The sequence below is a fragment of the Sarcophilus harrisii genome, chromosome 1 (genome assembly GCF_902635505.1).
Source record: "Sarcophilus harrisii chromosome 1, mSarHar1.11, whole genome shotgun sequence".
NCBI classification, from domain to species: domain Eukaryota; kingdom Metazoa; phylum Chordata; class Mammalia; order Dasyuromorphia; family Dasyuridae; genus Sarcophilus; species Sarcophilus harrisii.
In genome coordinates this window covers 92960546-93104724 of record NC_045426.1, presented here as the reverse complement: position 1 = coordinate 93104724, position 144179 = coordinate 92960546, and the positions used below count along the sequence as shown (strand labels likewise).

General features: G+C 35.3%; 2 long non-coding RNA genes across 4 annotated transcripts; one reads left to right on the top strand and one right to left on the bottom strand.

The window, feature by feature from the left end:
• Positions 1-28466: 28466 nt before the first annotated feature.
• On the bottom strand, positions 28467-33472 carry LOC116422545. 3 transcript variants are annotated; one of them, XR_004233215.1, is made up of 3 exons: positions 32018-33472; positions 29027-31925; positions 28467-28940 (listed from the first exon to the last, which is right to left on the bottom strand). It is a non-coding gene; the product is annotated as an uncharacterized LOC116422545 (long non-coding RNA). The 3 variants fall into 3 exon arrangements; XR_004233216.1 differs by having other exon boundaries at positions 29027-32370; positions 32465-33472; XR_004233214.1 differs by having other exon boundaries at positions 29027-33470.
• Positions 33473-41618: 8146 nt separating this feature from the next.
• LOC116422543 lies at positions 41619-77494 on the top strand. The gene is made up of 4 exons (XR_004233212.1): positions 41619-41761; positions 46414-46506; positions 59398-59498; positions 77336-77494. It is a non-coding gene; the product is annotated as an uncharacterized LOC116422543 (long non-coding RNA).
• The last annotated feature ends 66685 nt before the right edge of the window (positions 77495-144179 follow it).

Genomic DNA, 144179 nt, shown 5'->3' with positions numbered 1-144179 from the left:
ACTATAAGAGGAAGTAAAGTGCCATTCAGCATGGATGCTAGATTGTAACTGCACCACAGAAGTTGCCATCTGGTGTACATAAATGATAAGCAAAGAAGGAGTCAGTCGTCATGGACATAGCAAAAACAATGCTCACTGAGGCATACTAGTCCATTGAGTCCTAATTATGACATTGGAGAGAAAGAAGTGAGAGAACACCCAAGAGGATCCTATTTTATCTATTCAGCTGATGCATCCTCAGAACTATTCTGACAGTTTTGCCAAAATAGATGTGGATGGATTATATGACACTAGCAGTTTTACACTGACTACAATGAGCCCTTTTAAATTAAAAGCAGAGTAGTTGCATCATTCTTCCACTGTAATTTCTAAAAGATATTTTTCTAAATTCGCATTCAAAGTAAATGATTATCCCTTAAATGAGCACTAATAGAGCTTAATTGGCAAGGCAGCTGCCAGAGTGATCCAGAATAAGAACACTCCTGCTAATTGTCAAAATTAGAGAGCCTAAACCCAAAGCTAGGTGATACAGTGGATAGAGTGCCAGGCCTACAGTCAGAAAGATTTATCTTCCTGAGTTCAATTCTGTCCTCAAACACTAACTGGCTGTGTGGCCCTGAGCAAGTCACTTAATCCTGTTGGTCTCAGTTCCTCAACTGAAAAATGGCAAATCACACCAGTATCTTAGCCAAGAAAACCCCAACTAGAGTCATGAAGAATTGGGCATGATTGAAAAAAGATTGAAAAACAAAAAAATCATTTATTCCAGCATATATCTGAGTAGAAACTTTCACATTCCAAACAAGTAGTCATCAGTTAAATATCTCCAGTAATGGACAACCTCATATTGTAAGACAAAATTTATAATTTTTGATATCACAAATTGATAAGAATTTGTACCATCTACATCATCACATTTATAGCTCCTTCCTAATCCATTCAGTGACAATGAGTCTTCCTGAATCATATCTGAGTAAGGGTACAAGAAATTGAATATATTCTTTTCCTGTTTGACTGAATTGATCAACCATTAATTTATCAATCTATATTTACAAAGTACCTAATATGTGTTAGAAACTATGCTAGGCATTGGGGATACAAAGACAGAAATGAAATAGGCCCTGTCTTCAAGGAGTTTGTATTCAAAAGCCTCAATCAACCAGGAAGTACTTTGTAAGCACTTACTGGTGCTAGGTACTGTGCTAGATGCTGGGGATACAAATAAAATGCATAATTTCTACTCAGAATGAGCTTACATTTTAATAGGAGAGGAGCAAGTTCACATGTAAACATATAGGTTTAAACATAAAGATAATAAATCCAAAATAATTCAAGCAAGGTGGTTTGGGAAGGACACTAGTAGTGTGGGAATGAGTAATACAAAAAAAAAGTTTCATTCATATAGAAAGTGGTTGAATTGCAGATGGATGGAGTAATTTTGTGAAGTGGAAGTAAGGAGGGAGTTGCCAATGCAAGGCAAATGGAAGATAAAGTGTTATGTGAGAGCAATAGAAAAGACTAGTTTGGCAATATCACAGAGTAAAGAAATAGGACTACTATTCAATGAAACCAGAAAGAAAGTTCTGACTGTGTTATGATATGTTAGTTAAAAAACTAAACCAAAGAGTATTTATTTTATACTAGAGGCACAAGAAGATATTGAAGTGATTGAACAACTGACTTTGGGCAATCATTTTGTATCCCTGGATCTCAATTTCTTTATATAGTGAAGAGATTAGTCCAAATGACTTCTAAAACCATTTCTAGCATCTAGCTCTAGTCCTATGAACATTTATTTTTAAAATTAGTGACAGCCTGCTTTTCTACTCAGTTCTTTGTTTGGGGTTCTTTAATAAAGTCAATTATACCATAATTCCTTTTTAATAAATTTCAGGCATAAGAAGAGATAATTAGGCAGAATATTATGTATAGTGGAATTATACCTACCCAAATTTTCTTGGCCAAGAGATCTTTTAGGTGAATCTTGAGCATTTTATATTTTCTTCTAAGCATATTGCATAGAGAACCTCACAGTTTATGCAGGAAGCAAAGCAGGTTCGTTTTCAGTTATGGCTCAGATTCTTCATTATTAGAATCATTGACATTTATAGAAGCTTCATATGGAATATGGAAGCATTATAGATGCTATAGATATAATAACCAGAGAAAATGAAATTATGTATCCAAAGCTCATTTTACAGATTAGGAAACTGATACTCAGAGATATTAAATGAATTTTTATGGGTATGTAATTTATGTGCATGAGAGGTAGGGTTTGAATTCAGATCTTCCTAAGTCTATCATTCTTTCTTTTATACCAAACTGCCTCCATCTGGCAAGCAGAGAGTAAACCTCATTTGTCTTATAAAGCATGGCAAGCATTATACCCCAAAGGTGAGGTTACTTGTGTAAAATCTTTGGCAGGATGAAGCTAACTCCTCCTGAAATAGAAACCACTTGAATGGGTAAAACGGCCTTGGCGACCCTTCCCATTATGGTACACACTGCCCTGAGCTACAGCTTTCCTAAGAAGATTATAATTGCTCTTGACCAATGGTCTCCTAGGTGGGAACAGCAGGCAGAGGTCCTCAAACTTTTAAAATAGGGGGTCAATTCACTGTCCCTCAGACTGTTGGAGGGCCAGACTATGGTAAAAACAAAAACTTTGTTTTGTGGGCCTTTAAATAAAGAAACTTCAAAGCCCTGGGTGTGGGGGAATAATTGTCCTCAGCTGTCACATCTGGCCCGTGGGCCATAGTTTGAGGACCCCTGCGAGTAAAGAGTATGATTAATCAGTCAGAGGATAAGAAGATGTCATGTCCCACCCTCACTACACCTGCCAATGTAAACCTTGTCTCAAACACAATGATACCTATCCTTATTTCTCAACAGTTCCCTACTCTGAACCCCTTTCCTCTACTAAGCATATTCTCAGCTTCTCCCTTTCTAAGCTGAATGGAAGCCCCTTGGGTCAATTATAACCTAATAGGGCAGCCCCAGCCCCAACCTCGCATGTACCATGGCAAAAATTCTTCTGTACTAGCATGTTTAACTGTCATATCCCTCATATCTCCCACTCCTCACTTTCCCAGTCAGCTGCACACCATAGGACTTCTTTGAACATCTCTATCCCTTTTAATGATAAGGCAAGCCTTGGATTTATCACAGAGATGGATCATATCTCTGCTATTTCCTCAGTTACCCCTAATATTTGACTAAATTCTATCCATTTTGTTATAGTCTTGCTGTCATGATCATAGTAGAAAACTTCAGCTAATTGAATTCCATGAAAATTTAGTAGAAGTCATTACCTTCTTAGACTCTTTGCTCTGAAGTTGGAGCCCACTGGCCCACAGAATGCCTTGTCTTCCCACATGATGAGATTTCTTCACCCAACTGCTGTTCTTCCCACATGATGAGATTTTTTCACCTAACTGCTGTTCTTTCCAAGTCCAGCCATAAGGATTTGGAATTGCTCCAGGGGAACTACTGCATGGTTGTGATAATAAAGCTATTCACTGTTATAGCATAAGTACTTCTTTGAAAGCTATACCTCAAAATTCCATTTAAAGTAACTACTGATAATATAAAATATTTAGGAATCTATTTGCCAAGGGAAAATCAGAAACTTTATGAGCAAAATTACAGACCACTTTTCACACAAATTAAGTCTGATCTAAACAATTGGAAAAATATTAAATGCTCTTGGATAGGGCGAGCAAATATAATAAAGATGACAATATTACCTAAACTAATCTATTTATTTAGCGCTATACGAACCAGAGTCCCAAAAAACTATTTTAATGACCTAGAAAAAATAACAACAAAATTCATATGGAAAAACAAAAGGTCAAGAATTTCAAGGGAATTAATGAAAAAAAAATCAAATGAAGGTGGCTTAGCTGTACCAGCTCTAAAATTATATTATAGAGCAGCAGTTACCAAAACCATTTGGTATTGACTAAGGAATAGATTAGTTGATCAGTGGAATAGGTTAGGTTCAAGGGACAAAACAATCAACAACTATAGCAACCTAGTCTTTGACAAACCCAAAGACCCCAGCTTTTGGGATAAGAACTTACTGTTTGACAAAAATTTCTGGGAAAATTGGAAACTAATATGACAGAAACTAGGCATTGATCCACACTTAACACCATACACCAAGATAAGGTCAAAATGGGTTCATGACCTAGGCATAAAGAATGAAATTATTAATAAATCAGAGGAACACAGGATAGTTTACCTCTCAGACCTGTGGAAGGGGAAGGAATTTATGACCAAAGAAGAACTAGAGATCATTACTGATCACAAAATAAAAAATTTCGACTATAACAAACTGAAAAGTTTTTGTACAAACAAAACTAATGCAGACAAGATTAGAAGGGAAGCAATAAATTGGGAAAATATTTTTACAGTCAAAGGTTCTGATAAAGGCCTCATTTCCAAAATATATAGAGAATTAACTCTAATTTATAAAAAATCAAGCCATTCTCCAATTGAAAAATGGTCAAAGGATATGAACAGACGATTCTCAGATGAAGAAATTGAAACTATTTCTAGTCATATGAAAAGATGCTCCAAGTCATTATTAATCAGAGAAATGCAAATTAAGACAACTCTAAGATACCACTACACACCTGTCAGATTGGCTAAGATGACAGGAAAAAATAATGATGATTGTTGGAGGGGATGTGGGAAAACTGGGACATTGATGCATTGTTGGTGGAGTTGTGAACGAATCCAACCATTCTGGAGAGTAGTTTGGAACTATGCTCAAAAAGTTATCAAACTGTGCATACCCTTTAATCCAGCAGTGTTACTACTGGGATTATATCCCAAAGAGATACTAAAGAAGGGAAAGGGACCTGTATGTGCATGAATGTTTGTGGCAGCCCTCTTTGTAGTGGCCAGAAACTAGAAACTGAGTGGTTGCCCATCAGTTGGAGAATGGCTAAATAAATTGTGGTATATGAATATTATGGAATATTATTGTTCTGTAAGAAATGACCAACAGGATGATTTCAGAAAGGCCTGGAGAGACTTACACGAACTGATGCTGAGTGAAATGAGCAGGACCAGGAGATCATTATATACTTCAACAACAATACTATATGATGACCAGTTCTGATGGACCTAGCCATCCTCAGCAATGAGATCAACCAAATCATTTCCAATGGAGCAGTAATGAACTGAACCAGCTACGCCCAGAGAAAGAACTCTGGGTGATGACTAAAAACCATTACATTGAATTCCTAATCCCCATATTTATGCCCACCTGCATTTTTGATTTCCTTCACAAGCTAATTGTACAATATTTCAGAGTCTGATTCTTTTTGTACAGCAAAATAACGGTTTGGTCATGTATACTTATTGTGTATCTAATTTATATTTAAATATATTTAAAATCTACTGGTCATCCTGCCATCTGGGGGAGGGGGTGGGGGGTAAGAGGTGAAAAATTGGAACAAGAGGTTTGGCAATTGTTAATGCTGTAAAGTTACCCATACATATAACCTGTAAATAAAAGGCTATTAAATAAAATAAAAGAAAAAAAAAAAAAGAAAGCTATACCTCAAAAGAAAGCAAAAAAAAAAAAAAAAGTCAGTTTTGTAAGACTTCCACCAATCATTGTAAAATTACAAAGTCCATCCAAAGACCTTATCGAACTTGCTGCTATAAATGGTGTTATCAAGTTAGTATGTTTCCCTAAGACTCTAGAAAACATCTGCCAGTTTTTCAGCAGGAAATATGGTAATTTCTCAAGGGAAAGTGCACTTTATTTCTTCACTTATGCAGTTAATAAAGTGAATCCATATGTTCCAAAAGAGTAGTACTTGACTTCTTTAATTCATCCTTGTATTCTAAATAATTACCGTTACTTATATTAAATTCCATATTTCATTTTGTTCTCTATAACACGTTTTTTCCTAGCTTGTCCAGAGGTAACTCTGTTAGGATACACCTTCAGCTATCGATGCCTCACATTTTAAAGAAAACAATGAGCATCTTTCTTGAGTGTCTAAACCTGAGAACTCTCCTGTGGAACACCCTGTTACTTCTATTGTCTGTTTCTGTATGGTATATACTATTGTTGTTGCTTGTCCTTCATTCTGTAAGAAGATCATGACTTTATGAAGGTGATGCATAACTTGCAAGTGAATTGAATTGTGCAAAGTCACTAACCTCACTCTCTTCTCCAGAACATCTGGGTCCAGTGGCAAGATATAGATCAGGACAATTGGAAATGAAGTGGGAGAACTTTGCCTTTTTAAGTTAAGTTCTTTCCCACTCAAGTAAGAAATGAAATAAAGAATGACTTCTTTTATCTAGTCCAAAAAAATCAATTTGGGAGGGAAAGCCCCTCAGGGTTTCTGCTCAAAAAAAGAAACAATTTCTATATATGGGTGTATATGTTGTTCAAGGGAGAACTAGCATGTTTGCTAGTTGACAAGCCCTTTACAGAACTGTAGAGCCACCTTTAATGTTCACCTTCATCCATCTCTCATCTGTGGCTCCAAGTAGCTGTAACACGTGTAGTGATCACAACCTGGCAAAACTGTCTTGGCAGACAAGCTAAACCAGGTTAAGGGTAACTGAAAGACTTCAAATACAAATAATTCATACACAAAGTAAAGAAGTCACTCCTATCATTCATCCTTTTTGAAAAAATGAAGGATAAACAACATCACCTCCTGATTGTGGCCAGGTGTCTTTTAGAGAGTGAGCTCTGTGTTCCAGGGCAGTGACCAATGAATAAGAAACAGTCCCCTGCCCCACTTTCTACTTTGGGTACTACATCATGAGTTGCACAATTATGATATCATGGCAGATCTCATAATTTTACCTTTCCTCCAAATTCATTCCTCTTCCAAACTTCTCTATTACTCTCAAGGATATCGCCCCCGTTCACAACCTCAGTAACATCTTTCACTACTCACTCTTCTTCATCCCACATATGCTGTCAGTTGCCATTTTTGGCCATTTCTATTTCCATAACATCTCTCACATCTGTCTCTTCTCTACTCATAGCCTCCATTTTAGTTTTAGCCAACTTCTTGACTTCTTGGTCTTCTTGTCTAAGTCATGTCTCACCCACACCAATCTGTTTTCAAAAAAACTGACAAAGTGATTTTTAAAATTAACAGTTATAATCATGTCATTCCCCTACTCAATAAAGTCCCTTTTGACTATAGGATCAAATATTATTGCTTATTTGTTTCAGTTTTTAATTTTATTTTTGTTTTATTATGTTCATAATCATATGTTTATAATTATACATATATGTCATTTCTAAATAACTAACTAATTTACTAAATAAGTAAATAATCTATGTGCATATGGACACATAGAAAAATTTAGAGATCATGGCTCTTTACAATACTAATTGCAGCACCCAAACTCAGCAATTACAGTCAGAGAATTAAGTTACTTGCACTTGCTTTCACTTTTATTCACTAGAATAAAAAGGCAATCTAAATCTGCTATCAGTTTCAGGAAGTATAATACTAAGTACTACTTTGATCTGGTCTTTTCTTCAAACACAACTGACTTAAAAAGGAAGCCCTAGGGGAAAATATTCTATTCTATCACTCCAGAACAAGCACCTGGTGTTGGTTAGAAACCTGTTGTGAAAAATTGGCATTAGTTGCCTTTGAAGAGCTGTATTCTTCATAATTCAGATATCATCTGGAGAATAGGAATTACATGGTTTTCCCCCATCCCCCATATCCATTTACTTAATTTCGAGTATCTAAGGTGATCAAACCACCTACAGTTCTGAGTGGAAAGGGAATTTAACTTTTTAAACACCTTCATTGCTTTTAACTCTACTCAATTCTTGTGAATGTTGAAGTATCAAATGTTTTTGAAACTTAATCATAGCTCCATTTTAGCACTAGAGGGAATGTCACTTTGCCGAGAAAATTCTATTCCTTAATTCCCTAAAGACAGGTTACTTTTTTGCTACTCTTAGACTGGACCTTCACAACTATATAGCTTACAGAGACTTGACCTGATGAAATGAAGCCATCATCAGCATATTAAGAAACCAAAACATGTCAGTCACTTTAGTACCAGATTTTTTCCATCCAGAAGTGGATAGCCATTCAAATATTTGAAGCACAAATTAGTTCTGAGTATCTATAATGCACACAAAACCATGTTGGGTGCTATGGGATAATTTTTTCTAAGTAGGTCTTTACCAAAGAAATAAAAAGGAGATAATGCTGGAAAAAAGCCATTACGCACTGAAACCAGGTCTGGGAGTCATAATTTCCTTAGAATGTCTTGACCAATGAAGAGTAAAATGATCATAAACAAGAGAATATTGTATGTAGGAACAGTAATACTGTTTTAAGAATGACTTTGAATGAACAAGTTATTTTGATTATTGTAATATACAAATTAATCATGAAGGATATATGAAGAAAGAGGCTATCTACATTCAGGGAAAGAACCGATAAATAATGTATAGAATAATTTTATAAATATACACACTACTATGTACGAGTATGTATATATATTTATACATATTTGTATATGTAGATCTATGTTCAGTATAGATATACACACACACACACATACCTATTTGTGTCTAATAGAGGCCATTTCAGGGAGAAGGGAAGGAAAGAAGAAAAAAAAATTTCCATAATAACTTTTTTGTATATTTAAAAAGAATAGTAAGTTGTACATGATAGAATTATAGATTTCATGTGCAATCATCTTTTTTATTATACCATGATACAAAAATACTTGCTTTGTTCCATAAATTAAAATAAATTCTAAAATAAATATTAAAATATAAATGTTGAATATTATTTTTACATGTAACTTTTTTCAATTCTTAAAAAGAAAAAGAATGTCATTACCAAACTCAGGCTGGATATAAAGGAGAGAAATATCTGGAAAGCACATATTCTTTCATTCCAGTCCTTCTGCCACTACTGCTCAGTCTCCAAAGTGTCCATTCATTCTCCAAAGCTACTGCAAGCTTTTGAATTTGCTATGGAAAAATAATCCTGTTGTTGGCTGAGCTTTAGATAAATGCAAGGTATCAGACACTTTCCATTGGCTCCTTCTTTGCAGTTTCTTGGCCAAAAATTAAGAAGTAAAGAAAATTTTGTTTAGAATCCAAACTTAGCTTTTTGCAACTGTGCAACTTTGAGTAAGTCACTAGCCCTCTCTCTGCTTTAGTTAATTTGATTATAAAATGATGAAATTAGACTAAATTTCCTTTTCATTTTAAATTTCATGTTCCTATCTGGTTCCTTCCTGGGTACTTGGGACTTCCTGAGATCTCTCTAATAGATGCAGTTGGGTTAGTCTCAATATAGTTTTCCAAGTTTTATTTTTCTTGGGATTTTGGGGGGGGTATTTTCTTTCACAACATGATTAATATAAAAATATATTTTGCATGACTATAAGATAAAAAAAGAAAATGGCCATTTAGTAATGTGAGAACCAATTTTATCATTTGTGATACCACTTATTATTTAGAGCAAAGGACAGAAGTTCTACCAATATTAAAATAGGAAGATAAAGATACGAAACCATAATGGACACTCTAACTTGAATTGTTAAACAAATTTTTGAAATAGAAAAATAGAAAATGAATAAAAGAAATGACAATGAATTTGACAATTTCTCACAGAATTCTAACAAATAAAAAGCAATGATCATAGGGAGAACATCATAAGCTCCCTCAGCTACCCCCAGTATGCTACAGGCAACAAATATTTGATCTCCTTTACAAGCATAAAGACATGAAAACAAAGGACAATGCTGATTTAGAATATAAACCATTTTCAAAACATCACAGAGAAGGATACTTGCCAAGTCTGAGTTCTCACAGGATATGTCAGAGGAGTACAAGTTCTGCTAGATTCTCCCTAAATAAAGTATGGTGCATAATACCAGTGACACTACTTTCCCAGTCCCTAGCCAGCTATGCATGGAGATCCTCATTCCCAGCAAGTTTGTCCACAGATACGCATAACAAAGAAAAATAGCATTTGACCTTCCACTCTGTAGGACACCTTTTGCCTTCTGCAATGATGCCGGATAATTGGTGAAAATGGGAATAGACAACATTAAGACTCGTGTTTTTAGACAGTTTGCAAACATTAATTTAATGGCTTCGGTGAATGTGAAATTGTTGTCCAGGGTCCATTGGGTAGATTTACTATTGGATGAACTAACAAAGCAAGCTTGAATTCTCACTATAAATCAGAAGAGAAAGACATAGATAGAGACAGAGAAAAACAGTCACACAGACAGACAGACGGAGAGAAAGAAAGAGACAGAGACAAAGACGGGCAGACAGAGACAGAGACACATAGAGAAGCAGCTAAATGGAATGATGGCTTACAAATTTTACTTGGAGAGGAAAATTAAGGCACTGGTGGATATTAGTTTTATTATGTGCTTAACGGCAATATGAAACATCATTTCACAGGAAATTTGGTCATCTTGTATAGTGCTTAGTGTTTCCATGCAGGAATTCCTCCCAGCATTTCATGGAAAATTTATGTTTTCCCAAATCTCAAGAAAAATTAGTTGAGAAATAAGAAAAAAGTATTATAATTCTCTTACTACTTGTAGAGGTTAACAGTAGAAACATTATAGATTCAAAGGAACCCACTTATGTCAAGTTAAAAAGAAAGAGTGGGTAAATTATGATAACATTCATTAAAAAACAAAACCACCATGGATGATATTGCAACTTCTATTCTAACATTTATTGAAGAGATTAATGAAGCAGAATAATTATGAAGAATTTAATAAAACTCTTTAAATATATATCTTAGTATTTGGTGACTGATATATAATGGTGGTCATAGGGGAAGATGGTCAAAAATATTTAAAATATGGTTCATATTAGATACATGTACACAAAAGTATCATATCTCTACATTATAAAGAATTTCCTCAAGAAGGGTCCAAAAATGTTCAATATAATGAGAACCAAAGAGCATCACAAAAGATTAAATCAACCATAATTTAACAGACAGCAAGAAATTAGTAGTTATTTATGTAGGAATCATTTATGGACCGCTTATCTATATAAGCCAAGATCTGAAGTCAGGAAGACATGAATTCAAATCTGACCTCAGAAACTTACTATCTTGAGATTCTAGTCAATTCCCTTAATATCTGTTCACCTTAGTGATTCCTCATCTATAAAATAGGAATGATAATACTTATCTCCTAGGGTTACTGTGAGGATCAAATGAGATGATATTTATAAAGACACAGCAAAGTATCTAGCACGCTATTAGTACTATATAAATGTTAATTATAAATTTAAAAGCAAAGATAAGAGTAAATCAGGATGAATTAAAAAACTAAAAGATATTCCATGCAATCTGACCTGTTCAATTCAGGTTTTGAACCAAAAAGTAGAAATGAATAAAAGAACAGATATATCAACACATTATAGCTACTTACTAATGAAGTTTAATTAATAAAAATTAAGAATATGAGAGGAACAGAATCTAAAAGCTACTTTAGCCAGGAAACATTTAATCTCCTTAATTATAGGTGAGGAAATAATATTTTATTTGGAATTTAAACCATTTGTCAAATATATAAGACCCACGAGTAGCAGCATCTCATAAAATAGCAAAGTGATAGAAGGAAAAACAATTTTACAAAAAGATTGTTAAGAAAACCAAGTCATCCCAAGATGCTTAAGAGTGAAGCTTGAAATAAAATAGAAATAAAATATCTTTCAAGATTATAATAATAATTCTTTCTCCATCAGTGAAATGTGACTACCAAATTTTGTCTCTAACATTATAACTTCAACATGCTATGTAGGTATTTGGAAATGACCTTTAAGAAAATGAAACTGGGAAAAACAACTGGACTAGATCAAATATACAAAAAAGGCATATGTGCTAAGGAAGCAATCACATTTGGAAAAAATCTCAGGATAGGTCATCAAGATATTTGAAAAGCAGAATAGAGATAACTAATGGTTAGTTATACCTATAATTTCTGTAGATAGTTGAACTCAAGGAAGATACATAGACACTATAGATTCCCTGTGGCAAATTAATGGGAGAAAACAGACAAAAGTTATATGGGATGGGTAGGCATGGATAGTTATAATCATTAGAAGGAGGAATGCATATTATGATTAACACAATGAATCTTATTAAAAGAACAAACTTTCAGTCCTATGATGGTGGAATGAGGATGAAGCCTTCTGAAGCTCTCCCAAATTCCACTCCAACGAACTAGAAAACTAGTAATATTTGTGTAAAACTATTAGCAAGCATTATTTGTACTGGGGACTAATTAGAATTCTTTCCAATACAATCACATATGAAGTAAGGTCCCTATTATCACCTCCATTATTTAATATTATACCAGAAATATTAGCCATAGCAATAAGAGAAGAAAAAGAAATTAGAAAGGGCAATAAGGAAACAAAATTATTAGTATTGGATATCAGCTGGATTTCGATCTCACTACTACTGATTAGCACAGAAACTTTGGTCTACTCCATTTTTCCAACACTCTCAACCTTTCTAAAGCCTCTGGCACTAGATATCACCCTCTTCTTGGTACTCTCTTCTCTGTCTGATTGTTCCTCATCAGTCTTCTTTGGTTTATCCAGATCTGACTTGATGATTATAAGTTTTTCTCCAAGGCTCTTCCTGGCATTCCTTTCTCTTCTCTCTATACCATGTCATTTAGTGATAATGTCAGTTTCCGTGAATTCAATAATAATTCTCAATTATTTGTCTAGCTCTAAGCTCTGACCTCTAGCTTCATCTCTCTAAGTACTTTTGATGAGGTCCTGAGTGGTGTTTTGGGCCAAAAGAAACTAAAGAATTGATCTCTGAGGCCAGTAGGCAGAAGACTTTGATGGAGATCAGTTTAGCTCCATGGTCCCACCCTTTAGGGAAGTGGTCCAGTCCAAAATCCAAATTATGGCAGTCTCTGAGACCCACTCTCTGTAGATCTCCAATTTTCCCTATAGAATCACTTGTGGGCCATCCCATGACTCAAAATCTGGAATATAGTCTTACCTCCTAGCCCTCTACACGCCCACCTCTTCCTTCTCCAAATTGGAAGCTGAAGACTTTCCTGAGAATTCTACATTCTTGGTAACCTGGTGCTATCTATGAATAAAAACCTCATGCCTACAAGAAATTTTCCAGACACACACAGATGCCTCTCACTGCTAGTTTAGGTAACAATAATATAGATTAATTTTGTTTAATTATCACCATGAGATTCATATCCACATTGTTTGTGAAGCCTCCAAATGTAGAAACTGCCAGATATGTAGATCTCTGACCTTTTAAAATTTTCTACATTCAAAATAATCACTGATTCACACATACACATTTATACTCTCTGCATTTAATTAGAGACATGCAAAAATCAAAATAAAAATTATTCTTCCCTTTATCTAGAGAAAATTACTTTTGAAGTACTAATTAAATTAGCAAATAAGTAACTTTTAAAATGAACAGAAGAAAATGGATTTAAATATCTGTCCTTTCAGATGAAAAAGGGAAAGAGGAGAAAGGAGAAGGAAGCATTTCACTAGCCTCCTGGTTTCCTGGCTAGGCAAAAGTCCTCTAATGACCAATCATTGCCCATATGCTGGTCATCTCTGTCCTGTAACAGATAAAGATGCTACCTATCCTTTTGAACATTCTAGTAAAACTCTCTACTACCAGTAAAATATTCCTCTACCATTCATCTGTGCATTTGCATCCATCTCTGTCCACTCTCCTAAATAGTGATTTAAAATCTCTTACTCCAGCACAAAAACTCCACTTCATTCTCTCCTCTATATTGCTGGTTTCTCCCATTGTGGGGAGAGAACACTGCTCTCTCTCCAGAACTACAAATACCAAGATCTCTAGCTGGCCCCTGGACACTTCTCTCTGAAGAATAATTGAGCCTACTCAAAGGTACTATAATGTACACATATAAATACTTACATACATATATAAATATTAATTTGTTATAAAATTGCTTTGTTTCCTCATCTGCACTTCATTTTCTTCTGCATATTTTGGATATTTTTGAAGCTCTTTTTTCATATATCTCTGTGAACATTAATCTACCTCTCCCCCATATGTATTTTTCAATCACTTTGTTTTTCCAATGTGGATGTCTAAATTAATTTGATTTTAATTACCTTGCATTTCCTAGGGTAGCTTTGTGCTATTTCAGGGTTTTGCCCAATTAATGTAAAATCTTATGTCAAAGGAAGCATTTAAATTGGTGGTTTTTCCAGCATAGGGCATTATCACCAAAGATATTACTTGCATCCTATCAGATTCCCACATTAGCTTGCTTCTACTGATCTTTGCTGCCTGTTCTGCTACAAAAGCAAAGAAGATGAAGAGGAACTGGGAAGAGGAAAGAAAAGTAAAGGATTCTAAAGACCAAGTAATGGGAATCCAATTGCTAAGGAACCCTTTTTTGTTGTCATTTTACATTACATTTTACTGTGATTCTTCCCAGCAAAAAAAAAAAAAAAAAAAAAAAAAAATGACTTGGATGAAGGGGAAAAAAGTTTGAGAATCACTGATTTAAAAAACCTCATTATTCAAAAAACCTCAAAATATGAATAGGTAGCCCTATCATATGAAATCCTAGGATTTCATCTTCATGGCCAACTTAGTGTGAGATTTAGATCTGGATTAGGTCATGGTTCTTATTAAAAACTCAGATGCAATATTAGGTGCCCCACTCAGCACAAGAAGAGCACAAAAGAGATGTATAAATTGAAGGTACATTTCAGAAGCCTAAAAAACTAACCACTGAACCAGCTGCCAAATATATTTCCAAAAAGTTTGTACTGAAACCATCTTGGTAAAGTAGCCTAAAGCTTTCATAACCAGTAAAGTGAACCCTTTTAAAGGTTGAAAACCTTTAAAGTATTTACCAAACCCTGAGGCCTATAGATGAGAACTTTGTGTTAAAATGCATTAACATTTTATTACTTCTAATTTAATGAGCTTTCCTTTTATGCTTTAAGTGACCTCTATTTACTTTTTAGTTATAAATTGCTTCTGCTACCCTAAAGCTAATACTAGCTAATTGAATACTTACCTAAATTTCAAATATAGAATCTCTGATTAAAGAATAAAAGGAAAGGTCAACACAATTTGATTTGGAAGTCTCATCCTGAGTTTACAAGTCAACTGTTGATTTACTAAGAGCTATTAAAAGGTCCACTCATATATAATGAGTGTCTTAGTTGAACTTACCAAAATGAATCCACTTTTGAAATAGATTAAGTCATGTGAGTAGTTAAACTTTTAGGCTTTTAAAGCAAAGATAACTAATAGTGAGAACATTTTGAAAACTTTAAAACACTTAAAAGAACTATTAAAAGCAGAACCAGAAATACATTGTACTCAATAATAGCAAAACTGTCTGATGATCAACTATGAGATACTTGGTTCTTCTCAGTGGTTCAGTGATCCAAGGCAATCCCAATAGACTTTGGATAGAAAATGCCATCTGATCCAAAAAAAGAACTATGGAGATTGAATATAAATCAACACAGGACATGTTCACTTCTTTTTTTCTGTTGTCTTTTTTTTTTTCTTTCCCATGTTTTTTCCATTTTGTTCTTATTTTTCTTTCCCAATGTGATTCATAAAGCAATATGTATTAAAAAAAAAAAAGACTCCCTTCTCTTGTAGTGGAAAGTTAGATGTGGAATTAAAACATCTGGTTTCAAGGTCAAACTCTAATGCATCCTAGAAGAGCTTCGGTTTGTAACTTACTAATATAACCTACTCTGGCCCATCAAGATCTCAACGACTATAAAATGAGGAGTTTGGACCTGACATCTCCAAAGTCTCTTTCACCTTTAAGTTTGATGACTATATGATCTTTTTATGATCAATAGAAAAATCATTCAGGCTTTCTGAACCCCAGTTTCCTCATTCATAAAAATAGTACTTCTGCTCTTTGATATATGGAGTTATTATATTCTAAACAAGAAGGTATATAAAGTACTTGTAAACTTTTAAGTCATATATTATGTATATCCATATATCAGATACTAGAAAAAATTATTATGATATGGATAATATTACACTTGGAGTTAGGAAGACTTGAGTTTAAATAACTCCACTGACACTTATTACACGTGTGATCTTGGTCAACTTACTTAAGCTTTATGTTTCTCAAACAATTCCATAGAAACTAAATAATTCCTAAATAGTCCCAATAGTATAATAACTAAGAATGAATATATTTTTTCAATTCATTTTAACCATTTAATTCATTTTAACATTTCAATTCATTTTATTCAAAATAAGAAAATTTCATTCCTGTCACATTTATGGAAGGTTGAGCTAAATGTACAATTGCCTCTTAAAACTTCTAATAAAGACTAATTTAAATATACTGAGAAAACTCTAAAGAATCAACTAAAAAATTATTTGAAATTGACAACTTTAGCAAAGTTACAGGATACAAAATAAATCCCAGAAAACATCAGCATTTCTATATGTTACAACAAAGTCAAGTAGTAAGAAATGAAGAGAAATTCCATTTAAAATAACTATAGACAATATAAAATATTGGGTGTCTAATTTGCCAAGGCAAAACTCCAGGAACTGTATGAAGACAAGCATAAAACATTTTTTATGCAATAAATTTAGATGTAGACAATTGGAAAAATATTAATTGTTCGTGGGTAGGTCAAACCAATAAAATAAAAATGATAATTCTACCTAAATTAATTTATTCAGTGACATCATATCAATCAAATTATTAAAAATGCATAGAGCTAGAAAAAAAATATCAAAATTCATTTGCAAGATGAAAACAAAATTTTGCTCGAGGATATCAAGGGAATCAACAAAAAAAATGCATAAGAAGGGGGTTCTGATATAATATAGCATTTGAGGTTCCCTGATTTTGGTGGGAGATACTTCTGTTCTAACAATAAATCAATAGTTCTAGATCTTCCGGCTTTGGAGTCTGCCTCAAGAAACTCCCACGTTCAATCTGTCTGATTCTGAATAGACCACTCTTCAGTAAGGTAACTTCTCAGGATAATCCCACAGATCTTCTTGAAGCAATAGTGAATAGACCATTCATCACTTTATTGCCGACTGTCAGATAGATAATATGTTGGTCAGTGATAATCAAATTCGAGAGACTATTCTTCAATTTACTGCTGACTGATAATCTGACCAGTAATAATGTGGTCACCAAGAACCGAATTCTGGAGACCACTCCTCCATCCTACCTATGGCCCATAGAATTAGCATGTCAATGATAGAAAAGTTGGATAAATGTGTCTCTTTGCTTCTGTTTCTTTGCTGAATTCTCTTGGAATTCAGTCCTCTTGTAATGGTATGACAATTATAATAAACTTTGCCCCTTAACTAGCCTGAAAATTCTTTTGAGACACTTTGCAACATCAGTCTATGATCCAAAACTCTTGGGGTCACCTTACAAACTCAACAATTCTAGCTGTACTAGATCTCAAACTGTACATAAAGAAATAATTATTCAAACAATCTGGTACTAAGAAATAAAATAGTGGATCAGTGTAATAGATTACAAATTACATTTTAGCAAATGACCATAGCTGTCTAGTATATAATAAATCCAAAGATAGCTTTTGAAAAAAAATTCAATATTTGACAAAAACTTCTGGCAGAAATCAACATCTTAACACCAAATATCAAGATGGGTCAAAATGGGTACATGATCTAGACATAAAGGGCAATACCATAAACATATTAACAGAGCATGGAATATTTTAATTTTCAGATTTATGGATAAGGGAAGAATTTAGGAGCAAAGAAGATTTGAAGAACATTCCAAATGTAAAATAGATAATTTTGATTACATATAAAATTTAAAAACTTTTGCACAAAAATCCCCAATACAACCAAAATTATAGGGAAAGCAAAATGGGGCGGGGGGAGGAGGGGAAGGAAACTTTGCAACAAGAAAGACTTCATCTTTCAAATACATAAAAAACTGAGTCAAATTTATAAAAAAAAAAATACCAGCTCCCCAATTGGTAAAAGTCAAAGGATATGAACAGGCAGTTTTCTGTAATCAGAACCATTCAGACAAAAAGTCAAAGCTATCTCCAGCCATGAAATAATCCTCTAAATCCCTATTGATTAGAGAAATATGAATTAAAGTAACTCTTAGTTACTATCTCACACCTACAGAGTGGCTAACATGATAACGAAAGGAAAGTATTGGATGTTGGAAGGTATGCGGGGAAAATGGAAAACTAATAAAAATGATATGTATTGTTGATGGTGTTCTGAACAGTTAATCCAACCATTCTGGAGAGAACTTTGGAACTATGCATAAAACTTGTGCATATCCATTTGATCCATCAATAATATTGTTAAGGCTATATTCTAACTACATCCAAAAAAAGGGAGAGAAGACGTCTTCAGACAAAAATATTTATAATAGGCCTTTTTGTGTTGGCTAAGAATTGGAAATCAAAGGAATGCCCATTTAATTAGAGAATGGCTAAACAAGGTGTAATATATTATTGTAATGGATTTTTGTGCTATAAGAAATGACAGAATGATTTCAGAAAACCAATAAGGATTTACACGAATATCATATGGAAGAACATTGTACACAGTAACAACAATACTGTTTGAGGAAGAACTTGTGAATAACAGTTATTTCCCAGCAATATTGATCCAAGAAAACCAATGATGAAATTTGCCTTTAGAGAAAGAATTTGATATTGATTAAATATAGACTAAAGCTATTTTTTACTTACTTTCTTTTTTTCTTTTGAGTCTTCTTGTAGAAAATGGACATGTTTTACATAAAAAAGAATAATGATATTGTTAGGTCATAAAGCACTTAAAAGTATGCCAAGTATTTTACATTTATATTCTCATTTGATCTTCACAATATCTCTAGAAGGAAAGTGCTGTTATGATTCTTATTTTACATACAAGGAAACTGACTCTCACAAAAATTAAAATGATGTAATTCAGATTCTTATTTGGTTCTTCTCAGTGATTCAGTGATCCAAGACAATCCCAATAGATTTGGAACAAATAAAATTGTTCAAATTTTTACAACTAGTAAGTGATGGAGGAGGGACTCTACTCAGGTCTTTCTTGTTCTAAATCTATTAAGTACTTTGTTTATTCACAATGCACTGCAGCTGCTTTTACAAAAAATAAATAAGCAAAAGTGAGATTTATAAAGAACATCAGTCATATGACTATTTTTTTCCTATGAGATTGATGAACACCTGTATGAGAGATATACACTTACACACATACACACACATAGAATCTACACACACAATTCACAATATTTAGAAGTGAACATTAAAAATGAAGTAAAAGGTCCAGAAGTCATGTCATCTCCCCAGGACATAGAATCTACACACACAATTCACAATACTTAGAAGTGAACATTAATAATGAAGTAAAAGGTCCAGAAGTCATGTCATCTCCCCAGGCCTCAGTTTTATTTTCTTTAAAATGGGAGGGATGGACCAGAATCTTTCCAGTTCTAACATCTTATGATGTTGCATCCTGTAACTCTAGGCTACAAAAAATATCTGAGTAATTTTTTCACTTTGCAAACTTCAGTCATATTTCTTAAGGCTGAAATAGTGTAAATGGAAACTGCCAGATTACTTGTGCAAGGTCTTTACCAGAACTAATGGGATGCTATGGGTCCATTTTTCCCCTCTGAAACACGTCTTGGGCAATTTTCCCATTGCCAATAAATTCCTGCAGCCACAGGCAGCTGAGCATAAATCCTCCCTTTAATTTCTTATCATCCCTGCTGAGAAGGGAGTTCCTGGGCATGATTATTCATGATGTATAAAAATAGCAGTGTCCTGATTCCAATTTAAAGTCATTTTTTCTTCCTCTGGACACCAACTAAGGAAGACCAAATTATTGGCCAGGTTTTGACTGTTTGTTTCCTTAGATTGCTGTAATAGCAATGCTGCCTAAAAGTGTTAAATCTGGAGTTAGGAAGTTCTGAATCAGAATCCTTCCTCTGGTGATTACTAGTTTTGTGATGATGCAATGTCATAGAGTTCTCTACCCTATGTTTCCTCATATGTTAAATGAGAATAATAAAACCTAGAGTATTTATCCTATAAGTATGTTGTTAGACTCAAAGAGGGTATTGTACAAGGTGTATCAAAAGTCTTAGGGAAGTTTAAAGCTTTAATAGACTTAAAATTTTATATCAGTTTTTTTTTTAACAATTTTAAAATGCACTAATGTTCTTTAGAGCTATAATTTCATATAGGTGTCATATGTTATTATAGGTAAAATCTCCTCTGGAGGCAGGTATTAAGATATTGTCAAGACTAAGGTAGTGTGGGATAGAGTAAAAAGGAAAAGTAATAGGGAGTTCAGGATAGGAAACTAGCCTCAGAGTTAGGAAGTCCTGGATTTAGATCCAGCCCCTGACACACTGGCTGTGTATGGGAAAATTACTAATTCTCCTGCTTTGAAAAATTCTAAAAAGACAAATTGTGGAGTAATTGATGAAGAAGTTTTTTTCACATAACCTGCACCACAAAAGAAACAATCATGTCCAACACACACACACACACACACACACACACACACACTCACACACGAAAGAACATCATTGCAGGAGTCAAAATAGTCCAAAAAAATCACTAGATTCCAGTCTTGCCTCTCTCTCTAATTTCATTTTACTCACTCCTGCTGTTCCAAGAGGGCTATATCGATTCTAGTGGCTTCTACTTCATCTAGAATGTTGTCCCACTGAAATAACAAAGTGTTTCTCCTTAACTTCATATTTGGGGGACTCAGAGTTTTTGCCTATTAAATAGAAGATTGAGGAAGTAGAATAAAGTTAACTCCTGATTCTAGAATTCTGAGAAAATAAATATGTGGGACAAGCCAATCATATTTATATTCAAAACATATTCAAAAGCTCTACAATTTTTCCAGTATAGATTCAACCATCCCCACTTCAATTTTCAATGAAAATATCCCCAGAGGGATTAAGGCTAGGTGATTCAAAGGCTAAAGCTATGGGAATCAGAAAAAACTAAGCTCAAATCATACCTCAGTTTATTAGTAGTTAAGGTGAAGCCTACCTCAGTTTCCTCAAATGGAAAATGGAAATAAATAGCATCTAATCTATCTTCCAAAGTAACAGTTGTGATGATTAAATGACATAATATTCATAAAGCACTTAACACAGTTCCTGATGCACAAAACAGGCTCTTAATAAATGTTTCTTTTTCTCCTTCCTTTCTTCCCTTCTTTGTTTCTTCTCTTCTTCCTTCTCTTCTGCCCTTCTCTCTCCTCTTCTTCTCTCCACTCCTTCTTTGATTTTTCACTTGTTTCCTTAAGGATTAGTAAAAAAGATTGGAGGTCAGTCATCTGTTGATGAATAAGTTCCTTGGAGTTAAATATTTCTTCATCTCTACCTGATTTCTTCCCTTTATAATCATAAATCACATTCTAAAAATTAATCATTTCTTATTCAATTACATAATTTATTTTCTGGAATATTCTGGAATACATTAAAATCCAATTTAACTACCCAATCCTAGCATTATGTTCCTATTGCATGCAGAAGCAACAGGGACACAAAACCAGATTTAAAAAATAGTCCTGATCTATAGGGAGTAGGGTGTTATATAAGACATAAAAAGACAATCATATACGTGATAATTTGATAAGTAAGAGAGCCTAGAAAAGTTTTTTGTAGAAGATTCACGTGAACTGAGTCTCGAAGGAAGATAGAAATTCCTAGAGACCTCAAAAAAGGAAATGTTTAACTTATTTATCAACAGACTAATCCAGGTCTTTTCCCACTAAACTTCTTTAAGAGAACAAATGAACAATCAAAGATAAAACAATTAAAGACAAAGATAAACAAGATTCTCTCTCTCTCTCTCTCTCTCTCTCTCTCTCTCTCTCTCTCTGTGTGTGTGTGTAATCTTTGTTTATTTTTGTCTTATTTTATTTTATCCAGCAAGCTGCAAAATGCAATGGCATCCAGGAGTTACAGTATCTTTGTGCTATATAGGAACGAAAAGTAATCCTTCATTTCTGGATGAAAATTGGTCTGTAGTTAAAGAGAATGATCTGATACAGTGTGGCATCTTAATATATTCAAATAATGATTATCATTTAGATCTGGAAATATTTTGTGTTTATTGCCTATGATCCTAGAAGTCTTCTCAAAATAGGGCTGGAAGTGTTGCTGAGAATATTTTGGGGGAATCGTGGGAGTCATATTAATTTCTCTGGATATTTCAGTCATTGATTTTTCTGATGAATTATCAAAATAATGATTTTAATCCTTTCCCACTCCCAAATCCCTATAGTTAGCAAGCAAGAAGGCAGTAGTAGAAATTCCTTATGACATGCAGTATAGGAATTACAAAGTCTTGGAGGCACTCAGACAACATCTCTAAGAACTATGTATTTAAGGAGTCTATCAAGTTACCCTGGCAACCACAATCTGTCTATATATATGGACACTTGTTCTGAGTAATTGAAGGAGACTATCAAGAGTTGCCATATTAGTTGAGTTATCCCTGTGATTGGTTGAGATCTTTCAGCTAAATAGAATTCAGAGGAAAGTCTGTCAAAAGAATTGAGACAGAAGTATACTTAAAAAGCTCCTTTTCCTCCAGAAAGGATTTTTTGGAGTGACAAACAATTTGGGGAGAGTATATTATGAAAACCAGATTCAAATCTGTCTTGGATGACAATGTCGAATTTTATTTAAGTGCTTTAAAGAAAAGAAACAGGAAATATGAAAAAGTAGATTCTTCCCAAGACTTGTAGTTTTTGTTATAAATCCAAGAATCTGCAGCATAAGCATCCTTTCCATTTTTATCTGTAATTGGTTAATGGACACACTAAAAGGAAGACCAGAGAACATAACATACACAATTTATTACCTCCAGTTAATTTCATAGAAAGCATGTAGTATGTCTGGCATGCTGTGGAGAAAATATAACTGTGTGGTATGTTCCCGTAGAGATCGATATCACCTAAATCCAATCTGATAAGTGCTCCTAATTCGATTTTGTTAGCTATGGCATTTATTTAATCCATAACTTTGGTAACAACAGCCAATTCGGATACAATTTACAATTAAAAGTTTCACACAAAGTAGGACACTGGGAAAATCACAAGTCTAGCAGTAAAGAATGGGAAGGTAAAGTGACTATATATTTCCAGTCTAAACTGCTATCATGTCTTTGGAATTCAGTTTACTGATGGGTAAATTGAGAAAGATTATGTGAAATCCAAGAAACCATTTTAATTCTAAAATTCATAAGCAATTATTTTTTCTAACTTTTCAGACTGCTCTAGACATGTCCTCTTCAAATACTGTCCATCTATGCTGGTTTCCGCTCTCACACTACAACCCCCTTGTCTCTTGACACTATTCAGCCCAATTTGCACCAGAAATTCTCCCCATGTTTTTTTTCCTTTCCTAGTTTTCTTTACTATTCAGTTTTCAAAGCATACCCATTTTGCAGGAGGATTTAGGATTTTTCCATTCTTTGCCCAACCACACAACTGGACCTCACTATTGTACCTGTTCCTTCTCTCGTAGACACATCATCTTCCATATTTTCTCTTCTTGTATATTTGCATGTTTTCTCGCTATTCCTCTCACCAACCCTTCCCCTCTTAGACCATTTTTTTCTATTTTTTGTATATACATACTTGGTTCTTACTTCCATATTTTCTCCCTCATTGTAATGTAAGGTTCCTTATGTGCTGATAAGACAGGGCAGAACAATGTTTTTGCCCTTTTTTTTCATCACTCCATATAATAGCACAGTGCACATTACAAGCATTTAATAAAATTCTTGTTTATTGATTCTGTAAAGTATTTTTTAAACATGTTGATCTTTTTATTTAAAATACTATTGCTATTCAGATATTATTATCTAATTCTAATATTATTCTAATATGAATATTTTATCAAGAAATTTAAAAATTGAGTCATCAAAAAATTTTTCTTTTCATGTATCATAAATTTTCTTTAGTTTTTTGAGCACAAAATGAATTCAATAAGTTGCTAGCTATTTTTGGAAGAGAATGTTAAGTATTTCTCTGTTTGGTATTTTGGGTAGAGCACCCTTTGTGTCAAATATGGGTAGACATGAATAGACAAGAATCATATATAGGATATGGAAGCATGGACCTGGGGAAGCAAGTACCTGCAATCTGCATAGCTGAAGTAAATGCCATGTTGATGAGAAAATCTTCAAGTACTTATTTAAGCTTTTGAATAGACACACAATTTTCTTATATTACAAAGAAGAATTCCTTTCCTCCTTAATAAACTCATTCAGGTATGCCCTAGAACACCACTGATGTACACAACATTTAGTCAATTCTATCTCTTTGCATGCACATTCACAACTTGCTTGACTTTAAATGAGAAGTTAAGAAAGATGGTAAAGATCTAATAAGGGATAAAAACAGACCTTTTTATTAGGTCGATCAGTAACTTTATAAAAAACTTGTGACAAATTAATGTTTTTACAGTAACTGAAATCAGAAGTTCCTGTATTCACCCCATACTCCCTTTATGCTTATAGTAAAGAGAAGGAGAATAATAGTGATAGGTCTTCTTCCATATCTGCTATTGTACTTAACTCTTTAAAGGGTTTAATAATTTTTCCTAGTTGTGTCAGTTTTGTTAATGTCATTTATTTCCTTCTAAGCAATTAAAATAGTGCTTAGGTAAAAGCAAAAACAAAAACAAAATACAAACAACAATAAAAAACTACTTCCCAATTGTCATTGCTCAAATTTTGAGGCTGCCCATAAGCCAATTTGACTAAAACATACTTTAAAAAACAAACAAAAAAAATTTCCCTTTGCAAAGTAGAAATAAGAACTCGATTTACAAATCCTGACTGTATTTTTCCCCCCTTAACTCTGGAAAATAAGTTAACCTTCTCTGAACCTAGTTTTCCTGATCTGTAAAATGAAGGAATCACATACAGGGATGTTAACGTGACTGCATATTATATAAATGGAGGCTCTCAACTCCAAATCATACAAATAAGCAGTTCTGGTTTTCAGTGTCTCCCTTTTGAAGAGGTCACATACAGTGATAACATGATGGCATATTACATAAATGGAGGTTCTCAATTCAAAATCATACAAATAAGCTGTTCTTGTCTTCAATGTCTCCCTATTTATTGCCTACCACATAATGCAGGTTTCCTTTACCATATAAATATTGCATTCAAGTCTCCACTGTGCCCAATTTAATCCAATTTCCCTGACCCTACAGTTGCCTTGCCGTCTTTTCCTGAACCAATTCTCCTTTGCCCATAATTCCTGTGTGTCCTTCAAAAAATATAAATCTCTTTCATCTTACTGGTACATGATTTTTAGGGCTTGGGGTGGGGCACAAAAGCCCTAGTTCACATCTGCCAATATATTCACCCTACAAGGTCAAATCCCCAGATGCTGTGGATTCTCCTTCCTCTCCTTCCTACTAACCACTCCCCACGAGAGGATAGATAGATATATTATCTACTCTCAATAAAATTTGCTGAATTCAATTTAAGACATTTGTTACACATATATTTTCTGTGGATACTGTATTATAGATGCACATAATGTACACACATAATTATTGAAAGACAAAAGGGAAATGGCAAATCATTATCTTTGTCAAGAAAATTCCACAAATGAAGTTATGAAGAGTTGGACATGATTAAAAAAACAACTAAACAAGAGGAGATAAAACCCATTTCTATATCTGTTCCTCAGAATAGTGGTTGTGATAAACATTCCTCCTTTTGAAGTTTGTTTCTGTGTGTATGTGTGTTTTCATATATGTGTGTATGTTTATATGTAAAAATTCAGTACATATATGTGTGTATAGACATGTGTGATGAATATGTGTATGCAATGTATGTATACATATATGTGGGTATGTGGTCATTGTGTTCATATTGCAGCAAGATTAATGTCTTGGATACCAGGGTTGATTCAACTTTGGGAGAACTAGGATTGGTTTCAATTATACTGAAGGTACATGAAAACTGATATGAACTCCAAACAATAGAATCTGAGGCTTTTAAAAAATCATTCAATGGCTGTAAAAATCACTGGCCTATTCCATCATCTCAAATCATTTGCCTAAAACCAGGGAAATAATAAACACAATAAAGATACCAATGCCATGCATTCAGAGCCATACATAGCAGCCAAGTGGAGAAATAATTACAGCAACAAACTATTGGTACTTGCAAGTTTTACAGAATTTTTATCTTGATCAACACTAGCAAAGAGAGGAGAAATAAAGATTTTTTCATGTCTAACCTTTCATATGCATACTTAATTTCTGACATATCACCAGAAACAGAAAGGTTATATGTACACGCTCTGAATTGGGAATGAAAGAGACAGTCCTATCTTTTCTCCCCCAAAAAACACTGCATTCTTCCCTGCCCCCTACCATGGAAACAGGCATATATATCCAACTCCAAAACAGTAAACAAGAAGCAGAATATGTTACAAAGCTCAATAATAAGAAATAAAATCTTCACATTGAAAACCAGGCTGTATATAGAAAATTTAGAGAATGAAATTAATATCTTTCTTCTCTGTCCTTACAACAGCCCTCCTTACTCCTGAATCATTAATGCTAAGAGTTAAGAATGCAGGAAAAGCCATAGCTAGTAGCCCTGCTAATCTAGCAGGGAATATACCAGATTACAGATTGATTGGTATGTGTGTGTGTGTGTGTGTGTGTCTGTATACATACATGCATACATATATATAATATATACATATAGATATAAAAATTTGTACCTATATAAATATAAAAGATGTACTTATAGGTGTATATCAGACTGTTACATATACACGTGTACATGCATAGGTATACATATATAAATGTATGTGTATGTTCATGTATATTGCACACATACAACTGTCTTTGGCAGAAGAATTACATAAAGTTGTTATATTCATGTCAAGAGATGTAAGGAGCTTGGCTGATAAAGAGAAGGGGTTGAAGAAGTCCTCCTTTCAGACTTTGCATTCTGGAGAGACTTTTGACATGTTATATTCCAAAACTAATATACCATGGTAAAGAAGAAAATTTTATGGAGAATCTATATAAGAATATAAGGTTACATAATGATCTGTGTATTATATACTGATTAACTGCTATCTATATTATATTGTATGACCTAGTTTCTTTATTGTACATTTTCCCCTGATTTTAGGAAAATGAGATTGAAATGGCTTAATATTTATAATATATGAGCTTTGAAAAGTAAAAAGGGCCCCCAGATTTAATTTGAATCCATATCAGTCTCTAGGTACTTGAATTGGAAATCCCCTTTTCCATAATGTATGTGTAATATATAACATATGTACATATGTGTATGCATATATATCTTGTATATCTCCACTGGGATATGTATTTTCATGATATGTATGTGTATAAATGTGTGTATATATGTTGTAAGTCTCCAGGAACATATTTTCATGATTTTCTATTCATATATAATAACTATATGTATATAATAAATGCACTGGCTTATGTATGTATGCACTGGCTAAATGCACTGTATATAATAAATGCACAACCATTTGCTCTAAGGTTATAAATTGTTAGCACAAGCAGGATAAACAAGAGAGTGGACCTCCTGACTCTCCTATTCTCAAGAATTTACAATATCCCTCCAAGATACCTCACTGATATCTTTATTCCTGTCAGACATCCTGTTTCTGGGTTTTTAGGATTTATGGCCTCCCCTATCCTGACAGAAGTTTTCCCATACTACTTACCCCTTCCTTTGTTTAGAGAAAAGGTATTTAAGAAGTTGGGTTTCTCCGATTCATTGCTGGAGGCTGGCTTCTGGATGCTGGACACTGGATTCTTTGAGATGACAGTCTTCTCCATATTCCATGGTCCCCCTGGGACCAACATGGATTCCTTGGTCCCAGTATATCTTTGTCTGAGAGTCCTGTCCAGTCAAGTATACTCTCCAATTAATAAAATATTAAAAACTCTCTAATCTCTCCTGCCTCAGTTTCTCCGGCATTACAGTTTCAACAGAGTTTGGACTTCATCCTTAATTGTAATAAGGGAATTTATTAAACTCCATTGGATAGACATTCCACTGGACCTGCCTGTAGCTCATGATGCTCTCCTATATTATTGGCTGCATTTTTATATTGATTTATCAATTGAATTTTGAAATTGTTTCCACAAACATCTTATTTCCATTTCTCAAGTCATGAGAAAAGAGCTTCTCCAAGACAGCTCTGTAAAAGGTGTGTGACCAATGCTAGTCATGTTATCACAAGCCATTGTTGCTAGGGTCAGGACTTGACCCTTGTCTTTCAGGCTTGGGAGCTAGTGTTTAAAAAAAAAAGCTAAAAATTTAATGCTCTGAAAATGACTGTTATCTAAGCGTTTTTGAAAAACTACTGGAACTTAGCAAGGTTTTGTAAACTGTTTATTATATACAAAAATATCACAAAGAGGAACATGCAACATCTTGATATGTGAGGAACAGCCAACACCTGGAGAAGGAGTTTGATGATCTTGATAAGGTCTTCCAACTGATGAGCAAGCATTCCATGGGAAAGTATCTTTTATGTTTACTGCTCTTGGTCCTTAGTCAAAAATACTTTATATTGGTTTTAAATGGTGTCTAGACTATCATCTTTGGAGAAATCTTGGAATCCATCCATTCATTCACAAATTGACTAATCCTTGAATTTTCATAGTTGAGATTACAGATGAACTTGATCAATAAATTATTGGTGAGTGGTATTCCAGAGTTTTTAAATTAGGCAGAGTAGGTAGATTGAATCAAAGAGGAAGGGTAGGTGGGTGTTTGATGATAGAAGGAAGGTGGACTCAGGGATGATGGGGGGGAAGGTAAAAACTGGTAGCAGTTAGAGATGAACCTAAGAACAAACAACAAAAAAAAAGAGTTAGGGAAGGAGACAAAAGGCAGGGACAGGGCAAAGTTAGGCAAATGGGGCAAACTTACATCCATTCATTCACAAATTGACTTTAATCCTTGAATTATCATAGTTGAGATTACAGCTGAACATTGATCAAGAAATTATTGGTGAGTGGCCTTCTGCAGAGTAGGTAGATTGAATCAAAGGTAGGTGGCAGAGAAGGTAGATTGGATCCAAGAGGAAGGTAGGTGGGTGTTTGATGAGAAAGGAAGGTGGACTCAGGGATGGTTGAGGAAAAGGTAAAAAACTGGGAGAGTTGAGAGATGAACCTAAGAACCAAAACAAAACAAAACAAAACAAAAACAAAAACAAGAGAGTTAAGGAAGGAGACAAAAGGCAGGACACAGGGCAAAGTTAGGGAAATGGGGCAAACATCCTCATTCACAAATTTGATGTTAATCCTTGAATTTTCATAGTTGAGATGACAGCTGAACATTGATCAATAAATTATTGGTGAGTGGCATTCTTTAAATTAGGCAGAGTAAGTAGATTGAATCAAAGAAGAAGGTAGGTGGGTGTTTGATGGTAGAAGGTGGACTCAGGGATGGTGGGAAAAGGTAACAACAAACTGGGAGCAGCTGAGAGAGATGAACCTAAGAACAAAACAAAAACAAAAAAAAAAAAAAACAAAGTTAGGGAAGGAGACAAAAGGCAGGGACAGGGCTCAGGGAAATGGGGCAAACTTACATTCATTCATTCACAAATTGACTTTAATCCTTGAATTTTCAAAGTTGAGATGACAGCTAAACATTGATCAAGAAATTATTGGTGAGTAGCCTAGTGTTTTTAAAGTAAGCAGAGTAGGTAGACTGAAAAAAAAGAGGAAGGTAGGTGGGTATATGATGGTAGAAGGAAGGTAGACTCAGGGGTGGTGGGGGAAAAGGTGGGACCAATTGAGAGAGATGAACCTAAGAACAAAAAAAAAAAAAAAAACAGAAGAGAGTTAGGAAAGGAGACAAAAGGACAAAGTGAGGGAAATGGAGCAAACTTACATCCATTCATTCACAAATTGACTTTAATCCTTGAATTTTCATAGTTGAGATTACAGCTGAACATTGATCAAGAAAAATTAGGCAGAGTAGGTAGATTGAATCAAAGAGTAGGTAGACTGAATCAAAGAAGAAGGTAGGTGGGTGATGGTAGAAGGAAGATGAACACAGGAATGGTGGGGGAAAAGAGGAGAGCAGTTGAGATGACCCTAAGAATAACCAAAAAAAAAACAAAAAACAAAAACAGAGTTAAGGAGACAAAAAGGCAGGGAACAGGGCAAAATTAGGGAAATGGAACAGACTTACATTTATCATTCATAAATTGACTAATCCTTGAATTTTCATAGTTGAGATTATACCTGAACATTGATCAAGAAATTATTGGTGAGTAGCATTATAGTGTTTTTAAAGTAAGCAGAATAGTAGATTGAATCAAAGGTAGGTGGCAGAGTAGGTAGGTTGAATCAAAGGTAGGTGGCAGAGTAGGTAGGTTGAATCAAAGGTAGGTGGCACAGTAGGTAGATTGAATCAAAGGTAGGTGGCAGAGTAGGTAGGTTGAATCAAAGGTAGGTAGCAGAGTAGGTAGATTGAATTGAGGAGGATAGGTGAGGTGTTTGATTGTAGAAGGAAGGAGGACTCGGAGATGGTGGGGGAAAAGGTAAAAACTGGGAGCAGTTGAGAGAAATGAACCTAAGAATAACCAACAAAAACAGTGTTAGGGAAGGAGACAAAAGGCAGGGACAGGCCAAAGTCAAGGAAATGGGGCAAACTTACATCCATTCATTCATAAATTGACTAATCCTTGAATTTTCAGAGTTGAGATTATGGCTGAACATAGATCAAGAAAAATTAGGCAGAGTAGGTAGATTGAATCAAAGGTAGGTGGCAAGTAGGTAGATTGAATCAAAGGTAGGTGGCACGAGTAGGTAGGTTGAATCAAAGGTAGGTGGCAGAGTAGGTAGATTGAATTGAGGATGATAGGTGAGGTGTTTGATTGTAGAAGGAAGGAGGACTCGGGGATGGTGGGGGAAAAGGTAAAAACTGGGAGCAGTTGAGAGAGATGAACCTAAGAATAACCAAAAAAAACAGTTAGGGAAGGAGACAGGCCAAAGTCAAGGAAATGGGGCAAACTTACATCCATTCATTCATAAATTGACTAATCCTTGAATTTTCAGAGTTGAGATTACAGTTGAACATAGATCAAGAAAAATTAGGCAGAGTAGGTAGATTGAATCAAAGGTAGGTGGCAGAGTAGGTAGGTTGAATCAAAGGTAGGTGGCAGAGTAGGTAGGTTGAATCAAAGGTAGGTGGCAGAGTAGGTAGGTTGAATCAAAGGTAGGTGGCAGAGTAGGTAGGTTGAATCAAAGGTAGGTGGCAGAGTAGGTAGGTTGAATCAAAGGTAGGTGGCAGAGTAGGTAGGTTGAATCAAAGGTAGGTGGCAGAGTAGGTAGGTTGAATCAAAGGTAGGTGGCAGAGTAGGTAGGTTGAATCAAAGGTAGGTGGCAGAGTAGGTAGGTTGAATCAAAGGTAGGTGGCAGAGTAGGTAGGTTGAATCAAAGGTAGGTGGCAGAGTAGGTAGGTTGAATCAAAGGTAGGTGGCAGAGTAGGTAGGTTGAATCAAAGGTAGGTGGCAGAGTAGGTAGGTTGAATCAAAGGTAGGTGGCAGAGTAGGTAGGTTGAATCAAAGGTAGGTGGCAGAGTAGGTAGGTTGAATCAAAGGTAGGTGGCAGAGTAGGTAGGTTGAATCAAAGGTAGGTGGCAGAGTAGGTAGGTTGAATCAAAGGTAGGTGGCAGAGTAGGTAGGTTGAATCAAAGGTAGGTGGCAGAGTAGGTAGATTGAATTGAAGAGGATAGGTGAGGTGTTTGATTGTAGAAGGAAGGAGGACTCAGGGATGGGGGGGAAGGTAAAAACTGGGAGCAGTTGAGAGAGATGAACCTAAGAATAACCAAAAAAAAAAAAAAACAGTTAGGGAAGGAGACAAAAGGCAGGGACAGGCTTTCAAAGTCAAGGAAATGGGGCAAACTTACATCCATTCATTCATAAATTGACTAATCCTTGAATTTTCAGAGTTGAGATTACGGCTGAACATAGATCAAGAAAAATTAGGCAGAGTAGGTAGATTGAATCAAAGGTAGGTGGCAGAGTAGGTAGGTTGAATCAAAGGTAGGTGGCAGAGTAGGTAGGTTGAATCAAAGGTAGGTGGCAGAGTAGGTAGGTTGAATCAAAGGTAGGTGGCAGAGTAGGTAGGTTGAATCAAAGGTAGGTGGCAGAGTAGGTAGATTGAATTGAGGAGGATAGGTGAGGTGTTTGATTGTAGAAGGAAGGAGGACTCAGGGATGGGGGGGAAGGTAAAAACTGGGAGCAGTTGAGAGAGATGAACCTAAGAATAACCAAAAAAAAAAAAAAAAACAGTTAGGGAAGGAGACAAAAGGCAGGGACAGGCTTTCAAAGTCAAGGAAATGGGGCAAACTTACATCCATTCATTCATAAATTGACTAATCCTTGAATTTTCAGAGTTGAGATTATGGCTGAACATAGATCAAGAAAAATTAGGCAGAGTAGGTAGATTGAATCAAAGGTAGGTGGCAGAGTAGGTAGGTTGAATCAAAGAAGAAGGTAGGTGGGTGTTTGATAAGAGAAGGAAGGTGGACTCAAGGATAGTGGGGAAAAGGTAAAAACTGGGAGCAGTTGACAGAGTTGAACCTAAGAATAACAACAACAACAACAACAAGAGTTATTAGGGAAGGAGACAAAAGGCAGGAACAGGGCAACGTTAGGAAGACAGGGCAAACTTCTCTATCAGCTATTTTACAAATTGACTTTTCTTGCTTGCTTGTGGAGAACTAGGAAACTATTCTGGAAAAAATAAAGATGTTAGTAGCATCCCTCCCACCCCCACCCCCCACGCTCACAGAGAAGTAACCACATCAGGCAGCATCCTTAACCAAGCAGAGCACAAACATCTTTTCTATTCATTTCTACCCCAGGCATTCGCTGTCTTCCTCAACCAATCAGGGATGAGCTTCTTTACTATCTCCTATTTTAAATCTAAACACAAAAACCTTTTCTATTCATTTCTACCACAGGAAGATCACTATATGGACCCTAGATAAAGTCACTACCCACTAGATCGCTAATAATTTTCTATTCTAATAATTTTTATCGCACATGAATCACACACCCATCTCACTCATCTCTAGCATTCATTTTCTCTCAATGCTTTCATAAATAAACCACGTTGAGAGGAGGAAAGTCCGTCCGGATCTTGTCTAACCCAAGGATCAGGTCTCACGCCACTAAAAAGGAGAAACAGAGGCTGCAATCTGAGGAAATGGAGGAAAGTGAGAGGCAGTAAGCGGTGTGTTCCCAAATAAGCCAGATACTTCCTGAGTCACATAAATACCCAATTTTTCACCGGTTTTCTGGAGCTTTCCGAGGTTCAGACTCATTGATCCTGATCCTCCTGCTGCTGATACTCCAGTTCAGTGGTCGGTGCTGGCTATTTATACCTTTTTCCCCAAAGCCCCACCCAGTCAGGAAGAGACGGCCTTTGTGACGGTTTATGTTGGGGGCTTCATTGTGACCCTTGCTCCTAGTAGCTCCTACCTCATAAAGGAGAAAATGAAACTTTACCTTATTAGGGATCGATGCAACTTCTCCATTAGACAGAAAGTAGGAACTGCAGATTGTGAATTAGTGAACTCAAATATCTAGCTGGCGAATTCCATGATTCCTAATAAATTAAAGAATGTTTAAGGAAATTGTGATTGTGAGGAGAGAGGGAGGAAGGGAGAGAGAGAGAGAGAGAGAGAGAGAGAGAGAGAGAGAGAGAGAGAGAGAGAGAGAGAGATATGGAGGGAAGGAGACACAGAGAAAGAGAGAGAGAGAGGAGGGAGGGAAGGAGAGAGAGAGAGAGAGACAGAACGAGAGCGAGAGAGAGAGAGAGAGAGAAAGGAAAAGAGGGAAAAGTAAGGAAGAGGGAAAGACAGACAGAGGGAGACAGAGAGAGAGAGACAGAACGAGAGCGAGAGAGAGAGCGAGAGAGAGAGAGAGAGAGAACGAGAGCGAGAGAGAGAGAGAGAAAGGAAAAGAGGTTAAAGTAAGGAAGAGGGAAAGACAGACAGAGAGACAGGGAGACAGAGAGAGAGAGAAAGGAAAAGAGGGAAAAGTAAGGAAGAGGGAAAGACAGAGGGAGACAGAGAGAGAGAGAGAGACAGAGCGAGAGCGAGAGAGAGAACGAGAGAGAGAGAGAACGAGAGAGAGAGAAAGGAAAAGAGGTTAAAGTAAGGAAGAGGGAAAGACAGACAGAGAGACAGGGAGACAGAGAGAGAAAGAGAGAGAGAGAGAGAGAGAGAGAGAGAGAGAGAGAGAGAGAGAGAGAGAGAGAGAAAGGAAAAAAGGGGAGGGAAAAAGGGGAAGAGGGGACAGACAGAGAGAGAGAGAGAGAGAACAGAACAGAGAGAAGAGGCGAGGAGAAAGGAAAAAGGTTAAAGAAGGAAGAGGGAAAGACAGACAGAGGGGAGAGAGAGAGAGAGAGAGAGAGAGAGAGAGAGAGAAGAGAAGAGAAAGAAAAAGGAAAGGGAAAGTAAGGGAAGAGGGAAAGACAGAAGGGGAGACAGAGAGAGAGAGAGAGAGAGAGAGAGAGAGAGAGAGAGAGAGAGAGAGAGAAAGGAAAAGAGGGAAAAGTAAGGAAGAGGGAAAGACAGAGGGGAGACAGAGAGACAGAGACAGAGAGAGAGAGAGAGAAAAGACAGTAAGACTGTTTCTAAGACTGAAACTGAGATACAGAGATTCTTCCAGATTCTCTTCCAGAGATTCTCTAATTTTGAGACTTAGAGAAAGAAGATGAAATTGTTTTGTATTGATTCAAAGCCAGCATGACTTCATTAAGAAGAACAGTCATACTTAGCATAACCTCTTTTCTGTTTTTTTTTTTTTTGAGAGTATAAATTTAAATAGACTATAAATCAGAGAAATGCTAAAGACATAGATAGCATCCTAGGATTTGATAAGAGTTTTTAATAATGTTTGATAAGGTGTCTTAGATGGCTTATTTTCATGGATAAGATAGAAAAAATGTATTAGGCTGACAGGTAGATTTGGAATGAGTAGAATAATTATTTGTGGATCTATGTAAATAGAGGATGAGGTCCCCCAGAAAAATGACCAATTATCCCTTCCACCATATATTTGTCCAAATTTTAACCCATTTTAGAAAAAGTAATATGGCAGATATCAAATTTTCAGATAAAATGCATTGGGTGTTAGAATTTTAAAAGATGCTGGTAGGCTAAAATCATGGGCTGAATCAATTAGATGGAAATTACTATGTAATATGGATAAATGAACTTTGTACAAATACAAGATAAGGGGAAGCTATAAATGGTGTGGAAAAGCTGCAGTTTTTAGTAGAGACTGGTCAATTTTTAAAAATTGGATCTCAGACTTTAAAAGATTTATACTATCTACAATAGTAGATTGGTCTTGCCATATCTAATGTATTATATTAAATCAGTGATATCCAGTTCAAGGACAGTGAAGGGAACTAGATGTGGATCCAATGGTATAATAGCTGCAGGGCAAGTCAAAAGAAGACTGAACTTAGACCCTGAGTTCAAATCCTAGTTCTGCTACTTGCCATCTGTGGGACATTGTGGCAAATCATTTAAATTCTCGAAGCCTGAGTTTTCTCACATATGAAATGAGGGGGTAAGTCTAAACACTTCTAAAATTCTATCCACTTCTATATCAAGGATCCTATTAGTGTGCTATGTCTTTTGGAAGTGTCTTCATATTGAATAAGTTTATTCTGCTACAGCCTCAGAAAGAAAAACTAGAAAGGAAGAGTCAGATTATAGGTTTCATATAAACAAAAATTATCCCAAAGCACTATGAACTTCTTGGGAGATAATGGGTCCATAATAGAGATGTTCTCCAAAGGTGGTGAATGAATATATCATTGGAATGGCAGAAAGGATTACTTGGTTCTGGTTTGTGTCACAAACCTGGGGGCAGCGAGGTGACACAGTAGGTAGAGAGCCAGGTCTGAAATCAAGAAAACCTGAGTTCAAATTCAGCCTCAGATACTTATTATTCATGTTACTTTGGGCAAGTCACTGAATCCTGTTTGCCTCAGTCTCCTCATCTGTAAAATGAACTGGAAAAGGAAATGGCAAACCACTCCAGTAAATCTGCCAAGAAAACCCAAAATGAAGTCATGAAGAGTCGGATGTGGCTGAAGACAACTGAATAACAAATATATTCCATCCGAAGCCTTGAAATCTAAGGTACTGGGACTCTATGATTCTCTAATTTTGAGAACATTCAACTAACTGATAAGGAGCTATTTGATTTTTTTCTTGGTATCTATCCCAAGGATCTGACACATAAATGTTAAATAAATGTTTGTTTCTTTAAGGATTAGAATCCAAAAATCTTCCTGCTTTGATGTTTTATACATTAGGAAACAAAAAAACCTTTGCAGCATATCAGTGATGCTGATAGGACTATTATCTATTATTTTTGTAAAACCATGAATAGGACTATTATCTATAATTTTTGTAAAACCATGAATTCTAAGAGGAGAAGGCCTAGAAGGAGAGCATTCTAGGTGGAAGAAACAGTCAATACAAAGGTATAAAGACAAGAGCCAAAGGGAAAGTGATGTGTGAAGAATATCAAGTAGATAAGTATTGGTTCTGAAAAGTATAGAGAGGGAGATACATAAGGAAAGAGAAAGTTCATGAGCAAAGGAATTCTCTTCATCTTCCCAAAATGCTATAGCATCCATGTCACATGGTAGAACCATGAATCCATGTATGACTGATTATCAGAAAGTATCCAGCTCCTTGAGGAGTCTGAAGATTTGATCTGACAATAGGAAAAATATAGACTTACTAAAGTGTATGGTTTATTTCCTGAGAATTCTCATCCTTTGAGTTTTCTGTATTAGTTTAATTAAATTCAATTGAAGAAATGGATTAAAAAGAGAAACCAAAAACTCATTATGAGTCAACAATGTGTGTTATATGGTAACCAAAATTGCTTACATTGTCATAGAGTGTCTTAATGAGCAGCACTTAGCACAGTGCCAGGTACATAATAGTTGTTCAATTGTTTTTCAGTCATGTCTGATTCTTTATGATCCCATTGGGGGTTTTCTTAGTAGAGATAGTATAGTGGTTTACCATTTCCTTCTCTAGCTCATTTTACAGATAAGGAAATTGAAGCAAACAGGGTTAAGTGACTTGCTCAGGGTCAAATAGCTAATAAGGATCAGAGGCCAGATTTAAACTCGTAAAAAAGGGTCTTCCTGACTCTGGACCTGACAATTTACCCACTGTGCCATCTATCTGGCCCATGTTATCTAATAAACATTTATTGACTAACTAATGCATTTAATAGAGGAGGCATAGTGTCCAAGATTAGGAAAATATTAGCTCTGTATATCCTATGCTGGATAGACTATAGTTATCATTAAATTCTGAATATCATAATTTAAGAAAGAAATTGTTAAGCAGATGAGGATCTAGAGGAAGCCAACTAAGATGCTTAAGGACCTTTGATCAATATGATATATTAAGATCATTTGAAATGACGGAGAAGGTTTAATTTGGAGACAAAAATAATTGGGGAGATGGGAGTAAAGAGCACAAAGATAGTGACTTCAAGTTTTTGAAAGGCTACTATATAGAAGAGTAGGTTAAACTTGTTCTTTTTGGCCCCAGGTGAGAGCTCTAATGAGTGGAAATTATCCAGAAACAGATCTTTGAGTCATGGATAGAAAAAACATCCTGATAATGGGAGCCACTGAGGGCACCTTTCATAGAAGGGCGTAGCAAGACATTTATATAGCTTCAAATAAAGACATCTTGTCAATTAAGTTGTAAAGGGAACTCAGGCATAAACTAAACTAAAAGGACTTTGAGTTCCTTTCTGACCTTGAAATTCTACGATTCTATATGAGGTTTATTGAGTAACTATTATGGAAAGGGTCTTCAGTGCCATGTGCAAGGGGATATAAGGATACCTCTTCCTGCCCTCAAGGATTTTACCAATATAAAGTAGTAGGAAGAATGAGTTATATACACAGCTATAGAATAATATAAACCAGAGATTACAAGAACATCTTAGAATGCAAAACATATTGGGAACTTTGACCCACGAGCTGGGAACCTTGATAGATGAAAAGATTTTAGTAGAGAGAACCAATTTAAGAAATGGGGGGAAATGGATGAGATAAAAAAAGTCCTACAGGATGGACATTTTATGCTCAAGGAATGGAAAATTGCTATCTCAAGTAGGGACTGGACAGGAAATAAAGACTTCAAAATGTTGGATACCTACTCAGAAATGATACCCCAGAATCATAAAAGTTCTAGCATAAAACATGGTCCCTTATTCCCTTCCACCACAATCTCCTAGTAATGCCAGACTGTACAAGTCTGTAATTTAGTGCACTTATTCACTACTCTGAAAATAGGCCAGATATATATGTGGATTTCTCAAATATGTTACATATAGTATTGACTCTGCTGAAGTATGCTTTCTGAGATAGTTGCATCCTCTTGGGAGTCAGATAATTCTGTCACCTGGGAACCTAGATGAAAGTTTCCTTTCAGAAGTAAAGGTCATTTTAAATGAAAAGGCCATTAGTACAGTTCAGTAGCTTTCTGGGAACAAGTATTATAAATATAAAAATTAAATCCAAGTTCATCCCATAATTCTATAAATTCATGGCTGTTTAAACCAGAAATCTATATTAGAAAATTTCTTTGAATCAGGATTTAAAAATAAAACAAAAACAAAACACTTAAAACTATTTTTACATCTAGAAGAAAAACAATTTCTACCTATAAAGATAATATAGATATTGATTAATATTGAATTCTGAAATAATTATGCCTAACAACTTCTAATTTAGATAAGGTAATTGATATCAAAAGAGAAAATGTTGAGAAAAACTGCACTGATCTGAATTAAAAACATTTGGCTAAAAACCAAACAGCTCATTTCTAGGATACTATGCTCATAAAAGTTGAAATCATCTTACAAGCAAAAAGTTAGGGGTTGAGTACGTGTAACATTTATTGTGTTAGGCTAATGTTAACTAACAGCAGGGAATATCTTTGGCCTCTGATCCTTATCTTTTCCAATTGGTAATTAGCCTTTTCTGCCAAAACTACTTGACCTTCTCTACCATCCTCAGTTGGTCATCACAAAAGCAAAGGATTGCATAGTGAAGAAAATTATGGGATTCTTTGAACAATAAACATTGTAGAAGACCGTTTTGGCTTAGAAACCACATCTCTTCAGGAGCTGGGAGCACAGTATTTCACACAAAGTTAACTCTTTAACTAAATGCTTAATAAATGACTGATTGATCCTAAACTACAGATGGTAGCTTCAGGGTTTGGGAGTTTTATTTTGCTTAATTAGGCTAAAAGTAGGCTAAAAAAATTAGGTTAAAATTTTTCCACACCAGAAAGATTTCTGACCTATGTCAAACTAAATCTAGGGAACTCCAATCAATCAAAAATTTACTTAAAAAAAGATTTTTCAGAATTACCATTTAGGAAAATTGTAGACCTTAATCACAATATTCCTGAAGATCTGAGATGACTCTTAAAATACATGAGTAGGTTTATGATAAGTCAGAGAGAGCACACAGAGAAAAATTCAATAAGTATGTTTGAGGACAGTGAACATATAGTGGCAGCAGTACCAAAAACATATCGCCACCCATTCTAGGTCCTGGAGACTCTTACACATCAGACTAAGAAATGGGCCTTTTGGACTTCTCCAGAATATGGTGAGAAAGAAGCAAAGTTTGTTTCCTGTGTCAATAGGAAGTAACTTCTTTGAATACAAGACATATTTGCCTTTGTTTTCACGGAATTTGGCAAATTTGGCACATTTTCTAACACATAGAAGGTCCTTAATATAATAGCTAATGAATTTAATTGAATGGATGATAATCCAGTTGTTTTCAGCAGATTAATCTCACAGTTCAGTGAAACAGGGAGACTGAAAAACAATGGACAACTCTGTGATCCAAGAAATCATTTCAATTATCCTCACCTCAATTTCTTTATTTATAAAATGGAGGAATAATAATAGTACCTACCTCACAGGATTGTCAAGAAAGTAAAATAAAGTGACATAAACAAATATCTTGGGAAACTATGGTGCTATAAAACTAGCTCTTATTATAATGATATTTATGATTATTTCATTAATCCAGGCATGAGGTAATAGAGGCCTAAAGTGCTTCAAAAAATAAACTGAGGCATATGTCTCCAAGCAAAGTATCATTTTATTAACAGAATCATAAAATAATTAACAACTGCCTCTATTTCCACCAGCCTCCAAGCAAGAAAATAGTTCCCTTTTTATATGTATTTGAGAGGCACACAACAAAGGAAAGAACAAGGTAGGTGATATACTCAAAAAAGTGAGTTTGGCTGGAACATGATATTTGTGGAGGAGAATAATACATAATTCTGTCCAGAATAAAAGAGTGAAACCAGATTGTGAAAAATTTGTAATACAGAAAATTTTATATTTTATCCTGAGGACCCTGGAGAACCATTGGAGTTTCTTGAGCATCATTTTGCCTTAACTCTGCTAATCTTTAATGTTTGTTATCATAGGAAAAAGGAAATAAGTTATTTTTTCCAAGACTGCAAACTTTTATGCTGTTTTATAATAAAAAGTATATTCAGTAAGAGCCTTTAAAGAATACTGTTGTGCTTTTTTTGTCAGTAAATAATTATTTGGCATGTTATTATGTTGGTGCATTCTTGTGAGTTGGGTTTTTTCCCTTTATTTCAAGGAGGAAATGAAGGAGCTATTTCTTTTAAAGTAGTTTCAAAAAAAGTAACTAAAAGAGACAACAAAAAGCTTTCCAAAAGCTTTTATTCCAGCATCTTGCTGAAATGTCAAATTACGCAAACCTGTTTGTGAGTTCTTAAATTTGAAAAGTACACAAAATAAACTTTATGGACACATCCAAAATGATGCATTATTACCTCTGCATGTGGTCTAGAACAGTGGAATTTAGAACATTTTCTAAGTATTTCAATTGCTTTCAAGTCAGAAGAGTCACTGTTTTATCTTTGTTTCATTCTTTGCATCCCTTTTGACCATTTTGTCTAAAGTGCTTGCAATTTTTACCCATTTTTTCTCACCATGGGATATTTCATGCCCCCCAAAAATTAGTTGCTAGATTCATAGTTTAAATTACTACTTAAAAAACTTTCAGTCATCCAGAAGAAGCACTATGTGTAGAATAGCCATGTTTCCAAGTAAAAGGTGTGTAGTCCCCATGATAATCAGATTTGTTCTCAGTGTTTTTTTTTTTCAGGGTTATAATTGGATAGAGGCAGAAGTTTCCTCATTATTATACTCTATCCATGGAATTTAAGCTACTCCCAGCTGGAAATATATTCTTAGAGGTTTTCATACAATATTTGGAGGTTATGATGCTTTATTCTTTATTAGCTGAGCTTCCAAACCCAATAAGACAGGATACAGGTATTATCCAATCCCATGGTCTCCTTAAATTGTCTGGCAGACTCAATTCATGACTATCTAAATACATCAGAATACACAGGGATAAGGACCTATGCTGGTGTCATATGTATGCTTCCTGAATGCCCTTTCAAAAGATGAATTCCTATGGCTATTTGTTCCAGTGTCCCTGCAGCTGTGAGGTAATTGCGTAGCAAGGAACTATGCCATTACTTGAGCTACAGACATTGATTACTAGGGTAAGATATACTTTTTTATATAAATAGTTTGGTTGTTAAAAGGGAGCAGAAAAAATTAACATTTGAATATGGAAAATTATTTTAAAAATCAACTTGAGAAGAAATAATCTAAATAAAATGCTGAAAAGTAACAGACTGTTCTAAGGGACCCATAGTAAATTATCTCTCAGATGAATTTATGGAGAAGACTTGTTTTAAGACAGCAATGATTAAGAAAATGATGGCTATAGAATATTATAGTTTAAAAGCATATTTTGGGGGCTGTTATCAAGGTTATAACTGACAAAATTATCAAATAATGGTACCATGGGGAAAATATATAAATACTGCCAGAGTCATTAATCACAGAAAGAACTGTTAGTTTTTAGATCAAATTTTTGAGACAAATCACTGCATATAAGAAGGTTGATTTAAGATTATTGATTTAAGACATTAGAAACTATAGGAGAAAAGCATTAGTAAGACAGAATGAAAGTAATGGGGTATACAGTGTAGAAAGTCACAAGAAATTTTAAGATAGACATAAAGGAAGCTTCCAGCTGATACAGCTGATCCTGCAGTGGTTTTGCTGGGAGCTAGCTGATCAGGAGAGAGACATTGCATTTTTCGATTGCTTGGAGAAGATTCAAAAGCTTGGTCATCTGACAGCTTTTCAGTTGTGCTATTTTCAGTAGAAAAGAATTATGCTTGTATGAACAGATTGAAAAAAGAAAAATGTCTAAAGGGTGACTGGTTTATTTCTAACATTCTCCTGGTTTGAGGGAGAGAAACAAATTTTAGGATATCAATAAGCTAGAAAAGAATAGAACTCGTGCATAAAATCCGAAAGAACTAAATATTTTTCCTAGAGAAGATTTATACATGATATGGTAACTGTTTTCAAACGAAATTGCTCACAAAAAAGTTACCAGTAACCTCTTAACTGACAAATATAAGGAACTTTTCTTAAACTTCAATCCTTCTTGATCTCTGTAGTATTTGACATTGCTGATCACATGCCCATCCTGGATGCTCTGTCATCTCTGAGTTTTTGTGATTGTGCTCACTCTCTTGGTTCTCCTATCTCTCAGAGCTCTCTTCACTGCTAGACCATCACCCATTTCACACCTTATAGTTGTAGCTTTACTCCAAAGCCCTCAGTCTGAATCCTCTTCTCTTCTCTCTCCCTATATAGTCTTCCTTGATGATTTCAATTAATTTGCAATGGGTTTAGTTGTCATTCTATGCTGAAGGATTCCATATCTATTTAACCTGTCCTAAGCTTTCTCCCTGATTTACAAATCTGGATCACAAACTGCCTATTGGACATTTCAAACTGAGTGATCCATTAGCATTTCAAACTCAACATGTCCAAAACAGAACTCATTGTCTTCTCCCTCAATCTCACTTTTCTTCCTAACTTGCTTATTTTTGCTCAAGATACAAAATCCTCCCAGTCTTCTAGATTCTCAATTTTCATGTCTTCTGCAGCTCTTTGTCTCACTCACAGCTCATGTCTACTCAATTGTTAATTTATGACTTTTCTATCTCCACAACATATCCCACATCTGACTTCCCTTTACTCATTCAGCCACTACTCTAATGATGCCCTTACTTCTTCTTCCCTGGATTGCTACACTTAATTGTTCTCCTTGCCTCATTTCTTTTCATTCTAATCCATCCTGCAAATAACTGAAAAGTTCATTTTATAAAGTGAAGTTCTATCTGTAGTGGAGATAAACTAGAAGCTTTCCCTATAAAATCAGGAGTGAAATAAGAATATCTATTGTCACCACTATTATTTAATGTTGTATTAAAAATGTTCTCTAAAGCATTGACAAGAAAAATAAATTTTAAAAATTTAAAAGGCAAGGATATAAAATTTATTACTTTTTGCAAACAATAGTATGGTAGAAGCCTCAGCACACAGGAAATATTTTTACTAGCACTAAAGGAGGATTCTGTTGCTTTAATACACTAAAATTTACTGTCATAGTGGAGCAGGGACATACCTCACAGCTCTAGAGCAAAAAAGGGCACTTAGGGTCAGATTCCTGGAAGGATCTTTGAAAACAGCTGCACCAAAACTCCTGAAGTTTGGGACAATGCATCTTCCACTCCGGAAATAGAGTCTTATTTTAACACAGGCTTAAAAGCTGAGTAATAGATGAGGAAAAAGAACAGACAACAGAAAAAATATTCTTACCATAGAAAGTTACTAAGATGATAGGGAAGATCAAAACCACACACTTAGAAGATAAGAAAGTTAAAGTTTCTACATCCAAGCCTCCAAGAAAAATAAGAATTGGTCTCAGGCCATGGAACTTATCAAAAGGAATTTTGAAAATCAAGTAAGAGAAATAGAGGAAAAATTGAGAAGAGAAAGGAGAGTTTAACTGTCCTGAGATTCTAGACATTCTAGAACCAGAGGATAAAATAAATATTGAAAGAATCCACTGATCACCTTCTGAAGGATATCCCAAAATGAAAACTCAGGAATATTTTAGCCAAATTCTGGAATATTTAGGTCAAGGAGAAAAATATTAAAAGATCCAGAAAAAAAATTCAAGTACCTTGGAACCACTGTCAGGCTAACACAAGATCTAATAGCTTCTTCATTAAAGGATCAGAGGGCTTGGAATATGACATTTCTGAGAGCAGTGGAGCTAGAATTACAACCAGGAATCACCTACCCAACAAAGGCCAGCTCTCCCTAGAAGGCTGCCCAGGAAGAGCATCTGAGAAATGAAACTTAGTCTTTCCTGGTTCTCCCATACATACATACTACCATCACTAATCTTGGTTCCTTCCTTCTGAGACTGCCTTCTATTAATACTATATATTCTGTGTGGACAGTTTCTCCACGTGCCTTCTTGCCAGCTCTAAATAAACTGAGTTCCTTGAAAGCAAGGACAGTATTTTTTTTCTTTTCTTTATATCCTAGCACTTAGCCCAGTGCTTGGCACATAGTAAGCACTTAATGCCTGTTAAATTAATGGGTACATTACCATACATGATATGGTAACTGTTTTCAAACGAAATTGCTCACAAAAAAGTTACCAGTAACCTTTTAACTGACAAATATAAGGAACTTTTCTTAAACTTTAATCCTTCTTGATCTCTGTAGTATTTGACATTGCTGATCACATGCCCATCCTGGATGCCCTGTCATCTCTGAGTTTTTGTGATTGTGCTGACTCTCTTGGTTCTCCTATCTCTCAGAGCATGATGACTGATACATAGTAAGCACTTAATGAACATTCATTATATTAATAATTTATATATCTATACATCTGTGTATCTACCTAATCTATCATAAAAATACTGATTTTCTGGTTTGGTTCTGAAAAGTATTTCTTTGACTATAGAGAGATGTGAATCACCATTTGAAGTTTTGGTAGAAAGGCAGTCCCTTTGCTACTTTTACTAAAAATTTTGAACAATCATTTTGGCTGTAGGGACTGGTACTTCTCATGGAAGGGGTGGGAGAATGAAGCTTTGTAAAGACAGTCTTGTGAATGGAAGGAATATGGCATATTTTTACCATCATTATGGAGGCACAGAAGTATAGTCAGATTCCTGTATTATTGCAAATTAGGAAATTGACAAAAGGTCCCACATTATCTTTTCCTAGTGGTTCTGGTGTTATGCATGAAAGCAGTTTTAAATGATATTAGATTTCAAAATACTAAACTTACTACGTATACCAAGATACTGACCAGTTTCCAAACTCTGGTTGATCCCATCCAGAATTCAGAAGAAAGATTTGGCATCAATATGAGCATCATAACCAGCAAAAGTTTATTATGAGAAAACTTGTGCTGCTATTCAGAGTCATGTTTCTAACTTTTTAAACCAATCAATCAAAAATATTTGATTTTTAAAAACCTAACTCTGGGATTTCATTCATGTAAAGGCTTCTAAGTGACTAAATTTCTTCCTCTCAGTGAATATTGTCATTTTCTCCATAATATATAACCTTGGGGAGTTGTTTAGGGCACTGATACGTCAACTAGACCAGGGTCATTCATCCCATATGTGGCAGAGGTGGGACTTAAACTCAAAACTTTCTAACTCTGAGACCAGTTCAGATTTTATTCAGCTCAGGATTTACTAAAAATGCTCCTTAAAGCATATATCCTTGCTGTTCCTGTTAAGGTTCAGCAATAGAATGCAGCAATAGGTGGTATCAGAATCCTGTGATCTCTGACTACCAGGGCCCTTGAACTTCTGACACAGGTATAGCATGAGAAAATAAAGCTTAGAAAAATATTATCAAGTTGTGTCAGTGTTATTACTGTTACCGACCTTATGATACAGGATCAACACAAGACAGTCTTTTGGGGTTCTCTTAGCCTAAGATCTCAGAGAATTTTCAGCATGAAGCAGTACACAAGCACTTCATATTTACTCGTGCATCACAGGGGAATGGCAAAAGAAGTGCCAGGTAGCCTTCCCCCCACACAAACACATACCTGTTCAAAGCTATAATCCATACAATATAGTGATCTCTGTAGACACAAGATAAGGAACATCAATCCAGATATTTGGATCTCCCTGCTATCATCTGCACATCACAGGCAATCTCAGACTCAGAGATTGATGTCCCGTTTAGTGCTATTTGCTGTGTTCTTGTGCCTAGCGTTCAACCACTTGCTCTCCTTGTTTAACAGGTGGACACTAATTTCATGGATGGAAAACTTGGTCACAAATGTTAGAAAGTGTTACAACAAGAAGTCCTGCGGGGATGCAATACTTTCAATCAGGTATTTCCTGGATGAAAAGCTTCATTTTAAATGTTCAAAAAAGGAGCAGAGTCTTTGCCCTGCAAATACGAATCTCCTTACCTTTCATTAAGAGAATTCTCAACCCCTAGAAACTGACTCCCAAGACAAATTGTTCTCTTAAAGAGCAGAAATTAAAGTAGAAGGGGCTATTTAAAAGATAATTGCCACTGGAATCAGGTAATACAGATTTTTAAAAATAAGATTATGGAATTATGCCCAAAGAGTTATTAAACATCATATACCATTTAACCCAGTAATCCCACTGCTAGGTCTATTTCCCAAGATGATTATGAAAAAAGGGGAAAAAACCTATATATTCTAATATATTTATAGCAGCTTTCTTTGTGGTGGCAAAGAGCAGGAAATTTCAGGGATGCCTGCCAGTTGGGGAATGACTGAAGAGATTGTGGTATATAATTGTGATGTAATACTACTGTGATATAAGAAATGATGAGTTCAGTGATCTTAGGAAAACACAAATAGACTTGCATGAAATAATAAAGAGTGAAATGAGCAAAACCAAGAGAACATTGCATACAGTAATAGCAATATTGTTTTAAGAACAACTTAGAGCAACTAAGTTATTTTGGTATTATTAATACTCAAATTAACTGCAATGGACCTATGAAGCAAGATGCTATCTTCATACAGAGAAAGAACAGACAAATGCAAGTATACATATACATATTTGTGTCTAATGGCAGCCATCTCTAGAGCAGAAAGGGAGGGAAAAATGAGGGGGAAAAGAAATTTATATTATAATTATTACATATTTAAAAGGAATAGCAAGTTACACATAATAGATTTGGAGTTTCATCTACAATCACCTTTTTATTACACTATGTTATATAAAAACTTATTTTATTCCATAAATTAAAAATAAAATTTTAAAAAATGAAAATGAAATTAAAAAGACCAAAGACTAAGAGCACCTCCCCCTGGAAACATGACTCTGAATAGCAGCACAAGTTTTCTCATAATAAACTTTTGCTGGTTATGATGCTCATATTGATGCCAAATCTTTCTTCTGAATTCTGGATGGGATCAACCAGAGTTTGGAAACTGGTCAGTATCTTGGTATACGTAGTAAGTTTAGTATTTTGAAATCTAATATCATTTAAAACTGCTTTCATGCATAACACCAGAACCACTAGGAAAAGATAATGTGGGACCTTTTGTCAATTTCCTAATTTGCAATAATACAGGAATCTGACTATACTTCTGTGCCTCCATAATGATGGTAAAAATATGCCATATTCCTTCCATTCACAAGACTGTCTTTACAAAGCTTCATTCTCCCACCCCTTCCATGAGAAGTACCAGTCCCTACAGCCAAAATGATTGTTCAAAATTTTTAGTAAAAGTAGCAAAGGGACTGCCTTTCTACCAAAACTTCAAATGGTGATTCACATCTCTCTATAGTCAAAGAAATACTTTTCAGAACCAAACCAGAAAATCAGTATTTTTATGATAGATTAGGTAGATACACAGATGTATAGATATATAAATTATTAATATAATGAATGTTCATTAAGTGCTTACTATGTATCAGTCATCATGCTAAGTACTGGGAATAAAAGGAAAGAAACAAGCATTTATATAATATCTACTATATACTAAGTAATATTCCAAGAAGAAGAGGGGAGAGGAAATCACTTGATCCATCCATCTCTTCTAATCATTTCCTAGCTCTCCCTTTTGTGGATAAACTTTTTGGGAAAGCTGTCAATTATCAGTGCCTCAACTTATTTTCTTTTTACTCTCTTAACTCTCAGAAATCTTACTTCCAACCTAATCATTACATTGAAACTGCTCTCTCCAAAGTTACCAATGATCTATTAACTAGCAAACCTAATGGTCTTTCCTTAGTCTCCATTCTTTTTGGCCTCTCTGCAGTCTTTAACAGTGTTGATCACCCTCTTCTGCTTTCTCTTCTCTTCTGTCTGAGTTTTTGGTGATGCAGATGTGTCCTCATTCTCATACTATTTGTCTGACTAAATCTCTGTTGAATCTTCATCCAAATCATGCTCACTAATAGTAGGCATCCACAAAGACTCTGTCCTAAGATCTCTTCTACTCCATATATATTATTTTATTTGGTGATCTTCTCAGGTCCCATGATTCTTAGCTCCATTTATCCAGTTCTAATATCTCTATGAAACATTTTTAAATTGATGATCCATAAATGTCTAATACCTAACATGCCCCCAGAAATGAACTCATTGTCTTCCTCACACCCTCTCCCAAACTCTTTCCTCTTCCTAATGTAATAACTATTCTGAGAAGGGATCCATAGATTTCGCCAGATTGCCACAAAAATTGACCAAGAAACTAAGTCCAGTCCTCTCATTGGACAAAAGAAGCAACTGAAGAACAAAGTAGATATTTGCCCAATGTCACACAGAAAGTTAGTAGAGATGGGATACAAACTTAGATTTATTGATGTTAAGTTTAGTACTCCTTCCCCTGGACTGTGCTCTATCTTTATTGTTTGGGACTAGAATTTGAAACATATCGAAAGAAGTAGTTTGATGGTCCAAGTAATACAACTACTAACCTGGTGTTTGTTTTGTATTTAAATATAATAATCTAGGAAGAACATAAATGACCCAAAAATATGTTCGCAGAAGTATTCCTATGTCTGTTACCCCCTTCTTATCTTTTACAAAATCAGTGAATTTCAAAGTTGAAAAGAACTTAAACAGAAACTCAGGAGCAAGTAAACAGTCTTCTATTTGACTTTTAAAGATATTCATAATCTACACAACCTACTCTTTTTTTTTTTTTACTTTTCCAGTCTTCATATATTTCTCTCCATGCACTACAAAATCCAACAGCACTGGTCTTTTTGCTATTCCTTCCACATAATACTCTACTGTTGATACTGACCTTTTCATTAGCTGAAGCACTTGGAGCACTTGGAGTGCTCTTCCTCTCTACTTCTGCCTCTCAGCTGTTGTTAAGCTCTTGCTCTTTTCAAAATGTGGCTCAAATCCCACCTTCTACAAGACACCTTTTTCACTTTCACCCTGATTGTGCCTTACCTCTGAGAATATTTCTCACCCATATTTAATACGCACACATGTATATATGATGCACATACACAATATGCCTGGCACATAGTAAATGCTTAATAGATGCATATTGTTTGATTTCAACCTTCAGGAGTTGATAAATTGTAGCCTATGGGCTAATACCTCCATATCACCATCACCATTTCTGTGTGCTCCTTGAGCTAAGAATGTTTTTTTAAAATAATTCTAAATATAATCAAGTATTAAAATGTAAGAATCATTCTTTGCTCATTTACCAGTTCTAGTCTATCCCATACAAGAAAGAATCTCCAGTATTTTATACTTGACAAGTATTTATCCAATCTTTATTTGAAGTGAGGAGGAACCTATTATCTCCTGAAGCAATCCATTCCACTTTTTGATAATCTAATTGCTCCAAATTATGCCATCTAGGATTAAAAAGAACAAACCTAAACTCTTCTCCGTGTAACAGCCCTTTAAATTTTTATTCTGTCTACCTGCCTACACAGTCTTCAGGTCAACCATGCTTAGTGACATATCCTTACATACCATGAATTCAAGGCCCTTTTTCTAGACATTATCTCCCTTTTCTAGATATTATCTAGTTGGAAAATGCCCTTTCTAAACTTAGAAATGCAGATCTGAATACAATTTCTAGTTGTATTCTGACCAGGGCAGAGTACAAATAGATGGTTATTTACTTGCTCCTTTTCTTAATGTATTTTTTTTTGTTTACCATATCATGTTGTGATTCATATCAAGTTTAGAGTCCACTCAAACCTCCAGATCCTTTTCAAACACATTGCTTTCCCACTTACTTCTCCATCTTGAACTTGATAAGTCAAGTGGAACACTCTGCTTTTTGCTCTGTTAAATTTCAACTTCTTCAATTCATTCCAATATTTTAGCCTGTCAAAAATATTTTTGCATCCTGACTCCCATTCAGTGTGCTTAGCCCTCATCACCCAGTATGTGTCATCTTTTGATTAGATAAAGATGTTGTCTACACGTTTATGAAAGTTAGTCCTGCTAGTTTCTTTTTCACTATTCTGTTCCTTTGCCAAATGTAGCATTTTAATTTCCTCTTCATGTTTTTCCACTTTTTCCATTCCCAAACTACTACAGATACAAGAATCATTGTAAGAAATTAGGACCCTGACTAAAGTATGATGTTCTATTCAGGAAATACAGTCGGCTGCTTGGGTAGTTACCAAGTAGTGGGGACAAAATAGAAGGTAAAAACAAGCTTATAAATGGTTAAGCCAAATAGCACAGGAATCTGGACTCAGGAACACTTGAGTTCCACCTCTGCCTCGGATCCTTAGTAGCTGTATGAACCTAGGCAAGTCCTTTCCCTGTCTCATCTTCAATCTCCTCATGTATAAAATGGGCATGAAAATAGCACCTACCTCATAGGATTGTTGTGAAGATCAAGTGAGAAAATATGTATAAAGTTCTCTGCAAACACAAAAGCACTTATAAGTGATGATCATTATTATCATTTTATATATATATATATATATATATATATATATATATAATTGCATCCTTAAAATGTTGTTTAGTCAGACAAGATGAATTAATACTAATTCACATTTTCTCAGTTTTCTGACTTTGATTCTGCACGATCACAGATTCTCCAAGTTGGAAAGTGTTTCAAAGATCATCTAGTCCACCTTCACCTAAACAGGAATCCTACAAATAATATTGAGACATTAACCTTCACAAAATAACTTCCCAAGTCAGTCATTTCTATTTTTCCATAATGCAGACTGGTAGGAAATGTTTCCTTACATCAAACTTATCATCCATCCTCTTTAATACTTAATACTCCTTGCCTTTCCTTCTATGGCCAAACAGAACAAGTCTTATCTCTCTTTTTTGTTAATTTTTCAGATAATAAAAGTCAGCTATGACACCTATTCCATAAGTCCTCTCTTCTCCGGAGAGAAACCTCTCTAGTTCCTTCAGTTGACTGTTGTAAAACATGTCCCTCACTATCTAGTCTCCTTGCCATCTTCACTTCTAGTCCCTACCATGAAGAAGCTTATTTCTTGGAAAGATTTAAAGCTTTCTGATTCAGGTTATTTTCAACCAAGTTTTTTTATGTACTCTCCTCAAGGACAGAAACTATCTTTTCTCTTCTTTGTATCTCAAGCATTTAGCATAGTGCCTGGAATATAGTAAGCACTCAATAAATGCTTTCAGATTAGTTGTTAAGCTCTGAAATGCTCTTCTACATTCTCTATCCCATTTCACTGTATCTTCACAATTCCTATAAAATATGCAACAAGTCTGTGCTAAAGATAAGAGAAGGCTTTATAACTCAGTGTGAAAAGGTAGGCCTGGCACAATTAAGCATTATAAATGTATATCTTATATCTCAGTTGAGAACATAATGGTTTAAAATCTTCATATTTTCCACTTTGAAGACCTAGAGAAATAGGATCACTTTTGCCTTATTTATCACTTCCATATAGTCCATTGAAGACCAGTCACAATACAATATTAGCTAGACATTTTCAGTAAGTCAGTGAGGATATGTTGGTTAAACTCATGATTATGTAGTACCCTTCCACAATGCAAGGGGTAAGGATGGCACTCATGATCTGGAAAATCCATTTAATTCTTTTTGGCCCTTCCTTTATAACAGAAGAATTATGAAACTTTTTCTTTTCCTTCTATGTGGTATCTACAGTATCTTACTGTAAAATTTGGTTAAATATTAAATTAATAAGGATTAAGTATTTGGTAATAGGCTCTGTGTAATTTGCTGGATCTTTGCATGTTATCTGCAGCTTCTGCAAAACTTGTCCAAATTCCCATTTAATTTCTTATACCAACCTGCGATATATCAAAGCCACAATGGAGAAAGTTATGATACACAAAGGATAACTATACACCCCACCCAATTTTATACTACCCATCTGCATCTTACACTTCAACATGATTACTGATGATTGTTAGTATATATTAGGCAACTGACTAATTTTAGCTATAGCACATACTGTCATCGTTATATATATTCTCACAGATTTTGTGTTTAGCCAAGGAGTAGGAGATAATATTATAGATCTACTGCAAACCAGTAGTATGTTCCCCCCCCCCAAAAAAAAAAGAAGTCTGATAGGGACCAAAAATGCTAGCATAAGACACATGGGGCTTTAGACATTGGACTAGACTGAAATGCTTAGGTTTATGTTGTCCACGGTGGTTTAAATGGTCAAGTATAAGAAAGTCAGCTAAGATCCAAAGAGTCCATAAGCCTGGCTAGTCAAGGTAGAAAGAGTTGGCAAAATCATCACTAGTGGACAAAAAATAGTGCAAGCCATTTGAAATGTCAGAATAAGAGGCTGCTTACTTCAGCTCCCTTTTATGATTGCTATGGGAATAGATAAGTGACACAGTAAGTAGAATAGTGGACTTGGAGTCTGATTGACCTAAATACAATTCCTTCTCAGACCCTTACCAGCTGTGTGACTGTAGACAAGACACTTACCATTTTTCAGCCTCAGTTTCTTCATCTATATATAGTACTCACCTTTCAGGGTTGTTGTGAGGATCAAATAAAATAGGTAAAGTTCTTTGCAAACGTCAAAGTTCTTTATCAATGCTAGCTATTATTGTATAAGTGCAGCAGGGCGCAGAAATATATATTTCAAATCAGAGAGGGAAACAGAATCCTGGAAATACAGGAAGGAACAAAGAATCTTCCTAGTTAGGATGCAATTCTCCACTTGAGTTTGGGGCCAGATTAATGGAATGAGCTTGGTAGAAGTATACATTTGCTGCACAAACTATCTTGGTTCCCAGTCCTTCCCCTCAATAAGGAAAACCAGCAGCCCTTTAAATTTCTTTAAATGGATTATTTTGTGAGATTTTTATTTATTCTTATGCTTAAATTATTATTTGGGTGAGAAGGAAAAGATAGCAGAGAAATGTGGGTTAGAACAAGATATCTGAGTGTGCTTTGAAAGTGAAATGTCAGATGAGATGAATCTTATGAAAATTTGGGAGGGCACTGCATTACATGGAGGGAAAGAAATTTGTTTCACAGAAGACAAAGGCCTATGGATCTGATGAAGAGGAGCCAAGAGATATCCACTAATCCTGGGACTCAAGAGACAGCCAACTTTATCCTCCACAAAAACACTAATAGTGCATTCTCTCTCTCTCTCTCTCTCTCTCTCTCTCTCTCTCTCTCTCTCTCTCTCTCTCTCTCTCTCTCTCTCGATATCCTTTAAAGACAGCCAGTCTTGTGCTTTTCCCCTTCTGACTTTCTTGACTTCAACACCATGCTACCCTCAGTTATAGTTTCACTCTGTAATATCCATCCAGCATACCAGTCCCCTTCTCCTATTGACCAGTTTCTCCCATGGCTACATTTTGGGAAGGGGCCCAAGATGACCATTTTTCAGAAGTTAGCTATGCTTCTGACTTTCTGGAATTCAACACCATTTCCCCAATATGGGTACCTTTCTTTCTCTGTGATTTGGCTCCCTTTTGTGTGTCTTCCCACCTCAGAATATGAAGATAGGGACTTTTTTTGCTTATAATTGTAGCTCCAGTACTTAGTACAATAACTGACATAAACAAGAACTTAAAATACATGTTGACTGCTTGTTTAATTTTTTGGAATGAATAAATGGTACTGGTACTGAATATTTGTGAGGAAAGACAAATCACTAAATAACATAATAAGTATCTAAGGATGGACGTAAAGAATTTCAATAAGGGGCAGTTAGATGGCACAGTGGATAGAGCGCCAGCCCTAAAATCAGGAGGACCTAAGTTCAAATCTGGCCTCAGATACCTAATATGTAGTAGCTGTGTGACCCTGGGCAAGTCACTTAACCCCAATTGCCTGGGGGGGGGGGGAAAGACCATGATAGCCAATTTATTGTTGTTGTAATTCTGCTGCTCACCTACATAAAGTGAGTAAATTCAGATCAATTGAATGAACATTTAATGAGCACTTATCAGATGTCAGGTACTATTTCAGAACCAAAAAAAATTTATATATATATATATATATATATATGTATGTATATATGTGTATATATATATATCCTTAAGGAGTTCACATTTCTCTAGGGGGAAGTATCATATACCCTATGTACTAAAGTATAAGTACCTCCAAAATACATAGAGAAGAAATAAAAAATAATATGAAAGAAGAAAAGAAAGGTGCCAACAATTGAGGGGATTGGAAAGACTTCCAAGAAGAGATGGCAGCTGAGCTGGGTTTTGAAGGAAGCCAGGGATTTTATAAGATGGAGTTGAGAAGAGAGATTATACTTGGCATGGTGGACAGCCTGACCAAAAACATGGAGAATAAAATATAATCACTTTGGCTAAAATATAGAATATGGGGAAATGATGTGCAAAAGACATGAAAAGAGAGGTTGGAACCAGATTACAAAGGTCTTTAAATGCCAGACAGAGAGAAGCATTTGCATTCCATCCTAGAAGGAAGCTTCTAAAGCTTTTTTTTAACAGAGGACTGGCCTTGTTGAACCTAAGCATTATGAATATAAATCTGGCAGCTGTGAGTGGGATGAATTGTCATATTTGTGTTGCTTTGTAGCAGGGTTCAAAGCAAATTACTAAAAGCTATAGCTGCTATTCTAAGTCACACCTTTAATGTATAATGGGATCATGTGAGATTAAAAATATTTCAACAAATTTTATGGGTTTTAATAGAATTGAAATGAATTGATCTTATTTTTATCTATGTGGAGAATAATAAATATTTGTTGAATGGAGTAAGACTATATACCACAAAGAGCAAAGGCAAATGAAACAATGATAGAGAGAACTGCTTTCATTTTTATTGGGCTTGATTGTTTCCTTTGAGCTGGGAAACTTACATTCCCCATAGACCTAAAAATGAATGACACTTCCAAAGTCATCAGCCACCCTGAAACACATTACACCTCTTGTTGATCAGCTGATGGCACTTTCACTTCCCCCTGGCCTTCTGACTAAGGGCAGAGTAGGCATTTTAACACCTCAATGCACACACATTGAAAAACCCTGGCTTCTGTTCTGGGTCACCACACTGATAAGCCTGGGCTCTTGCTTTGCTTTCTGAATCCTACTGGCAGAATTTGTGTCAGCTGGAGAAGACTGGAGGCTGACATACAGAATTAATGTGTTTAAGGTGAGACTGCTAAATCAGAGTGTGTTGAGTACTATGGAGAGGGAAATAAAAGAGAGGAGAAGAAAGGAAAGGAAGGAAGGAAGGAAGAAGAAGAAGAAGGAAGGAAGAAGAAGGAAGGAAGGAAGAAGAAGAAGAAGAAGGAAGAAGAAGAAGAAGGAAGAAGAAGAAGAAGGAAGGAAGGAAGAAGAAGAAGGAAGGAAGAAGAAGAAGGAAGGAAGAAGAAGAAGAAGAAGAAGAAGAAGGAAGAAGAAGAAGAAGAAAGGAAGGAAGAAGAAGAAGGAAAGAAGAAGAAGAAGAAGAAGAAGAAGGAAGAAGAAGAAGAGGAAGGAAGAAGAAGAAGAAGAAGGAAAGAAGAAGAAGAAAGGAAGGAAGGAAAGAAACAAGAAGGAAGGAAGAAGAAGAAGAAAGGAAGGAAGGGAAGGAAGGAAGAAAAAGAAAGGAAGGAAGAGAGAAGAAAGGAAGGAAGGAAAGAGATAAAGAAGGAAGGAGGGAGGAGAAGGAAGAAGAAGGGAGGGAAGGGAAGGAAGGAAGGAAGGAAGGAAGAGGAAGGAAGGAGGGAGAAAGAAGAGAAGAGGGAAGGAGAAGAGAAAAGAGGAAGGAAAGAGGAAGAGAGGAGGAAGAGAAAGGAAGAGAAGGAAGGGAGGGAGGGAGGAAAGGAAGGAAGGAAGGAAGGAAGGAAGGAAGGAAGGGAAGAAGGAAGGAAGGAGGGAGGAAGGAGAAAGAAAGAGGAGAGAAGGAGGAGAAGGAGAAGGAGGGAAGAGGGAGGAAGAAGGAAGGAAGGGAGGAAGGAAGGAAGGGAGCAGGAGGAGGAGAGGAAGGATGGAGGAAGAGGATGGGAGGGAGGTGAGAAGGGAAGGAAGGAAGGAGGAAGGGAGAAGGAGGAGGAAGAAGAGGAAGGAAGAAGGAGGAAGGAGGGAGGAAGGAGAAGGAAAGGGAGGAAGAGAGGAAGAGGAGGGAAGAAGAAGGAAGGAAGGAAGGAAGGAAGTGAAGGAAAGGGAAGAAGGAGGAAGGAAGAAGAGGAAGGAAGGAGGAAGAAGGTGAGGAAAGAAGAAGGAAAGGAGGAAGCAGGTAGTGATAGGTACAGAAGGATGGAAAGCAGGATAAAAGAAAAAACTGTACCAGAAGCAAAAGAGGAAAAGGAAGGAATGATAAGTTGAATCAGGAAGGATAGGATAGGAAGGAAGTGAAGGATTAGGGTAAGCCATGTGAAGATAGGAAGCTTCAAGAAAAAAGAAGAAAAATATGGAAAAGAAGAACATGTAGTTATGAGAGAATAGAATAGTGAAATTCCAGTACTGTGCATTAGTACTAGGGGAAGTACAACATATACATAAAGATAAATAATCCAGTCTAAAAACTACTCTAAAAATAAAATGTAGGACATTATTAGTTTTGAATTCTAATGAAAATCAGAATAGAGAAATTATTAAATTGTGCCTGACCTATAGTACAATAATGGAAGCTTCAAAAATAAACAAACACAAAACTTCACCTATGAAAGAAGGATTACATTATGTCAGGGCAATATTATCTTTGCTTCCTAGAAGTATACTGCTACTTCAGGGTGATTGATTATCCTTTCCAGTATTAGTGTACCATCCAAGATAACCAGCATTAGAAGCTTTAAATACAAAATTAAATCATAACAAATTATACAAACAAAATATTAACTAAATAAACCTTTCTTTATTTTAACATTTTAAATGATAACTCACTGAAAAATAGTCTTAATATTTTCTAATTAATCATATATCTATAAGACTAAATATTCAAACTATATATTTCCTGTATTTCAAGTTAAAATCCATACTGATAATATATAATATTGCACATTATTGTTCTTTATTCATTTCTTTTCTTTGCTTCCTTGTAGGGTTTCTTTTGTTTTCTGCTGTGCACTTTTTACTTTATTCTTTTTTTCTCCCATCTTCCTGTCCCTGTCCTATCCCAAGTACAATAAAGTACAGATATGCAAATACACACACAAACATGTACAATCATATACCTAGAGATCTATACACATAACATACACATATCTATGCTTATGCCTCTAAATAAAACTGTACTGTGCTTGCTTATCCTATTTCTCTGAAGTTGGATAACCTCTTCCATCAAACATAGGTCTTTCCATATTTTTCTAACTCTATCAACTCATCATTTCTCTATACCACAGCAATATTCCAACTTTATATTGTCTAGTTATTTTAAATAGTTTAAAATAATACTGATTAATATCATTGACATATTCCCTTATTTTTCTCTTTTAATTAAATCTATTTTAGCCTTAATTTTGTCTGAGACCCTGACTACTACCCTTGTTTATTTTACATAATAAATTCTATGACTGATCTTTATTTCATTTTTGTGTCTTATTTTTCCTTCCTCTGCTTTATTTCTACCCACTACCTTGCCCTCCTATTATTTAACCTAGCCTCCCAATTCCATGGCTTCCTTCCTTATCCTTCCCCCATTCCTCTTTATTCCATTCCCATTAATCTAAACACCTTCTGTACCCACCCCTTTAACCTATTCACTCATCCTTTTATTTCTTTATAAATTTAGAAGATTCTCATTCCCTTCTAAATGTATATATTGTTCTCTCCTTAACCCTGATATGATGGGAGTAGTGTTTCCCCTAAAAATCCCACCCTTATCTTCTCCTGCCTCCCTTTCCCCTTACCTTTTATTTCTTATCTGAATTTAGACTTTTATACCCTTTTAGATGTATATGTATTGTTCCCTCTTTAACCCATTTACAATGAGGAGGGTTCCAGAACTAACAACCCTTTTCTCCCATTCCTCTGTGTCAGTCCTTCTTCTTGCACCTCATTTGTATAAGATATTCTTTTTACCTTTTCTACACAGTTTTGCCTTTTAGAATCATATCATACTCAAATCTAATCCAATCTTTCTTTCAAATTATTCAATTACTAATGTCAGTCTTAGATATAAGGTTTATATTTCCACAAATAAACTAAATTTTCCCTCACTGAATGCCTTGTAATTTGTCTTTGTTATTTACCTTATATTTCTTTTGGTTCTTATAGGTCAATTTTCTGTGAAGTTCAGGATTTTTTTGCAACAAAATCCTGAAAGTCTGACAATTCACTGAATATCCATTTTATTTTCCATTCAGGATTATACTTAACTTTACTGGGTATGATATTTTCAGCTGCAATTCCAATTCTTTTGCTCCTTGACATGTGATGTTTCAAGACTTGTGGTCTTTTAAGGTAGCCACTACTAGGTCTTATATGATTTTAATTGCGACTGCCATATTTGAAATTTTTTTCTTGTTTCTTGTAATATTTTCTTTTTGAGCTGGTGGTTTCCAAATTTGGCTGTGATATTCCTATAACTTTATTATCCTCCTTTAAAGATGGACCCTAATCTTCTTTATTCTCAGGGTAACATTTTATGGTTAGGTTATTTCTCTTTGCCTGTTCATTTTTTAAAAATATTTATAGCAGCTTATCAGTGTGATCAACTTCTAGTCCTAGAGTATGAGGATTGGTGCCTCTGGCCTCAGGTGCTGCTTTTGTTCTCCCCTCTGATCTGGAACTGAAACCAAGAATTCTGCCCTCCTATAAGCGCCTATAGCCAATAAGGTCCCTACCCCACTGTTTCTGCACTCACCCAGCAACTGGCTTATGCTGCCTTCTTCTTATCCAGGACTGTATCTACACATCACATCTGGGCCTGGTGTTTCTTATCAACAGAGGTGTCTTCAGTCTTCTCTGCTGAGATGACCAAGTCCCCACACAGTCTAAAAGGTAAAAATTCCTGTTGTTGGGGCCAAAGCTACCTCTCAACCCAGCTATTCCCAGGGCTGGCTGTTTGCTGTTTCAGTGAAACTAACCTTGAGGTGTTTATACTTCCCATGGGACAAATATCAGTCCAAGTATATTTCTTCTGATCTTCTCCAGTTGTTCCAAAAGGACCCAAGTCTTCTTTATTTTTGCTACTCTAGGTTCACCCTGAGATGTTTAGTTGTCTTGTTTGTGGGGGAAGTCTGGAGAGCTTAGATTTTTCTGACATACTGTAAGGGCATGGTTTTAAAGTCCTGAAAAAGTCTCAGAGTGGGTGCAGGGAATGAGTTTGGAAAGGAAGGGACCTTAGAAAGCATTTCATATGATTCCCTCATTTTATACATAAGAACCTATGGCTTAGAGAGGTAAAATTACTTTACTAAAGTTCACCCAGCTGCTATTTGGATACTTTAATGACATGGAGTTTATTGCCTGATGAGGCAACCCTTTCATTTTTTAGGTCAGGTCTCAAATCAACCATATTACCTTCCTAAAACTATTTAAAGCCCTGAAGCATTTTTGAAAAGAATCTTTCCTAAGTTTTCAGAAAATGGAATTTTAAAACACCCACATATTGTACTAAAGAATATTTTCCTCAATGTTCTCATTTTATCTGTGGGTTTCAGCGCATGTTTCTCTAGAATGCAACAGAGAATTCCAGCATTTTATGAGCTACAAGGGAACTTAGCTTTTCACTAAGCATTCTTTAAATACTATTTTGAAAAAGGCACTGGGCTAGGCACAGAAAATACAAAGAAGAAAAAATACTTCCTGTCGTTGTGGATCTTAGAAATTATATAGCCATTACTACCCCTTCCCCTGTGCATTTTTCAAGAGTAGAATCTGAGACCCAGAGAAATAAAAGAACTTAAAAATTATCCCCTAGGATCATAGTATTTAAAATGAGAAGGATTACTACATTGAAAAGCCTATCCTTTAGTTTTGTTGTCTGAATTGTTCTATTGGAGTCAGATGGTAGGAGATATTGTACAAGCATCAAACCTTGTCATTGTAGTCCAAATCCTGTGCTCTCAACCTCATGGTAGGTAAAACTAAACATGACCCATGTTTCCTTGTGCATGTGTCTTATAACAATGAATTTCTTAGCCTAAGGGGGGAGAAAAGAATAGAGAACAGAGGAAGTGAGGGGAGCAAAGGACAGTCTCAATATACAAGGAAGAACTCTGGGAGAGATGAACCCAGGATGAGAGAAGTCAGCAACAGGTTGTTGAGCATAGTAAAACAGGCCCAGGAAGAATTACAAGAAAAGGCTAAGAGCAGCAATTTCCTCAGGGAGAAGGTATACCTTGCCTTTCCATAAAAGTAGCACCATGAAGTAACATACCATTAACTCTGCATTGGTTACAGTTTTGTCCTCTATGTTACTAACCTTGGCAATAACTGGTCAAATGATTGTAAAACTTAATCATGTGCATATTATGGACTTGAATGTAGGACTTGGATTTTTAAAAAATGGACCATTAATAAAACGAGTTCAATCTCTAGTCTTGCTCTCAGAACTTATCAGAAGCTGAACTGCTCACAACATCTCCTAAATCACACTTTGTAGCATCTATGTTAGGTTATATACTGCTAATAGATATTTTGCATAAAGGAAGTTGGTGCTTTCTAATGACATGATCCAACTTCTTCAGTCTATACTCACATTTCCTTAGGAACAGGGCCACACTGCATAGTCCATCAGGAATCTTTTTAGCATGGGTGGGAGGAGGTGATACCATTGCCAAAGTCTTTGAGCCTTTGGGCTCTGCTTCCCACTTTGTAGATAGATACACAATGTCCATGCTCAAACAAGGAGGCGCCTTTGAAAACAAGGCTGTTTCATTTCAGGGTCAAAATCTTATATTTGCAAAGAAACAAAGTGGGGGAAGAAGAGTGAGATAACCAGTAAGGAGTGTTAACTTCCTTACCAACTAGAAAAATCATAACCCATTTCCCCAGTCATGCTTTTTGGACAATCCAAGGTTTTCTGCTTTAATGGATTCCTTTTTTCCTCCACACCTTGCAGGGTTTTTTTTTTTTTTTTTTTTTTTTTATAGCAGGAGGTTATTTACTACCATCTAGAAAGTACAATGGGTTCTCCCAAATATATTTATGTTTTCAATGTAAAAAATTTACATAATCATTTTTCATTGCATGCCTCCTTTTTCCTTTCAAGGGGCAATCCAGTTTAAAGGGTGTGGCCTGCTTGGGAAAGGGACCTCTGTTTGCCCCAATGTAATAATATCTGTCTGTCAGATTATCTTTGTTGTTATTGACCCTCAACTAAACTTTAAATTCCAGGAGAGCAAGGGTTATGTTTTATCTTACTTTTATCCTATCAGAGTTTGCCAAAGTGAAAAGAACAATGGATTTTGAGTGATGGACTGAAAGTTAAAATCCCAGTTCCACTACTTTTCATAAAACCTTGAGTAAATCATTTAGCCTCTCAGGGAACTAAAGGTAAATCTAAGTTTCCTCACCGATAATATGAGAAGCTTGGACAAGATGACTTCTAAAGTCCTTCCCAATTCCAAAGGTCTATAATGCTAGTGTATTGGGCACTTAATAAGTGGGTGTTATTCTTGAACAAAACCTATATTTCTTAAAAATCATCTAATCCTTTTGGACATTCTCCAAAATGCCTTCACCAGTGAGACATCTCAGGTAAATATCAACTGTAGTTACAAGTATTTGGTGAGTAACCTAAGTTCCTATTTACACTCTAGAAATTTGTATGCCTATTTGCAAACTGCTAGTATATTCCTAAATTATTTTTCTAAGCTTCTACATGTTAATCATATTCAATTAAACCTCCTTTTTACTTAGGGATCGGAGCTATTTGTTGCGCATCTTTCTTAACCAATGTCTGGGACAAAAGACAAGCCCAATTTATAACTGAGGTTTCCTCAGACTCCATTTAATAAAATCTGTAAGCAATTTATTTAATGAGAAAACAAAGTCACTTTAGCCAGGAGTCAAGCTCCCTATTTAGATACTTCCCAGTTTTCAGCAAGCTTAGCTGGTGAAATGATTAAGAACTGCTCAATTTCCAAGCAAAGAAAAGTATTACTTTATAGCAAACTTAATACATGATTTATAAATAAATAAAGTGGACTTGATGACATATCACCACTAGGTGGTGGCAAGTCAAAGGTTAATGACCAACACTTATAGCCAGTCTGGATCCCTGGTTGTGAACCATTGTTTGTCTTTCAGCAGATAGAGCTGAGTCCCAGAACCTGGAGCATAAATGAAGTCAAAATTGGCAAGCACCAAATTACATTCAATTGTAGAGGTCAGAGGCAAGGCTATCAAGCCAAAGGTCAGATGAAGAAAAAGTCAGGAAGCACTGAGTCTTGGCCAAAACCAAGAGTCAGAGAAAAGGACATTGGTGAAAAATGAGGATATTCTCAAACTCAAATGAATTTTTGATTATTCAAAAATGAGTGGGACCTGAAGAATATTTAGAGCCAAGAGTAACCCAGTAATGCAGGTATCAGAGGAATAGTTTAGATGTGAAATTAGGCAGGTGAGAAGGATGCCAGTTTTCTGGGATTCAAACAGTCTTATATAGAGAGGGAGCAGGGAATTATAGCATATTTTCTAGTGTTACCCACATATACATACTCATACTCTTAGGCTGAGGTCTCAGATTGGGAGCTAATACCTTGTGTTTTGAGGATAATCCTTGTAGGTGGCTAAAATCCTAATGTAATTTCTGAGAACCCCAACTTTGTGCTTCTTCCACAAAATATCTTCTTTCTCTTTCCCCTCCTTCTTGCTTGAAATTCCATAAACAAAGGCAAATTTTTTTATTTCACATTTAGAGGATTAAAATGCAAATGTATATGGAAGAGGTAATATTTTGAATTCAATTTATACTATACTGAAAATGACTTCAACTCCCAGTTTCTTAATTTTTTCCAATTGCATGTAAAAAAAATTTGAACAATCATTTTTTTAAATATTGAGTTTTAAATTCTCTCCCTCTCTCCTACCTCTAACCTTCCCCAAGACAGTAAGCAATTTGACTTAAGTTATACAAGTGTCATCATGCAAATCATATTTTCATACTAATCATGTTGTGAAAGAAAACACAACATTCCCCAAAAGAAAGCCACATAAAAATAAAGTAAAAAAAAGTATGCTTCAATTTCTATGCAAATTACAAGTTCTTTTTTTGAAGGTAGATAGCATTTATCATAAATCCTTTGGAATTATCTTGGATTACTGATAAGGATAACTAAGTCATTTGTAGTTGGTCATCATGCAATACTGCTGTTACTGTGCACAATATTCCCCTGGTTCTGCTGACTTTACTTTGTATCAATTCATTTAAGTCTTTGCAGGGTTTTTTTCTAAAAGCATCATTCTTATCATTTTTATAGCATAATAGTATTCCATCACAGTTAAATTCCACAATTTGTTCAACCATTTAACCATTCCCCAATTGATAAGCATCCCCTCAATTTTCGGTTCTGTGCCACCAAAAAAAGAGTTGCTATAAATATTTTTATACATATAAATCCTTTCTTTTTCTTTCTGGTATATAAACCTAGTAGTGCTATTGCTGGGTCAGTGGGTAGGCACAGATTTATAGCCCTTTGGAGAATCTGTTTTTATGAAATAAGGGAACTAAGATCTTGAAAATGGCAAAAGAGGAGACCACAAAACTAGGGAAAAATAGAAAATGATGAGTTGAAGGGTGTTGAATACAGACTTTAAAATGTTGCCTTTAGCAGGTCCCATGTGGGCACTTTAAACAAAGATGATAGTTTTTTTTAGTAATCTGAGATTCTTGTAAATATAATAGAAGGGGAAAAAAATCCAAGGTAAAGAAAGGATCTATTTTCAATTACTGACCAAAAAGAAAAAGGAGACTGACCTAGCCTGATGAGAAGCACTTTGTACAGAACAAAGAATGTCTGTGTCAGGTGAGATACACAAATTCTGAGGGGTATAATTCGAAAGAGGCCATTCCAAGCTATTGCAAAGTTGAGAGTAGAGTTATGAGGCTCACACACAGTGTTTGAAGCCTGATGGTTGCCATGGTTACTTTTGCATGGGGAGGCTTATTTATAGCCCTGCACTATCTTCAGTGAATTCCTCAACAGGCAGAGAAAAATCCAACTGTGGAGGAATCCAAGTACATTGAGAGCATTCGCAAAAAGAAAAATCCAATTAAATAGACATCGCAGAATCACCAAATACTGTGGAGAGCAGTTTTTTGACAACTGTTTTGTGAATATTGTTGTCTTTTCCCTTCTGCATAGAATAAAAAAGATTTTTAAAGGGGTAGCACCTGCCAAAACATAATATTTTTAAATGCTCCCTGCTGGTTTAGGCCCAACAGGTGTCAATTATGGTTTTTAGAAGTGTTGGCAGAGAGAAATGTGCTAAGGACCAGAAGAGTTTGGGTTCCTGAAAAGTTCGGGAAATGATATCACTAGAATATCAAAGTACCATATTTTTATCAACTCTGGCCAAAAGAGAAACAAGAATAAATGTTTGGATGCATAGAAAATTTATACTTCTAGTGAGAATGCATTTCAAGAAAATAAAATATGTAAAAATAAGAACTTACCCCCCAAAAGTAGTTGTTGTTCATCCTTCATACTAAAGAGGATCAAAATGTCATTGCCATGTTGTGGTCAGAGTATAATTTATTTGAATGTGATGTGGTCAGAGTATAATTTATTTGAATGCGGCTGAGGACACCAATATGAAGACTCTACCACATATTGAGCACAAATAGTTCTTATGAACATTTGGGATGGAGATGTCTCTAAATTTGTATATCTCCTATTTCTTTTTAGCTACTATTCTTCATTGCCCATAGAGCACAGCACATTTTTTAATGAAGACTTTCTTAGAAAGTACACTGTCAAGGTAAATGGATTTATCCATATCATTCAAATTTTCTCCATTTGTTATAACAAAAATTCCACATATGGAGGGTGCCATACTAACTGGTGGAGAATCTCTGTTTTCTTGTTAATTGTCAGGCCAAAATTAACACAAGCAGCAAAGAATTATCCATATTCTATTGTATTTCAGCCCAAGAGACTGCACTAAGTACAAGATAGTTTGAATAAAAAAAATACACCAACTCTCCCTTTACTTTAGTCTTGGCTTATAGCCTTTTGCAATCAATGTGGTAGCTTACTTTGACGTCATTGGCATTCTTCATGAAAGTATCTGACAACATTACAGAAAACATCTTTCTAAAAGCATGGAAGTAAGCCCACAGCCCTGCTTCACTCCAGTGGTGTTTGGGAAAACACAAAAGCACTAACCTGTGCATCATGTCATCATGATATTGATGTGCAATATTGATGGACTTCTCCAGGCAACTAAATTTTACCATCTTCCACAAGCACTCCTGGCTTACAGTATCAAAGGTATTGGTCAGATCAATGAACATTCCATACAGACTTTGGTTGTGCTACTGGAATTTCTCTTAAGAGTTGTTGGGTACCAAACACCATATCAATTGTTCCTTAACCCTTTCTGAAGCCACACTGGCTCTTGAACAAATGACTGTCTTCCAAGTAAAGCGTCAAGTGATTTAGATGGACTCTGGACAAAAATCCTGCTGGCAGTGAGAGAGAGAGACTTCATCACATATACCATGATTGTCACAAGACAATCTGGTTCCTTTTTCTTTATAGAAATAGAGTCATCCTTGAACTCCTAAGGGATAAACTCTTCTTGCTATATAACCAGAAGATTTGAGTCAGTTTATATATAAGCAGTGGGTCCTCTATCTTGTTGAATTCTGCTGAAATGGAATAATCACCAGGCCCTTTGCTCCAGGAGAAGATCCTCATGGCATTAAATACTTCTTTTGTAGTTCGAAGTTCAGCTAGAGAGGAATTGACTAAGGTGCAACAGGCAATGGTTTTAGCATTGGTTAATGACAGTCTATTGAGAAAGTGTTCAGTCTAGGATCATGTTCTTCTCACTGATCAGTGATGTTTCATCAATGATGGGTAGGTGAGATGTGCCATTAGGTCTTTGGCCTATAACTAGTCTTCATGGAACCACAACAATACTTTGGGTTATTGCTTTGATAGAAAACTGAATCTCATCTGTCTTCTTACTGAGCCAAGAATACTGCATGTCCCCAAGCTTAACTTGTACTTTACTTTTTATGGAGTCAAACACTGCCTTCTTAGGAATGGATAAACTCTCCTATTAGTAAACCCTGTGGAGCACTCATTTTTTTTCTTTATGAGCTTCTGAATTTCCCCATCATTTTCATCAAACAAATTCTAACATTTGCAAGAGTTTTGACTAAGATGAGCAAATGTGGTGCTGTATACCAAATCTCTGCTTCACTTTTGCTAACCATGGTTTAGTTTTCTCTTCGGGTCAGCAATAAGCTATTCATGCATAAATCAACACTCTAATCTGTGGATGCTGAGTTTTCTACTACTCATCTTGCCTTAAGGCCAAGGCTTTTGGTGAATGGGAATGTTTGCTTAGTGAGGATAAGTCTATGATCAGTTCAGCACTCTGCGCTTCATTTTGCCTTCATATTGCCTTCATCACTCTCACATCCTGTCTGTCTCTTCTTCTTACAATGACATAGAGTTTGCTGTGGGAATGTATCCATGACATTTTGTTGTATTTAGCTTAATAGAAGACAGTTTCAGTGATGAGGTTATAAGATACACAAGTCTTCACTAGTAAGTAACTGCTGCTATTGTTCCTGACTCCATTCCTCCCAAGGATTCCCTGATATGTTTATGCTTACTGCGGTATTAAAGTCAACCAGAATTTCAAGCTTATCCCCTTTTGGCACATTGATAATTAGGCTCTTCAAGTCTTCATAAAATGTTTCTTTGACCTCATTAGAGTTCATCATAATAGGAACATAATAATGACATGTGCCTTTCTTCAAGTGGCAGTCAAATTGTCACAAGCCTGATATTACTCCTTTTGAAAGGAACACAAGCTTGCTGGCTAGTTGGATTTCATTGTAAAATCTATACCAACTTCATGGCATTCCTCATCACAAGAGACACTCTAGAAAAAAAACATGTCTTCAATTCTGATTTCAATAAACTAGCTTTCATTTGCCAGTCTTATTTCACTCAGGGCTGTTATTTGTATGTAGTGCCTACTAAGTTCTCTCACAACAAGATCTGTTTGTCCTTCAAGTCTACTGAATTTCATATTATACATGAGCATGTGCATATTACATGTACAATGATTAGTGAAATCATCTTTGCAAAAAAATTCTTTACTTTTTTTTTGCATTTCAACCTCAGGATGGGATACTTTTCTGCTACAGTAAACAGACAAACCTGTCTGGATAAAGCAGACAATTTTAGGACATCTTTTCTAGCCCCTTCCTAATACCAGAAAGTGAGTAATGCGGTTCCTTAAAAAAGCAGCTCAGACCCCCAGGGTTCTGCCAGATCCCAGTGATGCTTTCTTATGCCCTGGACCATTTGTGAGCAAGTTTATGACTACAACTACCAGTGTATCCATACCTGTTGATTCATTGCTCATCTTTTAACACAGGACTTCAAGGTAGGTAAAATAGAAAAATTATAAAATAATTAAATAGTAAAATCATCTAGGTGATATTTTAACTTACATGAATTGGATTTAAATGAGATAGATTTACTCAAAATCGTTACTCACTATGTCTCCCAGAGTCACTAGAGTCCAATAGCAAGGCAAAGGTCAAGATGAATGGTTGTAGCCTGGGATGACTTTGCCATCTTCAGTATCTCACAAAGCTTTTGCTTCTGTTTCCTTCATAGCTCTTTGAAACAAATTGCTCTCTTTCCACCAGGAAGTCTACACAGGCTTGGTGTAGATAGTACCCTGACTCACCAATGGATTTACACTCCATTGGCTACCCTCAATCTTATTTAATCTGTCTGCTGAGACAGTCTATGGGGATATGGCTGCTGCAGGTGTTACAATTTCTTGGAGCCACAGATGAGAGTAGGGTAAGAAAGAACACCAAAGGTGTTCTGCAAGCCCTCAACCCAGAAGTACTACTCTTCCCTAAATACTCTATACATTCTACCAAAAAAGAGTGTAAATTAGAGGGATGACTATTCACATTATAAAAGCCTCTTGAGCTTTTGTATGGGGGAAAAAAGAAAGGAAACCTTATTTTCTTCATCTATAAAATCATAGGGTTCAATAAACTTCCCAAAGCTAGATCTTGGCTGAGGCTGTATTAGAATTATATTCTCCTGGTTCTCACTCCGACAGTTTTTCCACACTATCAATAAGAACTGAATGATTTAAAGCCAAGAGAAAGCAATTTCCCCCACTCAGACATAAACAAGTTCCACAGTCAAAAGGAAGATACTATGTCAACTCACAGTAGTATGGCAAAAATTCTAGATTTGTATTGGTATCCCTAGCATTCCATATCCCTGACATATGGTAGTTATTTAATTCAATGCTTGTTTCCTTTTCTAAATTCTTACAGATCAATCCTTGAATAATATGCTCAAAGACTTTGTCCAGAAGCAAAGTCAAGCTCACTTGAATGTAGTGGGTGTTGACTCCTCTTTTTTTTGAAAATCAAGAGCACAGTTGCTTTTCTTCAGTGATACAGCACCTCCCTCATTCTTTAAGATTTTTTCAAAGATCACTGACAGATGTTTTGCACTCACAAATATCTGTTCAGTCTCAATTCATAAGATTTAAAATAGGGTCTTCTAAGGGATAAACATCTGTTTGGCTTCCAAGGAATGGTAATATACACCCACAATTTCCAACAGAAGGACCCTGGAGAGAATAGATTCAAGTCTAATTTTACAGGTAAAGAAAGTATAGCTTATAGTGGTTACATGGCTTTCTCAAGGATATGCTGGTAGTAAGCAGCAGATTAAAACTCAGGTTGTCTGGCTCCAAATTTAGAACTTTTCCCACACTACTTCGAATTGATACCATGCCTTCCTTTGGACTGTGGAACTTGTCTAGTCTCTGAGAGGAGGGGAAAAAAGCAAAACAAAGTCATAGAGGATGCCTTGTATCTTGAATTCAGTCTGTCTGATGATATATGCTGAGACCCATCCTCTCCCCATAAAAAAGTACTCTTGCTGGAGGAACAAAAAACATAATAATATATATTTTAAGGGTAGAAATTGTAAAATTTTAAAAATATCTTTAGATTGATCTGTATTTTCAAATGTAATATCAAAATTATTGAAATCTATATAGTAACTGAGAGCATAGTTGCAAAATACAATACTAGATAAATTAGTTATACACACTATAAAACTAGATACACACACATATATATAATATTTGATATTTTAAAATAATCTGTCACAAAAATAGAATGACTGATCAAAACAAGAATTAATAAGTAAGAAAAGCAGGTAAGTTATTTAAAAACACTGGAGATTTGTGAACAATAGCAGGTTGTATCAAAGTGGTGGATAAAAAAACAATCTGTCATAGTCTTTCTCAGATCTGATAACAGTCCATATAAAAACTTCTGTAATTAACATGACTTTGGAAACTACACTTAGATAGTTCCCACAATCTGGATGGTTGAATTAGAATTTCTCAAAATCTATTTCATTAGAAATCACAGGATCTAAATTAAAAGGTAGGAGGAGGAAGAGGAGAAGGAGGAAGAAAAAAAAGAGAAGGAGGAGGGAGGGGGAATGAAGAAAGAAAAGAAAGAAAGAAAAAAGAGAAAGAAAGAGAAAGAAACAAAGAGAGAAAGGAGGAAAGAGGGAAAGAGAAAGAGAAAGAAGGAAAGAGGGAAAGAGAGAAAAAGGGAAAGAGGGATGGAAAGAAGGAAGGAAGGGGGAGGGAGGGAGGGAAAGAAAAACCCCAAAGAAGTGATAGAGTAGTCTTTCCAATGGATATTCCTATAATGCCACTAAACGTTCATTGACCTTTATTTTAGCAATAGGGAATCACAATGTGATGTATATATACAATCACATTCATTGTATCATGAAGGCATCAAGAGAAGCCAGGTCTCCTGAATGCTGTTATCCTGATTGCTATTGATTATTGGGATGTTTGTGGATTCATAGGAGTCATCCCATCTTTGAATGATCATTTTTCAACAATATAATTCTTTGCACTCCCAGAGCTCAACATAATACTTGGTACTTACTAGGAGCTTATTAAATGTTTATTGATTGATTGAATATCAAAAAATCACTGAATCTCACTGTTGAAAAAGATCTCAGAGGTTATCTTGTCCAACTTGTATCTGAATGGAATATGTTTCCCTTCTTCCACATGATGGTCCTTCATCTATATAAAGACAACTGTCATGTTCCTTAAAGATTTCTCCTCTCTAGTCTAAGCTACCCCAATTCTTTCAACTAATTCTCATATGGAATGATTTTAAGGCCATTCTCCATCTTGGTCATTTTTCATTAAATACCTTTCAGCTAATTAATGTCCAGATCAGGCACCCAAAACTTAACACAATATTCAAAATATGATGTGATCAAGTCAGAATAAAGTACTTTCATTTTTCTTGTTCCAGGCACTATTCCTCTCTAAATATTTGTGGTTGTCCTGTCCTACCTCACTGTTGATTCATATTGATTTTGGAGTCTTCCTACTGTCCCAACATCCAGATTTTTTATACAAGATGCTATAGAGCCTCTCTAATCTCCTCTTGTACTTGTAAAATTAATTTTCTTATTATATTTAACCCTGTGCTCTATACCAAAGAGATGTTTTTATAATGAGAAAGCCAGCCAACATATTATTAACTACTGTTATCTGCAAATTTCACAATCATGTCATCTACACCTTTATCCAATGGCACAAAACCTAAGACAGATCCCTGGTATACACTATTTGAGACCTTGCTCCAACGTGGCATAAATTTTTTGAGTTTACAGACTTTCAACTAGATCTTATAATGAGAACTATACATAACAGCATTTTTGTTTAGCATACATTTTTCTGTCTTTTCCACACGAATAACATGAAGAGTTCATATTATTTTTCTAAAATAAAGGTAAACTATAAAAACAATATTCCCCCAATTTTCCTCATCTTATAACCTTGCCATAAAGGAAAATGAAGTTATATAAGCATAACCTATTTTTGATCATGACATCTTATATCTTTATACTATAGTGATCATTTCCTTTTCACTAATCATCCTTTTGAAAAGCTATTTTAGAAAAATATATCACAAAAAGAAGACAAAGTCACAGAGTTTACAGATTCTTATCTCTTCTTTCTTGAAAATTGAGATATTTGCTCTTCTCCAGTCCTACATAACCTCTCCTATTCAACATTATCTTTCTAGGATTATGGACGACTGTTCAATAGTCATATCTGCCAGATTATATACTGCTAACTTGATTTTATTAAGGGAAGATCATTATGGTGTTTTTGGCTTTCATTTCCATTTTAGTCAATTTTGATCTTTCTTTTCATCTCCAAAAGATTCCCCTTTGTAAAGAAACCTTAAACAGTATAGGAATAGTAGTTCAGCCTTCTTTAGCTATTATCATCCTCACACCCATACTTGCTTTGGCTCTCTTCTTTTAGCTAATATAATCAAAATACTCAACAATGACAATGACAAAGCAAAACAAGCAAAACATTTTGGTAGTCTTTGGCATTTGGCTAGGCTCAATTTACTATGAGTTTATCAGTTCTGACATTTTAAATGTTTTTCTTTTTAATTAAATTTTAACAAGCAGTTATTTCTTCTTGTCTAGTCCCCTAATGAAAAATAAAAAGAAAAGCAAAAAAAAAAACCTTTGGAGGGGGGTATATATATACATACACACATAGTCAAGCAAAGCAAACTCTCCCATTGATTATATCCAAAAATGTGAATTGGATTCTGTATATTATTCTTTAACAATCACATCATGTGTTTATATTTATTATGATCTGTCTGCTTTTGCTTCCATAGTCTTTGTCTTTCATAAATCTAAGATGGTTGATGAGTCCCCTGTGCATTCACATCATTCTCTTTAGATGACATGAACTTCTCCTCCTCATCACATTGTTTCTCTTCTAATTTTCCCAATTTCATTCTTAAGTGATTGCTATGTCTCTTGGGCTGACTTCCTTTATAGAATTTTAAATCACCAGATCCCACCTATTGCTTAATTCTTTGACATTTATACTTTCCAAGTCTAAGTTGCATGTTGAATTATACCTGATTTTATTTTTTTAATTTATTCTAAACTTAAATAGAAAAAAGAAAAAAAATATTGCCACCGGCACAGCATAATACAAAAGAGATTCAAAATATAAAGCAATAAATTTCCATTTCAAGAAAGCTTATACTGTAAATACTACACATCATGTTCAGAGCCGTCTACCTTTTTCTTTCCTTCCTTGAAGGTTTTCTTTTGTTCTCTGCTGTGTACTTTTTAACTTTATTCCTTTTTTTCCCATTCCTTCCCCTGATCTCATAAGGCTATAATTAAGTATGGAAATGGATAGATATAGTTAGATACATCCCAACACATATACATGTATATGTGTGGGGATGAATACAACTATGTATATATACAAAATATATGTGTACATACATATACACATACATATTCATATACATAGATATCTATAATCATACATATATTTACATACACATTCACATGCATCTATATAAAACTGTATTATGCTTATTTGTCCTGTTTCTCTGAAAGTATATAATATCTTCTATCATAAGTTCAAGTATTTTCATATATTTCTAACAATTCATTTTCTGCACTATAATATTCTAACCTTATACTGTCTAGTTATTTTAAATAGTCAAAAACAATATTGATTAATATTGCTGACATATATTATAGTTTCCCTATTTTTTCTCTTTTGATTAAATCTATTTTAGCTTTAACTTTGAGATTATATTTCTTATTCCTGATTTTTAAATATATTGCATGTATATTATATAATAAATTCTACTCCTGTTCTTAATTTTATATTCGAATATATCTCTTAGTTCCTATTCCTCTTGACCCCTCTGCATCACTTCCACCTGCTGCCTTTCTCTCCTATTGTTTAACCTATTCCACCTCAAAGGATACCTCCCTTGTCCTCTTCCCCTCAGCCCTACTATCCCTCTTCATCCCATTACCATTAATCTTCATATCCTCTATTCCCCAACCCTTATTCTATTCCCTTGTCCTCCTCTTTCTTTATAAATTGGAAGACTTCTATTCCTTTGTGAATATATATGTTGTTCTCCTTTAACCATGACTTGAGAGGGAATAGAGTTCACTCTAAAAATCCCTCCATTATTTTCTTCCCCCTCTCTATTCCCTTACCCTCATTTCTTTTTGAATTTAGGAGAACTTTATACATACATATATATATATATATATATATATATATATACAGACATACATATGTATGTGTATATTTCTCTAATATATAAATTGGTATATAAAATGGTATATATATATATATATATAATTTTATTATAGAAAGACATAAATATTGTTCTCTAACTTATTCCCAATGATAGTAAAGTCTAGAAATACTAGTCCTCCTCCCCAATCCAATTCCTTCATATCAATTCTCCCTCTTGTACCCCATTTGTATAATTGCTTGTTTTACCTTTTTCTATACAGTTTTGCTTTTTAGCATCACATAATATAGTTTTTCTTGCAAACTACACAATTACTAATGACAATCTTACACATAAGGTTTATATATCCACATATAAATCATAAAGTGCTTGTCCTTATTGGGTCCCTTGTAATTAATCTTTGATGCTTACTTTATATTTCTTATGGATCTTCTATGTCAAATTTTCTATTAAGTTCAGGTCTTTTTGTTACAAAATCCAGAAAATCTGCAAATTCATTAAATATCCTTTTTTTCTAAGATTTGTGCTTAACTTTGCTGGATATGATATTTTCAGCCTCAACCCCATTTGTTTTCCTCTTCAATATATAATGTCCCCAAACCTATGATCTTTTAGTATAACCACTGCTAAGTGTGATTCTAATTATGGTTCCACTGTATTTGAATTGTTTTTTTTTCTCTTGTTGCTCAAAATTTTTTCTCCTTGATCTAAGGATTTCAGAATTTGGCTATGATATTCTTATATGTTTTCCTCATAAGATGTTTTTCAGGTGGTAATCAATTGATTTTTTTGGCGTTCTACTTTCCCCTCTTTTTCTAATACTTCAGGACAATTTTCTTTAATTATTTCTTGTATTATTATATATTCTTTTTTTCATCATAGTGTTTAGGTTGTCTGATTGTTCTTAATGGTTTCTCTTCTTCTTCTATTCCCCATATCAATTTTTTCTTTTGAGATGTCTCACATTCTCTATTTTTTCATTCGTTCTCCTTCATATAGACATATGTATATATAAACCTTTATCTTATTTTTTTAATTATTTCTTCATCTCTTATAACTTCCCTGACTTCCCTTTGCCCAATTCTAGTTTTCAAGGAGTTGTTTTCTTAAGAGTCTGCATCTCCTTTTCTATTTCATTAACTTTCTTGGTGTAATCTTGTTTTTCTTGGATTGATCATATATTTTTGAAAATTTTTCCTTGATTTCTCTCATTTGATTTTTAAAGTCTTTTCTGAGTTCTATGAAGTCTTTTGGGGCAGGTGACCATTTGACATTACTCTTTGAAGTATTCTCTCTGAAGATGGACCCCAGTCTTCCCAATTCCCATAGTAATTTTCTATGATTAAGTTCTTTCTCCTTTCCTGCTCATTTTTTAAAATAGCTGCTAGTTAGTTCAATCTCCTCTAGTCCTGGGGTGTGTGGAGGGTGGTGCCTCTGGATTCAGGTCCTCTTCAGTTCTCCCCTTTGGTCTGGAATTTAAGAACTTTGCTCTCCTGTAAGTGCCCAGGCAGCAGCCCCTTAGTCCCACTTCTTTGGCACTCACGCACTCACCAGGAATATGCTGATTCCTTCTTGTCCAGGACCACATCTCTACAGCACAGCTGGACCTGGCATCCCTTATCAGCAGAGATGCCCTCAACCTTCCCCCTCTCAGACACCCAAGTCCCCACACAGTCCAGAAGGTGAATATTCTTGTGGCTGGAACCTGAGGCTACCTCCTAACTCTGCCCCAGGGCTTGCTATTTGCTGTTTCAGTGGAACTAGCCTGGAAATATTAATGGACCAAACATTGGTCTTCATATCTTTCGATCAGGAAGATAATTGTTCTGCCTCAAATCTTGTTTATTTTTAACTGCTTTACATTTGCCCTGAGGAACTATTTTGTCTTCTTTGTGGGAGAGATTTGAAGAGCTTGGATTTTCCTGACCTACTCTGCTATCTTCCCAAAATCCCCTCTCCCTGATTTTCTTTTTCTTGATCACAAAGTCTAAGAATCTTTTCCCTTCAGCTTCTTATCATTTGCATTTTCACTTTCCTACTATTTAGGCTAGACTTTTTATTTTATTTTATGCCTCATGTATTTACTCCTTTGGACTATAGTTGGCTACAGTACTCTTCCACAATAATAGTACTTCTATTACCTTCAATTATTCTTTACTCAAGTGTTCTTCACCATTTTTTCATTTTGTTTCCTGAATCTCTTCACATGAAAATCTCTTGCTCCTTTTAAATACCATGTATTCTCCCAGAGTCTTGTTCCAAACTTGAACCAAATTTGCTGTATTTTATTAGAACTTCTTATTTACATTGATCATCACAAAACTTCTGAAGCCATAGAATTGATTTCTGGCTGTTTTGGGTGGTTTTGGTCCCTAATGAATTATTTTGCACCTATTCTAATTTTATTTTTATTCTTATGCCGTATGTAGCTTTTCTCAGTGTACCTGGCTAATGTGGGGAGAGGGAGAGAGGGAGACAGAGAGACAGACAGAGAGAGAGACAGAGAGACAGAGAAACATACATAAATACATAGACAGACACAATTTTTCTCCTTCATTTTCCTTTTCATTTGTTAGATTTGCAAGACAACAGGCAAACGTCATTACTAGCCCTCATTAGCCATATTTCCATAATTTTTATATTATAAACTATGACCCAAAAATATGAACCTTATTCTCTAACATCTTCTTAACTTGCTGTTCAAATACAAAATCTCTCTTATTCTTCCCAAAGTTTTTTTTATTTTTAACTATGATGAAAACACCATCTGAGTTCCTGGGGTTCTCAGTTTCTTACCTATAACTCTTAGGATGGGTTCTAAGTTCCTTCTGCTACTATCTAGAAGTATCAAGTGCCTGACACATAATAGGTATTTAATAAATGCTTATTGAGTAGAGTTGTTAGCTTTGCTGTATGATATTGTGGGAAAAAATGCTAACCTTGGAGTTAAAGCACCTGAGTTTAAATCTTGATTTTGCTATTCACTAACTCTATGACCTTGAGCAAGGCATTTAACCTCACCTGCACAATGTAGGCATTGGATTACACATTGTCTAAGGTTCCTTCTAGCTCTATATGTATGATCTTATGAGGAATTTTCAGTCATGTACTGTTTTATGACATAGAAAGACAGCAGCTATTTCTACTGTTAATATCAGGTCAAAAAATAGCCTCCTCACCAAGAAGTCACCCCTCATCATTACTGGTTTCTTTTTCTGATTATTCCTGGATAACATGATGGAACCTTTATTGCTACATTATCATTCCTTAAAACACAAGTCCCTTTTTCTCCTCCCAAGGTCTTGTTCAGCCTTCTTCAATGAGTGTTTCATATTTGTAACATTGCTCCAACTTAGTGATCTTGCTTCCCTTTGCTTATCTGTACTTATCTTTACTATTCTCATAAACCTACTGACCCAGGTCAAGATTCCTTTCTCTTTTCTCAAATCATCTTCTTGGATTTCACATTGAAATTTTCCTTCTTATTTTTCAGGACCACTTCATACTCCCTAATAATCTGCAAAATGAAGAGGCACTTTCTGAATTCTTTTATATTCTCTTCAAGAAGGAAACTTGGAGCTTGGTTAGCAATTATTTAATGATGGTAAAAAAAAAAATAAACATGACAACCTCTAAGGATGTCACCACAAAATTCACATCGTGCTGGAGATACCTGTAAATCCTTATTGGTGTGCAGGCTGATGGATTGCTTGAACTCAAGAGTACTGAGCTGACTTGGGCTAATTAGGTGTCCTCCATAGAGCCAGAGCCAGTATGGCTTCAGGGGACCACCGAGTTGTCTAAAGAAGAGTAGGCTGGTCAGGGTCAGAAATGGAACTAGCCAAAGCTCTCATATTCCAATTACTGATGATGTTGGGCTCACCAATCGTAGCTGAATTTCTACTTTAGTCAAGATATGGAAATTTAGTCTTAAAAATTACAACAACATCTCATTGCTCTCCATACTTTATGGAGGCAAGATCTCAACTTGTCTGTTCTTTATGGTTCTTGGCAGCTCTTATAGAGAATTAATTTCCATTGCAAGCTGCAATTGTTAGTAGCCATAGTGGAAAGACAACTTTGAAGACAATCTAAAAAAATCAAAATATAAAAAGATTAATCTTTTCCCCTATGATTCTTAAAACCATCCCTATCAAACTGGGTTTAATCATGCTTTAATTGCCTCCTTCATAGACATTTTTGTCCTGGCTCTGCCCTTAATTCTTAATGTGATTTTTGGTGAGTCATTTAACCTCTTTACCCTTCAGATTCTTCATCTGTAATAAAAGGGATAATTATAACTCTTCCACCTACATTATAAGGATGTTACAGGCCTCAAGTAAGGAATACATATAAAAATGTTTAGAAAACTATAAATTGCTTTGCAAATATGAGTTGATTTCAGAGCGAAATTTTTTCCATTGTGTGATATTTTATCTTCATATGTTTAAATTTATAAGAAAAGCTTATCAGAGGGTATATATTGCTTCCTAAACATAAGGAACATATTTAGGTCACTATCAGAAAGTGAAAAGTTAGTAGTTGATGAATTAGAGCTTACGTCATTTCTAGAAATCATCTAGAAGGGAAGTGACTTATTTGCCTAAGGATATAAGGGTTATAAATAACTAAGATTTCATTTGAATTTAGGTCCTTCTATTCCAGATCAGGGTCTTCCACTATTCTTCATATAGGAGTATCTAACTTTGGGTGCTTGCATCAGTATATTAGGCTTTTAGCAAGTTTGGGTAATAGAGAGGTGATAATGAGCAGTCATTTCTGCTTTGGGGAGAAATCCTGAGCACCATTCCCTCCAAGATTCGTTCATTCATTCGTTTGTTTATTTATTTATTTAGAATTTTTTGGACTAGATGAAAGAGAAAATTCTTTGCCTCAATTTAGATCTAATCTTAATCACTGAATGGGTGCCGCCTCAGTCAAATTGAGATCTGTTGAAGATCTTAGCTTAAAAAGATCAAGGTCTCCCACTGCATCCAGGGCCATCTCCAGTCATCCTGATCTATATCTGGCCACTGGACCCTATGGCTCTGGAGAGGAAATTGAGACAGATGACCTTGTACAGCCAATTGAATCCAAAGCACTTGAATCCAATTCACTTGCATGCCTTGGCATCACCTCTCTAATGTCATGGTCTTCTTCAAGAATAGCAATAACAATATGTGATCTAATCACTTATGCTTATTTGTTCTATGTAATACCCACTGCTACACAGGCAAAGTGGTAGAGGAATAATGCTGTACCATCAACTACATGTATGGAAAATGTGACTCCTGACCTGCTGAGAGAATGATGAACATGATATTGCAAACTTACATACGAGACTTCATTTTGTTGCAGAGACACTTTAAGGGAAGATGTCATGGAAGGGGGTGGGAGAGGGTGAAATAATTCAGGGGTGACAGAGATCTAAGTCTAACCCTCTCTGGGGCTGCAGGAAAAGTGAACTGTCCAGTCAGTCCTAAATTCTGCCTGCCCTTTTCCTAAGCCAGGCAGATAGGGATGCAGACATGGTCTTACCATTCTTTGCAAAGATACCCAGACCCTAGATTGTATCCAACCATGCCATCCATGAAACATATTCCTCTGTCTGTCTGTGTCTCTCTTTTATATTTATATTTATACATATATGTCAATATAATATATGTATATACCTATATAGACACCCTACCTCCACATATATATCTTACACCTACAAAAATAAAACTTTGTTGAAATTTCATATATAACAGCTAATTTACTAATTACTAACCCTTGTATACCTTTTTAAAGAACACAATACAGAGCAAACTCTACAAAAAAAGCAAATAACAAAGTATTTTCTTAAATAGAATCATAAAATCACAGAGCTTGTAGATCCTGTAATCCCAGTCTTTTACTTTAAATGAGTAGTTCAGCATAATAAAACAAACTACTATGTGGCCATAGAAACTGGATCTCAACTTCCAGTCCAGTATATTTACATGCATATACCATATTCTGATGATTATGAAACACTGCTTAATCAAACTCTGCTTAATTCAACTTTAAAGAGCAATTTTCAATTCTTTCCCTTTCACTCATGGTACACTCTTACCATTCGCAACTCCCAAACCAGCCATTTCAGCCTGATTTACAGCCTACCTACCCTGGTTCTTCAGCTCCTGTCATTTTGGGGTTTGTATATTTGGAGTTAAAAGATCCTAAATGATCTGCTTACAGTTTGCCTTAGAGACAGACAGACAGATAGAGAGATAGAGAGATAGACAGATGGATGAATGGATAGATAAATGGAGAGAGAGATAATATTTATACATTTTAAGTATCAGTCACTAAGGGAATAAAAATATAAATAAACAAGATAGTCTCTGCTTCCAAAGATTTTGTGCTCTAAGAGGGGTAAAGCCAATACACAAAGGAGAGTTGGCAAGGTGATAGGAATGAGCTACCCTGAAGCAAGGTATGTGGATATGACTCATTAAATAGTATGTAAAGAGAAGGTGTCAAGCTACTATTGGAGTATTCTCAATAAGCAGTCAGGTTCCCTCTCCAATCCATCCTCCCACATCTTTGCCTAATGAAAATTGCCTTTTGCAAAGCATTTCTTTGTTCCTTTCCAAACAGGTCAGTTTAAGTAAGAAGAAATGACTACCTCTGTACTCCTCTTGTTTTCACATCCCTTCAATGTACAGCATTTCACAAAATCACTGAATCTCAGACTTGGAAGGGCTCTTCTATTTCATTTTTTTTCATAATTATGACTTTTTATTGACAGAACCCATGCCTGGATAATTTTTTACAACATTATCCCTTGCACTCACTTCTGTTCTGACTTTTCCCCTCCCTCCCTCCACTCCTTCTCCCAAAGCTCATCTATTTCATAAAAAGGTATTTCCTTTACATGATCCCTGACAAATTATTAAGACTTACACGGGTAGGAAATTCAGTCCCTGGTGATAACAGTGAATAAAGCAATGAGCCTTGGATCCTGGAATTCTGAGTTCAAATCTGACTTCAGACACTTACGAGCACTGTGACCCTGGGCAACTCTGTTTACCTCAGTTTCCTCATCTGTAAAATGGAGATGATGATAAGTATCTACCTCCCAAGGTCATCATTCATAAAGCACTTAGCACAGTGCCTAGCACATAATATGTATTATATAAACATTCATTATTATTATTATCAATTATTATCACTTCCCAAAGCAATCATATGTTCTTTGTTCAATTAGCTCTAATTGCCATGAAGTCTTTCCTTAGATGGAGCTTAATTCTCCCTCCCTAAAAATCCCACACAATGTCCCTGGTTTTCTTCATTATAACTAAACAAATGGAGCAGCAAGGTGGTATAGTGGATAGAGTGCTAGACCAGGAGTCATCATTCCAAGTTCAAATCTCACCTCAGATATTTATTATCTGTGTGACCCTGAGCAAGTTACTTCACCCTGTTTGCCTCAGTTTCCTCCTCTGTAAAATGAGCTGGGAGAAAAAATGACAAATTGCTCTACTATTTTTGCCAAGAAAGCCCTAAATGGGGTCATAAAGAGTTGGGATACAACTGAAACAATTCAACTACTAAACAAAAATAATCTACTTCCTCTTCCATAGGATTTCAAATATTTGTAGACTGTATTCTCCTGTCCAATTACCATCAAAGTCAAGCTGCTTTAGACACACACTAGTTCATCAAGATCCTTCCAAAAATATGGCCCCTCCAATAGTTATCATTTTCATTTTTTGGTCATCTTATCACTCTTAGGAGTATGAGATGAAATCTCAGAATTGTTTTCATATGTATTTCTCTCATTACTAATGATTTGGCTACAAATAGCCTGGGTTTCCTTCTTTGAAAACTATCTATTCATATTCTGAGACTATCAATTAGAGAATATCCAAATAAGTTATGGCATATGAATGCAATGGAGTACTATTGTGATATAAGAAATGAAAAAATGATTTAAAAAAACATAGAAAGACTTACATGAATTGATGCAGAATTAAATAACCAATACTATTGGATTGCTTGCTGTCTAGGAGAGGGAGTAGGGGGAAGGGAGGGAGGAAAATGTGGAACAAAAGGTTTTGCAAGGGTAAATGTTAAAAATTATTTTTGCATATATTTTGAAAATAAAAATCTGTTATTAAAAAAGAAAATAAATATTTAATGAAAACTTTTGCAGAAAAGAAAGAAGCAATAGCAGAATAACAATTTATATAATAACATTGATATTATGCAAATGAATGATTTTGAAATCTAAGAACAACAATCATTACCATAACCATTCATGAAATGAATGACAATATGAAACATGGTTTTTCCACTATGGGGAGACAGAGGGGAGAGGTAATGTAGGGAAGAAATTATAAGAGAGTAAGCATTTGTAGGCATCTGTTACATGCCAGATACTGTGATAAGCATTTTACAAATATTATCTTATTTAATCTTCATCACAACTCTGCAATAATCGGTGCTGCAATTATCCTAATTTTACAGTTGAGTAAATTAAGGCAGACAGAGATTAAATGACTTGCCCAGTATAATACCAGTAATAAATGTCTAAGTTCATATTTCAATTCTGTTCCTCCTGATTACAGGCCCAATAATAATATTATTATTCCAATAATAATAATAATAACTGCATTTATATAGTACCTAATATCTACCAGACATTGAACTTAGTCCTTTACAAATATTCAATCATTTGATTCACACAACAATCCTGTGAAGTAGGTGTTATTATTACTTTCTTTTTACAGAAAAGGAAACAGACAAATAGGAGTTAGATGACTTGTCAGAGTCACACAGTTAGCAGGTATCCAAAGCTTCCTGACTCCAGGTCCAATACTGTGTCCATTGTGCTTTTGAGATAATGCATTTAGTATGTAGCATGGGATGTGGGATTGTTTGTGTGTGTGTGTATGTGTGTGTGTGTGTGTGTGTGTGTGTGTGTGTGTGTGGTGCTGTTGGAAGAATTTATTTTGCTTGACCGTGCATATTACTGAAAATAACCAAAAAAGAATTATTTGACTAAGTGTCAAGTCCAAGTTAATGTGGTACAACAGTGTGTGAGAATATTTGGATTTAAATCAGAGGTCTATGAAGTTTTTTTCATAATTATATTTTGACATAATTGGTTTTCTTTGTAATTTCTATTAAGAGGCAAATAGGTTGTGCAATAAATAGAGGAGAGCTGGAGATGGAATTATGAAGACATGAGTTCAAATCCAGCTTCTGATCTTAGCGGTGTGATCCAGAGTCACTCACTTATTTAACCCCCACCTGCCTCAATTTCCTTATCTATAAAATAGAGATAGTAATAGCACTTACTTCCCAGGATTTCTGTGAGGATTAAATGAGATATATTCATAAAAACACTTTGCAAATCTTAAAGTGCTATAAAAATACTAGCTATTATGATTATTTATATATATGTTATTTATTTAATATGTTTATATATTATCTATGCAACAACAATGCTCCCCAGGAAAAGGATTCATTGGCTTCACCAGATTGCCAAAGAAGTCCATGACACAAAAATGCATAAATTTTTTTAAAAAGCTAGATTTTAATCCAGTTTATATGCTTCTACTCTGAACAACCTGGGCAAATCACTTCACAGTTCTGAAACTCTGAGTATAATAGAATAATAATTTGTAATCTTTATAAAACTTAAAATATGAGTTATCCTTTCCAGTTGTTTTCCCAGAGGTGACACATAGTTTTACTGATTTAGTTAACTTACTGATTTAATTAATTCTCTCTCACAGTGAAGATGGTTTTCACTTGACTTAATGATAACTGAAAATAGCACAGTTAAAGTTAGATATGGGTAATGTCAAAACAGCTACAAGAGCAGGGCTAGCCGTCTACAGATGGGGAGTGGGCAGCTGGCAACATAAGAAGGCTAAAAAGCCCCCATAGCCAGAAACATCTCACCCGTCAGCCTACCATGAAGACTGGAATACTCAGGGAAGAGGAGATGGATGGAAAAAGTGAGTGGAAATTTCAGGTATTGGAGATAGCTAGACTGTCCATTGATGTGCTGGGGAGTGGGATCTTTGATTCCAGAATATAAATTAACTTAAGTAAATGTAAATGGCAAAAAACAAAAACAAAAAACCAACAACTATCTTATGGGAGAACTTGAACATGACCATGGACCATTTCTGGCATTATGCTTTCCTTATCCTGATTCTGTATATGGACCTGGTTTGGAGTTAGTGTAGGAAATTCATGATTTTATTCAGTCTCAGTTGTTGAAGAAGTAAAATTTGAGAGGCCGTACTAATTTGTATTAAGATCCGTACAAGTCTCTACAAGTAACTTGGAACCAGAAAAGCAAATCCACTGAAGAGCAGTCTACTTCAGTACTACTTTGAGAGATGTTTTCAGAGACTAGCTGATTGCATAGGATATTAAAATCCAAGATGAAATTTGAAGGACATTGGGAGTGAGCTACTTAAATGCAAGAAGACCTGATGTTAGCTAATGTGGATGATCATCATTGTACTACTTTGGCCTTTTGTTCCACTGTATCTGCAGACTGAGCACTCTCCATCATCTTGGGATTATTTCCCCTCCATAATTAGTCCATGGCTTTAAATATTTTTACTACGGCTTGCTGTCTGGGATTGATCAGTCTTCAGTAAGGAAAAAAATGTGACATCTGCCATAGACAAAAAGGAGAAATTGAAAAAATAAATTATTCTTATTACATTTTAGAACTGATTCTATTCTATATCCCCTCTTATACACTGTAAAATTGCCCCAGCCCTGTTTCTTTGCCTGAACTTAGTTCAGAAATTCAGTTGGTCTGTTACAATTTAAGTTCAGAAATTCAATTCTCCCACTAATCACTAAATGCCATTGATTCTTTCTTTACTTCCCTTGAGGTAATGTGAAAGAAAAACTAACAATTGTGGTGATTCTTTTGAATTTTCCTACCTGGGCTCATATTTCAGTTGTGGATTGTGCTCTAATATAGTTCATTAGTAAGCTCCTCTGCTTCCTTTATGTTAACAAAACCATTTGTGTATCACCCAGGGAACTTTGTGGAAGATATTAAATGGAACAGATTATATGATTAGGTCATGAGGGGCAGAGTGAATAGTAGGAGCCAAAGTATGGATGTGGGACCTATGTCTCCACAGAGAATGTAAACTACCTTGAATAAAGGTAAACAGCAAAAGCAGCTTATCCCAAGGGAGAACTTGAATGTGACTTTAGGTCATCCCTGGCCCTGGGCCTTCTTTGTTCTGCTTCTGTACAATCTCTGACCTGGCCTGGGGTTGGTGCAAGGATTCATTACTCTATTTAGTATTACTGTTATTCAGGACAACTGGTCTCATGAGTAAATCCCTTAAAACAACCTAATTAATCTAGCAAATCCTAAGAAATCTACACATATTTACTTCCAAACTGTTGTGAACAGCCCTTCTTTCTCTGGCATCTCAATATTTTCAGTAAGTTTGCCACACTACAATTGGCATAAGCAAGGTGGAACAGATCTTGCATCTTTACAATTGGTATAGTCAGCAGGATAGTCTGACCCTTCCCCACAAATCTTGTGTCCATACACCTCTCAAGTCGATTGTTAAATTTTCAGAGTCAGCAATTTCATCTTAGAAATCAAAAGATGCTACAAGTACTACAAATCAAGGCTTGGTTTATTTATTTTATTGATCATCCAGATCAGGGCTTTTTAAATATTTCCACTAAAAAAACCCTCTTCTTTTGCCCAAGAAATTTTTACATAAATCCAAATATATGGGTACATGAAATAAGGCTACAAATCAAATACATATTGATAATTATAATTTCATGACCTCCACATTTAGTTACATGATTCCACATGGCATTATGACCCACAGTTTAAGAACTTCAATATAGACCAGGGATTGTCAGCTTACTAGCCTGATCTAAACTTTAAAAAGTGATGAGAAAATATTAATAAAGCAGTTTAAATTTAAAACTGTAATTATTTTTTCTTTGGAGAATCAGGTGTTAAACATTTATCAACACACTCCTGAGATCCCTATAACTGATCCAGAGCTCAAGCAGCAAAGGTGACCGTATTCCATCTTCTCTCCTTGTTCCCCAGAGTCTTGGGGTAGAAAAGGCTCTTTTCCACTAAGAAACACCTAGGATCAAAGGATCATCAATTCCATCCAGAGAGAACCTTAGGGGACATCTAGTCCAACCTCTGGCATTTTACAGATGGCAGAAGCAGGTTCAGAGATTTACTTTTACATTGGTAACAGGGATCAAAGTCATGATTCAAATTAAATTCAAATCCTCTGACTCTGAATTCAGGACTCTTTCCACTGACTGTACTCTGCAACTTTCTGCTCTGACCTCTTATCTTCTGTCCAGAGTTTAACTTTGTCAAGCCAATGATTATTCCCCAAAGTCTTGCACTGCAAATTCATCTCCTGAGACTAACAGCTAAAGGAGAGAAACCCAAAAAAATCTCTCTTCTTCATTATATCCTTTTGCCACAGTGTGGAAATGTATGTGAAAATGTACAAGATTTCTCAATCTTGGAGAGCAACTGGAAGACTCTAAAAGTCATGGAGAAAAATTTAATTATACAGTTGTTAAGAGTATTATCCTGGAGTTGAGCTACCTTTATGAAATGCACTTGGCCCATCCATACCTACAGGGTCACACAGTGAAAGCCCCATCTGAATTTTGCTTTGAAAAGAAAAACAATTTATTCCAATTTGAGGAAAGGATAAAAAGCTGTCCCAACAGAATGAACCACAGGACATGCTGTGCTTGAAATGCAGTCGTATCTTTATTTAGCATCAGGCTGTACCCAAGATTTCTCTATCATGCTCCCAAAACCTCTTCCCCCTGGAAGATCACTCCAATCTTGGAATTCACATCCCAGAAGTATCTTTGTACTTTTGATTGGATGGTTCCTCTGAGAATCTTCAGGTGAGCCATATTTTCATTTTTCATCTTATTGCACTCCTGCCTTTTCACGTGTACTTAGTATCTTTAACCCTTTCCACCCTTTAAAAAAATTTCATTTATTTAATTTGTTATTATCCTTCATTAGAATATAAATTCTTTTTTAAATTTATCTTAAAACTTTTTTATTTTAAAAACATATGCATGAGCCCTGTTTGTAGTGGCTAGAAACTGGAAAATGAATGGATGCCCATCAATTGGAGAATGGTTGCGTAAATTGTGGTATATGAATGTTATGGAATATTATTATTCTGTAAGAAATTACCAGCAGGATGAATACAGAGAGGCTTGGAGAGACATGAACTGATGCTAAGTGAAACGAGCAGAACCAGGAGATCATTATATATCTCAACAACGATACTGTATGAGAATGTATTCTGATGGAAGTAGATTTCTTCGACAAAGAGATCTAACTCAATTTCAATTGATCAAGGATGGATAGAAACAGCTATACCCAAAGAAAGAACACTGGGAAATGGATGTAAACTGCTTGCATTTTCATTTTTCTTCCCAGGTTATTTTTACCTTCTGAATCCAATTCTTCTGTGCAACAAGAGAACTGTTCGGTTCTGCACACATACATTGTATCTAGGATATACTGTGACATATTTAACTTGTTTAGGACTGCTTGCCATCTGGGGGAGGGGGTGAGGGGAGGAAGGGGAAAAGTCGGAACAGAAGTAAGTGCAAGGGATAATGTTGTAAAAAAAATTACCCAGGCATGGGCTCTGTCAATAAAAAGTTATAATAAAAAAAGATATAATTTGGTTTTTACCAAGTTCATTTTAAAGAACTACAACTGGCAAATGGTACCCTAACTATAATTGTCATTTTATAAGTAATGTTTAATTAAAATAAATTGGCAAGAAAAAAAATATTCATAGATAATTTTCAACATTCACCCTTGCAAAATCTCGTGTTCCAAATTTTCCCCTCCCTTCTCACAGTCCCCTCCCCTAGATAGCAAGTAATCCAATATATGTTAAACATATGCAATTCTTATATATATATATATATATATATATACAATTATCATGCTGCACAAGAAAAATCAGATCAAAAAGGAAAAAATGAGAAAGAAAACAAAATGCAAGCAAAGAAAAACAACAAAAAAGTGAAAATATTCTATGTTGTGATCCACATTCAGTCCCCATAGTGCTCTCTCTGGATTCAGATGGCTCTCTCAATCACAAGATCATTGAATTGGCGTGAATAGTATCATTATTGAAAAGAGCCTAATCCATCAGAATTGATGATCATTTAATCTTGCTGTTACTGTGGACAATGTTCTCCTGGTTCTACTCACTTCACTCAGCATCAGTTCATGTAAGCATCTCCAAGCCTTTCTGAAATCATCCTGCTGAACAATAATAGAATACAAGTTCTTTGAAAACAAGAACTATTTTTCTTTTTGTGTGGGTTTATATTCCCAAAGCTTAATTTAGTACCTGGCATAGAATGAGCACTTGCTAAATGCCTGTTGACTAACTAAATGACTGCTTTGATAAAAAGTTTATTGGACCAGGAATCAGGAGGCTAGAATTATAGGTCTGGCTAATAAAAGCTCTCATTCATGGAGCAATTTAAGGTTACTTTACAGACTTTACAGACATTGTCTCATTTCTTCTTCACACAATCTAAATGCTTTTATAAAGTTTTAATCCCCATTTTATACAGAAGGAAACTGAGGGTAACACAGTTTAAATAACTTGCCCAAGATCACATAGCTACCTCTCCCTTCCTCCTCCTCTCCTCTTCCTCTTTCTCTTCTTCCTCCTCCTCCTCTTTTCCCCTCCCCCTCCTCTTCCTCTCCCCTCCACTCCTCTTCCTCCTTTTTCTTTTTCTTCTCCCCCCTTCCCTCTTCTTCATCCTCCTTCCCCCTCCATGCTTCCCCCCTCTTTCTTTCTTTTCCCTCCCGCTACCTCACTTTACTCATCTATAAAATGAGAGCACTGGACTTAGCAGTCTCTAAGGTTTCTCTAAAAATCATGTCATTATTCTAAGTTCTCATGTTTTCTTTAAAACTAGATTCTGTGTTTAAAGGAAATAAATTTTCATTCAGTTCAATTCAATATGTGAATTGCCCAGAAGCCACATCATCTCATGAAATAGATTTTCTCTTGTAGAGACCAGCTGCTTTGGGAGCTGGTGGTTTCTGAAATGGGATCATTTATAGCAAATCTGTCAAGATTTTATGATTACTGCTTGAAAGAAATATGATACAGAAGAAAACGATAGTGGTTCCTACAATCACATCAGAATTTGCATTTCAAGTGTAATTAGCATGAAACATTTTATGGATAGATGTTGATGAGTGACACAAAGTAATAAATTGCTCTCTTTTGTTTCATAATGACTCCAAGGGACAGAAGAAAATCAAATACTTAGAAAACTATAAGATAGCTTTACCATATTCCCTATTTCACTGGTTTCTTAATTGTGTTCATCAAGGAGCTCGCTCTTTGACATTTGACTAAATTATGTGGTTCTTCCAAAATATGACAACCTGAATTCTCAAAATTCACTTCCTTTCTCTTCTCCTACCAAAAACTAAGGATCCTTCCTCCTTCAGATTCTACCCCAATTTACTTTTTTGTCACTATCTGGAAAACTATCTTGTTGGTAAAAGACCAACTGCTGTCATCTCACATTATCCTCAGCTTTCTTTGTTACTTGGCCAAGAGCTTTTTAATGAGAACACATAACTTTTTCTTTCAAAAAATAAGTATTCCCTACCTAAACTTAAAGGTCCTTTCCAAATATAAAATTTCATGAATCTATGAATACACTCACATATAATGGAGGGATGTTGTAAATTAAAGAGCATATGTTAGAAGTCAGAGTCATTGTCAAAGACTTTGGGACCAATCAGAGGCAGAAATAGAGAAGATAGAGAATCCAGGCTAAAAGCCAGACCTTTAAGATATTTCAGAACCCACATTAATGAATGACATGAGAAAAGCATATAAACACATTTTAAACAATTTTCCAATAAGCGACAACCAAGAATAAAGAAACACTAAAATATGAAAAGATCTTAGGAGGCATAGTAAGAGGCTCTTTGAATTAGGAAATGTGGGTTCTAGTACTTCATCCATTGATTGCTTTCTGATTACTTGGATAACTCATATAGCCACTCTAGGCTTCAACTTCTCTATCTGTAAAATTAAATAATTGGACTAGATGATCTCCAAGGCTTCTCCCAAGGCTGAAATTTTAGAAATCTCAGTAATCTTCTTCCCTTCATACACTTTTCATGTAATAGTCCCTATTTCACATCTGAGGAGGAGTCACCTAAGGAAATAATACTCACTGGAGCTAAGTAAATGGATTTGTCTGGAGCTAAAATCCATTGATTTGGGATCCTGTGAGTCCTTTATGTTTTTCTGCTTTTTTTCTTATGGTGAAAAAAAGACGTCCTATTTAAGTTATTCATTGTTATCTTGTATATTTTCACAGGTGCCACAGACATTGTACTCACATCTTTTGAGAGCTTACTTGATATAAGCTAAATACTAAGGTTTCCAGGGAAACCTAGGCGAGAACAAAATGAGGCAACATGAGTGATTTTGGAGAATCCTTCCCCAGATTTATTTTAGCCCAGAGTTTTGGGATACTAAATCGGTTTATATAATGTTATTAGGTGCAATAAAGAAAGCAAATCTACTCAATTTCTATTTTGTTTTTTCCAACAATGGTCTATAGGGAAAGATAAATTATGTGATAATAAAAAGGTGCCTAGCTCTATTAAGTAAATTTAATTTTTCATGTCAAATGAATTATCCAGAGAACTGATGGAATTCATGGATGTAATACCAGAGCAAATGCCATTATGTTTGAGAATTCTTGAAGAGCAGGATTGATGCCAGAATATTCCAGATGGGCAAAAGTCCCAATTTTCAAGACTATTGAACAGGTAGATGCCAAGAACTGAAAAATGATCAACTTGACATCAAGCCTGCCAAAATTCTACAACAGATTGCTGGATAAATGGCTTTGAGCAATTAGTCAAGAATAAAGGAGCCATCATGGGTTCTCTAAGAATAAATCGTGCTAAAATAATCTTATATTAATAGGTTGGTAGATCAAAGAATTGTGGTATAAATAATGTAATTCAAGTTAAGCAAAACACATGGCAAAGAAATCACTTACCTATAATCTTCCTGGGAACTGCAGTGCTCTGTAATGAAAAGAGAAGTCAGGTGATATTGATTCTAGTTCAATCTCTTGTCACTCTGATTGTGATGGGGATATGGTAGTAAATATTTAACAACCAGCTGGGAGGTATACATAAAACACCCTTTTAATTGTGATAAATGTTATTAACATTTTTTCCATTCCTTGATTCAATGTAATCAGTCACCAAAACAATACATTAAGTTATAGTTTGTAGCATTGACAACTTCTGGGGTACAAATTGAACAATCTGCTTCAGCATACTCCTGATTCTGACTATGGCTAAGTTTGTGATGTGAAGTAAGTAATTCCTTCTCTCTGAGCCTCATTTCACTGATTGAAAAATGAAGAAGTTGGATTAGATGTTGTCTAATGTTCCTTCTCGGCTCTAAAATGCCATGGATTTATTTCAAAGCTTCCAATTCTGAAAATAACTTCACCTCCCTATCCTCTTGTGGTTTAGTTGGGAAAAAAAAATGTAAGAGTACAAGAGCAATCATTCTCTTTGCACACCTGGTACATGTTGTCTTTGATAATCAGAGAAACCCACTGTGAGCATCTTACACACACACACACACACACACACACACACACACACACGGAGCAGGCTTTTGTTCACACCAAGCTGCTTCCTCCCTGATTGATGGACCACAAAATGTTCTGCCATAACAATCTTCCAGCTACTGCCACAAGCTTGACTAGTGCAAACTGTGCCTCCTTCTGTCCCTATGATATTATTTCTGTGTATGATGCTTCATGGAATGACGTTCCTCCTCCAGTTTGCCGCACAGCCAATCACTCTCCTGATAGCTCTTACTACTTTCGTCCTATGAATGTGCCAGAGCACCTGTGCTAACTAGCACCAAGCTCAGCTTCAGGGATCACAGGTTCTCTGCACTGCAGCAAGCTGCCTGACTGCTTTTCCTTTTCCCCCTTATTCATGTTGGACATGGTCTGGTGTTGCCCCAGGTTAAGCTTTCTTGGAAGGTGACACATGCCATTCCCACACTCAGTCCATATCATGTAATAGGCATCTAGTTTAGCTGAAACTGGATTCCTCACAGGTGCCAGTCAATATCAACAAGCCAAATGACACTGATTTGATTCTGTTTTTCCTAGTTTTCATCTGGCAGAATATTTGCAGAGAAAACCCTGTAGTAGCAGAAATCTACAGTGGCTTGCAGATAAGTTCCCAAGTTCCTGAGTAATAACAAAAATTATTATTAAGATTTATATGTTGCATACTTGATTCTCACAATAATCCTATTATTGTTATTATTATTCCCATCTTACAGATAAGGAAACCAAGGTTGAAAAAGGCTGTGATTTGGTCAGTTACATACCTAATAAGTCTGAGGCTGAATTTGAATTCAGGTCTTCCTAACTGTACCATCTCTGTAGTTTGAGACTTCTTCCAACTCTTGAGAATTAAAGGTTGTTGTAGGGATTCAGTGCTCAGTAACTGAAATGAGATAGTATTTTTTCTATTCAGTAAAGCCTTCATGGAAATGTTATGCTGTTCCCCTGTTTCCCTTTGAGATAATATAGATAATTTGGCAGCTTTATTCTTCCATGGCCTGAATACACTCAGCAACTTGGGTACAATAATATGATGGACAACATTATTCTTGAGTCATTTTTAAAGGATTTAGCCCAGAGCTAACAAACATTGGTGGCTGGTATGATAACTGGGGTATGAAGCTAGCAGACCCTGGTACTAGCTGGAGGTGAGAGAGGGAAAAGGATTTAAGCAGTGAGGGGCAATGGGTTACTGGTATAATCAGCCATGATTCTTGGAGACCATAAATGAGGGGAAGGAAATCACACCTGGAGAGACAGTACATACAATCAAGGTTTGCAACAGGAGTGTAAGCTGTGGGAGACTGCAGGTGACAGGATGTATTCTATTGAGTCAGACAGCTGAAGATTAGCATCAGTTGACATGTAAGTGAGAGTTAGCATCCCAGCTGAGGTAGCCAGGCAACAGTATATGAGGAAGCTCACTAGCTGTAGAATTGTACATAGCATAGATGCACTGTAGGCAACTTTATCCTAAAGTATTGGGAGAGTGGAAGTAGGCAAGAGTTTGCCTACACTGTACAGCCTAGGGAACCTAGAAATAGAAAACTACCATTAACAGATTCATCATTCTAGTAGTAAATATGGATTAAAATGAATTGAAAATTAGGAAAATAAGAGAATTAGGCTCCCTTATGATGTTTAAAAGCAACCATATTATTATAGGGAGTCCAAATATTACATGTTCTACTCTCTCCATCTTCCTCAAGCATTTTCTGTGGCTCCTTTAGATTTGGATAGGTCAATCAAATGCCCAAAGGCACATTTGGGTCTGTATTCCTTATGGAATAACCATTTAGAAGTTGTCACTGGTCTTATTTACAAGGGTTGCAGAACCAGAACAGGAAGAGAAGAACACGTTGATAATATAAAAATTATCCAAAAATTCATGTATCTGCTGCTTGGGTGAATATACCTTGACTGCAATGTTGCCAGAAAACCACTGAGGCAATAACACTGAGATCTTGACTATAAGGAATTTGGTCCCCAGTGATTCTTGATCAATGCTAAATACTAACAATAAAATTACATAGCTTATAGCTTCATGAAAAGCTACATAGCTTAATGGATAGACTCAATAGTCAAGAAACCCTAGGTTCATCTGCTTTGGCATTGTGAACAAAACATTCCTCATCTGTAAAATCAGAATAATAATATCTCTTGTCTTAAAACTTGCAGTAAGGCTCAAACTAAATTATGTAAAGTCCTTTGCAAGCTTTAAAGCACACATAAATATCATTTTTATTAGCTTCAGAGTTAGAAGGGATCTCCTCATTTGACTAATGAAAAAACTGAGGAAGTTATTTGCCCAAGACTGATCTCAGTGCTAAAAACCAGAATTCAAACCCAGATCGTCTTTTCCCACTACCTTTCCCCTCCAATACATGGCCTTTTATTTTGTAAGTTTCTTCTTGAGAGCACTCAGATGCCCAGGGATATGTCCTATGTCCACATTCCCCTGGAACAATGGAATCTCAAAAGTTTTGTTTACTAAACAATCCAAGATTATAGGAATGACCAGAGAAAATTGCAGAAAATGAAATTGCTTCCAGAAGCAATTGCTTCATGCTTTTCTTGGAGCATTCCAATTAGTTATATCCTTCCCTTAGGGCAATTACTGGAAATATGCCTAATATTTCTTTTATCCTTCTAAAATGGAAGAATGTGGGCACCTTTATAGATCTGCAGTCCTATTTTTTTGTTTGTTTGTTTTGTTTTGTTTTGTTTTTACAAAAAAAGCCTTTACTGACAGGATAGGGACAATTTGCAATTAACACTAGAATGTCCCCGAGAAAGGTTTGCTATTCTTTCACCACCTTAACTACAACTGGACCAATTCATATTTATATAACAGGGAGATTCCAATACAGTGCTGTATTTAAAGAATGTGAGGTGATGACCTGAATGTCTAGTAATAATGACTCCCATTCATCTTCCTTTTTAAAGATTACAAGATACTTGTCTCTTAAAAACACTGCAAGTATCTTAGGCTTTGTGCATTGAGTCAGTGTGGTATACTGAACAGGGATAGATCTGTGATAAAATGACCTATCCTTGAACCACTCCCCAGGTGTAGTCTGATCAGGGCAACAGAGAGAAAGAATCAAATTCCTTTATTTTGGATAACAGACACCTATGAAGTCAACATAAAATCCCAATGGCTTTGTTGGTCACCACATTATATTGCTGGTTCGTGTTGAGCTTAAAGTCCACATAAAGTTCCAAGTCTTTTTGTTTTAACATGAAATGCTTCTTAATTATATCCTCTCTATTCTATGCTTGTGATTTTTTAAGCCTTGAACTTACATTTAGCTCTCTTCAAAAGCAATTTATTAATATTTATTGATCTTCCTGAATTGAATCATGATTTTCTTATCCAACCAATGAAGTTCCAACACTTTTGTTGCCTGAACTTGCCTGCATAATATCTCTATTGACTCAAGATGACTTTAAAAGTTTTTTTTTTATCCAGACTAACTAATGGTCAATGGAGAAACAATGAGAAAGCCTCAAAACTATTTTGCCACAAGAATTGTCTACTTTCCTGATATGTAAAGGGATGCTTCTCTCTTCAGGTTACTTCATCAATATATCCACACAGGGATTAACTGATCTACCTTTACTATGGAAAAACCAATATATTTTGTAGTCACCTTCCCAAACAAGATCCAGTCTGGTATGCAACTAGAAAACCCAGGACCATGCTAAGTATATATATATATATATATATATATATATATATATACTGAGAATATATGGTCTGATGTTGCCCTACAGACTCTACAACAACTGAGCCACCATCCCAGTGCACAGGCACAACAAAACTTGTGATTTTGCAATGTGATTTTGTTATGAGTTAATAATAATGATAATACTTCTAATAATAATTAGCATTTATATAGCATTTACAATGTGCCAGACACCATGCTAAGTGCTTGACAACTATTATCTCATTTGGTTTTCAAAACAATTTTGTGAGATGAAGGCTATTATCCTCATTTAACAATTGAGGAAACCGAGGAACGCATAAGTTATTTGACTTGCCCAAGCTTGCACAACTGATAATTTGTCTGAGGCTAGATTTGAATTGAAGTTTTCCTGACTCCGCACACATTGATCTAAACTCTGCATTACTAAGCTATCACTTATAAAAGCTGTCAAAAAGGATTGCAGAAAAGTGAGACTCTTGCTTCTTGGAAGCATTGAAGAAAAAGACATTCCTCAGAGATGTAAAGAAAATATTCTATGTTTTTTGTTTCTGATAATTACAAGAGTTGCCTTGGTCACACAGGTTCCTTACATAAATGCCTACCACTGTACTGCCATTGTATTCTAAGTCTTGCTGACTTTTTGCATGGATGCTATATGTATTTGTGGAAGGATATGCTCCAAGTTGGAGCAGCTGTGTCTCACAGTGGCTAGAATGCTGGGCCTGTAATCAGGAAGATCTGAATTCAAATTTAGCCTCAGATAACCCACCTGTAAAATAAACTAGAGAATGAAATGGCAAACTACTCTAGTATCTTGGCCAAGAAAATCCCAAATGGGGTCACAAAGAATTAGAAAACACCCTCTTTAAATCTTGCATATACTATATATTTAATTCCCTGTTTTACATGTTCTATCCATTCCCTAGAAAATGAGTTCTTTAAGGGTAGGGATTATTTTGTTTTTGTCTATATGTATCCAGAACCTAGCACAAGACATGGTATTGGATGGGCAAAGTTTTTGTTAAATTGAATTCAATTGACCTAAATTGAATTGAAACTTAACCCTGTTCGATTTTGCATAAGAATCAGACATAACTGAAATAACTGAACAACAAGGAAATACCCCAGGTTTGTGAGAGAAATGCTTTATAGCTATTATTCATATTAGGGCATTTTGGTAAATGCCTTTATTATGACTTTATTGAGTCTTCTGTGACTTCCAGGGAGAAGCACAGGTGTTACTATTTGTTAATTTGGTATGAACTAGAGAAAAGAGTGATCTGCTATGTTCCCATGCAAGAGATGTAACAGAAATCTTCTGAAACTTGTCAAATTTGGTCATTGTGACCATTTCCAGGATTTTATGTAAAGTCAAATGATATTGTCAGAAGAAACCAAAAAATTCAATGAAATGAATCAATGTCAACCTGATGGAAAGTCTCTAATGGAGTGCTCCCAATAATCTTTTTTTGGTCCTAGGCTAATTCAACAGATTTATCCTCAAATGAAGGTAGAGATTAATTAGCCATTCAATAACCATTTACTAAGAACTTACTTTATAATGAAAAGGAAGCAGTTTCTCATACTCCAAAAAATATGCAGATCTACAATTCCCTATTAAGATAGAAAATATCCAGTAATGGGAAGAAAATATAAATAGTTGTGGTTGCTGAATTTGCAAATTAAACATTTCAGTTTGTTAACTTGCATTGAATTATATAGAGATCTGCTGTGTTCTTATATAAAGGATATGACAGAGAATCTTCTGTTCTAGAAACTATTACTAGAAAGACAAAAACAAAACAGTCCCTGACCTCCAGGAATTTACATTCTATCTAGTAAGATAACATGTACATACGCAGTGTCCCAAAAGTGCAAGTGCAGCTTTAATAGTTTAACACTACACTAAGACTTTTGGAATGCCCTCCTATTTAAACCCATAGGAATTAAAAATCATAAATATAAAATAAATTTTAGGCATGCATATCAGATTTGCAGATATCATAACAATTAACACATTGATGACAAAAATCCCCAAAGATCATGTAGATGATCTTTTAGTCCGTAAAAGATAGGTTAACCTGGGTGACATATTAAATCTCAAATGATCATACCTGGTTAGAATGATGAGCTGAATCTAAGAAGGTGACAGTTAATATGGATAGATGTAAAGTCCTACACCTGGATTTGAAAAAAAAAGTCACACATACATAGGAAGAGGTAGAAGGTGGCAGCACAGTTCACAATAAAAAGCTTTGGTATTGTTAATAACCTACAGATTTATATGAATCAATTATGTGATATGGCAGATCAAAAAAAAAGCCAACAAGTCCTTAACCTCTGTTAAGAAAGATACAGTGTCCTGAAGGAGAAAAGAAATGGTCCCACTCTACTCTCACTCAGACTCCATTTAGAGTAATAATAGCTAAAAGCTAACATTTATGTAGCATTTTGGGTTTTGCAAAGTATTTTTAAAATATCTAATTTGATCTTCATAACAACCCTGGGAAGAAAATGCTATTATTATCTCCATTTTACAGATAAGGAAACTGAGGCAAGTACCAGGTAAGTGATATTGTTCAGGCTTACACAGCTAGTAAAATATCTGAGGCAGTATTCAAACTCATGTCTTTCTAACACCATATCCAGCACTTTATCCACACCAGTACACTTGACAAGGTTGGATTCGTCCAAAGAAAAGCAGATAAAATGGTGGAGAAGTTGTAGATTATGTCAGAGAAGGAACCAATAAAAGAAAAGGGGATGATTAGCTTGGAGATGAGAAGAGTTAGTAGGCACAGGATAGTTGTCTTAAGGATTTGCAGGACCAACATGTAGAAGAAAGATTAGACTTGTTCTCTTTTTTGACTCCAGAAGAAAATCTGTGATAATGGGAAGATATTGTAGAGAAGACAATATTTGGCTCAATGTGAGGAAAATCTTTCTAATAATAGTTATCTCAAAATAGCATCATGACCTCTGGGTCCCCCTTCACTGAAGGTCTTCCAGAAAGACCAAGATGTCAACTGTGGGGAGACCCCTAATTGAGACACATGTTAAATTTCAGATGAAATCCCTTCCAATTATGAAATTCTGCCTTTCTAGGATTGTAAAGAAGAAACTTGGCTGGGCTCAGTACTCATGCCACAATTTATTAACAAAATAGCTCCTCCATACCACCAACACATGGATATCAAATGTAATTATGTCTGATTCTAGAACATTTGCTGATTTCCTGGTTCTGGAATTTATTCCAGTCCTATAAACCTTCGCATTACTTATGACCTTCCTTGTTCCTGTACAGGAACTGATAGACAAGGAATTCTTGCAAGCAAGCCATGAGGAGCTACCATAAAAATATGTTAGCCCATAAGAAAATTAAGAACATCTGTAATTTCACCTCATCCTAATGTAGAGGCATGCTTTTGGATCTTAGTCTGGTATGCTTTTCTTAACTGCTTGACACTGTCACAAAGATCTAAGATTAGAAGAACATGCCTTGTGAAAACTTTGTTGATCATACTTAGAACAATGGAAAAGAGTCTGCTCATGTTGATGTAATTGTGAATGCATTAGTATTTTATCTTTCTCAGAATATTTCAGAAATTCCACTTGTCCACCAAGTGACAGTGATGCACACCTTCTCAATTTTACAGCTTTGTACTTTTATTTCCCAGATGACATTGTACCACTCACATTTGATTTTTGTTTTCCTAAAATTATAAAATTCATATCCCTGGCTCAGATAGAAAAGTTTCATCAAGACACTAAGATGCTGTGTCTGTATTTGAATGTCTCTGACTGCAATGGCAAGTAATATTGAATATCTTGACTATGGCAGAAAAATGCCTTATTATGAGTACTGAGTCAATCTTTCAACACTGACATATTGGAAATTTCATAATTTACAACCTCAAACTTGACCATTTTATGAATCCATTCTAATATCCATGAGGAAGACGTTATCCTTAATCCCATTATTAAGATTAAAATCATGTTTATTAACTAACCTTATAACTAGTCGTCACTGAACATGCCTAAACTGTAATAAGCTATTAGTCAATGAGATCTAATGAATGAGTATATGTATAATCAGTTACCTGTTTAGTCCAAAATCTATTCAAGACCTTTATTGAAAAGTGATGGATCAGAAAAACTAACCTCTGAAAAATAGCATGAAACATAACAATATGCATACACATATGTGTATACATATACAAGTGGGCTAAAAGATGAAAAATAATGAATTTCTGAGTGAATTTGTTGAATAATCAGTTCCATAAAGCAATTTAGAGGAAAGACTGATCCCAGGTTGGTGATCCACTGACAACTTCTCCACAATTTTTGCCTTCACTTGTGATGACGTGTTACCATGGAAACATCTTTGCCAGAGAAATTGGGAAATCCCAGCTGTAGAACCAAAGAATACGGTCAATCAATAGCAGTGAAATAAATCATGAAATTAATACCATGGAACTGAAATAAGAAAAGTATCTCTGAGTTGACCCCTTAACCTAGTCTCAGTCCCAATATTCTAGAAGCATTGGGGTGAATCAGAGAAAGCAATCTCATCATAAAAAATAAATAAGAACCTCCAAAATATGAAGCCGAGATTAATTTACAAGATACTTTTCTGAAATTCCATTGAATTGTTTCATTCTTCAGAGACAAGTTACATTGCCCTCCACTTCCACCCCCTCCTTCCCTTCTTCATATAGTCTTTGTTCCTTGGTGCAGAAAAGTGAGTTTTCTTCCTACTATAAATTACAGGTTTAAGAAGTACCTTTTTTTTTCCTATGCAAATTCTTATGTAAATCTATGATTTCATCCTCATAGAGCCCTCCTTCTGTCCATCCAGATACAGACTGTTTATCATTTAGCAGGCAAATATTAATAATCGTCTGAGACACAAAAGTTAAAGACTTGCCCAAGTGGCACAAGGATTACAAATGACAGAGTCAGGGTTTTAATATGTCTTCCTTACTCCAAGCCCAGAATTCTGTCCACTAGGCTCCACACATTTGTTCTTGGATCAATCTTTTTCCTCCCTCTGAATCCACTGAACTCAGACAAAGTGTTTAAGAATGGAATAGAAGTTGGAAGATCTGAATTCTAGTCCTAATACTTAGACTTAGAGAATGTTACTTTCAGGACAGCTAAGGCTTCTGAGCACAGCAGAGTGGGATCTTTCTCTGGGATTGAAGTTGATCATTTGTAAAATAAGAGAGAGAAAAGATGCCTTTGGAGGTCCTTTGTAATCTTCGGATTACATGACTAGATGACCTTTAAGCTCTTTCCATTGCTTTTTCTATAAAAGTCCTGTCAGCTAGATAATCCCACAACATTCAGTTATTCCTAGAAGTTCAGGGGTCTGAGAGCAATCATTCTTATTAAATGTAATTTTATGAACATCATCACTTTTACCTTTTATCTCCTGCTATCTCCTGTTGCACAGGCTACAGAGTTCAAAGGTACTTAAAAATCATCCAGGGTACAAAGTAAAATGATACCACTGAGTTTTAAGAAGTGTATTAAAAGCTTGTACTTTAAACTAGGAAAGTCCATTCACAAGGGAGTGTATGAAAGTGAGGATCACTGATTGATTACAGTGTTCCCTATAAAAGGTTTGATGAGGAAAGAGTGAGGGAGAAAGGGAGAATGAAAATACTTGGCAGGATCCATCATCGACTGAACACAGTTTCAGTGAAATCCTCCTAACTTCCTGTCCTTTCTTCTTCCATCTGTAAAATAAAGATAATGTTTAAGGCAAGAACATTGAGAGTATCAAATTAGAAGTTAAGCACAAAGCAAAAAAATAAAATAAAATGGAGAGACAGAGAGAAAGAGGAGGGAAGGAGAAGAAATACAGACAGACAGAGAGACAGAAAGAGACAGAGGGAGAGAGAGAGAGGAGAGAAGAGAGAGAGAGAGAGAGAGAGAGAGAGAGAGAGAGAGAGAGAGAGAGAGAGAGAGAGAGAGGAGACACTTTTAATCCTAAAATGTAAAAACTAATCTGATTGTGACACATAATCAAGGTTATGTGAATTTATAAAAATATCTTTAATATATCTTTAATCATTTCCCTTGTCTGCCATTTTATCTCTAAATTTTTTGCTTTCATGTTTGGCAAGAAGAAAATCATTCTTGCAACTTTGTAAGCAACCTTCAAACTAATTCCAGTGGGCACAGGAAGGATTGAAAAGATGATAATGGGCTTCCACAGAGCACTCCAGAAATCCAGGTCAAAGGTTCTCTCATACACAAGTAAATAATTCCAGGCTGAAACAGAAGGTGCCAAAAGCCGACAGAGAGGAATTTCTCTCAGCCATCTTGATGTCTGGCCTAGAATGGCTCCTATTCAACTATTCCCTCAGCATTCTAGGAACAAGACCTGTAAACCCTCCTCCTGTTTAAGGCTGATGTTTTCCTTCTACCCTCTAGCTTTTCATCTGCCATGTCTCAATACATTCTTTTTAGGGTCACTAACGCACAGCTTTAGCTGTGCCAGAAGAAAAAAACAGTACAGGGAAAGTGAGCAAAGCAGAATGGGATCCTTGATAGAAGCTATATCTGTCTGTAAGAAAGAGAAACTGATAAGAAAGAAAAATCCAGCTGGCCCTAAAGTGTTGCCAAGCATGGAAATGGAAATATCCAGGAAGCAAACAAGATTGTGGGGTATGTCTATACAGGCCATTGCTGACAATTTTTTAATTTGTTTATGCAGAACACAGATGTCATTTAGATTTCAAAAAGGTCATAGGATCATAAGATCAAAGATCCAGAACTGGAAGGGACCTGCATGCATGTCTGGAATATGTCTCAAATTTGAATTCAGGTTCTTCTGACACCAGTTCCAATTCTCTATTCATTTGTACTATCTGATAATATGTGTGTATCTCTATATCTATATCTCCAGTTTATAAATAAACACACACATTTCCTCCTGATATTTATAAGTTCTTTAAAGGCAATAACAGTTTCAGTTTTATTTTTATATCACCTGTACCTATCACAGTGACTGGCAAATAGAAGATGCTTAACAAGCACAGATTTTGTTTCACTTCCCAGACCATCTGGCCTCTTCATTTTATAGATTAAGAAAGTATGGATTAAGTATTTTAACATGGTTATTCCAGTGACAAGCGAGGCTAACATTTGAAGTCAATAACTTCTTGAATCTCTGTCTCTGGAGATGATTTTTCCATTTGATTAAACCTCTTGAATCTTGGTATTGCAAAGAAACTGGGCTGGTCTAGCTTTTTTAGATTACACATGGTGGACCACTGATCTGTATCTGGCTCCTCCCTCCAGGAAAGGATTAGGCTTTCTATACCCAGGTATTGGATTCATCACCAACTGATATCAGCCCTGACCTAGATCAGTTTTAAAAAGCATATTTTCAAAGAATTTACCAAGAATATCAATTAATTCATTAGGGCAGTGACCTATTGTAAATTTTCAAGAATTTACCAAGATTCTCATCCAATTCATTAAGGCAGAATGACCTATTGTATATTTTCAAAGAATTTACCAAGAATCTCACCCAATTCATTAAGGCAGAAGCCTATTGTATATTTTCAAAGAATTTACCAAGAATATCACCCAATTCATTAGAGTACTATCCTACAGATTATAGGAGAGTCATCTGGTGAAGGTCTGGGGTCTGTAATCAAGTCTAGTCATCAACCTGTAAGGATTTGTTAGCTTTCTGATAGTCATCAACAGTGCATTTTAAAAATCACTCCCCTCTGCCTTCCAGCTCTTGTGCAGTTTTTAATATAAGGAATAATTTCCTAATAATAATAATTACTCACCCAAAGTGTATAGGGTTGACTTAGAACTTAGAGGTCATTAGACAAATTCTCGATGACCACTTGTTTGGAATATTATAGAGTCGAGTTAAAATTCAAATTGGACTCAGTGACCTCCAAGCTTTCTTCCAGCTCTGAGAGTTCATGATTCTTTCAGGTAGTTTCCAAGATGACCATGTGACACAAGAATGAAATAAAAATTCAGAGCAGTAGCAAAGAAAGAATATGAAGTTTTTTTTAAGAATGTTACAAAAGGAAGCTTGAGGGGCCCGGTTGAAGTAGGCCTTCACCGTAACTGGAAAGTAGTTTCTTCTCCCAACTATAATCAGTGAAGTCTCAGATGCATTGTTCCAGCATATGGTTATTCACTCTGCTTGGCCATTAGTCTGCAGTGAAACATAATGTGAACATAAACTTTGATGTGCATTGCAGAGAAGGCAGCCTCACAGTGGGATATTAATAGTGGGAGATGAATTATGTGTTTCAGTCAGAGATAAGGTGAGTAGACAGGGTATGGAAGCTGGAGTTCATGCTAGGGAAAAAAATATTTGTGCTGACTGCTTGACTGTGAGACTTTCCAGACAGGTAGGGTATCTATGACCACCATAGCAGTGACATCCTGACCCTAGGAAAGGGACCCATGGGGATTGAAGGCCGGATTACAGAGGAACAAAACTAGAGCAGCCCTTTCAGTCCTCACGGGAGTGCTAAGCCTGGATATAGACTCTACATGATCAGATGTAATAAAAACATATTATGACACCCCTGAGGCCTGCAAAAAGTTGTGAGTGACCAGATGAAGAATTTTTTATATACTCTTATTACCAGTTACTGGTTTATCATGACAAAACATAACACTTAGACCCTACCTCCCAGAGACACATAGAATTAAAAGCATCCATGCATCTGTCAGAGATGCACTTTTACCCTAAAGAGGGAGTCCAGAGGGGATGTCTAAAAAGCCTCAATAAAAGTGTGCTAATTATTTTGGCTACCAAATGAAATTTTGTCTCTGACTGTGATAGACTGGGTACAAAGTTTTTGAAGCTGATCCTTGCCTCTGTAAGGAAAGAAATGAACTCCTCCAACTAAGGGACTCCAAGGTTGAGCAGGTTGAGAAGATGTCACAACTCTTGGCTGAATGTGTATGTTTGGGAAGCCAGAAAACTCTTAAGTCCAATATATGGATATCCCACAACTATGGTAGTAGTAGGCATGCAGAAATAATATATTCAACTAATCAAATGCTTAGTCAGATATATTTCTTTTTAAAATCTTTTAATATATAATTGATTTCTCTTTAAAATAGAATATATTTTTAATCTAATTTTTTAATGTAAGATAATTCCAAGAATCTGGTATGCCTTGTTTAAAAACAATAATATCTGTACATTTATATAGATATTTATAATTTACAAAATTACTTTGTGCATTTTGCTTGTATTTGTATATTTATTTTTGCTTATATTTTAATTTGTAATATATATCATTTATTCTAAATGTAACCCCATTTCCAAAGCCCATTGATATGGGACCCTCTCCTCATTGGTGGAAATTGATGCCCCTAGCCTTTGAAAGGGATGGGTAGAGCAAAAACTCAAGAGATTTTCAGGAGAATTTAAATCTCCTCAGGTGCTACAATTTAGTAATTAGATATTTCTGGCTTCCAATTTCATGAGGAAAGATGGAAGATATCAACCCCTTTCAAATGCTAAAGGGAGAGACTTTGTGAAGAATGCAACATGAAAGAAAATGGTAGTCTCTAGCATGTCCCAATCAACAGGTGTCTATACTAATATGGAACTTCTATATAAGATCCGGGACTCTCTTAATTGAGCAGATTTACCTTCTCCCTAATAGGAGAACTTCTTTACTCTTTATTGTCTAGTGTACATTCTCCTAAAGCAATTTCTCTGATTTCTATTTTGCCACTGAATTGGATAAATGGGTTTCTTTAATAAATGCTGCTTTCTATATGTATATTTTCATTGTGGAACTAGTATTTGATAGGAAGGGTGTCAAGTTTCAAAGGTAGTTTAGGTCCTGCTGCCTCCAAATAAAAAAAAAAAACAGCAAACAGAAGTTACATTGAACCTGAAAACTGTATCACCTAGACTAACTATATCTAAGAGAGCAGATAGATATAATTTGAGTCTGTAGCTCTACTCCCTGAGGAGGGCAGCTAGAACATCTAGTCCAAAACTCCAGCTTCCCCTCTTGGCAAGAATTAAAGTCCCCTTGGAGAAGAGTGGGAAGAGGAGAAGCTAGAGATGTCTATTCTGCTTTCAAACATACCATGCCCCCCAGGCTACATGTGGGGCACCGTGTTCCCAGCATGTATTTAATTTTAAAAAATGTTTCATTTGCACCTTTTACTTTCATTTATTCCTTACAGACTTTATATGTACATGCTATCTCTACCAATAGAGAAGGGATTTCTTCATTCTTTGTACTTGTATACTCCTGGGGCCAACACTGAGCAGATGCTTATTTATTGATTGGCATACTTCATGTCTCTGAAAAACTGGTCTTATTATTGTATAGTGATATTTTATAAAAATAATTCCACATCAAAATTCAGGAAAACATTTCTACCCTTTCCTATTTAAGTTACTGGGGAAAAATAAAGCATATTTCCCCAAGTTTTGCGTGAGAATAGAGCTGGAACTGAAAATTGGGAGACAGGATAGGAAGAGCTCTAGGGGTAAGAATAAAGACAACCAAGAATATGAGGACTCCACAAGAGATTTGTCTTACATTATGGAGAATGAAGAATAATCAGCCTCATTCTAACCTTCAGAAACATTTGTAGTCTGGCTGACAGTTCCTCAGAGCTGGTAACACCATTGAATGAATATGGCTAAAGAAAAAATAAAAAGTGTGTCTGGTCTCCTTTTCAGCAAGGGGGGACCAGGCAATAAAGAAAGATCTTTTGGATAAAAGGTATCAGCCACAGTGATGCTCCTAACTCTTAAGTGACTGTGATTTTGTATATATCTTTGGGTCTCATGGATATTTAATAATGGATTTCACTCTCTTCCATCTTTTACTAAAGCATTATTTTGTAATATTGGGAAATGTGTGCTTAAAAATGAGTATAGGAAAGGTCCTGGACTTGAGACTTCATTGATACAAAGAAACCCTTTGGGAAGAAACATTCTCTACCAAAGTAAGTAGTCTATGACTCCTGCTCAACTTAACTTTCTTAATAGAGTTTTCTACAGCATTAAGGAGATAGATCATTTGCCCAGACTCGCATAGTCAATATTTATCAGGGCAGAATTTGATCCAAGTCTTCTTGGCTCCAAGTCCAATACTCTATTGATTATGCCATGAACCTGTCAATAAGAATGAGGAGTTGATATCCATATATGTATAGAGTATCTTGCATATATTTTCCCAAGTTTCTATATTGGAGGCTATGAACCAAGTGAGTGAAAAAAATCCCCCAAACTTCTTCAGATCCATTTTTTGTTGCAAGATAGTCTTTGACAACAGCATTATATCATATTATACTAGCTATTCAACAGGATTTCATCATTGTTTAGAAAAACTCATCTGTGTACTTCTATGTCTATAGACATATATGGTACATATATAAAATATATATGTCTATATACCCATGCATACACACATAAATGTTTTAAAACTTAAAAGTATATTAAAACTTCTGGAACACCTGTCAAATATATGTGAAGCACCATTCTCAGAGCACTCAGAATATGCTGTGCCTGCTACCAGCTCACATGGAAGAATCAGAGGAGCTTAAATTTGTCACTAGTTCTGGTCTGCTAATCACATGGTAAAGAGATGGATTGTTGATTGACTGCTAAACCAGAATTAGGGTGCATTCTAATGAATTAACATATATAAACTGCTTTGCAAATGTTAACATCCTATATCAACATCAATTATTGCTTTTGTTGTTGCTGTTGTTTTTTTTTTAAAGATGCATACATAATTTTAAGTTTAATCTTCATTTTAACACTTTAAGTTTAGACAATCAACAAAACCATTTAAAAAGCCCTGATTTCTAGTAATTACTGGTTTCTTTTTTTTATAACAATAACTAATATCTCTTTATATAAAGTTCACAGAGAATTTACCATACAAAATATACTCCATTTTAAAAATGAAACACTTCTACAAGCTTAATATTTCTTTTTTTTAAATTTAATTTTATTGTGAACTTAAGAAATAAAACAAGAATTTCCAATGGGAGGTAGAAAGATTGTACATCAAACTAAACTTCAATTTTATACAACTTGCTATTCCTTTTAAATACATAATCAAATTATCATTTAATTTTCTTTTTTTCCTTCCCTCCTCCATCCCACTGCAGAGATAGCTACCATGAGATACAAAACCATGTAAATTTGTAAAAAATCATTCTATATATATATATATATATATATATATATATATATATATATTAATCAGTTTTTTCTTTGGCTCAGATAGCATCTTCCTTCATGGTCCTGTGTAATTAATCTGAATATTTACAATAGTCAAAATGACTTAGTCACTTCAAAGTAATTCTTAAAACAATATTGTTGTTACTATTTATGGGGTTCTCTTAGTTGTGTTCATTTTGTCTTCATTAATTCATGCAAGTCTATCCATGTTTTCAAGCTCATCTTTTCTCCTAGCACAGTAGTATTCCATTATAACCATACACCGCAACTTGTTCAGCCATTTCCTAATTGACAGGCATCCTCATAATTACCACTGCAAAGAGAGCTGGTATAAATATTTTAGATCATATAGGTTCTTTTCCTTTTTTCTTAATCATATTGAGAAATGCATATAATAGTGGGATTGCAGGATATAGACAGTTTAATAACTCTGAGTCTACTTCCAGATTGCTCTCCAAAATATCCAGAACAGTTCACAGTTCCACCAAGAGTGAATTAGTGTCCCAGTTTTTCCACATATTCTCCAATATTTGTCACTTTCCCTTTCAATCATTTTAGTCAATCCGATAGGTGTAAAATGTTGTTTTAATTTACATTTCTCTAATTAATAATGATTTAGAGCATTTTTTCACACGGTTATATGTTATTTTGATTTCTTCACTGGAAAACTACCTGTTCATATCCATTGACTATTTGTCATTTGGGGAATGACTCATATTATAGCTTTGACAGATTTCTTTAAATATTTGAGATATGAGACCTTTATCTGAAAATCTGTCTATAAAAATTTTCTCATAATTTTTATAAGATCTTGGCTATATTTGTTTTATTTGTATAAAATATTTTATCAAAATTATCCATTTTACACTTTACACTGCTCCTATCTCTTATTTATAAATTGTTCATCTATCCACAAGTCTAAAAAGTAATATAATCCACAAGTCTAAAAAGTAATATAATCCACATTCTTTAAATTTTTTATAACATTTCTCCTTGTATCCAGATCATGTACCCATTCTGATCTTGTCTTGGTATATTCTTATCTCCAAAACATGTTTTCACGCTTGTCAAATACAATGTTACTATATTTATTTGCTACTGTAAATCATATGTCTACTCCATTCCAGTGATCTATCTTTCTATTTCTAAACTACTAAACCTCCTTCCTTTACATTTTTTTCCCCTTAATTCCTTTGATAATCTTGACTTTTTGGTCTTCCAAATGAATTTTATTTTCTAAGTTAGCAAAATATTTTTTATAATTAAATTAGGATGGCATTAAATATATATTTAGATAAATTGTCATTTTTTATTAGATAGGCCCTGCTTAACCATTAACAATATTGCTCCAATTGTTTACATCTGATTTTAATTTTATAAAAAGTTTTATATATATATATATATATATAATTTTGTTCATATAGTTCCTGGGTTTGTTTTGGTAAGTGTACTCCCAGGTGTTTTATATTGTCAAAAGTTATTTTAAATGGCATATCTCTTGCTTTCTCTTTTTGCAGGATTTTGTTTGTGATATATAGAAATGTTGGCAATTATGTAGATTCATTTTATATCCTGAAACTTTGCTAAAATTATGTTTCAGCTAACTTTTTAATTGAATGTTAAGGATTTTCCAATATATCATCAAATTATATGCAAAAAGATATTATTTTATTAACATTTATTGCTGCTGTTGTTATTATTCAAAAAATATTAGTAGCCAAAGAAAATATCTTGTTCTCTCCAGCCTTTCTAGCTTCAAGTGAAGAAGGCCTTATAGTAATTAGTTTTTTGTAAAAGCTTAGTATTGGGGTACTAATCACTAGTGGTTGTAATTGAGATAACACACCAATATGGAGATTTAAGTCAATGACATTAGAGGGGAATCATGCAAACCTCTCAAGGGTAATCTTAAAATCCTGGAATATGGATGTTGGAAGAGTGAATTGTTATCAATTTAGTTCTGGAAATCTGACTCTGCTAATGCATATTGTCCTTCGTCTGTGTGTGTGTGTGTGTGTGTGTGTGTCTTTTTCTTTCTGTGTGTCTTTCTGTCTCTATTTCTCCCTATGTCTCTATAGATATATAGATATCTATATAGATACATAATGATTTATAGATACATAAATATGTACACACACATATATATGTGTGTGTATATATATACACAGACATATATATATATATATATATATATATATATATATGTATCTATGTATGCATGTATGTATTGAGATTCTCATCTTACCCAATTGTAAAAATAATTCTCCTGGAGATAGAAAAGAGTAATCTCTATTATCATCCTGTCTCTTTCAGAAAATTCATTTCTCAGTTTCTTCTTCTGTGGGGATAACTTCATTTACCAACAAGAAATAACATTTGGCCATTCTATTCCCTTCTAAAGTCCCCTTATAAAAATAACTGTCACTATTTTTGCTGTTTCCACCCCTACAAGAGGAGCAGATACTCCTGTCAGCAGAAATTAGAGATTTTGTGATTTGTCAGCAAATTCAGTATCCTGGAAGAGAAGATTTTATGACTCTGTGGGGCAGATTCAGTTACTACTTTCTTTCTCCTGTGCAAAAAAACAAAAAAAAACAAAAAAAAAACATATACACCCCATCCAATCATCAAAAAAAGGCCTTTCTGCAATAGTGATAACACTTAAACAGGTATATATTCTTTTTAAGGGAATTTCTAAGGGTAAAAGTGAAGAGGATAAGGATTGAGAAGCTTTGTAACTTTAGGAAAATTCTGGATATGTTTTTATGCCAAGAAAATTCTTATCAGAATTTAAAATATATTATTTCCAGGTCTCTACCAGAGACTGAAAAATTATTCTTGCAGTTTAGTCATGCATTTCACATAGATAGCAAGTCACCAATCTTAGATCTGTGAAGATAAGCAACTTGACAGGGAGGGTCTCTCTCCCCTTCACTCCTTACTTGCCTCTTCTGGCTGACAGAGGGAACACAAAGTACCAGAGTTGAATTCCTCCTGGGCCTTGATGGGAGAAAGGGGAATATTGACATCCATGGACAGTCAAGCTGCAATGTTAAATATAGAGCAAAGTATATGCACCTTCAGGGACAAATAAGAATAAAAACATTTCTAGTTTTTATAGTCAGTCAATAAACATTTATTAAACTCCTACTAAATGCTTGGGAAAATAAGAAAGATAAAAAAACATCCTTGTCCCAAAGGAGCTTACAATCCATTAAGGGAGACAACATACAAACAACTAGGTATAAACAAAATATATACAAGATAAATACAAAATAATCAACAGAGAAAAGGCACTAGGACCTAAAAGGATTGGAGAAGGTTTCTTATAGAAGATGGGATTTTAGCGGGGACTTAAAGGAAGCCAGAAGGGAGAGAATTTCAGATCCAGGGGAACAGTCAGTCCCATTACATATATTGACATAAATTGTCCTGCTCTCCTCTCTCCATACAAATAGTTAACCCTTAGTAGGCAAACACCCAAGAAGACCACCTCACCCCAAATAATAGAATCTCGGAATTGAAAGGACCCTTAGAAGTTACTTAATCCTAACCATTCCTAAATAACATATCCAACAAGGGTCATTTAGTCTTTGCTTCAAGACCCCTACCAAGGACAAGAACCAACATTTAATAAGAAAATTTTAAGTTTCTAAAGTAGTTTAATCAATTGATCTCATTTGAACTTCAGGACAACAGCATGAGGTAGATACTATAAGCATTATTATCTGATTTTTGCAGATAAGAAAACCAAGGACAGAAGAGTTAATTGACTCTCCAAGGATCACACAGCTCATAAGTAGCAGATGAAGGATTTGAACCCAAATTCAGTATACTTATTATCCACTACCTCCCCTATACCACCATGTAGAGTGCCTTATTGCTCTGGAACCCCTCAGAGAATACCAATATAGTTTTCCTTGGTATTCTTTGAGGGGTTCCAAAACAATAAGGCAGAAATGAAATTATAAACTGGTGGGAGAACAGAAAATGAAGAATATTAGTCCACCTCAAACATTCTGAAATACTCTCACATTTCAACCTAGTTAATTTATAAGCAGTGAAATTAGAATAAATATTTCCTTCTCACTTTCCTCCCCCTTTCACTCCTTATGGTGGCTATGTATCCCAGGCTGAGCCCATTAACAGCATCTGGACCACATATGCAAAGCACAGACTTTCAAGGAAAACAATGTGATAGAAGGCTGAGGATGACATGAATCAAAGCAGCTGTGCCATCCAAAACACTCACCTCACAGATCTCAAGCAAAAATACTAGGTTTACCCCTCACTAAGATGAAAAGTAATCCTTACAAGGAAATACCTGTATTTATCTAGCCTTTGTGCAATCATATTTGTCTGTATAGATGTTTTAAAGATTATGCTTCGGTGTAGATAGAGAGTGCTAACACTTTGAATATGGAGAAATTCCTTCTCTCTAGTTTTATAGAATGTGAGTAGGGAGGGATGTCAGGGACCATACAGTCCAACCTATACCTGTAAATGAATCCCTTCTACAGTACAGCTACAACATACGATATACCAATTTCAATGAAAGTTAGGGTAACTTGTAGCTCATCTTTTCCTTCTATCCAAACACAGTGAAATGAACTATATAGAAAGAAACACTCTATAAAGTCTGTAATTAAATAGGGTGACTAAGGATTTAACAAGAGGGTAGAGATTTTTCCAAAGGTGGGGAATTGGTTTCAAGGAAGAAAATGTCAAAGATTAAATGTGTTGATGAGTTTACTTAACTATATTTATTTATTACAAATGAGTATCTATTGAGGGAGAAGAGTGAATATAAAAACATAAAATCAGTAAAAACATTTTTAAAGTACACAGAAGAAAACAAAATAAAGTTTGTAAGGAGACACAAACTAACAGAACAATCTTGTTATTACCTTATTAAACATAATATATATTTTTAATAAACCCGTTATGCAGAAACTCCGGCTTCAAATACAATCAATCCTATTTTTTGTTTGTTTTCATTCATTAATGATTAAATTCATAATAAAAAAGACAAATTTCTAAAATTACAGTGTTGCTGGCAGTGCTTATATTGCTTTTTAAAAAAGAGAGTGGGAATGGGGTAGAGACTGGCGGGATGAGGATGAAGCTGTGGTCAGACAGGTTGGGTGGTAAGTGGGTAATAGTGGAGGCAAGGTACAGGTGGGAGCACAGAAAGTGACTCAGGAAGTTTCTTGGGCAAGAGGATAGAAGAAGGCTAATCCTCTGAGGTAGTGAGGGATACCTTGACTTGAAAGCATTCAAAAAGAAGCAGCACAGTTTAGGGATAGATTGGAGACCAACAGCAGACTAAAAAGTATGTCCCCTGTGTGAAACTGGCTAATGGGGAGGTAAAATCTAAAGTAGAAAAAGATAAAAAAGAGTGTCAGCCTCTTCTGGAGGTATATTTCTATTAAAAAGTGGGAGAGGCTTTTTTCCTTGCATATATTTTCCCTTTCTCGCTTCTCAAATATTCACAAGAAGAACAGGCAGAAAACCAAGCTTGAAAATAAGAGGCAGGTATTTCTGGACCCTTCAGGAGTCAGGGTTTGGACTGCCCTTGGAAGAAGGAAATGCTTACCTACATCTAGGAGGTCTTAGTAGCAGCTGCCTGTGTTAGTCAAGCATTTTCAGGCACAGCCAACTCTTCATCACTCTCTTTGGGGTTTTCTTGGCAAAGATATTGAATAAAACAACTGATTTTTAGCACATAGTCATCAAAATAAGTAATTAAAAGAGGAAGCTAAGAAATGCTTGGGACAGTGAGATGACACAGTAAGTAGAGCACACTGGATTTAAGTTCTTGGTGAGTTCAAAACTGGCCTCAGATACTAACTGTGAAACCTTGAGCTGTAAGATTCCATTTGCCTCAATTTCCTCATTTATAAAAGGAGCTAAAAAGGGAAATGACAAACCATTCCAGTGTCTTTCTCCCCAAACCCCTCCTCCCCACAAATGTGGTCATAGAAAGTCAGTCAGAAAAGAGTGAAAAACAACAACCACACTTTCAGAGTTAGGGTGAAGCCAGGGTGTCCAAGGTCCAAGACTATTTCTTCCCATAAGGCAGATTCCTACCCCCTAACCTCCTAAGGATGCCTTTTATTCTACTTGCCCTGGACACCATTTGTGCTGCTTGCCCCATGTGTACAAATTCCTATGGTTCTAATAAATAATGGACCTCATAAAGTTAAAGCTAAAAACTCAACTTTGGGGCTAGAATTGACCCTTAGTCTGCTTTTTATTTGAAACAACTTTATTCATAGTATAAAGATCTGGGGGCATTAAAGATTTGTTGCATTCAAAATTAATCTAATAAATAATTTAAAAAAAATAAACATTTCTGGAAATTGTTAATTATGAAATTTCTTTTCTAAGATTTTATATAAGATTCTAATATACTAATCTATATTATGAGCACCAGAAGAATATTAAAAGCAGTTTTTATGACTAGCACATTCTTCTCCTTAATAAAATTTCTGATAAAGTCTTATATATCTTTCATAATCACTATACTTCTTTTTCTTTAGTCCATTTATATGTATAGTACCTAATATGAGCTATTTCCCTAGTTTATACTCTTACTCCAAAGTGGGTTCCCCAGAAGGTGTCTTATCAAGGTTCCAAGAAAGCATTCTACAAATACTCACTGATAACATAATTCATGAACTATCAAATTATGAGCACTGGTATGCTTCCAATTAGCTTGTCATAATTAGATGTTACAAAAGCATTTATTAAATAGTCTAATAAGAAAAATAGTTGTAAAACATCCCCACTAATCTCTTGATCCTAGGGCATATTCTCCCACTACTATAAATATACATGGGAAAATGGGCACAGATTTGGGGTCCCTTGGTAATGAGGTACATATAGGCAACACATGTGGCCAAGGAAGTCACAAATATCATATTCCAGGGTCTTAAACTCTTTTTCTTTTCATAAATAGGTAACTAGCATGGTAGACAGAATGTCACACTCAAAGTCTGGACAATTGGAGTTTGAATCTCACCTCACATACTAGATTGTGACCCTAAGCAAGTCATTTAATCTCTCTCAGTTCAAATGCCCTCATCTTTAAAAATTGACATAGTAATAATACCCAATTCTCAGGGTTGTTGTGAACATCAAGTAAAATAATATATGCAAAGCATTTTAGAAACACTAAAATGCCATGTAAATGTTAGAGTCCACACTGCTTCCTAGCTCAAAATTATCAGGTTTAGCTCTCTCTTGAATATCTAAGAATATGTGTATCTGTAACCATTATCTCCAGCTGCTGATTTAGCCTGCTAAATGATTTATTCATTCTATGTAGGTCCCAGATGTGTCTCTGATGCAGCTAATCTCTAGATGTTTCCCATAGAAGGTCTGTTGCCATCATCCAGTGGATCAAGGACCTGTAATCCCTTCAATGTGGTTAAGAAAGCTCTTCATACCATGAAGGATTGTGAGAAAACTCCTTCACATCTTCTTTACACACAAAGCTAATTCCTTAGTGGTACACAAAGTGTTTTCTTTTTGTTGTTGTAGAGAAACAACCCTGGGATCTTTATAGTCCAAAGGTAAAATTCCTTTTTTCTTTATGTTCTCAGCACAAGCTTAGAAAATTTTATTGTTTTTGTTCAGTCACATCTTTGTAACCCCATTTGGAGTTTTCTTGGCAAAGATGCAGTAGTGGTCTGCCATTTCCTTTTCTAGCTCATTTTACAGATGAGGAAGTGAGGCAAGCAGGATTAAGTGATTTACTAGGATCTCGGAGCTAGTAAGTCTGAGGCCAGATTTGAATTAGAAAGATGAGTCTTTATGTGTCCAAACCTAGTGCACATTTATTGTGTCACCTATCTACTCTACCCTACAAATCAGTTGATGCAACATTATAGTTTTCTTCGACTTCAGGATTCATTGTCATTTGGCTCTGTTAAAAGGAGAATGGTCTTCAGAGGTTTGGTTGTAGTTTCTTCCCCTTTCATCTTTCCTAAGATTGTTCCAGATGAATGAAGCTAGCTTCCATAGGCATCCTCTGGAATCCCAGATGTCTCCTTGATTTTATTTTTCAGTCTTTTACAACTCTAAAAAAGAAGACTTTCTGTATCAAGCAATCTCTTCTAAGACATTTTCCTTTTTCTAGTCCTTTCATGATTTCTTAAGCACTATTCTAGAATCCCTGGCCTTTGACCTCCAACTCCACCAATCTTTCTAAGTAATCCATCTTCTCCTGTTTTCATGACTATCTATCCTGTTCCCCACAATGACTGTTCCACACCTTTTCCTATTTTTCTCTTATCCCCAGTCACATCCCTCACCATCATCCCCATTGATAGTGGATGAATTAGCCTGTGAGGAAGCCAAAGGATCCTTTTTCCCATTACCTTTGCCATTCCTCTTGTCTCAGAAGATCTAGTTTCCCTACAGCTCCAAATAAACACAGTTCTGAGTGCCTACTCAAACATCTTATCTCCTCCTCTATTCTTTACAAGATTTAAAGCTAGAAGGGACTGTAGATATTTAAAGGTTTTAGACTTCACCAGCTTTAGGAAGAACATCAAAGTGGCAAGAGAAAAAAGGGCTGAGTCTGAAATCAGGAAAACTTCTCTTCCTGAGATCAAATCCAACCTCAATTGCTTTTTAGTTGTATGACTCCAGGAAAATTACTTAACCCTATTTGCCTCAGCTGGAGAAGGAAATGGCAAACCATTCTACTATCTTGGCCAAAAAAACCAAACAAATGGGGTCACTAATAATTGGGCAAAACTGAAATGATTTCAACAACAACTAAATCTTCAGGAAAGTGAAATAACTTGCACAGGATATAAGGATAAAAACCGAGTTCCTCTGACTCCAAATCCAAAATGCTCTCTCCTGAAGCATGTTTTTCTCTCTCCTTCCCTATCCCAACCCCAACTTCTCCTCACTTCAACCTTCAAAGGTTGGTTAGATTTCTTTCCTTCTGTCCTTCCTTCTTTAGCAAGACCTACAGTTTAGTCCTTTCATTTCTTTAAAGATATAACCCTCTATTAAACTATGTCTTCCAAGAAAGTTAGTTTGGAGATTAAACAAAAACATCAAAATTATGGAAATGTCCTAAGACTGATAATGTTAGCAGCATCATAAATGCTTCCTAATGTTCTGAAAGCTCCATTGCTTCTGTTCTCTAAAGGAAGTTCAGGCAACATTTTCAGGCTGGGGCTAGTTGCCTAGTTTCACAAATCTTTCCTTTTTCCAAAAACAAAATCCTACCTTTCCTTAGCACATAGATATTAAATTTGTAAAGATGATTTTTGCAAAGAAATAAAATTGTTGTTTGAACATATTATACCTCAGGGCATATGCATGTGGAATTATGACTGGGCGCTATAGGACCATTCCAAATGGTCTTCATCATCATTATCTTATAGTTAGATAACGCCTTGAGGAAAGCAAAATGTTTTGACATATTTTATCTCATTTGAGCCTCACAATAAACCTTTGAGGTCCTGTCATTAGACACATTTTATAAATGAGAAAGCTGAAACCAAGATAGATTATGTGACTTGTCCAGGGTCACATAGGTCATAAATGAGCAAAGTAGGATTTGACATCCCATCTTCCTAACTGCAAACTCTGCCCTCTCTCTATCCTGTCACTTAACTGCCTATATTGCAGGCATTCTGGGAATATTGGAAAGCTGAAAAATGCTACTATATTTTTTACCTTTAGTTCTATAACAGAGAGCACATGATTTAATAACAGATGCTCTTTCAGAAAAAAAATGTTTTTGAGACAATGAAAATGCTATTTTTCCAAGATAAATAATGACTAAAAAGAACATGTTAGGATACTAGGAAATTGTCATAAAGCATGTGAGAGGTCATGAATGATTGACAATCTAGTCAAGTTAAATTTTACTATTTGAATCATGGATAATTGTAGAATGTGATAACTGGAAACAGTAGTGGGCTCTTAAATGTTTAACAGCAAGCTCTCTGGGAGGGGGAGGAATATATACAAGTTGTATTTTCACATTGAATCAGCATTATTAAAATTTTCTCCATCACTTTTTTTTATATCTAGACAATCAATCAAACAAATAAACACAAATCCTCTTTTGGATGCGCACTGAAAATTTAAGCTCTAGGACCAGGAGATCATTATATACTTCAACAACAATACTATATGATGACCAGTTCTGATGGACCTGGCCATACTCAGCAATGAGATGAACCAAATCAGTTCCAATGGAGCAGGAATGAACTGAACCAGCTATGCCCAGCAAAAGAACTCTGGGAGATGACTAAGAATCATTACATTGAATTCCCAATCCCTATATTTTTGCCCCCCTGCATTTTTGATTTCCTTCACAGGATAATGTACAATTGTACAGTAAAATAACAGTTTGGACATGTATAATTATTTTGCATTTAATTTATACTTTAACATATTTAACCTGTATTGATCATCCTTCCACAAATATTACCTGGTTTTGTGACTCTGGGCTGTCTACCTGAGTTTCCTCATCTCTAAAATAAGATGGGGAAGGAAATGGCAAACTACTCCAGTCTTTTTGTCAATAAAACCCCAAGACTCAGACATGACTGAACAATAACAACCTTGGAATGCAGAACCAATGTCCTTTCCACTGTATCACATGATCTTTTAGAAAAGCAATATGCTAACAGTTTGGTAATATATACTTAATGTGTATCTAATTTATACCAATATATTTAACATCTACTGGTTATCCTGCCATCTGGGGGAGGGGGTGGGGGAAAGGAGGGGGAAAATTGGAACAAAGGTTTAGCAATTGTCAATGCTGTAAAATTACCCATGCATATAACTTGTAAATAAAAAGCTATTAAAATTTTTTTTAAAAAGAAAATTTAAGCTCTGTGAGTCAGCACAAGCTGGTTCCCATCCACTTCTAGACTGAAAGAACCAACACAGAGTTTCTAAAGAGGACACAGAACATGGAAATTGAATATATGATAGCTATCTTCACAGCTATTTGGAGTTTAGATACAATAATGTTTGTCATCCCTCACTTGAGCTCTTCAAGAAAAGGCTAAATAATGGCATGATGAGTATATAGTCAAAAAGACCTTTTTCAGGTATTTTTTGGACTAACTGGCCCCTGAGGTCCTTTTTAACTCTGAAATTCAGTGAATTTCAGTTCTGCCATATTTTAATCTAGTGACTAAAGGTAAATCACTTAACCTTTTGGAGTTATAATTTATCTCTAATGCAAGAACTACCTGATAGGGTTAAGGTGAAGGAAATACTTTTGTCAAATGTAATGTCAAAGATTGGTGATTTTGTGGGTATAGGAACCACCTCTCACAACCCACCCATAAAATAATTTATAGCCTCAGAAACCTGTCTAGAATTTAGAGAAGTTAAGTGCCTTGTCCTGGTCACACACCTAATGAGTATTAAAGGGCAGGTCTTCCTAAGTTCAAATGTTGTGCTCTTCTATTACATCTGAGTGCTTCCTGTTATGTCAACTATAAAATATTATATAAATGTAGGTTTGTTGTTGTTCAGTCGTTTATCAGTCATACCCAACTCTTCATGACCTCATTTGGTTTTCTGGGCAAAGATATTGGAGTAGTTTGCCATTTCCTTCTCCAGCTCATTTTATAGATAAGGAAACGGAGGCAAAAAAAGGTTAAGTGACTTATCTAGAGTCACACAGCTAATCTGAGGCCAGATTTGGATTCAGAAAGATGAGTCTTCCTAACTCCAGGCCGGGTACTCTTTCCACTGAATCACATAGCCTACAATACCATATAAATGTAGATATTTATTATCATTATTACCATTTTACATTGACTATATATCAACATCATTGGCAATTGCTTGTTATCCAAAATAAAGGCTCCATTACCCTAAAATTCCCATAATAGATATTGACCCAATCTAAACTAACATAGAAATTCAACATTGTTAGCTTTGCCTTTCTTTTCTCTTATTATTCCTCTGTTATACACACCTGTAACTGTTTTTTGGAGTTTTTTTTGCTTCCACATTGATAATGATTGTCCTCATTAAAAGGAATCAAAGTCATTGATGAACTCTTAAATTGAATATGGGTGAAGACCTCGAAAATATTAATTTAGAAGTGCCTCTGGCATTCCTAACATCTAAAAAGAACTGTCTTTTATTCCAGTAGAGTAGCAAAACCCTCAGTGGAAAACTCCATCTCACAAAGCAAATCAATAGCTTCTAAAATGGCAAATCACTCATAAATAGGCTTTTCTGGATCAAGGATTCCCAAATGAAAAACATGTTTATATCTTTATTTGAATAAATACATTAAAAAAGAAAGTGCTGGCTATCCCATTTGCTAACCAAAACTATGTCAATACTTTGAGATTTTGTCTATATTTGGACACAACTTCCACCAAAATCGTTCACAGTCTGTTCATGTGGCAATAGATAGTTTCATTGTTTGAATCCAAAAAAAATCACCCTGACAAAGAAGACACACTAATCTATCATTGGCTAAGTTCTATACTGGGGTGAAAATTTGAAACTGCCCCCAAAATCACTAAATTGTGTATATATTTTGTCCTAGAGATATCACAACTAGTCCTATATCCCAAAGTAATCAAAGAAAGAGGGAAAGAACTCATGCATACAAAAATATTTATAGCACATTTTTTTAAATAATAGCCCCAAATTGGAAAAAAAATATATACCCACCTATTGTTGTTCAATTGTTTCAGTCATGTCCAACACTTTATGATCCCATTTGAGATTTTCTTGGAAAAGATAATGGGGTGTTTTGCCATTTCCTTCTCTAGCTCATTTTACAGATGAGGAAACTGAAGCAAAGAGGATTCAGTTGTCCAAAGTCACACAGATGCTAAGTACCTGAGGCCATATTTGAACTCAGGAAAATAAGACTTCCTGATTTCAAGCCCAAAATTCAATTACTACACCACCTAGCTGTCCTGTATCACCTATTGCCAAATTGCTAAACTAGGAACAGATGCAATGAAGTGAGAAGAACCAGAAGAATAATTGTACAATGACAACATTATAAAGAAAAACAACTTTGAAAAACTTGAGCCTGCTAATCAATGCAATGAGGAATCATAATTTCCAGAGAGTTAGTGTACCTAAAATTCAGAATAAGCCATATATTTTTGGCATGGCCAACGTGGAATTTGTTTTGCTTAACTATACACATTTGTTATGAGGATTTTATTTTTCTTTTTATCATTTAATTGCAGAATGGAGGTAAGAGTGGGAAAATGAAAGCTTGTTAATTGGGGAGGAAGGATTTTTAAATTGTTGCAACACAGCCAGATCTGTGATAATGATCCTCTTCAATTCTAGACAACAGGCACATTGGTTCAAGGCCAGATTTGTAAGTGAAAATTCTCTCTCTGAATAGGATATTCCAGAGTTTATATTTCATGGGTATAGACTTTATCAGCCCATTTTCACCTCAACATCATGGTATATCATTGGAGGAGGACTTTAGTAGAGTGAAAAGGAACAATTCACAAATTGTAGTCACTAGGGAATTCAGGAATGGGATGGCTAGGAAGGAAATGAAGGTTTGGCAGTGCCATGTTCAAGGGGAAGGAAGATGGAATTGTGAAAAGAGTGCTAGACTGGGAATTACCAAATAACACATGATAGAAAAATGCATTCTTCAGATGGGAACAAGATAAGATCTCAGCTTAAATGGAGAAAGAAAAAGATCTCACTCAAGGGAGGTCCCTTCTCAGAAGCCTCCAACAAGCCCCAGGAACCAATAGTATAACAAGAATAGCTTTGATACATTACTATAGCTATAAAGGCTCTATTCCTCCATTAAAAAGTTTCTCTCAATCATTGTATGTCTTTGAACAACATCTCCAAAGTAGCCACAACAATGTGAAGTAATTTGCTTCTTCCCTCATACATAATAGCATGCCTGACCATTCTCTCAATCAATCAGGAACAATGTCTTTTGGCAAGTATATAGGACATAAATCAAAGGGCTATCATCTGGTGTCCAGTCAAGTCTCACCTAGGAGTAGAACTATATTCTTTGTGTATTCTCAGAGCCTTGTAGAGTTCCTGTCACATAACAGATGTTTAATAAATTGTTGTTAATCAATTGATTGAAATGTAGGGCGATTTATTTCTATGAACGGTGAAGAAATCCCTTCCTTTGTGATTTTGGTCACAACCTACTTCAGTTTCCTCATCTGTAAAATAAGAGGCTAGAACTTGATGACTTTGAATATTCTTTAGAGCTCTTTCAGGGGTCCTCAAACTTTTTAAATAGGGGGCCAATTCACTGTCCCTCAGACTGTTGGAGGGCCGGACTATAGTAAAAACAAAAACTTTGTTTTGTGGGCCTTTAAATGAAGAAACTTCATAGCCTTGGTGAGGGGGATAAACGTTCTCAGCTGCTGCATCTAGTCTGAGGACCCCTAACTCAATGATCTCATGAAAATAGGCAGATTGTTGGCAGAAGTGCAAATCAGTCATTAAATATCTGTAAAGGAGACAGAAGAGTTTTGAAAACTGAGATGTATTGTGTTTGTATCCTGAGCTTCAGCAGGTTTCAATAATTTCTGCTACTTCCTTAGAGCTATTTCACTCTGCAGTTGCCTTGGAAAGTGGATCAGAACCAGTACAGAGCAATTGAGAAGCATAATGAGAAGTAAATGCAAAAAAGGCAGGCCATGGCAGACTTTCCCTTTGATGGAGTTAATTAAATTATACTGTCATTCTTCCAAGAGAATGAATTCTCTGGGCTCTCCTCTAAAGAGAACTTGAGATTCAATTTTCAGATTTGACTTAACATAAAAATTTTAGTCAATTCAGTTCTCAAACCAGATCTAACCTCTACTTCTCAGCCTCTGAAATAGTCTATGCATTTTCTAGTAGAGTTTCTGCTAGCAGCCTGTGAGTATTCCCACCTCTGTCTACTGAAATTGCTTTCAGGTTAAATTGGATGACCTTAGACCTGACTTTCCACTGCCACTGAAAGGCAGTAGACTCCTGGCAACTGCTATCTGTTTGTTTCTGACCTGGTTCAGTCATGTTCCTAACGCGGGTGCATCTTGGATCTCCGGCTCACAACTGCTTTTATCTACTAAATCTGTCAGTCACACATTTTTAAGCACACTTCTCTATCCGGGAGTGTGATGCCCTATACAAAGCCTCTAGGGAACTCATTTGCTCTGTTTGTTTGCATCTAGAAGGCAAAGATGGGCCCAGATCAGTTGCCTACACTCTAAGGAACACCAATGGCTTGGGAAGGGCCTTGAGCAATGAGAGCACCTTGAAATAGAAATTCTACACCTGAGAATCCCCCTTTTCTCCACATTTACCTGTATCACCTTTGACTTCAGGCTACATAATGCATCAAAACTCTCCATGCTTACATAGGGAGATAACTCCCCAGGAGGAATCCAATTCTAAGACTGCTTAGAAATTGTTTTCTTCCTAACAAGGGCATTATTATGAGGCCTCTTCTTTTACACTTGGAAAAACATCTTAATGTTGGATTCAGGACAAAGATTACTTGGACTCTGTGGGGACTCTTGCCAACGAGAAGGAGTAAAACGATGTAAATAGATACAGTTCTGGACCCAGAGCCAGGAAAATCAGAATTCAAAATCTGCTTCAGAAATATATTAAGTATGGATGTTATGAAGTATTCAGAAAGGACTAGCACCTGTGTATGAGAGCTTGCCAAACCCTTTTTAGGGCTGTTTACGTACTTTTGTTGTCCACCTGTCATCTAACTTTCACCTGTAGCTCCAAATAGCTGTAGAATATTCAGCAGCTACATCCCACTAAACCATCTCAATGATAAGCTAAACATTGAGGATAGCCAACAGAAATAAAACTGGGTGAGACAGAGAGAGACTTATGTTAAGTCTGTGATGACTTCTCCCTGCAGAATGGGTGGATGAGAACAATTTGTCCCAACATCCACGAAAACAGCTAAAGCAAATGCTGTAAAGAACTTAAAGCTTGACAAGGCGTTGAAGATGGCAAATCATTCACTGCATCCTAAGACACTATCAGTGGTCCCTGACTTTTGTGTCACCACTGCATTTCAACAACTGGAAAATAGAATGAGGTTGGTGGCTCTATACAACTGTGCCTCACTTAAATACAACTCAACCAGAAGTCAAGACATCACTCATCATATTGTCATTGATTTTTCTCAAAAACAAAAGATGAACAAGATATATGACTCTAGGCAAATTGTTTAAAACTCTTTCAGCCTCAGTTTCTTTATCTGTAAAATGATGATAATCATAGCACCTACCTCTCCCAGGATTTTAGAAAGGATCAAATGAGATAATATATTTTAAAAATTTGCAAACCCTAAAGTGATATATAACTATTAGTATTTATTTGTTTATTTATTTCACTGGTATGTGGAACTCCCAGTGTGGGTGAGGAAATACCTTCTGGAAAAACAGCTCTCTAATTCTTGAAATGGTACTTTTAGGAAGTAATCTGAGGGCCTGAGAGATTGTGACTTTCTCAGGGTCACATAATGTATACTGCTTAACATAGCTGGAAAAGTAAAAGTAGGTAAAAAAAATACATTTCAGTTTAACTGATTTCTGTAATAAATTCAGACATCTCATGAATTTTATATACATATATTCCATGTATATGTATACATCAACATATAATGTATATGTATATATGCAAGACTTTCTCTTTCAATGTTAAAATATGGACCTTTTTTCCCTTACTACCATCAACTGCCTACCTATCTAGGAGCAGGTTTCTTCTGACATGCAGTAGAGGTGACTCAAGCATTCACTCACAGCACACTAGCAACCCCAAGGCAAGAAACACTGGAAGGAAGTATTATTGTCACCATATGCTGAAGAAACTGTGAAAGCAGAAAAGTCAATTTTCCCCTAAAAATATATGAGAAACTGAGAAAGGTGGCTCCAGTATAATCAGTCTGGGTACATCTGGCTGCTTTGCTATTCATCACTTTTGCACTGTGGTGTCAACACAATTTTAATTGAGTTTGTGCAGGCGCTTTCAAATGCCAACCCAACAAGCCACATGAGAAAGTGCTGCTAGAGCGCAAAACTGCCTATTTATAGGGAACTATGAACCATCACAAACTAGCTGTCTCTGCCTGCCAGGAATTAACCACCAGAAAAGACAAATGCCTTGTACAGAGTATTAGAGAGAAACTGGAAAATGAAGGCCCTACATTTCTGGACAGGGTGACAAGTTACATTCTAACAATCATAAACCTCTGATGCCCATTTGACTTAAAATAAAACATTGTACTTTGGGAACCAAACTCACACTACTATGGTCACAGAAGAGATTTCAATCCACAATATTCTCCTGCATTGCATACAGGGGCTGAAGTGATTTTCCCAGAGGCATATTGCTAGAAAGTGCCTAAGGATGCATTCTAATTCAAATGGATGAAATCTCTGTGCTAAATATTAATCCTCATAGCCACACTGGGACTTGGATGATATTATATCCTCATTTTACACGTGAGGGAACTGAGGCAAACAGAGATTAAGTGATTTGTCCAGGATTACACAACTAATATGTAGGTGATACTGGATTTCAACTCGGACTTTTCTGACTCCAGACCGAGCATGCTATCTACCAACTGGTTACAAGTCACTTTAAGCACATTAAGAATACCATCAGACCAACCTCATTTCTTTTTTGACAGGATTTTTGTCATACCAAAGACATAGTCTACCAAGATTTCAGCAAAACATCTGACAAAGTCTCTTATGTTATCCTTATGTTAAGTATGAACAGGATGATAATTTAGTGAAATGAATTAAGGATTTGTGTGATGATCTGAAATAAAAAGTTGTGCTAAAATCAAAGAATCACAGAGTTAGAGGGAAAAAACTTGAACGGTTATTTGTTCCAACCCATACCTAAATCATGAATTCCCCTTTTAACATTCTCAACAATCATTCTTCCAATCTTTCCTAGAAGACCTCACATGCCATGAAAATTGCTCCACACTGAAATAATTTATATCTTTACTGGACAGGCTCTATTGTTTGGACCTAAGAAGAGAATATGGCTCAAACGTGTCCTAGTATAAGGTTGCCAGTGGAATGTTAAAGAACCTTATCACAGTTCTTTTCAAGAGTTTTGGGAGATACAGGTGTTCAGACAGACTAGTGTTTCTGGTATGAGAAATGCTGAGCCTTTTTCAGGGCAATTTTGCTCCTTTTGTGTCAACCTGACTCCCAATTATCATCAAGGACTCCATGAATCTGTAGCTTGCACAGAGGTCACACTCCATTAAAGCATTTTTGCAGATGGACAATTTAAGAGTAACCTGTGGGCCTCAAACTCACTGGTGAGTTGTGAGGTGTTTCTCCCAAGCGTGTGACGACTTCCCCCAGCAAAAAGATAGATGTGAAAAAATTGTTCCAATGGGCCATGAAGGGCAGAAGCAGATACAGTAGAATGCTTAAAAGTTGATCAGAAATCAAAGACACCAAAGTCATCCATCGAATCCTGGGCCATCCCCAGTCACCTTGACTTTTGTATTGCCATTGGATTTTGATGACTCTATGAGAGAGTTAGGTCAATGACTGCACAATTCTACTTCATTTAAATCCAATTCATGCAGGAAGCAAAAGACATCAATTATATTAATTTTTTACCATTTTAACCTACTTCAAAGTCATGTAGCCAACATGCAAGTAGTGAAGCAGCAGATGTGCATACATTGGGAGTCACAATCCTGCCCATAGGCAGGCAACCCAGGCCAGTCATCTTCTCATTAAATTGAAGTTATAGGGGGATTCAGCAGCCCCCTGTATGTATGAGCAGCCTTTTTTTTAAAGAAGCATACTACTCACCTTCTGGTATGAGGAAGGGGCTAGAAAAACTGCCCTAAAACTGTGTGTTTCACCCCAACTAACCCTGGCCTATATACCAGAGCAGCTAGGGATCCTACCTTGCCAAGAAACAAACACAAGCACAAAAATTTTTGCAAAGATAATTTCACAACCATTGGTGCATGGTATGTGCACATGCTCATGGGAAAGAAGAAATCTAGTGAGATTTGTGAGAAAGCTCTTATGAGAAAACACAGCAAGTGTCACAGCCCCAAGTGAATCAAGTCTGACAAATGAAGATCAGTTTACCAAGTTGAATCTGGCTAATGTGTATATACCTCCCCAAAGGAGCAGAAGAGAGGCTCATGACAATGTGACTACCATTTGCAGGTAAGTGCTGTACCACCGATATCAGGTCATATGATTCCAACATGATCAACCCTGATGAGGTCAAAGAAAACTTTTATGAAGATCTGGAGATCCTCTTCATCAATGTGCCGAAAGAGGACAAGTTTATAATTCTGGGTGGCTTTAATGTAACAGTAAGCAAAGACTCAGATAAGAGAGGGAATCCTTGGGAGGATTAGAGTTAGAAATAGCAACATCAATGGTGTTACTAGTGAAGACTTGTGCATCTCATGATATCACCTACACTTTCTCTCATTTACCTAAATACAATAAAATTTCATGGATGCATTCTCACAGCAAACATTGGCATTTAATAAACTAATTATAAAAAACAAGATGAAGTGAGAGCAACAAAGGCAATGTGTAGTGCAGAATTCTGGACTGATCATAGACTTATCCTTTCCAAGCTAAATATTCTCATTCAACAAAAACAGCAGCCCCAGGAAAAGACAACTGCCAGAAGACTTGATTTCAATAGATTAGAGTGCTTTTGAGCCAATACATGCATGACAACAGTGAAGCAGAAAGGGAATGGGCAACTTTCAAAGATTTGGTGTACATTACCACATTTATCAGTTTTGACTGGAACAATCACAAATATCAAAATTTGTTTGATGAAAGTGATGAGGAAATTCGGAAGCTGATAAAAAAACAAGAACTCCATAGAACTTACTGGCAAAAAAAGTTCATCCATTTCCAAGATGGCAGTGTTTAATTTCATTAAAAATAAATTGCAACCTAAGCTCAGAGAGATGCAGGATTTGGGGCTTAGTAAGAAAGCAGATGAAATTCTGTTTTATTCTGATAGTAACAACCCAAAGCACTTTTATGATGCTCTGAAGTCTATTTATGGGATAAGGAACTATGCTACATCTCAGCTATTCAACACTGATGAAATCACACTGATCAATAAGGACATTCTGACCACTTCCACGTTGTTCTCAATGGATTGTCATCCATTCACAATTTACAGTTGTATGTCTCACATTTCTTTTGAGTCACTACAATTTCACTTTGCTCATAGAACACAGTACCTTCTTTAATATAGACATGCCATTCTGAGCAGTTCTGTGTCAGTGTTTACCATATATCACAATTGATTCCAAAGTTCTTCAGAGAAAGTTGGAAAATGTCCTTGTATGGCTTCTTCTGATCTTCATGTGAATGTTGATAAGCATGCCATGCTTATCTTCAGATTGGCTGTTGAATTCTGAAGCTGTTGAAGTCAATCCCTCTCTAGCCAAATTTCCAACTAAAGAAGTTTTTAATTCCATCAGGCTCCTCTCATAATGGCAAAGAACCTGGTACTGATTCTTTCCAACTGAGATTTACAATGCAGAGGTTATACTGCTCATACAGAAGCTGATTATAATCTTTTGGTTATATAACAAGAGAAGATTATCTCCCAGAATGTCCACAAGACTCCATTATTCACCTCTATAAAGGAAAAGGAAATATATTTTCCTGTGACAAGCACGAGTGGATTTCTCTCTTAATAATTACCAGAAAGATTTTTTCCAGAATCATCCTCAATAGGCTGATCCTTCACCTGGAGGATGTTCATCTATCCAAGAGCCACTGGGACTTCAGAAAGGACCAAAGGACAGTTGATACAGTATTTGAGGCTCAACAACTCCAGGATAAATGTCAGGAACAGACAAGAGGTCTGTGCATAATGCTCATCTATCTGACCAAAGCCTTTGGTAGTGTCAGTCATAGGGACTTGTGGAAAATCATGGCAAAAATTGGTTATCTGGGGAAATTCATATTATTGTACATCTGTTTCATGATGACATGCTTGCACAGGTTCTAAATAATGGCCAAAGTTCTCATGTTTTTCCAGTCACCATTTGAGTGAAACAGGGATATGTATTCACTTCATGGATTTTAGTATGATGCTTTCAGTGATATCATCTGTCTTCAACAAGGATGAAAAAGCCATCAAAAACAGCTATTTCACCGATCATAAATTATTTAACTTGAAAAGGCACAAGTCAAGAATAATGTGGAAGGAGAGTTAGTACATGACTTTTTGTTCACAAATGATTATTTATTCAGTGCAATTTCTTAGATGGTAATACAGTAGAGTGGGAATCGATTATGTGTTGTTTTGCTAATTTTGGCCTGACAATTAATGCCAAAAAATAGTAGTTCTCTACCAATCAGCACTTTTCCATCCATATGTGAGACCATCAGTTAACAGCAAATGGAGACATTTTGAATGCTGTTGATAAATTCACTTATATTAACAATATACTTTCCAGGGATGTCCACATAGATAATGAGATTGATGTGTGCATTGCCAGAGTTAGCTCAGTGTTTGGGAAACTGAAATAAAGAAGTTGTTAAGCTGCTTACCAAATCGAAGGTCTACAAAACTATTATTATGATTTCATTGTTGTATGCCTATGAAACCTGGACAGGATAATAGTGCTATGCCAGGAAAGTGAATTGCTTCCATTTGAATTGTCTTAGGAAGATTCTGAAGATCATCTGGCAAAATAAGGTACCAGACATTGAGGTTCTTTCTCAAATACACTGAGTCTAAATGCTTGGCAGTTCATCTTGAGAAAGGAACTCAAAGTCTGGTACAACTCTGAGCAGCTGACCATCATATGATACCAAACATATGTTTACCTAAAAGACTACTATGGAGAAATCATAGAAGGTAAACATTCACATGAAGATCAGAAGAAGCCATACAAGGACACTTTCCAACTTTCTCTGAAGAACTTTGGAATCAATTGTCAGATATAGTAAACACTGACATAGGACTGCTCAGAATGGCATGTCTATATTAAAGAAGGTACTGTGTTCTAAGAACAAAGCGAAATTGTAGTGACTCAAAAGAAATGTGAGATGTACAACTGTAAAAACACCTCCATTCCAAATATTCATGTGAACTATTTTGCTTGACTTGGGGTAGATCCTTCTGAGCTAAGCTCTTATTGGTCTGATTAGCCACAATTGGACACACTATATCTCGACCCCAATGTAGTAATGTCATTTGAGTCCTCTTCAAGCACAAAGGATACCAATTAATTGATCTGGATGAAGAACAGGTCATGGCATGCTTATCAAATATGTGACTAACAGCTAGGGAGATAATTACATATATAAATGATAATTTATATATATAAATGATATATTATATAAAATGATAATTATAAAAGGAATCAATATCCAACCAATTGCCAATTTTTATTGGCTCTACCCCCACAAAATTTCTGCATCCTTAGCTATTTCTTCACTCATGTGGTAATTACACCAGTGTAAATGTTCATCACTTTTTGGGGGAGGGAAGGGGAGATTATTCCAATAACCTCCTGGCTTCTGGGTTCTTCCCTCTCCAATGATCCTCTACACAGCTGTCAAAACAACCATCCTAAAATACAAATGTCTATGTCATTCTCCCACCCAAGAATCTTCAAGGGCTCTCTATTGTCCCTAGAATAAAATATAAATTATGTAATTTTTCATTGAAAGACCTTTCTAATCTGTCTCCTGCCTACCTTTGCAAGTTTCTTTCCTATTATTCCTTTTCACAACCTACATACCAGACAGATTGATCTATTTACTACTTTCTCAAACATTTAACTTGCTTTAAGCTTTTGTACAGACTGTACCATATACCTACGGCCCTTCCATCTCTGATAATCCCTAATTTCCTTCAAAACTCAGATAATGTGTCACCTGTTAGAAATAGCTTTCTTACTACCATCAAATTAGATCTCTTTCCCACTTCAAATTATCTGGTATATACTTATTAACTTACAGATTGTATTCTAGCTTTCTGAGAATAGGGATTTTGCCTTTGTATTCCCATGTGCCAAGCATACACATAGTGGACATTTTTAAAGAAAATTTTATTTGGGGGGCCATCTAGGTGGCCCAGTGGATCAGTGTACCAGTCCTGAAGTCAGGAGGATCTGAGTTCAAATCTGGACTCAGACACTGAGCACTTACTTACTAGCTGTGTGACCCTAAGCAAGTCACTTCACCCCAATTGCCTTAGCAAAAAAAAATGTTTTTTACTTGGATTAAATCCAAAAAGATCTCACCAGGCTAGAACAATGAACTAAATCTAATCAAATTTAATTTAACAGAGAAATTTTTAAGTCCTGGGCTTGAATTTTAAAAAAGATACTACATCAGTACAAAATAGAAGAAACATGAGTAGATAGACATTAGATCAAATGGGGGAAAAAGTCTGTTAATTTTAATAGACTATAAGATCAACATGAATCAATAGTAAGCTATGACAGTCCCTTCATTCCCACATTGAAAATAAAATAATGAACTCATATAACTTAATGTTAACAAAATATAATATCCAGAATGAGAAAGAAGATAGTCTAATCGTATCCTACCCAAGGCAATCCATATTTAGAATATTATAAGAATCACATTTTAGAAGGGACGTTAATATGATGGAGAGGTTAGGCTATTCAAAATTATACCATATCAAGATCAGTAGGAAGAACTGATGAAGTTTTAGTAGGAGATTCGAAATCTTAAGAAAAACATGAAAGTAGTCTCCTGTATTTCAAGAACTGTAATACAGGAGATGGATTTGACTTATTTTGTTTTGTCTCAGAGAGAAAAATTAGAAAGTTATATGGTGAATGATTTAAGTTATAATAAAGAAAAATATCATTCAAGGTTCAAAGGTTGGGGATACAAAGGGCCAGGCAAGATGATCTCTGATATCCATCCTGTCTCTAGGATTTGAAACTGAAGCAAAAAGATATTATCAGTTTTTCGGAATTACACAGAAAATCTGGCAGAACACAGATGAAAACCCAGCAGGAAGCTTAAGATCTAAATAGAACTACACACAGCAGCCGCTCCACGCTACTGGCAGATAAAACAAAGCTTTCCATATTTCCAGTGACTCAATCTAATTGCTTCATTCCAGGTACTCTAGTAAAAGAATATGAACCAATAAAATCTAAGTAGCATCATAATCTGATGTAAAAAGCTGCAGAAACTGGTCCTAAAGAAATGGGAACCTCATTCTTAGCCTATCTTCAGCTATAGCAGAGCAAAGTGATTATAGACATTCAATTCACCTCTTTTATTCCCCTCATCCAGCTGCCAATGGCTTGTATACATGTTCCTGACTAGAGGCGGATATAGTAGATGAGTGTTCCTACCAGATGACACAAGGGAGAATGGAAATCTTTCATCATTCACCTGAGCACAGAAAGATACATCCCACTGGTAATGCTGTTAAACTGCATTTGCAACAGAAGGACTAATTATATCTCTCTATGTGAAACAACAATCAATGTTATAAAAATACAATAAAACCTCATTCATTAAGCCCAAACTAATTTGAAATTTGCAATGAAAATGCACTGAAATTTAACTTTGCACTATGAAAAATGTGTTTCTTAAGTAGTGCTATATGTTCTATGTTAAGGAGTGGTGGGCAGAAATTATGTGACATTATTTCCATTTCAATGGAGTTTGGTCTAGCAGAAAAATCTCAAGTCCTGCAATTGGAAAATCTGGATTTAAATCATGGCCCTGGTGCTTCCTAGCTGTGCAACTTTGGGACAACTACTAAACGGTTCTCAAAGATCATGCTAGACGTACCTCAAAAATCCTCCCCTTACCTAAGACTTCCATATCCCCAGTTCTGCTCCCTAGCCACCATTTGTTGCCTTTGCTTTCTATATGGCATCACAAAGGTCATAATAGCACCATGGAGCTACAAAGTCATCTCCTCTGCTCTTTGGGAAGAAAAAAAGAGATGGATGGAATGGTGCAGAAGAAGAGACAAAGGAATTCCAAGGGTCAAGGAGGAGGTCTGAAGGACAGACTACCCAGGAACCCTTATTTGTTATCAACTTAAATGGTAAAAGAGCCCCAATTTCTTACAAAAAAGAATATTGTGGTAAAAGTAAATTTTTTTAAATTGAGAAGCACTGTACTAAACTCAAAATCTCCTTTTTCCCCCAGTCTCTAAGATGAGGATGAAGAAATATATAGGTGTATCTATATATATCCACATATGTATAAGATAATTATTATATAGATAATATAGAGGTAGAGACATAGATATAGACGAAATAGAAACAGAAAGCTAGATGATGGATATATGACATGATATAGATAATATAGATATAGAGACAAATGACAGATATATGTTAAAGATGGGATAGATATAGAGAGAAGAGAAATTGATGAGACAGAAAAATGTGAGGGGGAAATAGAGACAGATGATAGATATAGATGATATAAAGAGACAGACATAAACAGGTGGCTAGAATAGAGATGTATCAAGAGATAGATAAACAGAAAGAAATAGAGAGATAAATGTTAAACATAAGATATAGAGAGAAGAATGATGAGATGAAAATGTATAGATAGAAACAGAGGCAAATTATAGATATAGATGATAGAGATAAAGAGATAGGTACAAACGAATGATTAGTTATAGATGGTATTGATAGATGGATTAATGTATGGATAGATAGATATTAATGGTGTATAGAGACACACAGATTGATAGATTTGATATGCTATAGATATAGATATATTTACATTATTTACATCATTACCTCAAAGAGTTGTGATAATGAAAGCCTTTTGTGATCCTAAAAATATTATATAAACCTGAGCCATCAATTTGAGAGCTTCATGGTTTTGTATTTTTGAAATATCTATAGTGAATATTGTAATATTTTCCAGGTCTCTAAAAAATAAAGAGCAATCAGATTGAATACCTGGGATCTGTCATAACTTGAGGCAAATTGTTTAATTTGGTAAGAGGGTAAGAGAGATATTTACCTTACTTGAGGTAGCAAATTGTTTTCAAGCATGGATGTGAATTGTTTTTAATAATTCATATGCTAATTACAAATTATTGACCTATTCATTAAAGTAGATCTCTTTTATTAAGCAATCTTATTTCATGGACCTATATGTGCTTAATAATAAAACTGAATTTCTTTTCAAATATTCCATAATTCAACATTTTCACCATTTTAAATCTTCCTTGCCTATGTATACTAGTAGTAACCCAAACTGACTTAACACGTCCCAAAAACCTCTTCATCCTATAAAATCATTTCAGATGTATAACTCATACTTTCAAAATACCCTTTTTTCCTAGGGTTTTTCCTCTTTTGAAGAGCTCCTTTTAGAACTTCCATATAAGGAGGATCCTAAGATCACTGGTCTACACTTCTTGAACTATATTTTCCATGCAATAATAGATAAGAATACTTGGTCTACAGTCAGGAAGACTTGAATTCAAATCCAGCCTCACACATTTACTAATTGTGTGTCCTGGATAGTCACTTAATTTCTATCTCTGTTTCCTCAATTATAAAATGGGGGTAATAATAGCATCTACCTCCTAGAGTTGTTGTGAGGTTCAAATAAGATATTTGTAAAGCTCTTAGCACTGTGCCTGGTAGATAGTATGTTGTTCACAAATGTTTCGCCTCCCCCACGATTCTTTTTCTATATTGTCTAACCTATTATTAGCTGTGTTACCCTGAACAAGTCATTTATCCCCAATTTCCTCAGAGGAAAAAAAAAAACTAAACTCCCTGAGGGCAGGAATGGCTTTCTTTTTTATTTAATTTTTATTTGCACAATTTGACTCAGTCAATATTAAGCTTAATAAATACTTGTTGACCAACTTTTCTCACACAGCTAATATGTGTCTGAAGGCATATTTGATCTCAGATCTTTCTTATTCCCACGACTACCACCATTTATTGAGCATCTTTTGATGCTGCACAGGTGTTGCAGTAGATACTGAAAGTACAAACCCAGTCCTTATTTTCAAGGAATTTTAATTCTAGTGGGAAGGGACAACACAGACTCATAAATAAGAGACAGCTACCAACTGGAGGAACAAGAAAGGCTAAATTGTCGTTTGCCCAGACCATTGTGTTTCTCTAATTATTTTAACTTTCCTAATCCAGACAGTGAATTTATAAATCTAGGTTCAGGTTCTGATTCTGACACATACTATCTGTGTGATCCTGAGCGAGTCACTTAAAGGAAAGAAAGGAATAAGTATTTATTAAGCACCAGACATTGGATCCTCATAACAACCTTCAAATTAGGTACTCATTTTAATCCCCACTTTACAACTGAAAAAACTGAGGCAAACAGTTGCTAAATGACATCTAGCAGGTGTCTAAGGCTGACTTCAGGTCTAGCACTCTATCCATTGCACTACTAACTGTCTCTTTGCTTAAGCAATTTCCTGAAACTATAAATTAGAGATAACTTGCCAATCAGAAGAAATACACAAGAGTTGATCCCTATGCTGGGGCAGCTAGATGGCACAGTGAATAGAGCACCATTCCTGGAGTCAGGAGAAACTGAGTTCAAATCCATCCTCAGATATTTTCTATTTATGTGACTCGGAGCAAGTCATTTAACCCTATTTGTCTCAATTCTTCATCTATAACATGAGCTAGAGAAAAAATTGACAAACCATTCCAATATCTTTGCCAAGAAAATCCCAGATGGGGTCGTGAAATAGCTCAACAACCAACAGATCCCTACATTATTTAAATCAATTAAAAATCTTTCCCCAAAAAATCCAATCCTCTTTTCTCTGTACTGCTTCTACCCATTTCCTTACCTGACCTTCATTTGGGAAAAATGACTCCTATCAACTTTGCTTTCTTGGCACCAACAACTCTACTATGCCATAATTCCCTGATGAAAGATATCAATAAGTTTCAATCCAATGCTTGGAGAATTGCTTTCAAACCACAAGAGCTGTTGTAGAAGGCAAAAAGCAGAGTTCCAGTAAGTTGAATACCCTACATCAGTATGTTTCAACCACAAATTGATTTCCTTTTGTTTAATCAAGACTTTTCTAACTTTAACAGAATGACTAATTAAGAGCCTATATACTATAGACATACCATTCCTAATGATTTCTGCAATGCTTAATTTAGGATGCAAGAAGTAAACCAAAGGAGATGCTAATCATTTTACTGAGACCAAAAAACATATAGTCCAATGCCTGTGGTTTTTATTTTGTCCACTGAGTACTCAAGAAAATGGTAACCCTTTTAGCTATTTAAAGATATATTGTGGATGTGGTGAAATAATTCTTCTCAAATATTAGAGGGAAGGGGAAGATAAATAATGTCAGAAGTTTTATCCAAAATTACAATGGAATTATGTACTCTTTAGAAAGAGAGAAGGAATTCCACTAGATTGGTAGGTGGTTGGTTTCTACAATTGAGAGCGAGGAAAAGTTTCCAGTGTTCCTTAACACTGAGATGAATCCGTCATCTTATCTTGGTCAATGAAATAAGAGCTAAGTGGAGCATCCCTACCCTCCGTCTCCATCCATCATGTCTCCATCTCCACTGCAGGAAAAGGCTACATATCTAAAGGGGGAAAAGTTTGTCAGGAGTTTGGCCCATAATATGAGGAGCATATAAAAGTTGGAAGAAGTCTAGTGAGCTAAGCCACAGAGCCCCAATAGATTATAAGTGGAAGACATTATTTCACTACTAAGAGCTGAGCTAGTACAAAAAGACCACTTGGGGAGTAATGTAAAAAATAAACCAACAAACAGACTTTCTTGCAATTAAAATTATCTAAAAATAGAAATACCTAATGGCCTCAGAATAGTTGGCATAAAAATTAGATTGTGGTGGTTCTCAACTGCTCCAGGCTTTGGGGTATCCATATACCTTTAAGGGAATTTGCAATCTCTGGGTCAAAAATTTAGAGACAAAATGGATCTAATGAGTCATCAAATCCAGTCTCATGGGCAGCAAGGTGGCTTAGTGAATAGAGTTTGGAGTCAGTTCAAATCTACTAGCTTACTAATTATATGACTCTGGGAATGTCACTTAACCCTGTTTCCCTAAATATACTCAGCTGTAAAATTATCTGGAGAAGGAATTGGCAAACCACTTCAATATCTCTGCTGAGAGAACCCAAATGGGGTCACAAAGAGTCAGACACAACTGAAAAAAACTAAACAATTATCCAAACTCTCCATTTTGTGGATGAGAAAACTGGGAACCTAGAGAGGTTACATTACCTCTCACACTTTCCCTAGTCAGAGCCTCAAAGATGGAAGTTCATTTGAAAAAAAAAGATGAAATAGATTGGCTATCTTGATTCTTTCACTTGTCATAGAAGGACAAAGAGTTAGTTTTAGGGAGCCCAAGAATAATCTTGGGTTCCTTACAGAAGGGCTTTTTATATCCTACTTGAAACCATTCCTGATTTCAACTATATTCAAGAATTCAGAAAATTACACAATGTTCCACCTGTTGCAAATTCTACTTATGTAACATCATTCAATATTTCAAGAGACTGTGGCATTGTCGGATTAGACATATATCCTTGGCACAAAACAAATAGTCAGATACTAATATAGCATAATGTCACAACTTTACTTGAACTCATACTCTAAAGCTGTAGAGTCCATTTGCACAAAAAATCAATCAACAAGTATTTATTAAGTACTTTCTATGTTTCTAGCATTCTGGTAGACACAAACACAAAGAAAAAAGGCAAAAACATTCCCTGTGCTCAAGCTTACATTCTAAAGATAGCATTCTCTTTTCTTTGGTAAAAACTTCTAAGGGATCACAATTGTATCATTCAGGTATCATTTCTGACAAGACCCATCCATAACATTGGAATCATTCCTTGGGAGAGCATTGTGATCAACACGAACTCAACTGTGACAGTTAGATATAAAGTTTAGAGAGTTCTGCCTCTACCTGTTACCTTAAACTTCTATTCTACCCATGTCCACATGATTCAGATTTCAATCTGAGAGTTAGACCCCTTCAGAAACATTTATTAAAATGTCAGGGATTTATACAAGACACCCTTCAAACGGTCCAGAAATTCACACACAAATATAGCCTGTGTCACTTATAACACATTAAGTCTTTCTTGCCCTCTGACTTATACCACTGTTCTCTGAAATAGCTCAATCATTCCAAGTTTAACACCAAATCTCCATCAACACTTTACTTTTCTCATACTCTCAACACAATCTGTAATAAATTCCCAAAGAATATCTTCCATACCTACTCCACCAATTAACATTACAAGACTGTTGACTATTGCTTTCTGGTCTGTGAATTAATCAGTAATATTTATGAGTCTTCTTCAATTTGGGCTTCTAGCCATTTTCTCTTCAGCCTATCAAAAGTAATGCAATATATGTAATGTAATGAAATGCAACATAGCCAAATACAATTTGTGGTCTCTTAATTTTGGGCCCTCTATAAATGTAGATCATAATCTCTCTGTGATTTTAATTGATGGTCTTCAAGGGAAGTTGAATCTAAAAAATTATCTGACCAACCCATTTATCTGCATCCACAAATCAGTTAGTCTGATCCTTAAAAGGCAAACTTACAGTCATCGGTAGGCCCCTTTAAAAAATATTTTCACCTTTATTGGATCTTCCAAATCTTCTTCTGATATAATTTTGTGAAACCTTATCATGATAAGATACTGAAGTTTTTAGTGGAAGAGTGACATGACATGACAATGACAACAGAATACAATTAATGAAGGTTTGAGACAGAAATAGCCAAGCAAGTAATATCCATAGCAGCTCACATTTTTAATTACACAATTGACTGGAATGTGTGGCAAATGCAAGGCTCCACCATGTCTATTATTTATTGGTTTCAATAAAGGGTGAAATGATGCTTTAAAGACTTTTCGTTAACAAATTATATTTTTGTTGTATATATCAAAATTATATAAGATTTCTCAAAATATTAAACAATATAAAAATTGTTGATGGCTTTCTGAATATTAGCATCAATTAAGGCGTAAAAGAGGAATATGTATGCTTTCCAATTGTATTCAGCCACCATATGGAGTCTAACATAAAGTGCAAGTATAAATAGTGAAGTCTTCCAAACTCTCTTATCTGCAGGTGCCATAGTACTTATTGCACCAGGTTCCAGAATGCGATTTATAATCATTCCAAAGAAATCAATTTAACCATCCACACAGGAAAAATAGATGGATGGATAATGTCCTATTGCCCAGCATATGATTTGTAGGTGGATGAACAGCCAATAGAGCTGATTCATAAATCCATATGTTGAGTATGAATAATTAATTAGCTTGGTCTAGAATCAAATAGGAAGAAGAGTTGTTCCAAGTCTTAATTTCTTCCATATTGCTGTCTACTTCTCCCAGCAGTTTTTGCCAAATACTGAATTCTTATTCAAAATAACTGGGATCTTTTTATTTATTAAACACTAAGGTACCAGAGATATTTGTTTCTATTTTTTGTCCCAAATATGTCCCACTGATTAATGTCTCTCATTTTTTAAACTAGTACCAAATTATTTTTAAAATTACTATTTTGTAGTGTAGCTTGAAACCTGTCAGTACTAAACTCCCATAATTCTTATTTCTTTTCATAATTTCTCTTGAGATTCTTGAAGTTTTTTCCTTTCATATGAATTAAAACAAATCTATATTGTAGACAAAAATTTATTAAATACTAAATGACCCTTTGATCTATCTATACTACTGTTAGGCCTATACACAAAAAAGCCCATAAGAAATAGAAAAAAGTTATTTCTGTTAATATATATATATGATATTCCTTCGCAAAAAAGAAATTAAAAGGATGTTTTTCAATAAGGAATGGCTGAATAAGTTGTGATATATGAATATTGATGTACTATTATTGTGCTATAAGAAATGAGGGCATATCGATGATTTCAAAAAGACAAAATCATATTAATTAAGTAGGACCAGAACAATTCATTTTATAACATTAATGTAAAATGAACAATTTTGAGGACTTTTACAAATTGATGAAGAGCAAAATGAGAACAATCTATACAATAATAGCAGCATATACGAACAAATATAGGAAAATAACTACTTAGGACCTACCTATTAAAAAAAACTAGTAAGTTTGAAAGAACTAGCCAGAACTATGATCAATACGATAACCATTCATGATTCTCAAGGACCATGCCCTCTATTACTGAGAGATGACAGATTTAAGGTGCAGAATGAGACATACATATATCTGCTTGACTATGCCATTTATTACAAGAAATGTAGTTTGTTTTGGTTTGGTTTTCCAAATGGCACAGATAGTGGGAGGGAGAGAAAATAGACTGCTGTTAATTTTTAAGAGAGAGAAGGTATAATAGATATGAAATGTCACATGTATTTTCAGATGGGATCATTGTATTTCTTTTATTTAACTACTTTACTTTGTTACAAGTGACCTCTCAGGAATAATCTATAAATATTTGTTATGTGAAAATAAGACACATCAATTAAGCTTTAAAAAAAAAGTAGAAGAGGTGAATTGATTGGATTGCATATAGAAAATTCACTGTCTTATCAATGAGTTCAAGATTTCACTGAAACAAAGACCCATATTTTTAACATGAGAGTTCTTCTGATTATATTTTGTAGCTTGTAAATCTTGGAATACCAAGTCTCTTAATTAAAACCATGATGATAAGCAAAAACCCAATTAATGTTGCAGGACAATGAAAAGGGTGATTATAGACTGAAGCATTTTAACCTCTCCAAAAAAAATATTACACACCAAAAATATCATAAAGGATGCCACCAGAGAGATGGATGACTGAGGGGAAGGGGAGGGGGCGGAAAGGAGATAGTCAAGGAACAAAAGCCAAGGATAACTGAGGATTATTCCATATACTCTGCTGGTACCCACACCATGTCAAAAGATTTAAGAGAGAACCTACAACATATTGAGGTGAACCCCCAAAGGAAGATTCATACTATGATCTGAATAAGCATCTCATAGGATAAAAAGGAATAGGTGAGTTGCAAACTGCACTCCTTGGGAGAGTATCCATATAATGCAGTCATAAATCTGTGGAAATATAATAAACCAGTAGAGTTTAATTCAATGTCTGGTTAAATTATTTTCATGCCTTTGTCTAAAGGTAGTGCCATTTTAGGTGCATTTGAAAATCACCACAGAAAATAAGATCAAATCCATCTCTGCACAATTGAGTCCACTTTATCTCACCAGGCACAGACTGTCCAAAATATTCTTAGTCTCATAAAATCACAGAATCATAGAATAAGAGTGAGAAGGATTCTTCACACATCCTCATTTTTTAGATAAGGACAATGAATCCCAAAAGAGTTAAATGATTAACCCACAGTCACAAAGTTCATTAAGTGCCTAAGAAGGGACTTGAATGCAGGTTTTTCTGCTTCCTGCTCCAACTCTATGCCATCATAATTATTTTATCACAAAATGACTATAGAGTTCTAATTACAATCATATCAAAAGCCAATTCCCATACAATTTTGATGCAATCTACCAAATCCACATTAAATTTAACTGTAAAGAAATCCAGTTATTGAAATCTAAATTTAAAATATAATAAAAATTTTAAATGGATGACTTTGTTAATCTATCACACCAATAAAAGCAAGATTAATAGATAAATACCATCTAGAGAGAGATATGTACACATATAATTATACACAGACATATGTGTGTGCATATACATATGTGTACACATAGATACACATACATACATTTATCATCTGGTGCCCTTGTAGAATAGAAATTTTTACATAGACACATTCATATTCTTGAATACACATATTTATGTAGCCTTTCCCACATAAATAATTTACAAACTAAACCTTATCCTCCTACACTAGATATAAGGAAGTCAGCTAAAATTTTATAATCCATTACAACATAATTACCAATTCTTAGGACCAATGAATTCCTGATTCAAACATAGTCTTTTTCTAAACCAGCTTTGCTGGAAATTCATAAAGAATTTTAGCTCCTACTCCCTGCAAATGTCAGCAATTACTCATCCCTTTACAAACACACACACATGCACACACACAGAACCAGAATCCTGATATAACTTTTAACTCCTCTAGTTCACTCGCTTTTTATATCTGCTAAAGAGAGACATGGTACTTTCCATCATAGTAAGATCTAATGAAAAAATGCTCAAACTTTTGAACAGCAGATAAACTGAAACTTGAATACCCATACAACACTGGCACAAGTTTTTAAAGGGAAAGGACCGAATGGATTAATCCATGCTTCCATTTTGATTTATTTAATTTTTTAGAGTCTGAATGTATACTCATCTCACAAAAGCTATAAAAAATAATTTGTTCATAATTAGAAAGTCTTCTTTAGTTTTCAAGGTGTTTAAACATTTTGGAGAAAGAGTTCTTTCTGGAGAAAAGCCCTTAGAACTCTCTTGCCTACCAGCAACATTTAAAACCTTGCATTCAGAAACTTTCTCTGTTAAGAGTCTCATTTCCAGGAAATGGTTCAAAAGAACGAGTTCTCTATTGATAAATTTCCCAAAAATTTTCCAAATCATAAATTATTAAAAGTTATAAATAGGCAGTTTCCCTGAAAAGATTCAAGATAGCAATAGTCATATGAAAAAATTCTCCAAAATACCCAATAATTAGAGAAATAGTAATCAAAATATCACTGAAGTTTATATCATACATTAATCAGATTGGCAAAATTGACAAAATGGAATTAAATGTATATTTATTGGAGATGACTTATGTAGAAATGTGTTTTACTTGACTATGTATACTTAATAAAATAACTTTGTTTTCTTTTTTCCCACTTAGGGGGAAAGGAAAATGGGGAAGATAAAATATATTTTAATTGAAAATATATATATTAAATAAAATAAAAATAAAAATCCTTGCAATCTGGGAAAATTTAGACTCCAGGGCATTGCTGAGGACAATTCTTATTCCAATCAAAACAGCTTGCATATCAACTTCTAGATTTTTTTGTATACACAGTTTGACTTCTGCCTTCCTGATACACTGTTCCTGAATATAGTGTGGGCTTTGACCAATGACACAATCACTTTTCACGCTTATGACTTAAGTACTCCACATTTGTGTAGAATAGGCAACTCACCAAATTTGTTACACCTCATTCTCTTTGTTCAATGTTATTCTAAATGTAGCAGAGCATAGAATCTTAGGGTTAGAAGAAACCTCACTTAGTCTAGACCAATTCTGAATAATAATTCCCTCTATACTATACTCTAACCCCAACTCTTAATATCCTTGAAGTCAGTTATTATTTCTCCAGACTAATTCCCATGTGTTGTCTCCTCTAAGTTAAACATGCTCACTTCCCTCAATTGATCCACATATAGCATGATAGCAGGCCCTTCTCCTTTCTGATTGACCTTCATTATATCCTTTCTATATCATCAATGCCCTTTCTAAGAACTAAACCTAATACTCTAGATGTGGCTTGACTAGGGCAGGGTAGAACACTACCTTATTCCATAACATAATGCATCTCTTTTTAAAATTTAGTTGTTTATTTTCACCCAAATACATGTAAAAAACAATATTCAGCATTTGTTTTTAAATTTGAGTTATAAATTCTCTCACTTTCTCCCCAAACCCCTAATTCTGAAGGCAATTTGATAGTCATGTAAAATATATTTCCATATTAATCATATTGATCAAAATAAAAACTCAAGTAAACCAAAGTTTAAAAAAATAAGCTGGGATATATATTTAGCCTCCACTAGCTCTTTCACTGGGTATGGACAGTACCTTTTATCCATAAGTCCTTCAGAATTGCCTTGGACCACTGTATTCCTGAGAAAGCTAAATTATTCACAGTAGATCATCATATAATTTTGCTATTACTGTGTACAATGTTCTCCTGCTTCTGCTCATTTTACTTTGTATCAGTTCATGTAAGTCTTTCCAGATTTTTCTGAGAGCATCCAGCTCACCATTTCTTAGAACAATAGGATTTGACTATAGTTACATAAAACATCTTGTTCAGTCAGTCCCCAAATGATGGACATCTTCTCAATTTTCAATTCTTTACCACCAGCAAGAAGCTGCTATAAATACTTTTGTACATATATGTCCTTTTCCTCTATGTTTCTTTATCTCTTTTGTGACAGATACTTGGTAGTGATAATAAGTCAAAAGGTATGTGTGGTTTTATAGTTCCAAATTGTTCTACATAATGTTCACAGTTCACAATTCAACCAACAGTGCATGATGTATTTCAATGTAGTTTAAAGTCTCATTAGCCTTATTTATCTATGTTTTGGCTTTCATTCCAAACCACTAACTTTTATTGAGCTTTCAGTATACTAAATTCCCCCTATCTTTTTCAGATATATCTATCTGTATATTTTCTGTACAAATATATTCTGTACTTAGGAAATTGATTGTTTATACTCAAGTATAAGATTTTACATTTGTTTTTACTAATTCATCTTAACAGGTCTTTCCTAATGTTCTGTCCTACCAAGATTTTTAATTTTTCTTTTTAGCCCCTTGTGCTCTTTTTAAAATCTTTGCTATAGACCTATATCCTAAATTCTCTAGGTGTGATTTCTTATTTGTTTCTTCTTTTATCTTCCCCCCTAGAGTCATATAAGGAAAATT